Consider the following 126,938-nt stretch of genomic DNA (forward strand, 5'->3'; position numbering starts at 1 on the left):
AGTAATTTGATAAATCTATTTTGTATGCTTGCCAGCAAGATTAGGAAAGCCAAATGCCCTGTAGTATTTATGCCTAAGTAATACATGTTTGCCAGATCCAAATCACATTTCTAAAAGACATGCCATCATATCTCTGTTACATTATAAAGCCCTGTTACATTATAAAGCTCTGTTACATTACAAAGCTGTTTTAGATGAGACTAATACGCTCATCACTGTTTCAAATGACAGTATAATTTGTTTTGCCTTTTTATTGCTCCATTCTGTTAACTTCAGGTGCAATTTATGTCTGAAAGATCAAAAGTTGGTTTTACTGATTTTGGCCTTTAGGCTCAATTCAATTCTGTGATAGGAGATTTTTTTTTTTTATGTTTTTATTTTATTAGAGCATTTTGCCTCCTCCTGATCATTACCTTTTGACTTGTATATTGTTAATAAGAGACTGAAAATACAATGCCAAATTCTAATCTCATCTGCATTGAGCTCAAAGCTGTTGTCTTGAAAAACCCATTTACTCTGGATAGTCTGACCCATAATATTTTTATTAAGTTTTGTGGTTGTTTCATTTGAAGTGTACGTGATTTATCATTTTCAATTCATTCTTGACACATAAATATACCATTTCTGTAGCATCAGTGAAATTTAGGGTAAAGACATTCAGACATATGAAAATGAAAAGATGTGGTTGGAGACTGCAAACTGAGATGAGTGGGAAAATTTGGTCCAGTGAGTTACTTCCCAGGACTGTCATTTTATATTCTTCCATGAAACTTGTATATTAGGGCAATGTTTACGTGTCAAGTTGAGGTATCAAGACTTAAATTTTTCAGGCCTGCCTTAAAGCATGAGATAAATTTAATTTGGTTCAGGTGACTGGCCCTTGTGTGTGTATGTCTCTGTGTGTGTGTGTGTGCGTGTGTGTAAAATTTGCCTTATCTTAGCACTTAATATTTGATCCTGCCCCATCGTGTTGTTCTAGCTGAAAAATTACCTCTGTAGATGCTATGGTTTGCTTGAGGATCCTTTATATTTCTTCCCTGACCAAATTGTTAATAGTGTTTGTATTAGTTCTTTGAGCTCTTAAAAATCAGCTGTTTCTAAAATACCTTGAAATCATTAGATGAATGTACTACTAGTAATCTAGATAGATGAATATTCCTTCCAGTAGAAACCATTTAAAACCCTAGATGGTCAGGAAGGGAGTACTAGATGTAGTGGAGATTGCAATGAAAGTGTTACGAGAGTAAAAAGGCTTTATTGTTTGCTGAATCATAGTATCTTATGGACTGTGGATGCAGCTGCGACACTCCTGTTCCTAAGAATCTTGTACTTTAGTCAGGGATGTCTAGTGAATGACTAAATCAAACTGAGTTTCTCACTTTTACATATATATTCAGTTTACAATGTCAGTAAGATTCCCTAGGCAATGTATTTCGTAAGGTTTATTCACTGTTCTCATCACTAAGTCTTTGGCCTTGTGCCTTAAACTACCTAAGGCATGCTATTTAGGAATGTACTGTCTTTCATTGCATAAGTGAAACATCTTGCCTTACAAAATATTTCACAAGAAGATTTTGTTGGTGCTCTAAAGTGCTTACTGTCATTACCTGTAGCACAAAAGTATGTTCACTGTATTGCCTGAAATACTACCTGTATTGTAGGCAGTAGTATATATTGCCTATACTCTCTTAGAAGACAATACATTTCTAATGCAGTGGGTTTTTTTGTATTTCATCTTAGGAAATGATAATTTCTGGACTTCAGCCTGAAACTACATACTCTCTCACTGTGACAGCCTATACAACTAAAGGTGATGGAGCCCGCAGCAAACCCAAACTCGTGTCTACTACTGGTGCAGGTAATACTCACATTCTTCTTCATCTTCAAGTGAATCCTTACTCTTGTCATGCTAGCTTTATGCTCCTGCTGTTTGGAAGTCTTGAGGACCGTAGAAAGAGTCTGTAGGGTCTGCTGTCATTTGGCCCTTCATTTAAGTACACAAGACCAAAATTCCCTTCATCATTTGTCCATTTTTCTGTTCAAGAAGTGGCCAAAAATGCTGTTTAACTGAATTCTTTCCAGTAGCTCTTCTATTTTGCTGATTGTCATCTTAGAGAGGAAAAAAAAAAAATCAAAATTCAGAACTAATAAGAAGCAATGCCAGGTAGAACATGAAAATAACTTTTCTATGTGTCATTTGCAACTTGTCTCAGAGGAGATGTGGTGATTAAAGAGAGGTTTAAAGAACAAGTAATGAAAGTCCAAGCTGTGCATCCAAGACCACAGAGGCAATTTGAGACATCAGTTGGAGCAAAATACCACATGGTGACTGTGTTCAGTCAGCATTTGAGCACACGAGAAAAAGGCTGTGTACTAGCTGGGAGTATCTGATGGCATGACCAATTGAGTCAATTCATTTTCCATTTGGTGGGGTGAACTGAATTCCCTTAGGTGAGGAAAAGCGTGTTTTAAGTTGGAATGGCTTGCTGTGACACAGCTTGAACAAATGATGCCTCCATAGGTTTAGCTGCCCCTGCAACTGTTCATTTCCTTGGTTTTATAATGTAGCCATTAAGAAAAATGCCATTGCAATCACATAGAAACATAGAAACAGCACCACTACAAGTTGTCATAATAGTAATTCATTGTTTATGTAAGTGGAGAAAGTCCAAAAGACATTTGTATTGTAATTATACACATTGATGCATTTTTCAAAGCAAAAACACTGAATGTAAAGCACATCTAGTAATTTCAAAAACATTTACATCCAGTCTCCTCAGCTTCCTTGCAAATGTCTCAGTTGTTGTCCCTAGATTTATGATGTGTTTCAGCTGCATTTCAGATTTCATATTACCTTCTAATCATTCTTCTTAACAGATGTTGAAAGTTTCCTTCCAACCTCTCCTCATTCCCACAGTCTTGTGGTTCAGAAAAAAAAAATGCAATATATAATTCTTGCTTTTATTTGAGCTTGATTTAGGGAAATCAGCACTTGGTCCATCATTTTTAAAATTCAATTCCCAGTGTAAATGAACAAAGTTGTAGTGATCATGATTTGATCAGTTTCTAGACATCATTGTTAGCTATGCAAACTTGCTTTCAAAACTCATATCATCTAGTTTTATTCGCCATTTACAATTCACTCCTCCAGAATCACTGGTGCTTTGCTGGTGTTTCTACTTCAGAAAATCTAACACTCCCATCCCTTGTAAAATCCCAGGTGACTGAAGAGCAATTGAGAAGCAGAAGCTTTCCTATATAGATAATACATGGTACATTTTCTTTGCCATTTACTTCATCTTGTGGCCAAATACTTGCTGGAAAAACTGCAAAGTTCCACTTTGCTCCTTCCTGCACTCTGCTGTCTATGTAGATCTCGCTGCCTTGCAGTTACAAGAAGCCATGATTGAGCTCTTTCTGTAAGGAAAATTCCCCTACAGGTGTTTGGCAAAGAAGGCAATAAAGACAGTATCAAGATTTCCCAGCTCTCTGGCTTTCCGTAAGAGCATAGCGGACAAATGGCAGAACGGTGCCTTAATACTCCGCCCAAACAAAGGATCGTGGGCTTGTAGGTCTCAGCCAGCTTTTCTCTGATTTGAAATTGAAAAGGGGAAAAGGGGAAGGGCCTATTCTAAAAAGAAGCTATTTAAATAATAAAACAAAGGAGGAGTCTGACTTTCTAATCTAATTTTGATGTTAAAATCATGTTAAGTTTTTTTAGAACAAGTGTGAGAATGAGCGAGAATTTTTTTTTTCCGTTTACTCATCAGTAAGCTTACTATTTATAAGTAACATCTTAACGTGATTAAATAGCAGTTAATAAGTAGTTGTCTGGTGTATGTGGTTAGTGACATAAAAACATCATTTATATTATTAAATAAAAAAGAACCACTAAATATAAGCAATGTCATAACTGCAATTATTAGTGAAGTTATAGAATATGCTTAACATTTTCATGCCAGAATGTGTTTTCCTTTTGGTATGCATCTTCTTTTCCTAATTTTAAGGACCGAATACAGAAGTGAGAAGTTACTGAACATTTATAACTCATTTTATAAAAATTCTTACATTATGATAATTTATATTGCTTCCTTCCCTGCTCCCAAAATTATATATGGCTAACAGGACTGATAAACATTGAGATTTACTTATTGCTTTTATAATTTTGGTTGAGAATTTTATCAAACTTACAATTTCTCTGTCTCAGAATTTCTGTGTTTTGCAAATTCTTTTCAACACAACAGCTTGTCCATTATTTGAAATTTATTCTCTGTGCCAGACAGTATTCTTGAGGTTGAGACTTCAAGCTAATGTTCATTCAGCTATAGCTCAGGTATTTACTCTTAAATAAAAAGGTCAGTGGTGGCTAAGAGGAGAATATTTACATAAAGACAAGTGGTATACTGCATAGTAGTTCATGGAAACAAATCACCTGGAGTTATTTGGAAAAGACAGTTTGCCTGAGATTCTGCTAAGAAAGTCATGCTGTTACAACTGCATGATTGATGTAATGGCTCCTACAAAGAGGCATTTGAAGGATATATTGAAGGAGCTTTAGAGGAAGATCTTGCTAAATAATTATGGGGATGGACTTTACTAGAAGATCAGAGAATATATTTTTCATAAGCACATTTGGTTCATAGCAAATTCAGATACTACTTTCAGAAGAAATTTCTATGTGTAGCTGTTCCATGGTGCTACTATATGTAAGACTTCACAAAATCCTGAGCTTTGTAATCAAAGGCTAGTATTCACAAATGGTGATACCAAAAAGAAACATTACCTAAAAGCTATATAGTGATATAAAAGAGAGAGGAAGGCATTTTCTTTCCCTATCAACAATTGTTATCTTGACAAAAAGGTAATCCATACACATCATAAAATCACATAGACTACATTTCAAAAAGAGTAAATGTTGTTCTTTACCATCAGAAAATATAAGCACTTTTTTATCATTTAAAAAAAAAAAAAAAAAGATAAGCAAACTTTATTAAGCCCCTGCTTTGATCAAGAGCAAGTAGCAATTTCTTAGTTTATTTGTATTTACCACCAAGGTTAAAGAATAGTTCAAACTGTGAGCTTTGCCACAAGAATGAAAGCTGTTTATCATATTATTTAATTTAGTGACACCTTTCAGCAATTTTCTGCTTTAAAAACATGAAGGAATTATTATTCTATTTCTGTGGACTCTTCTTCATATGTTCCATTGGGTTTTAGTAGCAACTAAAATACAGAGAAATATATAGCCTGCAAAAAGCCTTCACTTTTTTTTTTTTCCGTAAAGGCTCATCATTTCAGAAAAGTTAGAACTAATTAGAATAAGTTCTTTATGCTACAGGAAGTGCAGGAGAAAAAAAAATTTAGGAACACATTTGCATCAGAATAGAAACTTAAAATGAAGAGGATTTGGAAAAAATATATGAAAACTAAAATAAATTTTTTATGCAATTGGATACAATGTCTGGACTTGAGAAAACATAATGAGGAAAGAACTTACTAACTGCAGAATTTTCCTCAAGCCATGTCATTCCTGTCTCCATTTTCCTAATTCATTTTTGAACAGTAGTCAGAAGCTTAGACAAGAATCTGATTTGTTGGGTGCCTGAGAAATAAACTCACTGAAGTGTCTAAATATAGGAACCTGAACTCACAGCACAGCAATTACATTTCTTATGGGAAGGCTTTGAATGTGCGAGGAGCTAATTAGTCTTCAAGACTGTTACCATGGCACCACCATTCCTAAAACTATGCTAGTTTCTTGACCTGTCAGCCTTTGATACACAGTGAAGATCAATTTTCTAAATACTACTACAGATATGCTTCATTATTGTATAATTCACTGCAACAGAAACACACAAATGAAAGAAATTGATATTGAGACCTCAAAATGTATATACCGTGCAAGGTGTGTAATGGGAATTTACCCTAGATTAGGTTAATTTAATCTTCTAACTGCATGTCCTCACCACACTTACTGTGTGAACCTTAAGCATCCATTATCAGGTTGGACCCCAGGATCCCAAATAACAATATGGGTTTATCTGGCTTCCCCAAAAGAAGCCCATTTCACATGCACCAGCCATTCTGGAAACTAAAACAGTGTGTGATAAGCAGGAATAATCAAAAGATTTGATGTAAGACTGTGTTGCTGCTTTAAGCTGAAACTAGTTATGATGCTGGAGGTAATACATGCATTTAGATGGGTACTAAAATATTCCACGGTGTATAATACCATGACTGGTGAGGGCATGGTTAGCCTTATTATCCTTATACCTTATTTTAACTTTTGATGACAAGATTTACACCAGACAAATTTAGAAACATGCATTATCTTCATTATTATTATAATTATTATTTTTTCCATTTACAGGATGGCAGAAATGTGTCTTGGATTAAGTTAATGAATACTTATGACAGTACTCTTTTTTTGCAAGCAAGGATTTGTAAGTGAAACAGATGCATTCATACGATGTCTGTTTTAATTTTTACTCCTTGACTTGTGTTCATAAGTCCTGTGGCTCTGAATGTTCTCTATATTTAGGAATTAACGCAAGGGTAGTACACAACAAACAATAGGTGACTTTGTTATTCAAATCCTGAATGCTCGGTAACTCAATAGTGCAGGAAGTCAAACATAATTTCTTCCACAAGATAGTAATTTGTGGAACAAAGAGTGAGGGAAAAGAAAATTCACCCACCTTCCTGTTAAAACAAAATTCAAGAATTCAATTCAGTAAGAATTATATGTACAATTCCATTTGTATTTAGCATCTTTTAAATAACATTGTGCTACAGTTCCAGGCAAACCTCGTCTCGTGATTAGCCACACGCAGATGAACACGGCTCTTATTCAGTGGCACCCTCCTGTCGAAACCTTTGGCCCGCTGCAGGGTTATCGCCTGAAGTTTGGCCGCAAGGACATGGATGCCTTTACAACCATGGAGTTCTCAGAGAAGGAAGACCACTTCACAGCCACAGACATTCACAAGGGAGCTTCTTATGTCTTCAGGCTTTCGGCTAGAAATAAAGTGGGCTTTGGGGAGGAGATGGTTAAAGAGATCTCTGTTCCTGAAGAGGTACCCAGTGGATTTCCCCAAAACCTCCACTCGGAAAGCTCCACCTCTACATCAGTTCAATTAACTTGGCAGATGCCAGTCTTGGCAGAGAGAAATGGCATTATCACCAAATATACCATCCTGTACAGAGATATCAATGTCGCTTACCAGCCAGTTGAGCTCCCTGTTGTTCCTGCTGATACCACTATGACACTTACTGGCTTAAAACCAGATACCACATATGATGTAAAAGTACGTGCCCATACAAGCAAAGGGCCTGGTCCATATAGTCCAAGTGTCCAGTTCAGGACACTACCCGTGGATCAAGGTAGGATTTGTCTGCTTATGGCGTTGACCTTTAAAGGAATGTCGATCTTTGGATATCAGTGTTTTTGAAGCTGTAAATAAAACTGACCGGCCCATTCATAAAAATAGGTTCAACAAAAACAAAAGGTAAAGTATGTAAATCTTAATATGTTTTGGATGGCTTAGAATTCAGTTGTCCTTTGCCAAGCAAGTTCTGGGCAACCTCTTCACAATTATTTCAGGTAAGGAGAATGTACCTATGAGTTTGCAGTGTATAAGAGGTTTGGTAGAATGTGATATTTAAATGACAGGAACAGGCAGGTAGGCGAATTGAATTTGTGTTGAGGTTTTGGCCTAAATGGAAAGCTAATGATCCCCAGTAGCAGTGGAAATATGTCAACTTCTAAGCTCCAAGGTGCTGTTTATATACATTGTTTCTTTTTTTCCAGCAGTGTTTGCAAAAAATTTTCATGTTAAAGCAGTAATGAAGACTTCAGTTTTGCTGTCGTGGGAAATTCCAGAAAATTACAATTCAGCTTTGCCTTTCAAAGTAAGTTGCTTTCCATTTTTAAGAAATCAAATATAGGACTAGATTTCATCTGGTTAAGTAGCTTATTGAATATGTGGATGTTTTTTGCTTGTGCTGTATTTAAAAATGCAAACTCATCAGCATTATTGACCCCCTGACTTAAATTCAGTCTATTAGCAAGATGAACTTTCCACCGTTGTGGCAGCATTTCAAACTGTCAGATATTAGTTGTCACCCATGAAGTGAACTTTTTGCTCACTTCATTGCTATCATTGCTATTATATTTCAGATTTTTTATATATATATATACATATATTTCCCTCATCTCTATAGTGGCTTGTAACTGAAACCATTTTCTTTTCCTCTCCTCACATTTACAAAGACACACTTGTGGTTTGTAACTCTTCTACGCCACAAACTATAGTAGCCAGATAAAGAGACTTAATGTAATTTGCAGTCTGGCCTGTTGTTTCTGTTGTTTTTAAGTCCATGCTTCTTCTGAATCCTTCCCCATGACTTTTGTCATTATACAAAAAGACCAGTAAAGAGCAGTATTTCATCAAATATTCAAGTTACCTTTAAGGACAAGTAAGTGGTACCCCACAAACAGCCCTTGATATAAAATGGTGGACTCAACCCCAGTTATTGAATTTTATTAAGTTGAAGTAAATTTTAGCAGTGTCTACTTTTAAACATTTTTTTCTCTAAAAGGCAAACAAAAAATTGTTGCAGAAGTGAATTTAGTATAATTTTACAGCCTAAAATACCTGAAGTGTTTCATTTTAAATTCATGGCTAGGCTCACTCATAAATTCATGAATTCAATGAGGCCATATCTCACTATCTAAAGACACTTTGTATTTGTGTATTAAATTAGATCCTCTACGATGATGGGAAAATGGTGGTAGAGGTTGACGGACGTGCTACTCAAAAGCTGATCACGAACTTGAAACCAGAAACATCCTATTCATTTGTGCTGACAAACAGAGGAAACAGTGCTGGGGGTCTTCAGCACAGAGTGACAGCGAAGACTGCGCCAGATGTACTGCGCACCAAGCCAGTCTTCATTGGAAAAACCAACCTAGATGGCATGATAACTGTGGAACTTCCTGAAGTACCTGCAAATGAGAATATAAAGTGAGTTTGAGTGCTGGGGCTGGGAAATGACGCTTCATTGTTTTCATCTCCAGAAAAATGAATAATATATTTATTTTCATTAATCATACCTGGAGCTTTTTTGGTGGACTGGAGTTTTCTACTTCATGGTAGTATAGAGAGCTCTATACAGTCTCCAGTAGTATTTGAACTAATGATGAATATGAAATTGTCACTTATGTATGTGAGACTGAGTAGACCCTAGAGAGGTATATATGGAGAAAGAAGACACTTCTGTATATTGTAGTGGCTTCCCACACTAATTTTATACTTTATCACTGATTTCAAATAGCACAGAAAATTTGAACGCTGTGCCTTCTCATGAAGAACGAAACATGCATCTAAAGATCCATTTGCAGCACTTTGAAGTACTCAGTCACTCAAGAATTCTGTGAAGTTTCAGATTATCATTATTTCATTAATATTATTTCAAATGAATTAATTTTGAATTAATTTTGATTTTTTTTTATCTATGGAAAGCAAAATCTAAGGTAATGTCTGCTGGCCAACATAAGAAAATTGGAGATTTTGCAGAAAATGATGTGAGCCTTTACTAGAGATTACCTATATTTTCAGTGAAAAGGTGTTTTGGAGACTTAAGCAGTAGAAATAAGACTAAGGAGCTGACAGCACAGGGCCAGCAGGGATTAGAAGGGATAGACAGTAAGGACTTGCCGAGAAAACATGAAGCACAGTACGATCAATAAGTGTTATTGCTGTGCCTATAGTGATTCTTGTTGGTCTGTAAGGTTCCCATGTGTAATGTAAAGGAAATGAGGAGGAAAATGAGCAAGTCATTAAATATTGTTGGGGATTCAACTTGCCTTCTCCCTGGTGGATTTTTACTGATGGCTTTGTAGAAAGCTGTTCCCCTTTTTCATTACTGCCTGAGGACTTTGAGGCAGGTGAGGTCAAGAAAGAAATGACTTTGAGACATTAAAAGGATGAAAAAGTGAAAAATGTAGCTATTATCATTAGATTGAGTAAGAAGCGGTCAGTTACAAATTCAGCTAAGGAAGACTGAAGATGGAATAAGTCAAAAAAGATTTATGAGGCAAGACTGTTACAGAGAGAAAAAGAGCTCTGGATAGTTGGTCAAACAATAGCACAAAATGGCACAGGAAAAAGAAACAATGTCCTGAAAGGCAGTCAGTGGCAGCAGTAAAAACATATTAAACCTAGCAGTTCAACTGCCAGTTTTGCAGCTATATATATAGCTCCTCCTTAGGTATATGTTTCCTAAGATGATGTGGTCAGACATGAGGAGGAAAAAGTGATTGGACAGACTTTTGGAAATAAGCACTCCAACATGACAACACACCAAACAAGAAGGGTGTGCTCCTTTAGAGACATACTGCCCACTAGAATCAGTGAAATTGTAGCAACTACAGTCTTTGTGAGTGAGGAAAAAAATTGTGCAATAGTTATGTTGACATTTTTACAGTTGCTGTTCATATGTTGTTACATTATATGTTCATGATTGTCTCAATCTTACTACCAAGTCCATACTCAGACTGTTTTAGTACTATTAATTAGCCAGAAGGTGAAACAGTTAATGGCTTACTCTAACAAATTCTGGGCAAATACTGATGGGAGTTGGGTGATGTTATAAAAGCCTTTATAATTTATTAAAGGTGTTAGAAGTAATTTCCATTATGCGAGTGTCTGATGGTGATCCAGAGCCTTTTATATGCTAAGTAAAATTGAAAGTATTTCCTAAAATTGATGTCTATTGATGTCTATTGTCTATTTAATTTCAGTTAAGCATTTTCTATATTTTCCTTAAATATTTTGGTCTAATTCAAAGTAGTGTTTATAGTAAAAGATAATGCATCTTTGTCTAAATCTTACTTTTTATTTACTTATGACTTTGAATAACAGAATTTTTTGCAAGGCTTTGGTCCTATCAGTATTCAGTAATTGAGGCAATATCAAAAGAGACTCTCCTTTCCTCCACCTGTCCCCTACCCCTCCCAAAAAACCCTAAAAACGAGACAAGCAGGCACATAATCAAAGACATTTTTTAAGGGTAGCTGCATTTTCTGGAGCTAGGAGTGAACATTGCTGTCCTCACCAATTTGTAGCATAGGTGAACAGATTTATTTTCCTGCTTTTTTTTTCTTTTTTTTTCTATACTTAGGCAACAGTGTTAAAGCTGGAAATGTTTGTGCCAAAAGTGTATGCATGTATGCAACAGCCTTAAAGCTGATAGAGTTACGAGCAGAAGGCATGCATGAAGAAAATGAGAAAGGGATATTTACATGCTAAATATTCCTTGGCTGATAAAAGTATATGAACACTCCATTTGCTTTAAAAAGGAGGTTTAAAAAGGGGTTCTGCAGTTCACCCAGCAGATTTATCTCAGCTAGTTAGCTAACTGAATATGTGACCAAAAAAAAAAAAAAAACAGTATTAATTAGGATTTGTTGCTCATGTTAACATGTATTCCTTTTAATAACTTGTTAACATAATGTCTAACAAAACGTTATATGTCCAGGTAAAGAAGGAAATTGTCCAAAAGTTTAGGTTTAAACAAGTTAAATGAATAAGTGTTTGCATTTTGCAGAAATGTTTATATCCCAAATCTCTTTGAAATAACATAAAAAAAAGAAGAAATGTTAATATTTCAGTTAAAATTATGCACTGATCCCAGGTGAGAGTACAACCCTCAGTTTGATCATTGAAACTAGTCCATTTCACATAGTAAAAGAAAGGTTAATATAGTAGAAGGAGGATTTATGTGTCTGACTACTTGTATGCACTGATTTTGGAGGTGGATTTTTTTTTCTGTGATGCAACTAACTTGTAGTCAGTTTAAACACAGGTAGGGAAAGAAGAAGAAAGAGAAAATTAACCTCTTTCTTGGGAATACTTCAGGGAATAGACATGCCTGTAAATTTTCTCAAGTTGTGTTTTGTTGTTTGTTTGTTTTTTACTGTGTTTAGAGTGGGACTGACCTTCTGGACTACCTTCTCCCTCCTCTGATTTTGACAATATTTAAAAATCAAGACAAATCAAAGTTGCTATAGGTAGAGGATAGGTTGTATCTATGAAAATCAGGGCAGATATTTAGCTTCCTGACTTTTAGGTAACTAAGTAATACAGCTTTAGCCTCAAGTTTTTCTCTGCTGGTTTCTGTAGTTACATTGCTGGAATAGAAACACTTATATACAAGTAGAGATTTCAGGCATCAGATTTAAATTGGTATAACTACTAAAATGTACTCTAATTTGCACAAAATAGTCAATAAGGGCAGACATATTCCTTCCAAATCCCCACCTTTCTTCAGCTTCTCTTCTCACCAAAGTTGATATGAAATATCTGTGTCATGCTGGGACAAAACAAAGAACAGCACCTGTTTATTGACATGACAGACATGTAATTTGAAGGTACTCCAAAATGTCATCAACTAACCTTTCTTCAATGACTGATCATTTTTGATAGAATATTATTTCAACCACCAAGGAAATCCGGTCCTGAACTACTAGAGTATTTATCTTGCCGTTCTGAACTACTGAAGTGTTTGTCTTGTCATGTTACAGCTTCTGAGAAATTTTTAATTTATTTTTGTTCAGTTTGATAAGTTATGCTCTCTGGGCAAGGTTATCTAGTTGAAAAGGAAAACTATTCCGTATCCTGTCTGGGGAGAAGCCAGGTTGGGTGTAGAATTGGCAGGATTTTCGAGGGTGTAAAAGCCCTAGTCACAGTTTGCTGCCACTCAGAAAGTCATCAAGCAAAAAGCAAGAAACCTGAGAAAAAAAGCCCACAATCAACAGTGCAGATTTTTTATAACTTCTTTCCATTTCTAGTCCAATTTACTTCATCAAGTTTTTCTCGGTTAAAGAATTTTAATATTTTAATGCCTAACCAAATTAAAAATTTTTGGTTTTATTTTTAATGGAATAATTTCTTTGTTCTTTTGGGAAGCTCACTAGAAGAGAAGATTTAGGCAGATGTGTTCAGCTGTGACTGACTGAGAGTCCTGTCACGTATTTTATTTAAAATGAAAATGTCTGTTTTGAATTTAATTTTAATTCTCACATATGGAAAAGTATTATATTTCTGAAACACGAGGTGGTTCTTATGAAGCTGAGAAAATATTTGGATATTTTAGTATTTTTTAATATATACAAAAACATCAAAAATCACATAACATTTAAGAAAAATACATGCTTAGTTTTAAAATATGTGTGCAAGCAGCCCTGCTAGATTTGAATAAGAATATCCACATATAAAATGACTTATCTCATTGTTACTATTAAAAAAAAAAAACAGATTTTGTTTAAATATTAGGAATACAGCTGTTACAAATCTCTGACACTTAGACCTGTTGAGTATCTCTACTCTTTGTTGCAATCATCTTTTGTTTCCAAAAATAAATTTCCTGAATTTCACAAAACAAGAATTAATTAAACATTTATGCATTAGGTACAACAGTTAAAAATCCAAAGATTTTGTTACATTTATCTTATGGGAAAGAGCTTTAGTTCAGAAGAGTCCTTTAAATTGGGCCAGCATATGCTGGTGTGAGGAAAATGCAGCTTTATAGAATTGGCTTAGATGGAGTTAATTTTTGATAAATTGGAAGGTAAATGCCTTTCTGTAGATTATTTTTCATTAATTGCTTTACCTTTTTTTCAACTGCATTTCTTGGGTAGTTGCAAGTGATTAAAAAGGAGGTATAAAATAGAAGGCTGGAAGAGGTGAAGAAGGCCCACGAGAATTACATTTGGTGGAGATCCAGAGACACTCTCACAATGAACTCTGTTGTTACGAGCAACAAAAGAGTGCAGCTTCTCCCCCTCTTCTCTGCAATCGAGGGTGCTTGACTTTTTGACAAGTGTGTTTTTCAAGAACTTGTATGTAATACCATACTGGATGCCCTGCTGCTGTCGTTCTGCTACTTCTTTCCTCATACTAATGTGAAATTATGGTTCTACTTGACATGTATCTGGGATCTGTGAAGGAAATGAGGAAAATAGTTCTTAAGCCATGAGAAGCCATATCTCTACTATACTGGGAAGTATAACTTACTCTTCCTCATGGGAGGGAGTAGGAAGATATTTTTAAAAAACTGCATGAGAGGAATAACTCAGGGTATATGTAATTTTCAGATCCTAACTCTGCATAGAGCAAGCTCTCGTCTGTTACTGTGATCAGAAAAGTTAAGCAGAAAAAGAACTGGTTTCGCTGATGGGGATTGATGCTGACAGCATTGTCATGTATAGGTGGATAGTACAGTATGTCTCCTTATTATCTGTTTATAATAGGAACATCAACAAACACATTATTTTGACCTACCATTCTGATTATACATGAAAATGGAGGCAGATGGGGTGATAATTGAGCTTTTTTTAAAAAAAAACATAATATATTTCAGGTTTTGGAGTTTTCCGAGTGTTTTTTTCCAATTAGATGATGGCAGGGCACAAGTGCCCCATGACTTTTATATTTCAAATGAGAAAATAAACTGCAGTCAACCACGCAGGCATTTCAGAACATTGTAATTAAACTTCTGTATACATATTTATATGTTTACATGGAAAGCAGGTAATTAATGCTATTTGTTTGTCAAATAGCTTGTCAATACTTTAGATGTATTTATTTTCTAAGACTGTGAACCTTTTTGACTACACTTTGGAAGTCTGCTGTAAAAAAAGTTTCCCTTCAACATATGCTGTATTCTATCTATCAAAAATGGTCCTGTAAATAGGTACCTATTCCATCAATTTACCAATTTCCTTTCTTTTAACTTCCCTCTTGTCCTACTGTTTTCCTCACAGGGGTTATTACATTGTTATTGTGCCTTTGAAGAGGTCTCGCGGAAAGTTTATCAAACCATGGGAAAGCCCAGATGAAATGGAATTAGATGAGGTATGGTTTATTTTTGGTTTTCTTCTTCTCCTTTATTACAGAAATGAACTTCTTAGTGGTATGTGATTAACCCACCAGTTTTGGAATTTTTGGTTGTCTGGATATTTTATATTTATATTTGAATTAGCCTGTGGGGGACTGAAACAAAGTTCAAATTACTTAAATTAATATACATTAAAGACATTAAGTTGCAATAAAGCACACAAAATGCGTGATCTTTGTTGGCATTAATATTTCATTCTTTGCCTATTGTAAAATGTAATGCAAAAGTGCAGAAGGTGAAATTAGTTGTCAGCAAAAGCTTAATCACCAATGATATGAACTCTAATAAAGGTCTGGTTCATCACTGGGGTGTTTGTTAAGCCTGAAACAAATGCGAAATTGCAATTTGCACTGCAGTTTAACATTTGACCTTCCTCATAGTATCTTTACCTGATCCTCACGAATTGTAATGCTGCTGAGAGAATTTTTACGCTGTTCTCCATTCCTGGCAGATGTTTTTCAGAAATAAATGAATGCAATAGGAAAGACCAATCATTAGTTTAGGGGCTGATCTGCTGTAAAGTAACTCTGTGGAAAGGGACCTGGGGGTCCTGGTGGACAAGCTGACCATGAGCCAGCAATGTGCCCTTGTCACCAAGAAGGCCAAAAGAAGGTGGAGGGAGGTGATCCTCCCCCTCTGCTCTGGCCTGAGACCACGTCTGCAGTGCTGTGTCTAGTGCTGGGCTTCCCCGTAAAGAGGGACATGGAGCTACTGGAAGTGACCCAGAGAAGGGTCACTAAAATGATGAAAGGACTGTACCATCTCTCTTACGTGGAGAACATGAGAATGATAGGTCTGTTCAGCCTGGAGAATAAAAGACTGATGGGGTATCTTTTCAGTGCACTTAAATTGCTCAAGGGATGGGACGAGACTGTTTTCACTGGTGCCAGCAGTGGGCAAGAAGCAGTGGCACAAACTGAAACATTGGAAGGTCCATCTGAAAAAGAGGAAAATCATCTTTACTGTGAGGGTTACTGAGCATGGGAACACGTGGACTCTCCATCCTTGGAGGTATTCAAAAAACATCTGGACAGGGTCTTGTGCAAGCTTCCCAGGGTGATCCTCCTTGAGGAGGCAGGCTTGGGCAACAGGATCTCCAGTGATCTCTTCTAATCTCAACCATTCCATGATTCTGTTTTGACACTGTAAATAACATTTCCCAAAGAGCAAATTATCTCCATTTCAGGGACCAACCCAATAATAGTAGAAATCGATTTATTATGCTGTTGATATGATAATTCTATGAAGTCTGTCAGCATTCACTCTGTTCTTGTTTTTTTTTTATTCTAAAGGATAATATAACAGAGTCTAATTTGTCTTTCCTTCAACCTGTAGATCTGCAGATATTAAGATTCATCTTTGTAGCTCTTTGAGAGTCTTATTTGAAAGCTCTACAGAAGAATAGGGTTTATATATTATTATAATAAACACAAATAATTATTAGTATTATGAGGCTAGGATTATAGTTCTCTTTCAGATGCCTTGGGATTTTGTGCATATGTCTCTAAAATTCATGGCAAATCAAAACCAGAGATCAAAGCAATTTCTTTCCTCCTAATTTAATGATATTTTTATGGACTTTGTCTATTTTTCTAATTTCTTTGGTTGATTCAGGAATCTGTTACAGAAATGCCGCTGCTTCCCCTGTAAGTCATAATTCTGCAAGCAATCACCTTATTCTCTTCCTTTCTCCCATTTATCAAATGAGTATTATGTCCCACATTTGTACCAAAATGTGAAGGAAAGGAAGATCTTCCGCAAACCAAGCTTGCTATGGAAAGCTTTCAAAACAAAGTTCCTTTAGTAACCCTGTTAAATAAACGCGGCAGTCTGCAGTTTCTGGTGAGAAAAGACAAAAAGGAAAACCTACCACCCAAAGAGAACCCTTAATTAGATGCAAACACAGAAATGCACAAAGCTGAAGACATTTTCCTTACTTTTATGTGACTGATTGAAGCCTGTATTTACTCTTGGCCGATTTGCTTTCTGCGGCCATCACATTGACTGAAATGCAGTGACCCCTTGTTTTGATCTATTAACCTCTTTACTTTAGAAGAGCTGGATTGTAAATGGCATGCACCAGCACATGATCGTAGTCCTAAGCAGCATCAAATACAGTTATACAGTAAAATTCTCCTGACAAGATCCATACGGTAATGGAAAACTGATTTACTATTACCACCCACTTTTAACCTCCAGAAACTACAGGCAAAACCTGTATTAAAGGATAGGTGCCAGATGACATTGAACTTTTTTGCAATTAAATTTTACGGGTCTGTGCTACTGATTCCCATAACAAAGGGTCATTTTAATCATCCTGCAAGTTGTGGTGCATTAATCTGTATAATAGTTTGATAAAGAACATTTATTAATTCAGAAATATTTGGGTCAGGATGGGTTGTTTCCCACTTTTATTCATATAATTGAGACCACATTGTAGAATTAATGGTGGAAGAAATAAGATATGCATTGACTGGAAAATGAAAATTATTTCTGATAAAGAACTAAGCCCTTGATACATCTTTTTACAGTTGTCACCAATAAATGTAGTAACTACTGAGAAGGTGGAAAAAATCAGAAGCAGGCAGTGACTGTACTTCATGCTCACTTGTCCAGTTTCTTGTGCTTAAAAGATGGTTTTTTCTTCCTGTTTTAGAAAATAAGAACTGCATATTGTTATTAGATGTACTTTACCTGTCAAACACGTGAAAGCAGTTGAGCAATAAAAAAAAAATGGAAAAAAATACAAAAGCCAACCATACAACTGCTTAAACAAATAGTTTATGATGATAAACTAAAGAAACTTCAGCTCATATCTTCTTTTGGTACAGCCTTAGATGTCTGGCTAGTATCACATGGGATTTTATAAGACAGCTTTTTCCAAATGCTTTGCTTAGATAGCCTGAGGAATACTCTTTGCTGAAAACACAATTGTGGAGTGATAAGTCCATAAATGACAAGTCAAAAGGACTGTCTGGTCTAATTGTGGCTACTGCTTTTTCCTGGTTCCTTGAATCCTTAGTTCTGAAAGAAGCTGAGAGATACAAAATCTTAAAAGAGCGTATAATGGACTTGATATTAGAGACACAATCCTTTTGTATATCAAGTCAATATTTCACTTTATTTTCATTCTGAGGCTTAATGATGCCAATCAAATATGCCATACGGTTAGATACAAAATAAAATATTATGATTTACAGTTTAATAGGAATCTATAATCAATAGAACCTAAATGATAGCCTGAGTGTAAATTCTTTACATTTAAAAATGTAAGTGAAGTCCTGGCATAATGTACTAGGCATACATGTGAAGGTAACGATATCTGGCAACCACATCATCTGTATGTGAAATATGAATGAAGCCAGAGGTTCACTTGAGGTCCAGTCATGTGTAATTTGTCACAGATAAGTTTGGTCACAGACCAGATTTTCATCTATACACAGCAAAATATGCCAAAGTGTGGCTGGTCCTAGGTGACCAGCCACAACGTTTGAAAAAGTTGCCTGTTGTACACATTTTGACTAACTCAGACTAGTTGACTTTTAGCACTGACTGCCAAAAGGACAGCTTCTAAACACTTCTCGCAAAGTACTAGAGGACTTTTGCATTTCCATGTGCTAACATGCATACATTTTTGTTACTAATTCAATCTGTATACTTGACAGTCTGCTGCTCCATTACTCCACTAACAGATGCTACCTTGTAAAAATGAACTCCCCAAGCCTCCTTTTACCTCAACAGAAGGTTTAAAAAGAGTGAAGAAGAAATATGGACGGCTGATTGTAATAGCGGTCTTTAATGGCAGTTTTGAGTCTGAAGTTTTGGAAAGCACTTTTTTTTTTTTTTTTTTTTTTTTTTAATCTCGATATGTATTCCAGCCTACCAGTTTTTATACTGGAGCATGAAAATTGGTAGAAATGAATAGAGATAAATGAGCATAAAACCCCTGTGGCAGAGAACTGCCTGCCTGGGGCATGTTGTTATGACTAGAAAGCATCCAACTGCATGGGTCAGTGGTGGGACAGCTTCCAAACACCCTGCACTGCTGGGGGAACTTAGTTGTCTACTTCTAGCCCAAGTCTGAAATATGCATTGTAATGAGAAAGTGCGTTAGTGATCACTGTTAAAAGCTTCCGTGTCCATAGAACAAGGAATAGTAGATTGTCTAGTGTGCTTCGGAATTGTTAACTGTATTATTGCAAAATAAAAGATCCCACATTAGGAAGGCTAGCTAAACTGGAATGTAACACTGGAGAAGGGCTGAGACTTCCCTGAATAAGCATATTCGTTAAAATGTATAGTAGAAATTGAATTTTAACCTCTTTTTTTATTGATGTGTATCTGGCTCTGGAGATTTGCCTCCTACTCATAAAAATAAATGTGTTTATCCATTGTATTAGCACTGCTTGTGTACTGCAATGCTTAAAACAACTCTGTGACCTTGGAAAAAAATTGTAGTTGCAGTATGAGTCTATTTCTTTGGCATTAAAACAAAACATTGAGTAAGTTTCATAAGTGAAAAACAAGAGAATAGTGGGTCAGACTTAGAAGACAACACTTACCACCTAGAAAAACTTCAGACTCCTTGTAAACATTCAAATTAATATTTGTTGAACGCCACTATATCTAAAGTCATAAAAGTTATTGAATAGGTATTTGTCTGCTTTGATTAGTAATTCATCAGTTTACATTTCATCAGCAAAGCTTTATTTCCTTCATTATTTAAAATGTGTTTTACAAGTTTGATTTAATCTTGTTACAGATGTGCCGATACAAGATTTATTTGTTCATCAGTAAAAATATTTAATGACATGAGGAAAACTTATATTTTGAGACATATTATGCAACTTAAATCTGGAATGTTCATGTAGGTTATGTATATCATGTAGTTATTTTTTAGTATAGCAACAGGAAAATAATGGTATTACAATTCATGGAGTCCTCTGTTTATTCTTGTCACTGAACAGTTATATAGTGTTGAACAAATTATGAAGCATCAGATTTTGGTGCTTCTGAGCAAATACAATTATTGTGAATTTCTTGATAGGAAGATATGCTTATAAATCATTCCCATAATCTCTTCTGTGCTTCCATTCACTTTTGTGAAATAAGTTAAAAAACAAAAATAATTTTCTTTCAACTTTGAGGAATTTAATATTTACAAATAATCTTCATGAGATTTGTTTTGGAAATGCAAAAACATTACCATTCTTAAAAAAAGTTGTTGTCTATATTTGTTTATAATTTTCTCCAAACTAGTTAATAATGAGTTTGTATTTCAGAATTCTCAGGGCAAAAAAATGTTAAAATTTACAATTTGGGATTTGTGTTTTTCCAAATTTTGCTATATGTTTGCACATTTAAATATATAATTTCCTTTAATCAGTTCTGTTATACTAACCTGTAGATAAGAAATTCTGGCATAGGCACAGAGAAAGAAAAAAATACTATCAGTGACTCACTTATTTTACACAGAAAAGGTATATTACTTTATTGGTTTTTAATTTTTATTTGCAAAGACAACAGTATCAGGTACCAAATATTGATCTAATTGACCTGTGCTTGTAGTGCACTTGCAACCTAGTATTTTATCTTAACATGAGTGGCAAGAAATAGGAAGATTTCGCAAGAACTGATGTAGTCCCATATTTTTTAGTTCCTGGTGATGAATTAAATTTTCTCATTCCACTGTCGATAAGTTGCTTTAATCTTTATGGTTTTGATTTCTCTCTCTCTTTCCTCTCCCCTCTTTATAAAGCTGCTTAAGGAGATATCTAGGAAACGCAGAAGCATTCGTCTTGGGAGAGAAGTTGAATTAAAGCCATATATTGCAGCTCACTTTGACGTTCTTCCTACCGAGTTCACGCTGGGGGATAAAAAGCATTATGGTGGCTTTGAGAATAAGCAACTCCAGAGTGGTCAAGAATATGTCTTCTTTGTGTTGGCTGTAATGGAGCACTCGGAATCTGTAAGTTATACACCCTTTCTTAATCTCATATTTACCTTTCCATAATCATCAAAACATTTTTTCAATGCTTATTCCACTTCCCAAAAACCAAATCTCTACAGCACATGCCAGAGCATCTCAAAAGTCACCTATTTCTGGGTAATTTCTTGAAATTACCTTTTTCTGTTTGCATCTGTATTTGTTGCCTATGTGTATAATAGAACACTAAGGATCACCTTTTATGAGGTCTGTTCTGATCCTTTGTAAATTACAGTTTCTGTTATTTGAGATCATTGACACAGTTACTGAGGCAAGAACTTCACAGCAGCATCTTCCCCAAAGTCTTTAACAGAAGAGGTCCTCTTCTGCCTGTGGACAACCATTGAATAGCAGTGCTAGTTACCAAAAATTCTTAGAAAGATCTGTTGAATCAGAGATATACACAGCAAGCTTCTGGAATGATAGTAATTTCCTCTCCGCTTTATCAGTGAATTGTTAGAAAACTAAAAAATGATTCAATAATATAGAGAATTTCTGAGGTGAGCTAAATAATGAGCTGTAATTTCTCTTTATATAGTTCATTTTATTCCTGTGTCCTTTATTCCAAAGTTATGCTAATCTAGCTGTGTGTGATATTACTAAAAAAATAGTAATTAAACAGAGGCAGAAACAAGACTGTTGAAGTTACAATACACACTAACATTTTAACATGCAATGTGTCACACAATACTTTTCTAGTTGGTTCCTAAACCGACAGCTAAATTTGCTGGGTCAGCCACTTGAAATAAGAATCACAGGGTCACAGAATGCTTAAGGGACCTCTAGAGGTCATCTAGTCCAACATCCCTGCACACGCAGGGTCATCTAGAGCACGTGGCACAGGACTGCATCCAAGCGGGTTTTGAAGATCTCCAGAGAAGGAGACTCCACAACCTCTCTGGGCAGCCTGTTCCAGTGCTCTGTCACCCTCACTGTTAAGAAATTTTTCCTTAAGTTCCTGTGGAACTTTTGTTGCTTCAGTTTCCAGCCATTTCCTCTGGTTCTGTCAGTGGCCACCACTGAAAAGAGGCCAGCACCATCCTCCTCACTGCCTCCCTTGAGATACTTACAGACGCTGATCTGATCCCCTCTCAGCCTTCTCTTCTCCAGGCTGAACAGGCCCAGCTCCTTCAACCTCTCCTCACAGGGCAGATGTTCCAGGCCCCTGATCATCCTTGTAGCCCTGCGCTGAACTCTCTCCAGCAGCTCCACATCCCTCTTGTACTGTGGAGCCCAGAACTGGACACAATACTCCAGATGCGGCCTCACCAGGGCTGAGTAGAGGGGCAGGATCACCTCCCTCGACCTGCTGGAGAGGCTCTTCTTACTGCACCCCAGGATCCCATTGGCCTCTTGGCCACGAGGGCACACTGCTGCCTCATGGTCAACTTGTCGTCCACCATGACACCCAGGTCTTTCTCCACAGAGCTGCTCTCCAGAAGGTCGATCCCCAGCCTTTACTGGTGTCTGGGGTTATTCCTCCCCAGGTTCAGGACCTTGCGCTTGGCCTTGTTGAATTGCATGAGGTTTTTCACCACCCAGTTGTCCCTTCCAACCTTAAGCATTCTATGATTCTATGATTCCCTATTTTTAACTGTAACTGAGAGATGGTGGAGAATGCTAAAATGAAATGCTCCTTACCCATCTCTAAAAATAATTGAGGAATAAAGAGTTCCAGTGATATGATAGTACGATAACCTTATTCATAATTCAGTTGCACTAACATGAAAAGCTTATGTATTTTCTTTCCCTCCAGTCCATTTAACATTTCTGTGTCATTCTTATTGTTTAAAGTACAGCTTCATTGATTTCAGCACATTAGCAATGGGAAATGTTCGGCTAATCTTTAAGTTGTGTTTCTCGTTGAGCACCTAGGAAAAAAAGGCACACAGTCAGCGACCACATATAAAAAAATTGGGTTGCCTTCTCTTTTTGTGAAAAGCCTATCAATCCCATCACACAGAGCTTCTCAAGGAAATTACTACACCAATAATCTGAATTCAAGCCACAATATAGATCAGAATTTCCCTTTTACTTTTTGACAATGGCCACAAAGAGAAACCATTCTGAGGGCTGCATCATAAAGTTTCTAAACAGAGATACTGGACAGATTTTTGCTATAAAGCTAGAGGTCCAAATATTCATGTGAGGAACACCTATATTAGTTTTTTTTTTTTTTTTCTTTTCAATATAAAATAATGTTTCTTATTTAATATTAAATATTAATTAAGGCATCGTTCCTTCAGATCATTTAGAGATTATTGCATTTTTAAAGAGATGAAGGATAGAAAAGCAGGAATAAGTAGGGTTGCGAATTTACAGCTTAAATGCTATATCCAAAGGCCTACTATTTTTACAGTTCTTCAAAGGCATTGGTAAATTTACCACAGGGGAAACATCTGATTTAGCCTAACATCTGTAAGATTTGTGTGATGACTAGTGTGAAATTGCCACAGAGAGCATGAGTTCATAAAAGTTAACTTCCATTTATTTAACTGCTCTGAATATAGTCTTTTTTGAGGGGGCAGAGGGCAGATGGATGTGAAGGGACAGTAGGAGCTGAAAATTCTGGGGAATTGTAACTTGCAAGGGATTTTTCTTCTTGTTGTTCAAGGTCTGCCTGCTCCAAAGGAAGAAGCTGAGTACAAAGCCATGTTTCTTATATAGGCCTGTTTCTTCCATCTTTGCAAGATCACTGGAGCTGAGAAATAACTCAGTAAAATTTGATGCTTCGGGGAATCAACGTGGAGATTCCCCAATTTATAAACAGTTATCACAGATTATTAGATGTTTGGCTGATAATATAAATAAGGAAAGGTTATCACAGGTCATCACAGGTTTTAGCTTAATACCAGTTAGTGTCAGTGCCTCATCTTTTTCTGTCCTATCTCCTACTCTAAATCCTGGTTCTGTCCTAACCCAGTATCCAAAAAGAGGACAAACAGGACAAATAAGGTGTAAAATATTTTCTCTTTGATGTCACTTGTCATGTGACATACTCATGGCACGTTTCAGAAGACAGTCTAAGCATGTCTCTTCTGCCCCATTGCATTTTGTCATTCTTACCTTAGAACTCGTACCTCTTTCCTCATTATCTTGTCTCAGCATTCCTGAACCAGTTTCAAATCAAGTTTTCCAGTCTCTGCCAGAACCGTAGCTCTCTTCCTAGTTTACCACAGGCAGAGATATCCCAGCAAAGACCAGAAATAATGACAAGCCATCCTCTGGTTCTGACTTTATCATAGCTCAGAAATCTTTACATCGTCTTGTTTTAGAGAGCTGGCTGCTCTGCCCACCTGTCTGTAATTTTAGCTCCACACTCAGCCTCAGATCACGCATCTCTGGTCAGAGGAGGATAAAAACAAGTTAGCATTTTCTTTTTTTAACACAGCTGTTATTTTAGGCCAGCTGGCTTCACACAAACTGGTACCATAAAAGATTTTTGACCGCTCCACTTAGTTCCTAATTCTAATGCCAGGCCTGAGTATTTAGAGACTTGCAGTGTTTACATTCCCTTCAGAATCTTCAGTGGCTTTCCCTGTTTTTCTGTCTTAAATTCAAGAAGTCTCCATCTTTAGTGAGAGCATTTTCTTTCTTACAGTCCCTTTGACTCTAGCTAAATTGCATCCCACTCTTGACATGGGGCTCTTTTCCAGGAACCTCTTGTATATAGTCCACTTCATTTTTACTCTATAGTTTTTTCATTTTTTCATAGCTATTCTTCCATATATTTTGCAAGCACAAGTTTAGCACCATTGAACCAATATGAAATAAAATACAAAACAAAACAAAACCCCATACTGAGCAATTTCTGGATTATAGGCCTTGAATTCTATAACACTTTATTCTTATACTCCCTTTTTCAGTTACTAAGTGTTCCAAAGAGGACTGTGTCACAAAATAAAGGCGGAAATAACAGCAAAACTTTCAGTCTGCCTTTTGTTTCATTAATGTGTTCTTTGTATCATTGTTTTGTACAGATGTATTTTAGATCTAGACTATTCATTATTTTAAATACTTCTTTATCATTAAGTAATATTTATTTTGTTTGTATAGACTATGTATGCAACCAGCCCGTATTCTGATCCTGTTGTGTCAATGGATCTTGATCCTCAGCCAATTACAGATGAGGAAGAAGGCTTGATTTGGGTTGTAGGACCAGTTCTTGCAGTAGTGTTTATCATCTGTATTGTTATTGCTATACTTCTTTATAAAAGGTAAGTAAATTTATCGTTTAGTTCTTTTACAGTGTATGTAGCTTTCTGATGTATTGGTCATTTTTGATATCGTTCCACACTAACTAATCTGTGCTAAAATAGTAATTGCCATCTTCTGGGATGTGAGATGCATCTATGTATTAATGGTTTCCATAACACTGCAGATATTTTATTAGATTTCTGTCTGAAAGTAAAGTTTCCAAAATTATAGTCATATGGGTTTATTTTTCTGCTGATGACATTGTGTTAACATTTCTGCATTTAAATATTTTTTCTACTTTAAATATGTTTGTGAATAAAATGTGCCTTCATATAAATATATACAAAATGAGCACATTTCAGTTTTTGAATCTTATTTTTAGAACTGTAGTAGTAATACATTAGGAATTACATTCAGCTTGATGTTAAACATGACTTTCATCTCCACTCAAATAATCTGAGCTTTTACTTTTGACAGTTGGCCTCAATTTGGCAACATATCTATATGAATTTGAAGCTCTGAATTGTGAGATCAATAGCTATTTTCTACTGATCTTCAAATCAGATCAAACTCGACTTACTCTTCATTCACTGTCCATGATTCATATGTAGGTTTTCTATTACACAGAGGACTTTCCTGTGCCTTACAACTTACTGGATGAAAACTGTGTATAAGGCCTTAACTTGTACATGGCAGCTTTTTACAATGTAAATGAGTACATGAGGGCCAAGACACTGAATCAAAAGCATGGTACTAAGAAAAATAAAGATCATTTTAATGATTTTTTTCTTCAAGGCACTTCTGGAAAACTTATTTATAAAGCATAATTAGAGAACACTATGAACTTGAAAAGCCTTGAGAAAGATAATTTCATTAAATTGAGCCTAAAACTAATGGCTATAATTTTCTTACCTGCTGTGAAGTGTTTAAATCCTGCTAGTCATTATCTTACATTTTCTTTACTACTGTAAGTGTACATAGTCAAAAACACCTGAAGTTGCATGCCAACAGACTTCAGGTTTCAAGAAGAGAAAATAATTCTCTCTTCATCATTTTAAAAAACGAATCAGTCTGGAGGTAACCTGAGCTCTGGATTTCAAACAGATACTTATAATGATGTTCTTTAGAGTCATAATGATACTGCAGCATAGTATATGGTCTGTCACTTGCAGGTGTGATGCCTCCTGAAGGCTTCCATTAGTACCTACTGTCTTAGGGATTAATACCAGTGAACCTCTGTTTGTGCCTGTCTGTCACTTCAAAGACAGGCTGTTAGAGATACACTGAAAGTGAAGTACTCCTCTCCTCTGACTATTTTGCACTATTAAAAGTCTAATTTCTCCCTTATTACAAAACAAATCCTAACAATGGCATATAAAGCAGATGTGCAACTGCCTCTGTGCTTGTTTGCGTTTATGGGCCATAATACATAATTACAACCTTCACATTCTATTAACAAAAAAAAAAAAAAAAAAAAACTATAGACATATTGAACAAATGAGCAGGTAAAACTTGCTCATCAGTAGCACTGTCAAAAGAATTTCATACAAAGAAATTGGGGGACACATTTTCCATCTGTTGTTTACTAGTAGTAGCAGAGATATTTGGAGAAGTGGGGATCTGGATTTATTTTATTTTGTTTCAAGATACAAATGTTGTTAAACTGCATCATTTTAACAAATTCTGTCTGAGAAATGATTGCAGTTCTACCAAAGGATGATCATCCTGACTTGTACTAGAATAACTTACTTTGTATATGTAATGGCACAATCTATATTAGTATTAGTCAAGCTTCAGATATTATATCCACAAAAATATTATACCCACATGGCTAAAAAATAATGCTTCTACTTATGTCACAAGAAATCTGTACAGAAAAGACCTGTCAGAAAGTAAGATTTTAAAAATGGTGGAGAAGGTTAAGAAAGAATAAGCTAAAAGCAACATTCATTCCTGGTTTTCTACTTCTGAGAGACAATTTTCCATGTATTATTATGAGGAGTAATTTATAATTACTTGCTTAAGTCATTGCTTAAGTATAAATGCTTAAGCATTTATAAATTCACAGAAGAAATTCAGAAGAAAATGCGTTAGATTTTTAGGGCCCTACTGTAAGGTCTCAGTCCATTACATAATTTAATTAATTATAGCAATCTGACTACATGCCATCAAATCCAGAAGCAATATATAGTGATTACACATGTTAATAAATCTGAATTGTCTTATTAGACTGAAGAAACAGATAAAGTAAATATAAGAATTTAGATTTTGCAAATATATCTTTATAGTTCATTTTAGTCTTTAGCAGGGAGACAGGAAGACTGATATAGAAAAATGGGTCAAGGTAGAATGCTATTCAGTGGAAACCAAAGTAAGTTGGTTAAGAGATTATATTCATGCCCAGAAGTTTACAACTGGAAAAGGACAAAATAGTCATAACATTGGATTTCTTCACTAAATTAATGAAGAAATATTTTGAAGCTAAAATTTTGTCTTTCTACTGTGTTAACATAATAGAAGTATTAAATGACAATGTTGAAAACAACATTGAAGTAAACAAAACTGATGGTTTCTTTAAGAAAATAAAATCCACCTTTTTAAACTATAAGCTCTTAATAAGACAATAATCAACATGTTTTCCGTGCTTTCCATGCTTTTAAAAAAATCAACACATTTTGCACTTTCTGCAAAGAAATCAACTGTGAAGAGGAAAAACAGCAGTTTGACAAAAACATGTAAACATGTTTTTAAACATTTACATGTGCAGATGTAAGTTTATAGCAATATTTTTGCACAGCCCGGATGTTTTATAAATATATAAATAGATAGATAGATATCCTGTACTTTAAGAAACAGAACATATCTCTGTACAATTTGGCCTTTTTTTTTTTTTCAAGAGTTCCTAGAAAGTATAGGCAATAAATATTCAGGCTAATAACTAGAATTTGATATATTGAGAATGGGAGATTTGGCGTGGAAAGAAGGCGGCTGTCTTTTCAAGTGTAAAGGGTACAGTAACTCAGATAATGGTGAGCTGTGCTTAATTTCCCCTTGTCTGTAGAAGTCCCCATGAACAGACATGGGCTGCTAAATCCAAGATTTACAATAATAATTTTTCATTTTAATTTCAGTCATAGAGAAAGAATGACTGCAATTTATAAAGGAGTCTTCTCAAGAGGAGAAGCCTGGCTCTGATATAAAACATCAGATGCTATCAGATAGTATGGATAAGTTATCATCTGGGTCACTGAGTATCACATAAGTTGCCTGAAGACTAGCAGTGCATGTTTGACCCCTTTGTTTTTTATTGGTCACTTTGTACCCAGACAGTTAGAATAGTTGTTAATGGAATGCACGAAAGTGGTTGCTACAGCATTCACTTTTCCTAAAGTCAAAGCTATTCCATAGAAACATTTTTGCATCATATATCTGAACATAGTTAAAAAGTCATCTCAGTTTAATATTTAACTGAATAGGTGAAAAAACATTGAGCAGCACCTTTTGTTGTCTTTGGATATGGCAGCAACATAGTGTCCTATGTAACTGAGACAATGTGCTGAGTGAGGAAGAGTTGGCAGGACTGCGTAATCACAGAGTAACAGAGCTTGGCAGGCACCTTTGGAGACCTGGTACAACCCCCAGCTCCAAGCAGATTGTCCAGGACCCATCCAGTCAGGGTGGAAGGGTGTCCAAGGATGGAGACTGCACAATTTCTCCAGGAAACCCATTCCAGTGTTCGACTGCTCTTACAAAATAAATAAGTAAAATAGTAAATAAATTAGTAAACACACTTTTTTTTTTTCAGAAGTAAAACTTTACTTGCTTGACTATTTAGGAGTTCTATATGTTCCTTCAAAGGAGCCATGATACCATTCTGCAGTCCTAACAAAGGGAGATAATGGTTGTGGAGTGGAGAGTACAGAATCTTTAACCTGCTAGACAAAAACCTACACCTTCAAATTCAGTGATACAAGTAAATTAATTAAATGCAACTTCCTTTTCACTTTCATTTTGGTCATATTTTTGCCTTTGAGAAAGTATAATTTTTCCTAGTTCAAGCATGGACTAAAATACAGAAGGTAGTAAAATTTATATCCAAAATCTCAAACAAAGGCAAACACTTATCTAGATATAGAGCTGGTGCAGACTGAGTGTCCCTTAGAGGCAAAACCTAACTATTACCATGACTGTTAGTCTGAGTCACAGTTTATATCCCAGGCTGTTTTTGATAAAGCAGTAAACCCTTCTGCACCCTATGGCTTAGCCAAACCCGCAGTAAATCCTTGACTCACTTTTGAATGTATTGTGTATGTTCAGTTAAGCTGGATTTAGATGATTTAGATGGTAAACCAATTAATGAATGTTACAGAGATCAAAAAAGTTCAGTGTATTTCGGAACCTGACAAGCTATAAAGAAACCATATATATCTGAAGCATATAAATGCAAAGGAACAAATTAACCAGCTTCTGAATTCTTGCTGCTATTCTTCATCACTGTTGTAGGATGAAATTTTGCTCAAGTTTTTCTTGAGTCAACGTTTGTGCAGGATTCTTCCATTCTTAGGAAAAAGAAATAATAGTTCTTTTGACATTTTTTTTATCTTAGTTGTTTATATGAAGTGCAGCTTTTTGATTTGGTTCAGAGGAGAAGAACCTTAGCTAGAATCTTTTAAATGTATGGAACTTTGAGAGGACCTGAGTAAAGGCCCTAGATTTTGGGCTGTCATAAAAACAAAATACTTCTAAAGGAGAGATATATTTAAAAAAAAATCAAGATGGGGGAATGTGACGGTGAAGGCCTCTTTAACACTGCATGTGAGTAATATGATCTGTTTATACTTCTGGTTAAAAAAAGAAAAAAAAAGAAAAAAAAAACACCCTGATAACAACTCTTGTTATTATTGTCAATAGAAAGATATACGGGCAAAGTTCTGTATTTATAGTTCTGTGCATAGTAGAACTTGTTTGCTAATAACATATTTTCTCTGTTCAGCATATCTGTCTAGATCACAGATATATAAATCTATCTGTATAGATATATATCTACATAGGTAGATCTCTGGCAAGTGCTCCTTCTAGCACTAAACAGGGATTTAACAGATAATTGGAGAAAGATTCATGATAACCTTACTTGTCATGGCACCTTTAAAAATTTTGGCCATTTTATTACCAGTTTTTATAAAATAGATGTCTGATGTCTGCTTTTGTTTTTCTTTAATTTGGGTCAAGACTAGCTCATGTGTTTATTGTTCCCTTTCTCCCTAATCTCTGTCCCCGTCTCTCTAGAAATTTCTTCTCTCTAAAAAATCTTTAAAGATTTCATTACACCTCTGAAAGCGGTATTACCGATGGCATGCTAACTTAGATAGATAGATAGATACATTCTCCATTATTTTACTGGTTAAAATATGAGGTGATTATTTTGTGGACATTATCAAAAAGTATAGGAGATTATCATAGAAATGTTTTCTTCAGCAGCAGAAGCTTCTCTTTGAACTTAACCTTGTGTCCCCCATTTACTCTATGATGTCAAAACATTAAATGTTTTGATGAACTATCATTTCCTAATTTTTGTTACTTACATATCTTCACTGTAGGACAACATTTCTTGCATCCTCTGTTGTCATGGTTACTCTTTTTGCTGCTGATCAACTAACATTTAACCTTTTTTCCCTTTTTTGCTGCATTAAAATGGAGCAGTAAACCTGACAGGTGAGAAGTGAAAAGCATTCACCTTCCATTTATTTCAGGAAAGGAGAAAGAGAGAAAAAAAAAGACATTTATCATGATAATAATCTAAAATAGTATGTCTGTCAATCTAAATGAATGTAGGCAGCAAAGTTGGTAACTCCAAGTATTTGTTTCAGATATTTTATGTTGTTTATAAGGATGAAAGTAATGCAGCATATACAGTCAAGTTTCAGTGTTTTTTGTTTGTTGTTTTGGTAGTGGTAGTGGTGGTTTGGTTTAGTTTGGTTTGATTTTTGTGATTTCATGAGATAGATACATTTTAGGGAGACTTATTTTCCTTAGTGCATTTTTCTACATGTCCCCTGCATCCTTGCTGACATAATCAGAAACAATTGTGATATTTATGTGGACTGAAAAGTTGCAAAAGCCACCATGATACTAAGTATCATAATGAATAATAAGTTCTTATACTGGTCTATAGTATATGTTCAAAATATTTATGTATATAATTAGAAAAGATTTAATATATGGATTGAATTGAATATATAAATATGAATATATGAATTTAATATATGAATTGAATGTGAGTTGTGTAGGCCACTGACATATGCTGTCTGTGGAAAAAAGGTAAATAGGCAGCTCCATTCATCCCAAGCTTTAGGAGTAAGAACTAAAGATGAAAATACACTCTGAAAATGGAAGGATGCACTACATACCTTTACTTGAAAGGAAATAGCTGGGTAATGTGCTGCTGTGGCAGCTGCAAAGTTAATAAAGCATTGCAAAGGAGCCCTTCCGTAATAATTAAAAAAAAATTAAAAAGAATCAAGTCTAAATATGTATATCTTCGCTAAGGAGGAGGTAATATAATTGTTAGCAATTTACCAGAGAACAAATGGAACCTTTTTGTAACAAAACACCTTTTTTTTTTTCTTTTCCACAAAGCCAGTAGCTTCCAAGCAACAATCAAAATTCCTGCAACCATATTGTTGTTGTTTGGCTTCTGTGCACAGTCTTTGAAATCTTCAGCATTATGGAACTTTCTCTGAACACCAACAGGTGTTCAGCAGTTTAAGAACAGTGGGAAATCAATCAGCATTTTTAAGAGGGAACCCAGCAGAATAGTAAGCGATTTAGTGCAGCTACCTTATGAGTCACTTGGGCAGTAAAAAGAAAAAGAAAAAAGAGAAAAAAAAAGGAGTGGCATACTAGACAAAACATAGAAACTGTGCCCACCCCTCCGCCCCAAAAAAAGGTTTAGCTATGGTAACCCTTAAGTATATTTTAAGTAGATTTTAATATACTCTTTTTTTCCTGAAATCTAGCTCTCTGCAGCTTTTTTTAATCTTCATTTTATATTACATGAGTAATATCAAGCATTTTGAGTTTTCATTTAGGACGCTTCAAGGAATGAGTGATGAGGGATTCCACTGGAGATTCAGGAATTAAATTTCTAGATTCCTACATAAAAATATGGAGTTGTGGATATTTTCCATGTAATATATTCTGTGTGGTTTAAAAGAAAAGATTATACTCTCACATATTGGGAGTCCGTTTAACCGTGACACTCAGGACCAGAACAGACATAGACTCCTCTCTCTTTACAGTTTGGCAAGATAAATGAATTTTCACAGAAAATGCAGCTTTTTTTTTTTTTTCAAAAGCATTCAGATAAAATCTGAACCTTAAATATGTAGCTGTGATCAGGTGCATGAAGACTGTGTTGTACACCCCTTTCAGAGACGAAGTACAGCACAGCAGACTCTTTTTTCTTAGAAAGGAATCAGGAAAACAGTCTTCTTTGCTGTTCTCTGTCATCCTGGAAATATCTAAAGAATGTAAGTTGTTTGTTAGAAAGCAGTTCAGAGTTGTGTATATAAAATATGAAGTATTCAGTGATTACAGCTTTTCATGTTATCTTTTAATTACATCCTGCAGAATTGAGTAACTACATTTAATATTGCTGTAGCTAGATAGCTTTTAGAATAGAGATGGTGTGAGATTTTTTAACTTTCATGTTTTGTCTTGTGCCAGTTCATTATTCTGCTGCCTGGAAAGATGATCTAGAGGATCAATCTGCTGCAGAATGCAATAATTTTCCCTCTGACATTTTTATATTTAAATTCCTCCTACCTCTGCAAACTGTACTTGCCCTACTCAGCATGCATAATTATTTTACTTTTACACTGGATCAAATATTCTTTCAGAAAGAAGCATCTCACTTTTAGATAATAATGATTAAATTCAGGTATCTGTATTTGTATAGTCAAGACCTCAGCTTTATGTTTACATGCATTCACTTTCCCCATGCAGGAAGAGGGCCGAATCTGACTCTAGGAAGAGCAGCATACCCAACAGCAAGGAGGTGCCCTCTCATCATCCCACAGACCCAGTGGAGCTGCGACGCCTTAATTTTCAAACTCCAGGTAAGAGAGAGTAAACCTCACTGAGAGCTATGTGATGACACCCTGCGAGCAGCAGTGCTACTAGAGAGCAGAAAGCTTGATTGTTTAAGTAAACGTTTTTTGATTGCTTGTGAAATTTCACAAGACATATTTCTTTCTCAGTCTCTTTCGGAGATAAAATCTTAATTTCTTTCTGTAAAAAAAAAGTCCTACATGAAGCAAAATTATTGGTCTTAAGAAGAGTACCCAAAAAGTTGCATGCTATGTGCAGATGTCTTATGTGCTCTGATTAGATTCAAGAATATTAGAAGATATTATTGGGAAAATATATCCCTTTATTTATTAATTGTATATACTATGTCTCCTTTTTTGCAAGTAAATTTCTCTCAAATCTATTGTATTATCAGGGAGTCTGTCAAAACTACTAGAAGTTTTGCTGCATTGCAAATGTACAAAGCAGGAAAGAAATACTAGCTAGATAAATGGTCTTGCCTTTTGAAATCAGGTTGTGGAGTAGGTGCGAAGGATGTATTAATATGTCAGTAATCCTGAAAGGTAGAAAAAACACCCTGCAGAATATTTTATTTCCAATTTGCTGTTTTTATTTGTTAAGTCACAAAACAGCAGGAGAGAAAAACAGCAGGAGGGAAATATTTAAAATAGTATTGGTTTGCATGAGTGGATATGTTATTTTTAAAGTTGTCTGTATTTTGGTCATGATGCTTTCTAGTAGACTCATTATCTATTAGCATGCCCCAATCTGATTCTAATTAGTTATCAAATCTTCGTAATTTATCCAGAGCACAGTGTTTGTCAAATATATTACACTAAGCACAATGATAATAACAATTATAATCAATTCAGCAATGTAAAAGCAGGAAATTAAGTATCTGAGATTTTGAAAGATTAACTGAAAAAGATGACATACAATGTATTACGGAGGGGTTAAGCTGGCATTGCCCCTACTGAGTGGATCTGCAGAGCAAGGTGTTTGGGGCTGTAGCCTCCACATCCACAAGCAGAGGGGAGGAGAAAAGTCTGAAGGGTTGAGATTTACCTTGGATTTGCTCTACTCTGTTTTGGTAGACTGAATTCTCTTCAGTATTTGGAGCTCATTAGGTATGTTTGTGGAGTGAATCCTCTCATTTAGTTGGATCTAAATCCAAGAATTTCCTCAGTATGTCCTGAGTCCTCTACACACTATGAATCCAAGTGCAGTAATTGAGAACGACAAAAATATTTGATTCAAAATTGTGCTTCCGATCAAGTCAGGAACATTAACATAGAATTAGACTTGTTCACTAATTGTTCCCTAAGGTATCAAAAATTTTCATGACTAAATTTTAAAGGTTTCTATAGAGGTAGAAGTACACCTACAAATGTTTCAAATGTGAAAAAAAATATTGACAGTTGGTAGAGATTAATAGGTTCTGAAGCAAGTCATTAACTGTATACTGAGTGTTTAAATATGGAGTCTTACCTACCCATTTATTGTTTGTCTCATGTAAAAGTAAAATGTGTGAAGAAAAAAATCTGTCAAATCTTACTAACATTTCATTTAAATGGCATTTTTAACTGCTGCAATTCTACCTCATTGATCTGAAGAGAACTGGCAAGATGTGTACATTTCTTTATAGTGCTATAGTTTCTGAAACTAGTTTTCTGTGAAGCTAGTTCAACAGAGTATCTGAAGTTTATTTCTATTATGAGATCTCTTCCTTGAAAGTAAACCTTTCTTTGTAAAATGAAGATTTACAAATTTATAAAAAAATATATAGCTCAGAACAGAATTTATGATTTATAGCACCTAAGATTGCTAGTTTACGATCAGACTGTTATGTTATTCAGCACACAAAAAAAATATCAGGGAGAAAATCCTACCCTTGCAGATTTTTCTTGCTGTTTAATAGTTCTTAGGATGAACTAGGATAACCTCAGTGAAAATTCCATACTATTAGAAGCAGAAACTCAGTTTATTAACTTGAATTAGAAATACCATTTCTTTTAAGGAGTCCAACAGAGAGTCTTGAGAGTCTTCACTGTATATCAGATGATTGAATGGCATTGATCTTAGGCACTTAGGTTCTGCTGGAGTGTTTATCCAACTCCATCCGGTAACACGTCATGAAATGTCGCTCCAGGCAGAGCCAGCGAGAGGAAGAGCAGAAAGGCTCTACATTCAGGATACCAGCTGTTGTTTTTGTTGTGGTGCCTTTTCTCTCAGTAGCGTGGTAAAGTTTACAACCATAAAAAAAAAAAAACCCAGCCATTGGGGCAAATCAGGCAGTTGAGAGGACCAAGAGAAGGAGGAAGAAGTCGGTGTTAGTGTTATGTGTTGTTATTTTTATTTTGTTTAGAGAGGGGACATTGTTTTTCTTTGTTTATTTTTTGATAAAATGTATGCAATATCCCTCATATCCCTTATCAACTCTGTAGGATGCTGCCAATTCTGAACATTTGCCAAAATATGATTTAAATGACAGAGCAGTGAACGTGCCTTTATAGTGTACATAGAGTCAGTACAATCTACTAGAATAGATGATTCAACATCATTATTGTAATATCTTCATTTAGACTGTGAAAGTATCCACATACTTTCCAGGCACAGTATTGATTCCAATAAATAAATAAATATGAGCATATACATATATATATTTATATAATACAAACACGCTAAATTTAAACTAATAGAGGAGAAAAAAAAAATACATTGATATAATTAAATTGCCAGTTTCCACTAGGAAAGATAAATTAAATACTCCCATAAAAGGCAAGGTTGTCATACACTTTAATCCCTCAAGGGATTTCCAAACATCATCTTTCCAAAAAATCCTGAAATAATGTCTTATTGTTAAAATAGGATCTGATCGGATATAGCTATCAGGATAATTTGAAAACAAATCTCCTGCTGTGGTAAAAATATTCTGGATACAAATAGATATAACTGTTTGAAAGAAATTATGGGAAAGAGTGTTTTATACTAAATTCCCTACTTTCCTATCATATTTCTTGCCATGTAAATAAGAACTGCATTCCTCACTTACATGTTATTTACCTAAATTGTTTTTTATCTTACCTTTTCCAAGAAGATTCAAATTCATCTCTGGCTTTCAAATTCATCTCTGGATGGAGTAACTCCATAGATGTATTTGACATTTGTCTTGACATTTTGAATAGCCCACAGTTCTACATCTGAGGACAAGAACCCATGTCCATATGTGTTTTCAAAAAAAAAAAAAAAGTATATTTGTTAGATAAGCCCATATGCCAGTGAGTGGGTCACTGCTGCGCAGGGGGTGTTTTTTGTTGGTTTTTTTGTTTGTTTGTTTGTTTTGTTTAATGAAAATACCCAATCTCTCTGTAGCATAAGGGATTACATTTATGTGCCTGTTATTCTTCCCGAGCTGGAGTGCCCGCAGGAGGATCATTTGCCTTCTTCTCATTCTACAGTTTTCCTACAAAATATGAGATTATATTCATTAATCTATCATGCAAATTGTTAAGTCAGTAAGCCTCTTGGGAGGCTAAGGGTTGAGAAGGAAAGAGAAAATAATTAAACACTCACAAAGATCTGATAAAACACGGAAACACTTTAGACTGTGGTTTGTATAGAGGAAAATAACTGATGTTAAGTGGTTTGAGTGGGTTATGAGAGACTCGAGGTTCAGAGAAAGACTTCAATCTGCCAATCAGGCAAAGATCTAGACTGAGTCATTCCTGAAAAGTGCGTATTTTTTTATTCATTTAAGTACAAAATGTGTCACACTTATAAGTAATTTGTGTAATTGGATGCCAATTAAACAATTATCTTATTATCTCTTACCAATTAAATAAGATGCTTTGAACGATAAGAAAATAATTAAAATTATTACAACTCTGAATTAAACATTCTAATATTTTGTTCAATAAGTAAATGTTCATGAAATGCTTAGTAAGTTTCAAATGAAGTTACACTACCTATTTCCAAGATAAGGCAGAAATAGAGTAAAATGAATTCCAAGGGAAAAAGCTGCAAATAAAAATGGAAAAGGTAGTGTATGGATTTATTCAACTGCCTTGCCAGTTAGCAGAGATGTTTTTCCCTTCGTTTATGTAGGTATGTATTTTTTTTTTTAATGAGAATAATGGTAATATTGAAGGAAAACATGGGATTTGTCTACGTGGTAGAAATCAACTGAAGCTTGACCACATGAAGAATTTCAGCACCTGTAGTAGTATTTCAGTTTGGGAGTGCAAAGGGCACCTTTTTCTCAGATATGCTCCTTGGCTGCTGTTTAACCTAGAGAGAGGCACTCAAACTCTGCTTAGCTGGGAAACAGTTGATACTTGTGCTCATTGCAAGAATGTTTTTGTCTGGAGATTTTTTGTTTGTTCATTAGGATATTAGCCAATGACTTTACATACATACAGGTGTTCTGAGGCAGGGTCTCGAAACCAGAGTTCCCTGGTTAGCACTGTAGGGAGTTTTTATGCCTCACTCTGCAGTCTGGATTTTGCCATGATCCAACAATCAATGTCTTTGGTGTAGAATAAAGTTCACTTTTATTCCAAAGTGTTTAACCCACTTTTGGAGAAAGTTCTTGAAAAAGAATGACTTTATTTTGTAATATCATATGCACATGTATAACTATTTTGGACTAGTTATTGCATCATACTCCCTATAGCTAATCCTGTAAATTTACTTTTTATGCAAGAAGTAAAAAACACTGTCTGAGTTAACAGTAACTGTAGAAAGAAAATTTATAATGCAATTGATTCCGTTGTAATATACACTGAAGGCACACTTGATAAATATTAATGGCTGCTAGATTCCTACTGCCATGAGGGTAATATTTTATGTTTTAGATTTTTCCATGTCCAGATTTTACATTTGTATTTCCTTTTACTATTCTGATTAGAGAAAGCACTGCTATTGCTATTTCATACTTTTTCTATACAGGGAATTAGATCAATGTAGATTGATTTGATTTCACCGTGTTACTAAATAAAAATGAATATGTATTGTAATAAATGGGTCTTTAAAATCATAAAATGTTAATTTGATGTGATTCTCAAATACAGCTTATTTCATAATGAATTATCTGTGAAGATAGTATGTTACATTTTCAGTTCATCTGGAGTTTGGACTGTATTATAGAAGCTATGCATTCCATTTAATTTCTAATTCATATTTTTTTTATTCATTGGGAAGACGTTAAGTCCATCTTTAAAAGTAAATGTGTGCTTCATAGATATTTTGGAAAGCCTTTAACATGAAAGCCTAAGAAGACACAAACAAACTCATAATTTAACATACTAACAGCAAGTACACTTACGTCAGTGGGTAAGGGAATACACTTCAAAAGTTTAACAGCTGGATCAATTAAGTTGATAAATTTTGATCGTATTCTCTCGCTGTGCATTGGAATTGTGATACACATAATTTTCCAATGTCCTTAGTTCTGTGTTTGCCACAAAATAACCAGTAGATATTTCTACACTGTAATTAAACCATATAGCTCCTTTTTAGTTCATGTAGCAGGGATACAACTAGCCTGCATAAGAAGATTTGGCAATTTTCTGCCAAATCTAGAAATAAAGGCTGACTGTGGATAGATTTTCATCTGTGCTTTGCATGATTGATTTTTCTAAAAGCATTTAATATATGTTTTTATCTCTTTATTATTTAAGAAAAACATTGAAAGCATGCATTTGGCATTGTGTTTCTTTTGAACTTATTAGCATGTCTCGGGGTCTGTTTTAGCTTAGCTGTATTTTGTTTTTAATTTTTTGTGTTTTCATAGCGTACGTTGGTTGATGTGAAGTTGTCTCAAGAAATGTATTTTGTTATATATAGCCACAAAAATACACCTATGTTCAATTATTTGGGGGAAGGTCAATTTTGGCGGGGGGTGAAGTTCCACTTGAGCTGTTCACATGCAATTTACAGTAAGCTTTTACATGCTTTTTTGTGAGGGTGGATGAGATCTTAAAATGTCTATTCATAGCATATTCTGTTGTGATGCCTCTGATCAATAGAAATGAATGAATAAGGTTATATATTTATATGCTAGAACACTAGAATCCTTAGAGTAATTGCACAGCAAAAGTCTTCCAGTGGTTCTATTAAAAAAAAAAAAAAAGCCTTATTATCTCAGTAGAGCATGTTATATCTGTTTAAAAGATAAAAAGGCACCAATTCACTTTATGTGAAATACTATTTGAAACAAGTAAAAAAATGTTAAGTTGTAAGTGCCTAAAATGAGTCCTACAGAAACTGAGTTACATACAGTAAAAAAACTACCAATTTCAGAAGGTGCTAGTGGTTCATTTTTTTTTAAGAAAAAGAAAGTTTTATGTCAAGTTATATTTCATACAAAATTTTTAATATAAAATATCCCCTTAAGAAGATAGGGTGGCATATAGAAGTGTACGTAAATAAAAATAAAAAAGAATGGATGTTCATCCTCTGTTCCAACAAATAAATAGCCTTATCAGGAAGCTAATTATTGAGATTCGGATTCATGATGCTGGTGAATTAGTCAGGTTCTTCCTGTAATGAGCAAGGCTCATCTTCTTCAGTTTTATGTCCTTTGTGCTTACCGTAGGGTAATTGGACCTTTATACATCTTCTTAGCTGAATTTCCAGGCTCTGTTTTGTGCATGTCTGAAGTGCCTGTATGTACGAGATTGATTGATTATGATGGTCTACTGCTGTTACTAATTTGTTTCCCGTTTCCGATTGGCTTTTACTTTTTACAGCTTTGAGCAGTAATTCAGTCCCCTACGCCTCCCTGATTGGCTCTGTGTCCTCCCTCTCTAGCCAAACTACCACTCAGTCCTTATATGATAATAACTCTCTCCCACGATTCGCTCGAAAAGGTCTAAACATCTTTGTCTCTAATTTTTTCTCTGTTCAAGCACTGTTTTAGATGTACATCAGTCCACCTTCATTTCTGGATAAATCTGGAGTTTTCTTGTGCCTTTTCACTTCCATACTTTCCATGGGGGTGCTTGATCTGGATCAATCTGCTTATTAGATGGCTGTCACCAACACTCTTACTCTGAAATAACCAAGTTCTACTAAATGAAACTTCTAAGAAAATGGAAGACACATAGAACTGATGGATATAAATTACATTTAGACTATTTTTTATTTAAAATTTCTAAGAAATATCTAATTAAATCTGGATATAATGCTTTGTTTAGTTTACTGTCACTTTGCCTTTATGTCTACTTTAAATAATGTCTCCATCACCATCACAGATGTGCTATGAAGGTAGTACATAAATATATACATATAGGGTGAGCTGAATTAGAGCCAGTACTTCTGGACATCATTTTGTACTTTACTATATTAAATGGTGCCAGAAGTATCAATAAAAAGAAAAAAAGAAATCAAGAAATTAAAGGAAATGACATGCTATAGTGTGACTGTGTTGTAACCACATGGTCATTTTGGCTATGTTATAGGACATATAAGTTAATTGTCTTAGGCATGCTCTAAAAATTCATGGTGACAAAACAACCTGCATTGTGCAACATGGCTTCCAGCTTGAGCCCCCTTGAGTCATCACTGTTTTCCTTTTGTAGTTTCAAGAGATCTTGGGGTTCACTAGCTTAACTTTTCTATTCAGCTCTGATTTCTTCCCACACAAAATTGAAAACACACTTTTGTCTTTGGTGTGGCACTATTAAACTTGGAGAGATGAATGTAAGCATCTTAGAGAAGGCTCATGAAGATTATTAATAGACTGAGAAAAAAAAAGTTCATAAATTTTGGCCTGACAAATCTTCAGCTGGCAGACTGTGCTAGTTGGCCCCACATCTTTTTATGTCTCTCTTTTTCCTTGCCTTACCAGTGTTTCCTTTCTTACCCATATTTATTTCTTATGCCCATTTTTTTTTCTTTTTCATTCAGTATCTTCATCAGTAGACAAAGATGTTTACACCTGAAGTAGATTGTAGGTACTCTTGGGGGTTGATAAATGGGGTTTTAGAATAAGCTTATTTTAAGGTTCCAGGGCAGCCAGATATGTGTGTCCAGCAGAACAGTACAACCCCTGCCTCTACAATCTGCTACTAGTGAAAACATTTTTGAAGCTCTAATTGTCTGATGTCCAATCTTGTCTTCAGTGACTGTTGTCTATAAGCAATGGTGCATGATACTCTAGTCATCCACAGTTGCATGTGAGTGTCAGTCACTTCAAAATTTCATAAAATTAGTAAAGTACTCCTAAGATAGTCAGAATGTGTAGTCAGTCTTCTGGACCTTAATACATTATTATTAATCCTCAATCTTTCCATTTCATTTTTTAAATTTATTTTATATATTACTTTTCTGTTGGTTTGGGGGTTTCTTTGTTTTTTTACCATTTCCTTTGCAGGTTCAGGTGTCTGCGGTTACCTTGGTAACCTTCATTCTCCAAGTTCGTTTTTCTTGATTATGCATAAGTCACTTTGTTTTCTGTCAAAATACTATTCTTTCCCCTTTAGGGCTCTTTCAGTGTCTGTTTCTCAGCTCACCTTTCCTCATCTAATTCAACGCAGTTTCCATTTCATACAGTGCAGGAGAAGGAGTTTGAAATGACATTAAGAGTCATTACTCAAAGCAGAGGTCAACATCAGGTCTAACTGTCTCATTTTTCCATGCCTAGCTAACCTCATTGAATTCATATTGCAATAACTCTCTCCTTTACACTAGGAATGTTAGCTTTGGGAATATGCTTGGTGACTTCTTTTAATTTGGCTTCAGAGCTCGTGTATACAGAGCATGTCCTGCTTTGAGTAACCAAACTATTTGCCTGCTTTTCTCACATATAACATCTTTACTACTTACACATTTCTAGCCATTCTAACTACTACATCTTCTAAATGTTAGAGTCATGGCATCACTTTATTTTAAATGCTGTTCTTCTTTCTTGTTCAAACAGGTATGGCAAGTCACCCCCCAATACCTATATTGGAACTTGCCGATCATATTGAAAGATTGAAAGCAAATGACAATTTGAAGTTCTCACAGGAATATGAGGTAATTTTCCCAATTTTCTCACTCTTAAAATAAGTAATAATATCATCTGTGTGTTCCTTTGGCAACATCTTCAGTAAGTATCAAGCCTGATGTTGGTTTCACATGATGTTAAAATCATGATAAAAGTTCTCTGTGTAAAATGACAACATTGTCAGGGGGGCTAATCTGTATTTTATAAGCATATTCATCAGGCAGATCCCATATACCTGTACTTGAAGTAGGGTATGAATGATATTTAGTGCTTAGACTTATAGCATTCATCTATTCTGCAGTTAGAGGCTCCTTAAATTATTCACTAGTTCTTCTATATAATGTTATGTGTTGACAGAACATACATAGCAGGAGAAGTCACAGTCCACTGTGTCAGTTCTGCAAGGACTAAAGAATTTTCAATTGCCTGATGTTATTCCTATTAAGACATCTTCTATATATATATTTTTTTTTCCCCTCTTGCCAATAATATTACAGTGATAATCAGTAAATTATGGTGTGTAAGAGTGTGAAGGAATTTAACTGGAGCAGGGGAATCATTTAAAAGCCACCTTGTCAATAATCTATGGAATACAGCTCCCCAGGCATGCATTGACACTGTGGAGAGTTGTCATTTCTCTCATCAATAATGTGTGTCTGGGTGGACTTGTATAGCAATACATTAAACACAATAAACTATAACTGTTTCTTCAAAGTAGGTATGTCAATCATGTCAAAAACCTATAGGTAAAGTAGACATCGAGCCGTCTTACCAGGAACAGTCCTTTAGAAAAGATGTGGCATGTCATGTTAGTGATCCATGGATCCATGGATCACTGAATGATCACTGACACAGCAGGCTGCTGTGTCACTAACCCTTTGCTTATAACTCCCCAAGAATTTGTCGGCATGGTGGAGCGTAATGGAGAGACAGAAAATATCTCTCATGCCCAGAACATTGCTGGTGCTGGTAACTACGCTTATCCAACTAAAATGTCTAAAAGCCAATGTTATTCTTTCAGATCCTGCACCTTCACTGAATTTGAAAATTCATGTAAACACTGGCCATGTAATAAAAAGCACTGAATAATGCTTTACATGATTACATGATGTTTCCACATTAACATGTCACTGCAAGGTACAGAAATCATATAATTGTGGAGTATATTTAAAGAGAATTGAGAAGAAATGCATAAAAAGTGTCTGAATACTTAGTATTACAGTAACAGGCTGCAATTGCTCATCATTCAGTTGTACTCTATTGAGAAAGATCTTAAGACAGTTCACAAAAATAATCTCATTAGATGTCAAAAAGAAAATGCAGTCTTTATAGTTCATGAAAATTAATTTTTTTTGAAGGACATCCCAGATTGCTGTTTACTGTTGCAATCACAAAAATGCAGGAGCATCTTTTCGCATTTCTATATGGAAATGCTGTGTTCTTAAGAAGAAAGATTGTAACACATAAAGAATTAGGTGGTTATTTCATGCCATTTAGGATTCTGAAATTGGCAGTTAGAATCCTCCTTAGTCACAAACACCTGCTGAAAGCTGGCAGCAGTGTTTTGCATAGTCAGTCCTGGAGGTGAGATAGGGGTATCTGCCAGTTATCCTCATAATACAGGCCACTTCAATATGGAGCTGGGCAGTGTCAGCTTTGAAATCGGTGAAACACATGCTGTATTTACATCGTTCCGTGCACAAATGTTTATGACTTTTGTCTATAGTCTCTTGAATTACAAGTACCTAAAGCATATTTTAAAGAAAAAACAATCCTGCCGAGAAGCTGAGTGGTCACAGGGCCTTTTGATGTTGGGCTGTGTACAGATAAGTGCTTATCTGATTCTGTTTGTGGGATAGCATAGTGGAAATGGTGACACCATCTTTTGTGCTGCCAACAGTGCATATATATAGGGAATTAATTCTTGAACCTGAAGACACTCCTTTAGAAGAAAAGGCAAGCATGTCATTCCAGCTCAACAGGGAAGTTCATATAATATAGGGTGTACTCCGTTGAAAAAAAAAAAAGTCAACATTTGGTACAAATTTGGCAATTATTTCCTATTGTACTATAAAGAAATTCCTGTGAATAACAGTGTAGGAAATTCCATTTACTAAATGAAAAAATGTCATGACAATTCATATAATATAGTATAATTTGCTTAAAGTTAAGCACTTTATGCTCAGGATGTTTTGAGCACAGATAACATGGTTTTTCTCTATGCTGTTGAGAGCATAACCTAAAAGCTTTGGTGTTTTGCATCTCTTTGCCGTTTAAGTCATTAAAATAATCTTGAGAGTATAATCGTTAGTATTCGTAGTCAGTGTTATGGGAGCTTTCTAGATTCTCGCTTAGTATCTGTCCCTTCAAGTCTGCTTACCAGCAACTGTAAATAGTCCAACTTTTATATTCTACTTAGAGACATTTTCTCTCACCCACCCACCCCCCCAAAACAAACAAACAAACAAAACCTATCTGCAGCAAAGTGGTCACACAGTCAAGATTAGAACATTGGCAACTAATTCAAGATTCAATTTCACGTTATTTTGTCCAAGGAATTCAACATTTCCAGACACCCAACTTTGATTCCTTTGATTCCCAGGTTTTCCTCAGTGAAACAGTAGCAGTGTTAGGCATTGCTTTTTAGTTTAATGGAGAAGTCCAGGCAGTGGCTGGACTGAGACTTCAGTCTGATCACTGGAAGTCGTCTCCTCGCCTTGGTTGCTCATTCCTGTTGTCTATTTTTTTGCCAATGCTGGCACTAGAGTGTGTGCAGCTGTTCAAGTATTATCTCAGGAAATAGATTCAGCTGAAAACTAATTGTTTTATTTTTCTTTGCTGTTTTCAGTTGGATCAGTTCCCTAAACTAGCTCACCACATGGCTGCATGAGCTATAGTGCCAGCACAAGGGAGCTGGTGGGAACATTTGTGGTGGGGACTGGGACCTTCTCTTTCAGTAGCAGTTCGCACTGATCTCCCTTAAAGCAAATGCCAATTCCCAGGCAGCATTGAGTACAGATGGTAACAGTTCAGTTATTGTCACAGCAGATTATATTTGAATTGGTGACACAGAAGTAAAAGAGCTATTTTTCATCTTCACGTGATAAAGTCAAAACTACTTCCTCTTCACAGCTTCCAAAAGAGAGAAGAATCTTCTCTCCCAGCATGGCGTGCCTGTCTTCTGTTTCCTCTGCTAACTTTGCCCTCTGGCCTAATTCTCTGTTGAGATCCCCTAGGTTCTTGGGAAGGGGAGGGTGAACTGCTGAAGAGAATGGAAACTTGAGAAGAGGCAGAATTGCCTTCTTTAAACAACTACAAACTCAAACAACACGTTGTTCTCAACTGATGTGGCACCGAGGTTGCCAAAAGCTTTCATCTAAGCTGATATATATACATGCAGGTCACATATACAGAGACATGTATTTCTTCTTATTCTGGATGAAATCTAGGTGACAGAACCTGAAATTGCCATAGAGTAGATATAATAAATAATAAGTAAATAGTAAGTTTAAACATCTTCCCTCTGCACTGAAGTGCTGAAATTGGTGCCCAGGAAAAAATGCGGCAGGTTAGGAAAGTAGATACTGATTAAAAAAAAAAAAAGGCATAGTAATGTGTGTTGTATAAACAGAAAAATAAAAAAACTCCTTCATTGCTATGACAAGCTGAAAGGGTAGTCTCCTCTATTGTAGAGGGACTGGCTTTGTGTGGTGTTTTGTCAGGCTTGATGTCGCTGATTTGAGGAGTTCCTTTTTCTAGAAGTCTTCAGAAGCTATTTCTTTGTATCTTCTTCAGGGTTCCTCCTATCCCATCTCTCAGAGGGATTTAGGGTAGAGCACTAATCATTACCCTTCTCACTATCTTTACCTTGACAACAGACACCAAGCTACGAAGGTTATGACTACTACAAGTGTTAAATAAACTCACTTACCTGACAAATGGAATGTTTTTGTAGTTTTAGTATTGGAATTTTATTACTATTTCTTATAAGAGGGAGGAGTATGTGCTATGCCATGCTCTTTATAATGTTCCTTTCTACTTTAAAATAAATTTGCCATTCATTAATTTGTTAATTAGTTAGTGTTAAATCACCTGTTCTTGGTGAAATGTTAGCTTACTTTGTTACAGTGACATATTGTTTATGTCACATATTTCTTTTATATTCCCTAATTTAAAGACAAGGTTCTTGACCCCAGCTGATTATTATAAAGCTTTTGCTGGCTTTGGCAGTTTCAGTGGGAATTTTATTCAATGCAAGGCTCCATATGGACTTGACAGCTGCTAGGCAGAAAGCCATATTCATAAGAAACTGTCCTTTATATCAGATCTCCTTCTTAACTCAAGCTTTAGAATTTAACAAAAAAAAAAAATGATCATGGAGATCATGGAGGCTGAATCAGAAGATTAGTATGCTGCCTACTTTATGCAATATGCTAAGTATATTACTGAAGTTATTTCCTACTATCAAATAGAAAAGAAAATCCATTCCTCCAAAGCAGTTTCCTTGGTCTTGTGTAAAATACACCTAAAGAAATAAATCCAGATCCATGCCATTTCTATGTGGAATCTGTCATCATAATGCATAAAAATTACAGAATTGGCCTCTGTATGTTACAGCATGATATAGAGTATGTCTGTGTCTATGTATATGCTGTTTAACTAATGTAATAAGAAACTGTATATGATTTTAATGTCTTTTTTTTTTCCTCATCAAGCTTCTTGCTATAAATTGCAGACAGCCTTTTGTTTTAATGCTAAGTATTCAGAAAGGTGAAGATGCATTTTGTGTCTGCACCAGAGTACCCTACTGTTGTAAGGTTTAGTCTAGCTTATCACTATCTGTGGGTTAGATTTGTGATAAGAAAATAACTTATTTAATCTAGGACATTCGTCCCCTTGCATTTTATGTGGCAACAAGATAAACCCTGGACACTAACACACAATAAAATTTATATTGCAAAAGCATATCTAAAACTGAATATTAATAGCAAACATTTTAAAAGTCCATGGGAAGAAGATAACATACTGAAAGAATCCATACCAAGAGAAACAGCTGCATTTACCAGCCCTATGATTACAACTAATATAGGTTTGTATGCAAAATTCAATATCTTAGAAAAAAAAAATCTTTACCATAGCATCCACTTCTCTAATATTACAAACAGCTTATATTGCCTTACTTTCATGGGATGTGCTCTATTTATTGATAAACAATTGGTATCGTCAGTGAACGATGAACAGCTGTTTGTCTTTTTTTCATTAATAGCACATATGCTATAGCATTCACATAGGTTATTTGATGCTTAGTTCCACCTATCTGAGCCAGAAGGATAGTTTGGATTCAGACTTTTAAAGACACCATCCAGGTATCTGAAGTGGCAATAGTCAAGTTTAATAATAGTTTACTTCCTTTCTTTGTGCTGTGAGTACCTCCTTAGGCTAACAATGTTTATGCATATATGATTAAAGGAATATTCAGATACAAGAAAGCTGATGTTATCATATGGATAACATGCTATTTTTTGGACTGATACCTAATGCTATTTTGTCAAAGAACTCCACTGTCTGTTTAAATAGTCAAATAACTGTGATAAATACCAGTTTTATTTTGCCCAACTGAAAACAGGAACCTGTATAAGAACAAAGAGAGAAACAATTCACTTTTTATAGCATGGATGATACAGGTGGTTGCAGGGAAATCTGAGGCAGGGGGGCGTTTTTCTTCTTCTTTTCATTTACGTCTTTTAAGATGCATTTACAATATTTATAGTGTATGGAGGGAAAAGGAAGGATAAGTGAAGAACGTTTTTAAATGCATGCTTTAGTGATATACCAGTTTTAAATATGAATTTTTCAAAAATATTAGGTGGTATTTCTTACATTTGTGCTGCACAGAGAAAGTGTCCTTTCTAGAAATGTAAATGCTTACAGTGCTCTAAAAGCACATCGAAAATCGAAAGAAGCACCAGGATCCCACATGCAAGTATTTAAAATTTTAATGTTTAAGAGCTACGTGAAAACATCATATAAACATAAAAACACCATGTACCAGCTAAAACAAAAACAAGAGAATAAGAGAACAAAAATATTTGTACAAAGCTAAGATTTTCATTCCTCAAGTATTTTTCTTCTCTTGATACTTATTTTCCATCTGAAGTTGAATATAATCCACTGTTTTGGAGATGTAATTATTTCTGCCAGAACTGGTTATGCTATCACGGACAAAGGATTATAATTGTATATGGGGAATAAACAGATAACTTTTAAGACTTCAGGCAATAAAATACAAAACAGTATGATTGATTCTAAAATAGTTCTGCATTCTAAAGCTTTATATGTAGTAGAGACACTCCTTCAAAAATTAATATGTTTTCAAATAGTGATTATTTTCTTCCTCAATTATACTTCTGTAATATGCATATATATACATTGCTTAATCCCACTGAAGTCAGAATTTAAATGATTTCATCTGCCCATAGGAATATTAACATGATATTGTAGAGGAAATACAGGATCTATTAAGCTATTAATCTCTCAAATTGAGACAAGTTTGGCAAAAGTTTTAGCTGTGCTTAGTTGCTCTTGAGCAGTTGTATCACTTTATTTTGAGAGCCAACAAGAAAGCATCCATCTATGCATTCTAAACGCTCTTCTTACTACCTAGATTTTTAAAATCCAAATGTACAACTGATCTCCATGAAAGATTTTACTCATGCAAAAAAAAAAAAATGGGTTTATCCCTCATATCCCTCAAGAGTGGAAGTCTTTACAATGTGATAAGAAAAACCCTGTCGTAGTAGGAGAATGTAATTCCATTGGCAAGTTGCCCTGGTGATGTATTAATGTTCATACATTTAGTCTTCATGTTTTGCTAATGCAGTATGTAAATCTCATTCTATTAGCAAGTTTCCTGCATAATACAATAGCATCTTATTATAGATTCATCAGCTATGATATGAAATTCTCATTGCAATCACTGACTTTGGTAGAAGAGGGTCAAACTATTCATTTTTATGGGTAGTTGACTACTTTCCTGTTGCGCAAAGTCTATTTGCATTGACATCTTCTTAGACATGAAATTTTTATTCTTCTTCCTCTCTCTGTTCTTAAATTCCTCTGTGTTTTCTGATGATTTAATTTGACCCTCAAGCCTCATGAACCATACAGTTCATGCTGCCTTTCCCTTCTGTTTTTGTGAAACCTACACAGGAACTAACCACTCCTAAGACTCACAAAGATTCAAATCTACTGTCTCTTAATTTGCTGGCACAGGCAACCTGCATAGTTCCCCATGGCAGCCCATCATACATCAACTTACACCAGGATGTTTGTCATTTCTTAGTTCTTATTCCTTCTGCAGTTCTGCATTAGGAAACACTCCTGGAAAACCTCAAGCAATATTTGCCTCTGTTCAAGTAGGCTGAAAAAATAGTGCAGAAGTGTAAATATAGAATTTATGGGGCCTGGGAAGGGCTGTTAGTTTACAATTATTCCTCGAAAGGCATTCTGGTTATCCGGATACCTACTCAAAAATTCTTCTGTGGGTGCCACATCATATTAGTAAACATTGCTCAAATCTCTTCCCAACAACAGATCAGGCATTTTTGTAGCAGCCAACCATTTAAGACACAATCACTGAAAGATTAGTCATAGCATGGGAAGGTAATAAAGATATCTTTATTTCTTTCACACAAAGCTATACTGCACAGTTATGCTGTGAGGAAATCCAGTTCTTTGTTAATGACAGCTTCGTTGAAGACAAGCTTTCAAAATGAATATACTGGAAATCCTATTAAAGTGCCATCCATTAAACCATTAAAGCACTCATTAAAACTGTTAGTACAGACTTGTTATTCATGAGTTATTGGTATTTCACACTTCTGAAATGTGTCTGCCAATACCACTCTACCCTTTGTTCCAGTGTGCCTATTAAGTCCAAGGAAATATAGATTAACTTTCCTTTGCCAGAACAGTGCTTTGTGGGAGGATAGTAAGGCCACAAAGAGGTAAGCATTAGCTAGAAAGAGAGTAAAGATTAAAGTTCAGGCCCACTTGCCAAGTTTTGACATGACATGTGTTAACTAAATCCGCATACAGGACTAAAAATTAGTCACTGAATTATAACCTCTGGCCTTACAGCATAAAGAAGTGCACAGGGAATTTACTGTGCTGACATGAAGAATACATTGTTAACTACCACTAGGAAATGACTGACAAAGAAAGTGGATTTTGATATTTTTCTTGATATTGAAAATTTTAACGACATTAAGAACTGAAAAGGGGAAGAAAGAAATTGAGCCGGTAAAATTAAGCTTTAAACTTTAAGTATTACTAGTAATTTATAAATTCACATTAACAAATAGGTATAATAAGCTGAAGTCCTTTCTCATAATGAGGAAAAATCTAGTTAGATCATCATCAAGTGCAATTGTACAGCCCAAATCACACTTTAAACCTCTTACGAGGAGATGTGATTTTGCATAAAGAAAAGAATAAAGGGGCCTTTTTATTTATTTATTTATTTGTGCATGCCCTTTTTTGATAGGATGGAGCAGGAGACCTGCAGTCCAGGCTCAAAACCAGTAATGCATTAATCAGCCAGTTTCGTCTTAGTTTATAATTTTCCTGTTGATTGTTAAAAAGATCTATTTGACATCTTATACTGTAAAGTAATTTCCGGAATATTTGTACTCTGTAACCAACAGAATAAAAGATCAGGTAGAGTTTCCTTCACTTAGGTAGCCAGAGAAAACAGATAGTTACCGTTGCCTCATTCTGGGGCAGTGGCACTGCTTCATAGCTAGCATGTTTGGATATATACCCCTCAAACATTCTGAGCAGGTAGTCACAGCTAATGCAGATACACCTTTTTCATAGTAAAATAGAGGATATCAAATAATTGATTTTATTTTAAAATATGTTTAGAATATAATGCACTAATATATTGGAAGTGTTTTCTCTTTATTTTGAATTTACAGCAATTATACTCTGCATTGTTACTAGAAATCCAAGTTAATAAAAAAATCTTGACATTCAGGCATCCTCCGTGAGTTGTCTTATTCACCTCTATTAACTCAAAAAGGTGAAGAAGGGAGATACTTGCTGCGAAGACTGATTATGTAAATTTGATTACTCTGAAAGTCATATTGTGTAGGTGAATTGCTGGTTTGCAGATAAAGAGGCATATTACATGTGTTAAATACATTTTATGTTTATATGATTTTGCTCTTTCCCAGGCTCAAATGAAAAGTGGTCCAAAATGTTTCTCATTAGAGAAATATGCTTTTTACAGCTTGATTTATTTATAAATACAAATTTCTGTATGTAAGCAGAAAAGATAATGGTGCCAGTTGGATTATACTTTCTTCTTCCTGTATTTAAAACCTGATTACAGGAAGGCCAAAGAAAGCCACTATGTGTTTTGAAAACCTCTTAGAATACCCAAGTATAGTCCCACAAGTTGCTGAGATTATGAATCCACATTTTAATGGATAAGGCTTTGTTTTGTTCTGTTTCGTTTTGTTTTGTTTGAAAATTTGCTTGGGCTCAGAAGTTATCTGAAGTCAGAAGAAATTAGATTAAACCATTCTGAGCTCAAAATGATTTAAGAAACCTTTTGTACTGTTATTAACATCCATTGCAGTGCTGCTCAACTGAGTCCTAACTCTGCATGGCCCTCATCATACACCCAAGCAGACTGTAAACTCACCATTCAGAGAACTATCAAAATTCAGGAAAAACAGTCAAAACACTGTTATAAAATGTTATTGAGTTTAGGGTGTTAGTTCATATGATAAGATAATGAGCCTTTCCTAAATCAAAAACCTTGGTATTCCGCAAACTACTTCACAGCAGGGAAAATGGATCTTTATAAAATAAGCTTAAGAAGGAAGTATGTTAGTGAAAAAAGTTCTATGAAATCTATACATAAAAAAAAGCATTTTTTTTGGCTAGATAAGTAATAATTATTAATGCAAGCGTTAAACCCAAATAGCTCTCATTAAATATGTTAGCACACGTATATTGTCTGAAAATACCTAATGTAATAGGTTGGAGGTCACATTTTGCATTTGTACCACGACATTAACATAAAATACACTTGCAGCTGTTGTAACCAATCCTGGGAGGGTCAGTAATGTCATGTAAGTGATGCCCGAGTGCTGCAGTGCCAGTATGGAGTTTCTCATGCGTTCTTTAGAGCATGTCTGCTACTGTAAAGCAAACGCAGCCCAGTCTAGGCAGAGCTTCATTTTAGCTGGCTTTTAGGATTTAGAGCGGCCTGGCATGGGGAACCACTCGTATATTTCTAGGTTTAAGCAAATTATTACTAGGTTTAAACAAAGGACATGACCTTCAAACCATTTTTGCTCATGCATACGGGCTGATGAAACACTTTAACGCCTCTAATTTTACAAAAAGAAAAAGTAAAACAATATGTGATTCATCATGACTTCTCAATATGAGGTGACCTTTCTCATAGCAGGTACTGTAGCAGGCAGAAGAAGGTATCATCTGTCATTTATTCGGTAGTTGCCTAGCTGTACGTGTAACTTTACCAAGGGGATAAGAGGGGAAAAGGTAGTGCCTGCACTTTGCTGGCCTGTGAAGCATACAGGAGTAGAGGAAAAGCTTCATTATGTTGCTTCTGGCTTGGAACATGAAGGTGGCAGGAAGTAAATAGTGATTTAGAACCATTCAGTATAAGTAAGAGATCATAAAACCTCATGTATGCCTATTTTGCTCATAAATTTTTTTTACGACCGAATGCATGAGTCAAGGAAATAAAAATAGACAATATCTTTGTAGTGTGTCTCTATGTCCTTAAGCAACACTGGTGTCATAAATTGTCATTGTGCCAAAATATAAAAAAGAAAAAGAAACAACAACAACATTTTCAGGAACATTTAAACTTTCTTTAGTGAACAGGACACATTGTGAATTTTTTGAAAAAAATGTTCACTTTTGTCAGAAGACAAAAATATTTTCTCCACATCACAGTGCTTTTAAGATTTCTGACTTTTTTCATTCTCTGTCATGCTAGAACCACTTGTTGCAAAACTGCTTGAAAACTCTTCTCCCTCTTCCTGAGAACCTGAGGACAATTACCTTAGATTTGGAAAACATGTGGTTTAAATAGCTGGTTGCAATTCCACGTGCATCAACATCAAATGCTTGCTGTAATATAGTGCATTATGATGAGTCCTGAATTTGTAAATTTCTTTCAAAAGCAAAATATTTCCAGGGCAAACTATTGGATCATATGGTGTGTGTCATTATAAGCATGATAACTCTGCAGTAGTTAGCTAATATTTTTTCTCTCCTTTTTCTTCTCTTTTAAAAGTCTATTGATCCCGGTCAGCAGTTCACATGGGAACACTCTAACCTGGAAGTAAACAAACCAAAGAATAGATATGCGAATGTAATTGCATATGACCATTCTCGTGTTCTACTCTCAGCAATAGAAGGTAAGGAGACCCTTACAATTAACCTGATTAAAACCTAATATCCAATTTAATTTTACCTCCTACAGTCTTTGGATTGCAATGTGAAGAATTGTCATTTGAATTACTTCCTGTTAGTCATAATTCTTTTTTGATGTTCATTCTCAGTAAATAATTAAGCAAAAAAACTAAAATTGAGGCAGGGTCACATACAGCAGTCAATATATCCTCTCCCTGTGTGTATGCCAAAGTGTTATCTAAAGTAAGTTATCGCTGCTGTTTACTTTTAAGAGCTCTATAGAGCCAGGATATCAGAAGGTCTGTGTGAATTAGGGTTTTAGATATCTGATATTATTAATATAGATGATTATTGAGTTTCACTTCCCAAATCCCTAGAAAAGATAAGCTAAACTTTATATTCTCAGAAGAACTTTAAGAAATAATAACCTTTTTTAAAATTTTGACTTAAAAAAACACATTTTAAATGGAAGTGTTGAAGCAAATGCACATGTGTGATCATTGTTAAAACCTGCCATTTCACTGCCAAAAGGTTGTCATGGCCAAAAAATAACTCTTTGTTATGTTTTCTTTATCTCAAAGCCTTATAAAAGGCTTGAACACTTCATAGTTTTGTCTTAAACTGTCCAGAGTGATCAGGCCTGGAGTCTGTACATGTTTTACCAAGTGCTAAAGCAACAGGAAGCCCTAGTTGTCATCCAGAGGATTTCTGTACAGGTCAGCTGTGCCTTACCGTTAAGATTCTTCTTGAGATGAAGCCAAATTTTCAGTCTATTTTGTGTGGTTGACAATGAGGTACAGCGATGGCCAGACCGTAATTGATAACATATTTACATGAAGACATTTACATGAAAATAAATTTTGCCTTTAGTAACTTTGATGACACTTGCATATGAAATAAAAGATCTAGAACAGCCTTAAATTGTAAATGACTTTGTGTCTAAGGTCTTAATTATTGCAGTCTGAATATGATATATGTTAAACTTCAGGATATTTTAATTTCGTTATAAAGAACTTCCTTATATTTGGCTACACCCACCTCATTAGATATGTAAAGGACAACATTTATAGGTCTAATAAAGTTTAATAATAACCTCTCAATAAAGAAAAAAAGTAATGCTACTGATCAAGCTTTACATTTTCACCTTTGTATATTGTGGGCTTTGATAAAATAGACAAGTATTTCAGTGATTAGAAAACTGAAGTGATTGCCTTTAAGAAATTGAGTGTAATAATCTGCTTATATTTGTTGCACCTTTGAAGCTCATATTGTTGTACTGGCTACATTTTCTGTAATGTCAGTTACATTTTTCACATTACCTTGTAGAAAAATCTAGCCATTTAGAATGTGCTATTACCTTGTACAACTATCTCCTCAACAGTGGGGAGGGTATTTTAATTAGCATTCTATTTGACACAGTTCAAGAAAAGTATCATTTTCTGTGTCGTTGGTACACAGAGAACCAGGTGAATCATCAGGAAAAGTCAGGAGCAATAATTACCTTTCTGAAGTGTGTGTAAAGTTCACTGGAGCAAAATATTTAACTCAAAAATTACTATCAGGTAGAAAAAGTATCAGGTACAAAAAAAGACTCAAGATTTTTGTAGGATTTTATTTTGAAAAAGATATATGTAACTGAGAAAGAAAAAAAAAAAGGGGAAAGAAGAAAAAATATAGCTACACATAAATCTATCTGTTAATTTATAGCAAGCCAGACATCTGGGTTTAGAAACTTGTGCCAGATTCCCCTTCATGCAAATGATCCATGAAATTTGACTTCCTAGAGGAAAATGAACATATTCTGAGAAGGGGAAACAAATTTAAGAGGGAAAACAGAAAATACTGTTCGAAGCAATTAAAGGTATCAAATTACACAGTACATTAGACTAGCTTTATAAAATAACAAACAAAAAGTACATGAAAAATTTCTAAATTCTTCTAGCAGGAAGGGACTGAGTCTTTTAAGGAGCAGAGAAAAAATACTATAAATGTTGATTCCATTTAAAGTGAGAACTACCTTGGTGAGGCTAAAATTTCTAATTCTAATTATAATATCAGAGATCCTAAATGAAGAAAAATATAATTATTGTTCTTTGAAATGTCCGTGTTAACAGACATTAAAACACGAAATAGCACCTGGTGATTTCCTAATTTTAAGTATTTTCTTAGTCTTCAGTTTATGGTAACCAAAGCAACATAAATCAAATATTAAATACTGGTTTATGCCATAATAACTTGACTTGAAAACAGTAATAAATTAAGTATTCTTTTTTTTTTATTGTTCCTGCTGGGAGTTTACATAGTCATGTTTCTGATATTACGCATTATCCAGAGTTGAATGTACTGGTTTTAGCATTTTGCAGTAAGCACCTCACTTTCCAGTTTTGAATAAACATTCCCGCAATGTAAGTATGTAGTCTGTCCAACGTTTAATCAGTTGGCAGCTAGCAGGGAATTTTTATTTTTATTTTTATTTTTTATTTTTTAGTCTCCTTTCTATGTGTTATCACAGAATTTGCTCAGGGACCAATTTTGTACTGTGTTACATTTTGTTATATCCATATGGAAAAAGGGTTTTATTTATTTAACATATGGGCCTTACCTGAATCTAGTTCTTCCTAAGATAGGGAGTTCTTTCTACCTGATGATAATATCAAATTATTAAAATGGTAAGGCCCTGAAACAGAAGGCTTAGTAACACTTAACGAATAACTTGTTTTGCTAACTTCTATAAAGTTTTGAAAAGTTTTAAATGTTGTTGAAAACCTTTTTTTTTTTTTTTTTTTGAGTCCTCCCAATTCTTGGGCTCTGTAATTGCCTGAAGTAACATAAAATTCTACAACATAAATCATGGCTTTGTAAAAAAATACATTTTATACATTTAATTCTCCCCATTTAAATTTTGTTTCATTAGATGCCCCTTTGTAAGGAAAACTCAAAATAATTTTGATAATTTCAAATATCACTTAAAGAAAATATTACTGAAAAGAGTTTTGCTCCTTTTTGTTATAGAGATAAATCTCATCTCTGATGTTGTACTGTCTTTGGGTGTGGGAGTGGCATTTGCAAGATATACCACAGTATAATGTATAGTAGATCTGAGGTAGGAATTTACAAATTAAAAAAGAAATAGATGAAATTACAACAGCTATCTACAGATTTTAAAACTCAAATGGATAAATAAAATGCTAAGGAAAAAAGAAATCATTAAACATTTTTCATTTTAAAACTGCTGCCAATTCCTTCAGGAGACATCCAAGACTCCAAGTCTGCCATATGTGCCATAGATTTGTGCAGGAATAGTGATATAAAAATTTAAGTATAAATAATATCTATCTTCTATTAGATATAATATCTAATTTGTGTAATAGACAAAATATTGACATTAAATGCAGATAAGGCAGAAGTTTCTGGCTGCAATATACATCTTAAGAAAGAAAAAGCAGGAAGCCACCAATATTCTTACTGACTTTAGAGATGCCAGTTGTCAGTAAATCAGCATTCAGTTTATAGTCCGTGGTCATTAGATGTAGAATGTATTCTTGTGAAAATAAATTGCTAAATACTCACTGAACAGTCATGAACTGCTTATTTGGCCTTTCTTATATTGCAGTTATTATATTCTATTAGCAAAATATGAATTAAAGGCTTAGAGAATTTTTATGCCAGTTCCATTCTGCAAGCCTAGAGTGGCATTTCAGCAGCAATGCCAAGACCAGCTTTAGGGGCATAATAATCTCAGACTGTGGATCTACTTACCATTGAAAATCTCCAAATTAAGAGTACATGAGTTATGGATACTATTATAGTTAAAATTTAACAGCAAAAACAATGTCCTTTGCTGCTCTTGGCACAGCTCTGACTCTTCCTATATACGTGGTCAAATTCATTTGGTAAGATTTGGCCACCTGTTCAGTGGTTCTGTTCTTGAACAGAGAACAAAGATTTGGCCATCCGTACACATTCACACGGAAACTGTTTTCTGTCAGGATCACCTAACCAGGAATTCTTTCAGTTCATATTAGCAACCCTCTGTGACCCTTTTAAATTTAAATAAGTGTTTGCATCCAGTGAAACAATAATTTAAGAGATACCCTCAGTCTTGAAGAGTTAATCATTTCATCAATCAATCAAGTCCACACAGTTACCAAATAATCAGAGTATGATGTCTTCATGACAGATTTCAATATTTGTTTTGCCATGTCTTGCAAAATGCTATTATCGCGATGTATCGTTGCTGTGCAGCATCACACTGTTCTCATACGTGTCTCTTGAAGGAGAGCACTGAGCAAGTCTGTCCTTCTTTTTATCTTCATTCTATGATCTACTATGGGACTAGCCAACACTGGAAGGAAAAATAAAGAACGACCCTCCACCCCAAAACCTTCCTTTTGTTTTTTTTGTCTCTGCTACTCCACTTACACTTTTTTTTTTTTTTTTTTTGCATGCAGATCTCCTAAAGGCCCTAATTCCTAGTCCCAACCACTACATTTCACCTGTTTCAGATTTTTTCATTGTTGTTATTTTTCCTTTTATTTTACTATTTGTCTTCTATTCTCTGCGCAATCCCTTTTTGTCCTGCTTAATTCTCATCTTTTCTTATGAGGAAAGACTAGGTGAGCTGGCCCTGTTTAGCCTGGAGAAGAGAAGATTTAGAGGGGATCTTATCAATATGTATAAATACCTGAAGAGTGAATGTAGGGAGGATGGGGTCAAACTCTTCTTGGTGGTGGCCAGTGACAGGGCAAGGGGGAACAGGTATAACACAGGCAGTTCCATCTCCATGTGAGGAAGAACTTCTTTCCTGTGAGGGTGACAGAGCCCTGGAACAGGCTGCCCAGAGAGGCTGTGGAGTCTCCTTCTCTGGAGATCTTCAAACCCACCTGGATGCCACCCTGTGCCACGTGCTCTGGGTGTCCCTGCTGGAGCAGGGGGGTTGGACTAGATGATCTCTAGAGGCCCCTTCCAACCTCAACCATTCTGTGATTCTGTGATTCTGCCCACTGTTCTGTGACATTCACTTTTTCTTTCTAAGATGTACTTTAATCAGTGCTTTGCTTCAAGGTATCTGTCTCCTTCATCTTTTCCCACTTTCCCAGATTCTTGACGTGCTAACACAGCCCAGCGGTCTCTTGCTTTGCCTCTCTTTTTTCTTTTTCCTTCTTATCTTACATTATGTTAAAATAATACGTGCTTCATTTCCCTCAGCCTTTGTGCAAGTTGTTCATTTTACCAGTGTTCATTATTACAAACATCTTTGTTAGCTGGTGCTACTGCTTTTTCCAGTGAATTCATGTGTTACAGATTTATGCTTTGACTGTTCTTCACTATACAGATTTCGTGTTACAAACAGCTTTCTCATAGACATTTTCTTACTGTCATCCAGTATCTGTATTAGATTTATTTGTGCTCTGACATAGTTAAAAATATCAGTCATTGATTTAAACAAATAGCATAGCTTTGTCAGTATTTTCTGTTTATCATTACATTTTACCAAGTTGTTTACATGCATGACAGAGTTCAATCCTATTCCACACTCTAACAGTACATTTCTTGGGGAAGCAGCATAGAAAGGTTTGTGGTTTAATTTGTGGAATTAAAGGAAAGGTTGCTCAGTACTTAGCCTTTCTAAAGGCTTGAAACAGTTTCATGATTTTATTTCAGTTTGTGAATAAAAAATGGAGCCTAATTAAAGCTGTTTAAGAATAGGTTTCCTCCATAGTCTTCATGAAATCAAGTGGATAATTCTGAAGTCTGCATTATTAGCCATTTGTGTGGATACCTGTGTATGCAGCAGCAAGCTGCACTGTCATTTCAGTTCATGAGAACAGTCTCATCATAAATCAGTAGATATGGAGGGATTTTTTTTCTCTTTTGTTCTTAAATTGTGGTATTGGCTAATTTTGTTTCATTGCTCATTCACTCTTTTTCTCTCTTGTAAAATTTGGACTGCTTTGTTCTCCTGAGATATTTGAAAATGGGCTGTCTTTTATGCTCAGCTACTCATCTAATACTGCCCCCATTGTGCTCAATTCCTGTCTGGCAGCATGAGGACATTGTAGGCTCTGGTCATTCATCATCATAGTTAAAAAGGCTATTGGAAAATAGTTAGAATTACAATCTGGAGGCTCAGTCTTTAGCTGAATTTTTATGCAGAAACTATGTCTCTGCTATTGATAAGACTTGCAAAAATGAAGTAATACCAAGTGGATTACTCTGAATTTACCCTTCAGTTATGCCATCCCAAATCTGGACTAAACTCCTCTATTGCCAGTAGAGTTAGTCAAGCTTCATATCAATATTTCTGAAGGCAGAATTTCGTTGCTTTGTCCCTTTCTTGACCCGTGCTTTTACAAAACAACTGACCTCTCTTGACTATTATGACCAAATTTAAGCATTGATGGCAATTGCTGCTCTGCTTACGGGTATAATGCCTCCAAGCTACGGCAGCTAACAAAGGTTTGCAGGATTTCTTTCTACCACAGTCAAACTAGTTGTCATCTGAATGTTTTTGCACCATTAGACTCAACAGAGGGTTGTTCAGCTTTCTCAGCTCAGAATGAGGTTATAGTAAGAAAAGTCATTGCAGAAAGTGACACTTTAAATGTATTTATCTTTAATCATCTCACTTGGTCAATGTAGATACTAAAAATGTTCTGTATGTGCATGTGTTATACTATACACATACTTCAGTGAACCTGCTATGTAAAAGCCCCTTCCCTGGAGATGATTTGAGTACATGAGTACATCCGCTTTCTGGGAACATAGCTGGTGCTGGTGTGACACAGTATGCGTTGGAAAGTGAGGAAAATTGTATTATAGAATATAAAAAGATTTTTGAAAGGAATGTGAAAGTAAGATGATATGTGAAAAGGGTGATGGAGGGATTCAGTACCAAAAAAGAAGGGATGGTACAAAAAGGAACCAGGAGAATAGATGGAGAACAAAAGCAATACCTTGTGGATATTGTGCAAGACAGAGAAATGGAGATGAATGCTGTGAATCCTTTAGTCCAGCAGGGATATAGCCATGTAGAGTGTGGACTTCTGAGAAACTCATTTTTAGAGACAAATCCTTGAACAAAATTTTCTTCCCATAAGAGATGTTGAGCAACATGGGTCTTCCCGGGTCTGCAGTTGCTAATGACCTGTGGCAAATGGGCTTTTCTATCCATGTCCTAACCACATCTTTTCCATACCCTATGAAATCTGGTTACTTTGTACATTTTTATGGCTCAAGAATATGGAAGATTATTTTTTTCTTGATAAAAAGAAAATGAAGGAGTAGAGTAGAAAATCCCTTTGCAATTTCTTTTTTTTAATTGCTAACCCTAATTTTCTTTTTCTTGCGCCTGTGATCAAGGAAGATGTAAGCTGGGAATCAGCGTTTTTCATTATATTTCAAATAATTATAAATAATTTAATTTTGAAATTATATATTTTAATATGATTTATTAATAAAGTTAATAAACATTAAAAACATTTACAATTTTAAACATCTGATTTTTAATTTTTTACATCAAGTATTAATAGCATAAACTGCAAAGATTTGTAAAGAACGTTCTTTACTGCACTATTTGCAATGCTTCTCATGCCTAATTTTCACACAGAGTTGTGCACCATCAGCTCCGGAGGAGAGCTTTCCCAGAAGATCATTTAACTTTACAAAGCGTTGTTTTTCTTTTTCTTTTTTTTTTTTTCCTCAGGCTTTTATTTATAACATATGCTTCAAAGTATGATACCAGGCATCATAATGTAATTCTAATTTATGCAGAAAACATTTCTTACCAGCTTTCTCAGTTCCTTTGGTAATAATACTCAGTGTAGATTTCTCATGTTAGCTTCATTTTTCTTTCTCATCTATTTTGTGCAAAATTATTTTATTATCTTGATAAGGGAAGAAAATATGTCATTGTGCCTAGCAGTTGTATTTTCTAAGTCATTAATTCCAATTTCCACAATGAGAAATGTCATGAAAAAAGTTTCAAGTTGAAAAGAGTGAGGCTTTTGAACTCAGATTTCTATCTTTTATGAGAGGAAATCATGCTGTTTTGGCAATTCAGAGCAGGTTTTAAAGATGGTTCTTTCCCTTTCGCCTTGTCAGAAGGGTCTTCCAATCAGATCTAAGAATAGCTGTCCAGTTCTAAGGATTTCCAGCTTTCCCATGTCCAGCCATTCATCTTGCATATGGACTGCCATTTGTTGTTTCTTTTGGGTAGCAAAAGTTAAAAACTCCTTTCTTCCCTGAAATATTTGGTCAGATTTTTCATTTACACATATAGAAAGTTGAATCAAGGTGCTTTTTTTTGTTTAAATCTAATTTGCACATATAAAATTATAAAATCTATCAAAATTTCTTGGGCATAAGGACACATTTTTAAGCCACATTTCAGCTACAGTATCCTGTAAGCTGAACCTTTTCAAGAATATTGTGGATCTTAACTGGTATCAGTCACAGCTTCCTTCTTCATTGCTAAGTGATTGCTGGAAAGAAATATTAATCTGATCCAGAATAGGGAGAAAACCTCTTCAAATTGTTTCCAAGAAAAAAAAAAGTATATGTATACAAATAAATGTAGAATATTTATAGAATATATATTTTGAAATTCTGTTCATCCAACTTCTTCTATTATTTTAGAAGACTTTTCATATGCCACTGTTTTTCACATAGACAGGAATGTGCCACATTGAGTTTGTGATCAACCCTGGGATATAACAGGTCAGAGTAGATTTGGAGGATTTCAGTTCCTGACATAAAGCTTGAAAAAATCTCTTAAACATATTTAACGATATATTGTACTTCATACCCAAAGAAATTCAACTTTGTTGCTTTTTTTTCTCAATTTTTCTTAGAGTGAAATAGTCATAGCTCTAGTGAAAAGCTACAGACTATCTGAGTATCACCCAGCTCTTCTGAAACGGCTTTTGCAACCTTCACCATCTCCTGGGGTTATAGATGTGAGCCTACCAGATTTGCTGTGAAAACATAAACCATTAATTTCTGCTCAGATAAATTTGTGTTAATTACTTAAAAATACCTTTTGGATCTTTTAATTATGATACTCATTTTTGTAACTTTGAGCTCAGTCTTTTAGGAAACACCTCAGTATTCAACACAGCAGTAGCATTGGATACACTTCTTCACTATCCCATCAGCACAGACATTTAATATGGGTAATGGAACTATTAAAATAATATAAGCAAGTAAAAAATAAAATAAAGTCAGTATGTCAAGACATATATCTTCAACATAGCCCAGCTTAAAGCTGGACCCTGAACCACTGTGTTAAGTGGTGATGGGACTCTGTCAGTATATATTTGCTTCCTGTGAGCACGGCCACCTTATTAGTTCAAAATAACACTGTCTTCATTGCAACCAGTATGTCCTGCTCAGACATGGCAGATGGTGTGTTGTGTCCAGCACATGTCTGCATGTCTGGGTTTGTGACTCCTTTTTGTGCAGGTATTTAATTTTTATTCAGTTACGGAGGTACTTATTTCATGCATGTGCCTTGTCACACATGTGGCTTTTTCTTAAACCTGACTTCCATGATGCGTTGTATCAAAATAAAACTTCTGATAAAACAGGACAGTAATCAATTTATGGGAAAAAAGCATGTAGTAATAATAATAGTGTGGCAACTTTAACCCTTTTTCCTATATTTAAAAGCAAAGCGATGAGCTAAACAGAAGAGTTAAACATGGATGAGTCAAGGTATCTGACAAGAAGGTCACCCTGTTAATAAAGTTCTCATTTAAGAAAATTTAAAAGACAATTCTCTTGTTTGTTTTTAGTTTTAATTTGTTAGGAGTGCAGCCGCAATTGTTGATGAGATTAGGTAAAGAAATGGGTAACAAAGTATCACACTCCGTTTGCTTCTCCAAGTGTTAAACTGACTGACCACTGCCTTCACAAAAGGAAATGGGCATATTATGTAGCTGTAGTCAACTAAGTGCCTCTCGCTATGTCTTAAAAAAAAAAAATCTAAACTTGATTCCAGGACAAGTTTCTCCCTTGCAGAAAGACCATTGCTCTTCTAGGTAACAGCATCCTTTTTAATACTAATTATTATTTTAATTTTAATTATTTATTAACTATAGGTAGAACCCAGTGATTAAGTGATCCGGAGAGTGCAGTGCTCTCCTCCACAGCAGGGCAGCTCAGAAACACGGCCTGGTTGCTCACCCCTCTCTCCTTGCAGGCATCCCCGGCAGCGACTACATCAACGCCAACTACATCGATGGCTATAGAAAGCAGAATGCCTACATTGCCACACAAGGGGCATTGCCTGAAACCTTCGGAGACTTCTGGAGAATGATGTGGGAGCAGCGGGGTGCTACAGTTGTCATGATGACCAAGCTGGAGGAAAGGTCCAGGGTAAGAGGAGCAAATCAATATATAGGACAATACAGTGTTAATGATACCATGCCTGAGCAATCACTCACATGACGTTTGTGTTTACTTAAGGGATGCTTGTTTGTCTCCAGAATACATGTATATATATGCAAAAAAAAATTTATTTTTAAATAAAATTGCCACTTGTTAGAAGTGTCCATACTATGAAAATTATGTATATAGCAAATGTTAGTTTCACCTGTGCAGTTACCGAGTCACATTGCTTACATTGAAGCACTTATATATATACTGCATGAGAAACTTGATTCTTTCTTTGTACGTGTGTGCTGTTTCAGCTAATTAGAAACATTAGGAAGGGATCGAAAATGCTGGTTCCTCTGTAGTACCAATAGTATGGAATCAAGGGTATGAGGTGTCATCCTGTTATAAGGATGTATATAATGAAATATGTGATTTTCAGAAAATTAAATGTGGGAGAACAGCACAGGCAAAGCTCTTCTCCCCAGGCTCTGGAAACACCGTCCCATCAGCACAGGAGATGGGTACAAAGCAACAAGGGAGGATAGGCAACAGGACCGTGGGACATGGCCCTGGGCCAACCAAAAGGCACCTAAGTCCCTGAGCAGCATGCGTCAAAAAACACCTTAAAGAGTGAGGATCAAGAAAAGTTTTGGAAAAGAGGCGAGAGAAAGAGACTTGTGAGAGAGAGGGGAGATTTATCATCCAAGAAAGCTTTTCAATCAGTAGAAAGTATCTGATGGAGATAACTGAGTAATAGTTGATACTTCAGGAACCCTTGGATGACTTCCATTTCAAAATGCATTCAGTTCTAAGTGCTTGACTGTATAAGTTGGGAACCACAAAGCCCCATGCTGAGTTGTGTTGGTATAGGTATTTCTTTCCATGTTCTTGGATTTGTATAGCTGTAATGATCACACAGTTTATGCAGCAGTGATTCCTTTCCAGAGGCTTGCTGTAATTTTATTTATCCTATTACCATTTCACCACTTGAAAACAGAGTTATTTTTTGCGATTCGAGCACTGTATACCAGTCTAATTATAGAATCACTGTCTGCATGTAAATTCAACTTACATTAATGCCACTGCCTGTGTGTACCTGTTGGCAATTAATAATACATCGCAGAAGGTAATTTTATCGGAATGCTTCATTTTATCTTGACACTGCAGGCCTTGGATAGTCGAGGTACTAAAAGTTGTTTTGAATTAAGCAAATTAAATCCTGCCCATTTCTTCACTAATTGCTCTTTATATAATAAAGTTGCTGCTAAATTGCATCAGTGCTAAGCCAAAACCTGATCTTAATAAGCCGTCCATTGCAGAAGGTGTACTACTTTAAATACTTGAGAGTTTATCTTAATACTGCAGGCCACAAACAGCCTAGAAATAGTCAAAAAAGATGTTTTGATGTAACTAAATGCAGTTCTATCCATTCTCTTCACTAATTGCTTGGTGAAGTTTCAAAATAACTCTACTCTTTGCTGACTGTGCCCTAAAAAGCACTGATCAGAATAGTAATCACCTCCACAAGCAATTAGCATGCAGTAACAGTACAGGCCTTGAGTGTAATGAGAAACTAGAAAATCTAGTCAATGTGGTGTCTGTGTACTCGATGCTTATAGTTGTGTATTACTTTGTGCATAATTTAGCTCGTTCTTTGTTCATAGATGGACTGAGTAGTGCGCACTCAAATTTAGTGTATCAGATACCATGAAGCTAGTACATACTCCATCTCCAATCTAATATAAACGGAGTCTGCAGCTCTGAATGACATACAGGTTACCTCTTCTCCCGCTAATACAGCAGCTCCAAATAATGTAATTAGTAGTGAAGCAATGGGGGAAATCCCTATGCAGGAATGGAATATGATGACAAGATACTGTTGTTTTTTCTTAAGCCATCATTATGATATAGCATATTCTTACAGGAGGACACCAAGTAAATTTCAAACATGAAATGAAAAGTCTGTTCTAATAGAGATGAAGGTCTTCAGTAATTTTGTTTTTCTTCTTCCTTTGACTCCTTTTTGACTGCTTTTGTGTCTTGGCAGCCTAATTGTTATTCCTGCTGCAAGACAAAATCATTTCTCTCTGGGTCTTCATCTACTTTCCGTCTTCATGTCATTGTTCCTGTTTAGCTAGCTTTTTTTTTTGTTTAGTCCTACAGCGGATATCGGCCTTTTTAACCCAGGCTACATAGATAATGATGAGGATTTTAATTGCATCTGCAAAAGCAGAGATGGTTCATTAACGTGTGTTAGATGTCTGACTGACTTCAGCTTTGAGAATATACAGTTTACAGCTGAGACATAAAATAGAGATGTTAGAGTTTATTTGTTTCTCATGTGTTTGCCTATAAGGAATCTTCCGTAAAAGAGAACCTTGCAACCTTTCACATTTTATTGTTTTTGTTTGGAATTTTGTCAGCTGAATCTCACCTGTCCCAAGCCAGGCAGAAGAGATGACAAAAAATCATCTTCACTATTACGAATACAAGTCATTAGTATGTGCTCTTAATGACTCCTTGACCAAATGTGGGTATTATCACAACATGCACGCAAGTGAACCTGTATTTCACTGCAATTTAGACCAAACATAAATGATTAATGAAAAAAAAAAATGAACTGATACATTGTATTGGACAGCCTAGGTATGTAAAAATGTGTTTGGAAAAGTTGTGAAATCTCCATTGAAATTTAAGAAAATAAATAAAAATTACATCTACTTACTGCAGTAACTAAAAAAAAAAAATAAAAAACTGTATTTTTACCTAGTAGGAAATAAGCTAGCAGCTGTCCTAGCAGACATGTTAGCAGGATAAAGCCCATGTTGGAAATGGCATTCTTTGCCACTAATTGTGCTTTTTACAAAAGAAGAGATAAATATATCTCTTATGCGCAGTTTTATCATTGTTATTTAGAAATTTTTAATGTTAAACCAGTAACTTACCTATCCATAACATATTATATGAATTTTATTTCAACTTTTTAATATTCTTGGTATGTTAAGATATAAGCCAGAATGAGAATGAGTGAGAGCTTGTTAATTAACATAAAAAAAAAAAACATAAAAACCTGAACACTTGTACTCTATGTGTTATCCAGATTTACCAAAACTAAAATAAAAATGTGTAGGTTTTGTACTGCATTTTTTTTTTTAACTATAACAGAATGCCCTGGCTACAATCCAGGAATTACTACATTGTTGTAAGTGCTGGAGTGGGTGTGTCACCAGTTCCCTTGTCACAATTGTAAAGCTCACCCATATGGCTCTTCATCATGGAACAAATCTCAAAGGCATGGGGCAGAATGTGCTCAATTTTCATCAAGATTCAGTCAGTCCAAAGTGTTTAGTTCTTATAATGCCACTTCAAGGAACATCATCCTAAGTCTGTACTGGCACAGTCCACATTCCCCAGTAAAGTGGAATCTCTTTTCCTGGCCTTGTTTTGACTGTGTCAAGAAGATACCTCAACTAAATCTCAGACTGTTATGAGAAAATGAAAAGAGAAAGGGAAGGGAAGGGAAGGGAAGGGAAGGGAAGGAAGGGAAGGGAAGGGGAAGGGAAGGGAAGGGAAGGGAAGGGAAGGGAAGGAAAGGGAAAGGAAAGGAAAGGAAAGGAAAGGAAAGGAAAGGAAGGGAAAGGAAAGGAAAGGAAAGGAAAGGAAAGGAAAGGAAAGGAAAGGAAAGGAAAGGAAAGGAAAGGAAAGGAAAGGAAAGGAAAGGAAAGGAAAGGAAAGGAAAGGAAAGGAAAGGAAAGGAAAGGAAAGGAAAGGAAAGGAAAGGAAAGGAAAGGAAGGAGGAAGGGAAGGAAGGAAGGGAGGGAGGGAGGAAAGGAAAGAAGGAAGGGAGGAAGGAAAGGGGGAAGGAAGGGAGGAAGGAAGGAAGGGGAGGGAGGAAAGAAGGAAGGAAGGAGGAGAAGGAAGGAAGGAAGGAAGAAAGGAAGGAAGGAGGAGGGAGGGAGGGAGGGAGGGGGAGGACTGTGCAAATGCAGTGTTAAAAGCAGGGGTAATTTTTGTGTGATGATAAATGCAAGAACACCACTATATATGTCTGAAAGCAGGTTTTGGCATGCCATTTCTGGCTATTCCAGACTAAAATTAGCTTTGCTTACATGCATTTGGAGCTTGAGACCATGCAGAATAAATGCCCTGGGTGAAAAGATGTTGCTAGAAAAGAACAATAATGATCAGAGGGTAAAGAAATCATGTGTAGGGAAAGTCAGAAAGAATTGCATTTGCTTTGTATTTAGGAGAGCAAAAAAAGGTTATGAATGCAGCAGTGTCTTCCACTATAAGCTTTAAAGAACTGTTTAGACTAGTGTGTCTTGCTGGAAATGATACAGCATTACCTGATTTTGCCATCTAGTTTTTGCTTTATGCTTATATACTTATAAATTATGTGGTTTCTCTTTGCTGTGGGGATAAACTGACAGTTTGTGAAAAATAGGGTTCTCCGAGGCATCTGTGTAGCAAGTGGTGTAATCAAAACTGTACTGTAGCTGCATAATTTGTCTTTGTTTGCCTTGTTTATTTTTTTAAAATTTTGAAGTAAAAGATGCAGCACTACCTAGTCTCTTAATTGAGCAAAGAGAAACTATGCCACATGAAGAGTATGGAAATTGTCACCTTTCTTTTCAAGCCTGGAAATACTTTATATTTCTTTTTCTAGTCATAATGATTATCTATCATTCCTTTTAGTACTGCACTCTATGACTACACTCAGGATAGTTTTTCAGGAATCTCAGTGTTGAAAGAGTCAGTAAACTAACAGAGAAATTTTCAGTAAAATAGCCCCAAATTGACTTATGTGGAAGATTTTGTTGAAAGACTCAAGACCAGTTTTTATTTGTGGTAAGAAATACCTCAGAAAAACTCATTTTTTTTCAGAAAGGTCTATGTGAATGAGAATATTCTTTGTGAAATAGTCTCTCACAGAGAATCTTTTCCATCAGTTTCAAGTTATTTTCATCTCAAGCCAGATGTTGATAAAAGACTGTTTTTTCCAGGGGATCTTAGCAGTCAGTATCAACTGCATGATATACATTTTGCTTGAAAGAGTTTTATTTATGCTTCAGATTGGTGGGTTTACCTGTCTGGAAAGTCTTGTTGTACTTAACTGTTTGACAGATTCATTCTTCAAAATCTCTCTATTACTGTGGTTCACCAAGATCTTGCCTTTCCTGCTGCTAGGAAGTGTTCAAAAAGGGCATTTTTCGTTGATGCTGGTGTTACAGTTTTAAACTATTCTTGGCTTGTATAGATAATGATGATAATGAAAGTTAAGAGAATTGATTTTAAAGCATGCTCAAGATTCCTTTTAATATCATTTTCCTTTTGTTTTAATAACCGTGCTACACTCAGTCTTAAGGATTGGACTGGAAATAGTTTGGGGGTTATCTTTTTAATTATCAATTATCTCTTCGTATTAACTGTTAGCCTACTAATCATGTCTCAAAAATTTTGAAAAGTAAGAATGTAATGAGGCTTGATTTTCAGACTTACTACAGGACTAAAGTTTACTCTAAGTTGATTAGCTTAAAATTCATTTATGTTATTTCTAAATCATGCTTTGAACTTCTATTTCAAGATGCTATAACTAAGATTGAAATAGATTTTTTTCACACTGCAGAGGTGCCTATTTCTTATCCCATTTTTAAACTCAAAATACCTAGTTTAGGTGAACTTTTTGAATGATGATACAACCCGTAGGGTGCTGATGTAATATCTTCACGTATACTCAGTGAGCGATATTTGGCCAAATCTTACTCCAATACAGCCTCAAACATGTGTTTAAACAAATATGTGATTAAAATGGTTGCATTGCAATCTCATGTACTAAAATCAGCTTCTGTGATTTTGAGACTGACATCACCCTAATCTTTAGAGGGCAAGGCATTGTTGTGAAAAGGAAAATGACTTCAGAGTGGCAACTGTTTGAAGAAAAAACATGTCCTGAATGGCACAAGGCACCAATCTGGTCCTTTTAGAGTTTCAGGCGAAGCTTCCTTGAATAACTGGGAACACTGCTTTCTGTCTTTATCTGTATCAATCTATATTTATATATATATATAAAATACTATAGCACATTTATTAGCATAATTCAGCATCATTTCAGAAATATCTTCTTTCTGAAGCAAGACCATCTGAAAATCTCTTAGGGAATTCTTCTCTGTGAAAGAATATTAATGTGAAGGAAAGAAGTTTGTTATATAATGTTGTTATTTTTTATTCTAGATTTAATATAATTTACATGCTGATTTCACAGCAATGGATATATCATATGAATCTGCCTTTTATCCATTTTCTGTTTCTTTCCTGAACTGCATTTTGTCCTTGTAATCTCAGATGGGCTGGAACAGCTGGCTCACATGTTAAGAATAAGCTGAAGGAGTTTTTCAGCCTGAATGGTAGATCTTTATACTGGAAAATTATTTCTTTACCCTTGAATGTCAGGAATTTTTTGTATGCTTATATTCATATGGAAATATGCTTCTTTCAGCTCTGTTGATGCAAGACAGCACCCTCTGTAGTGTCTGTGACTTCTTGAAGTGTGAATACCCCATGAATACTTTTAGGGACTCTGTAGATATTTAAACTCCTCAAGTCTGAAATGGTCGCAGTCTTCTCATTTTTAATCAAGAAGAAAGCATTTACATTTTCTTACTGATTTTCTTACAGTGAATGCTCATAATTCCATGAAAAGCAAGGATTTGGATGATCTGTGTAGAAGAATTGTAGTGAAAGAAAATGTGTTTATGTTAGAGGAGCAGAGAGTATTCAGGCTAAAAGAATGTGCCTATCATTATTTATGTGTTCTAGTTACAGCTGTTACCAAGGTCTTAGGAGATTTCATAATACATTCACTAGTCCTTTGAGAACTAATCTCATCCCAGAAAAAGCGATTTTGGCAATATGCAACCTATCATGTTGAGATAGTGAAAGCAGAATTAAGTGGTAGGCCTGTCATTACTTGTAATTGAGTTTGTCTTTAAAAAGCACACTTGGAAATCAACAGCGAGTACCTTCCTCCTGATGTATTTATTTCATTCATCTTGCCATCATTAATGACAGACAAGCAAACATTAGAGAATTACTGGTGAAAGCTGTTTTCTTTATGAATGTTCGGGGGACAGCAAAGCTTTCATGGGGTAAATGTGAATACACTGTGGAAAAAAAAGATCAGCACTTGGGAATGGGAATTGATGGATAAGAGGCTGATGACCATGGAATCCACCAAAGACGTATTATGAACTAACTCTGTAAATAAATAAACTCTGTAGTGTGTGTTTCTGGAGGAGGAAGTACTTTACCATCATCATGCCTTAACAGATTAAAATTGTCTATTTTCCAAATAACATAAATGAATGAGAAATAAATTGCTTTTCTACAAGAAAGCTAGGCACAGACCAAAGAGCTAAAACAAAAAAAAAGAGGGGAAAACATTTTCAAAATTTATTACTAAATTTTTGATAACAAGAGAGGTTTGGGAAATTTTTCATCTGAAAAAAAACAACATATGAATCTTCTGAAAAAATAAGTGCTGCATATCAGCAAGTGGGCTATTTTATTTGATATTCTGCTGATGAAGTCTAATGAAAAACCTCCTTCTAATCTCTTACAAAGATAAATTGAACTTTAAATTGTTAGGAGTATTGGGAATGTAAGCTTTATGATCGCAGAGTGCAAGAGTGTGGGAGGCAGGTATGGGCACATCTTTCAGGAAGACCTCTTGTTCTGAGAAAAGGACCAAAAGGAAAAAAGAGATTTATTTCCATCAACTTATACTTTGTATGCTCTTGTCTGGAAGATCAAATCCTAGTAAGTCCCAAATCATTTTTTTTCGGTCTAAAAAACATTGCTACTTATTTTCATCATTTTTCAATTAAAAATAATTAATGCTCTAGACTAGAAGTTGTGTTTTTATGGAAACAGTTAATGTTGCCTTCCAGCAGAAAGCCTCTGCGTCAACTAGCTTTCACAGAAAATATTTTGGAATATCTGCAAAATGGTTGGAGTTTTGATTAAGAGATCTAGCAGATGAAAAAAAAGTAAAATATACACCTAATAGAAAAGAGCATGCATGTTAATTTTCTTCCAGTTCACAAAGGAACAACTTTCTTGTCTAGAACAGGCTTTTAAATTTGAATATCAGTTTAACATTAGGTTACTGTGCTTCCTGCGTCTCTCTTCTATATCTCCAGTAGTGTTTCTACAAATAGTGTTACAGATGGAAATGTGTTAGAAAATATCTGAACCTGGAGAATAAACATCTTGCAAAATTATTACCTGTTGGTTATAGCATTAAATGATGCCATGATGAAAGGATGAGAAAACATAAACAAGTATTTTTAAAGATGTTGTACTTATTTAACTTATACAATTCCTTTTTTTAATGTTGAACATAAATTTCTCTCTTACACTCCAAAGCTGCTTTTATCAAGTATTTTCAGTGAGAAAGATGGATGATTTCTAAGGCTTTCTGGAAGCTGTCACTGCTTCTACAGGTGTCTGATTTGTAAGCGGAAGCTTTCTGAGGGTCGAAGAGGAGATACATGTTTTCTGTTGTGCAAAAACACATCAAGAAATTCATGTGTTATACTCGTTTAATTAAAGGTAGTATTAAGAGTTATTTAAATTTTATTCATCTTTTTTTAAAGTTGTCCAGACCCAAATAGGTTTAGTCAGAGGTTTATACAAAAACTGGGGTTGATAAGATTACAAAAACAGCTTTTATGTATCATTTTTTTTCCATGAGGAAATATAAGATATCATCCTACAAGAAATATGGCTAGGCCACATTTTGTTTGACAAAAATACAGCTAACCAAGTTATACTGTGTTTATGTTGATGATAAAGTGAAACTAGATTTAATACAGCTATAATTAACTCAGCTGAACATGTACCATTTTGTCTCTTTTGTGGAAGGCCACACACAGTGGTTTCTTTCAGCTTTGAGAATCCAGCAAATTAACCACTGATATTCGTGAATTATTGCAAATATTTATTCTTTCAGTATTTCAGAAAATGTCATCAGGAATTATCTAATTTCTGTTAGTATCATAATATTAATTATACATGCTATTAATTACATTTTAAAGTTTGTGGAACAAATCAAATATCAGCAAATATCTTGTTATTTTACTTCTTACTTAAGCAATCATTTCATATAAAGTATGTTTCAGTTTTTTACATCTACAGATAACCTACTTAAATGATCAGAGTTTTTTCTGCTGAATATAGAGATGAGAATTTATATTCTCAACAGCCATATGAAACTGCCTGTCTCTGTTCTACATACCTGTCACTGAAATATGATTGTTTTAGAGGATCAGCATTCCTCTTCCATAGTAGTTTACATCCTAAATAGTATTTTTAACTGAAACATATTATCAAGCCTCAGAAAATATGATAAACATATGGTTCTATTATGCGTCATCTTTTACAGTATTCTTTCAGCATGTTAATATTCTGAGCAGCAGAGTTTTGAGATGGAGACATCTCTGAAATAAATGTCCTGTTCCTTTTAAAATTTGATGAACTCTATCAAACCATGTTTTTTAAATGTCTGTGAATGCAATTTCCTTATATGTTTCATAACACTGAACTGAGAAAGAAATTATATTTTCTCATGATATACTTGATATTTTTTCATGCTATTTTATTTGTTTATTAAAATTACTTCTCACCAAATGAATTCAGTGTTTCACTGAGACGTATTTCTATACATACTAAGTGTGTTTCCTATTAACATCAGAAGACCAGCTTATATGTACTGAGACTAGTATGAAATGTTCAAAATAGATGAAATATGACAAATATTCAAAACTCGTATATCAGGCATTACTGGATTAGTGTTGTTATTAAATTCTGGAATATAAAAGGGGAATTATGCAGACTTGGGTCAGATCTTTACCCATTATAAATTGAATTTTCTTTAGCTGTAGATACTTATGGGCATTTTCTGATTGTCTGCTAACTGTATACAAATACTATACTATATAAATATATCTACTATAGAATCATTGTAGAATCATTCCACATACTTTAAAAGCTTGCAGAAATATTCGTATGAGTATGTAACAAATGATAGCATTAATATAGGAAATAATTACTTTTTTTTTTTTTTTTTTCACTGCAGGTAAAGTGTGATCAGTATTGGCCAAGCAGAGGCACAGAAACTTATGGTCTAATCCAAGTGACCCTCTTAGACACTGTTGAATTGGCAACATATTGCGTTCGTACATTTGCACTTTACAAAGTATGTCATTTCTGTCTTTTTACCCTCTTTCCTGTTCCTTTCTTACTTTCTTCCTCTTTCCTTTCTTCCTTTCCTTTTTCTTTCTTTTTTTTTTCTCCTTTTTCTCTCTCTCTTTTTATTTTCAACACAAATCTGTTTTTATGAAATCAGGTCTATTGGGGATTTATTTAAATCTTGATCCTACTGGCAGTGCTGAAGAATTAAATAGTTCTTCTGCTATCAGAATGTATTTTTAAAAATGAAAAATTAGCTGAGGCACCGGCACTTGTTGTACTGCATTACTGTGCAGTATAGCTAAAATCTTTATGTTGTTTGAGCCATAAAACCTGCAATTTAGAATATAATAGATATTTCCCCTTAGTCAGAGCTGAGTGCTGAGTTTCTCTGTAGTTCTGGTGTGATTTAAGTGTTCTTTCCTGGCTGTTTAGTCATCTCATTCAAAAGTGTTAACATTACACCAAATCGTCCTTTTTTCATGAAGTTGTTCTATTTCACAGAATGGTTCAAGTGAGAAAAGAGAAGTGAGGCAATTCCAGTTCACTGCCTGGCCTGACCACGGTGTTCCCGAACACCCTACACCATTCTTAGCTTTCCTGCGACGAGTCAAAACCTGTAATCCGCCTGATGCTGGACCCATGGTTGTACATTGCAGGTAGGCCCAGGGTTTCTATCAAAGCATCTAAAATTATTTTATGTCAATGTTACCTAACATCAAAAAAATGGTCTTCCTTTGGAATTACTGCTGTAATAAGGTTTCACAGTGGTTTTACCATTGAAAAATCTTTATGTCTCTGGCTTTTGAGTAAGTCAGAAAGGTAGGTGGTTGCTAAAGGTCTGCAAGGAGAGAGGATGACACTGGCCTGTGGGAAGCATATACAATTATCTATGGCAATCAGAAGCTTACCTGAAAAAGAAATCTGTCTTATGAGCTTGCACGTGGAATAAAGTGTGTTTTGAGTGATAAAATGTCTTTGAAATATTTTATAATGTGCATTAAAGTAAAAAGCATGAAATTTAAGAAAGATAAATGGCGACTTTTATTGGCAGGTAAAAATGTAGGTAGAAACATCAATCCATATCCAAGGTTAAACCCTAAAGTTTAGGACTTTGAAAAGGCGGAACCATGAAGGGAACAGCATGAGCTCCATTCCAGAGAAATATGTGCTTCATAATGCATCCAGCAAACCTCCCTGGGCATCCAAAGAAGTGATAAGTCCTGTAGAGGACAACTGCACTTCCTTTAATAATTAAGCTTCTGAGAATGAGAAAGTAATGAGGAAAAGATGAGAATTTTTTGAAAGTCCTGGAGTAAACCTTTGGGAGAGAGAACCTTAAAACCCAGCTAATAATAATAACAGCACCAGGATGTATCCGCCTATTATGACAAAAATGGGTGAGATGCCTCCCAGACTCCCTTTCTTGCAGAACTGTGTTGCAAATTTTGCATAGCCTTCTGAGCTGCCCCCTTCAACGTTCTAAGACTACTGGTTTTTGTGGCGTTCATTTTGGGATACTTTTTCAATAAGTCTAAGGGCTTTTCCATGTTCACTGATGCTACATATGCTAAACATGTTTGAAAAAGAGTCTTGTTTTTATCAGTCACTAATTGAGGAATAAGAACTGTGAGAATTGCAGTATAAGAATCCCCCTCCTCCTCAGTTTTGTCCAGCCAAAGGAGCAAGTTATGTAAACATTTCTAAGGTGATAAAAGGAAGCTCCTGTAAATAAGACAGGTAAATCAATGGGAAAATAAAATAAGCAGGAGTTAAATGCTGAAAGGCACAGACTGTTCAGAAGAGATTATAAAACAGAGTGGATAGATGTTTAATGCATATTGAAGTGACAGGGTTAGGCAAATGCAATAATTATAAGTAATAAAATAGGTGCAGTTCTGCAGTTTGTTATATGGACCTGGATCTTCCTGGAGCTCTAGTTATGGGTTCTTAGAAATATTTCATTGTCTTTTAATACTGGCAGTATATAATGCTATAATTTACTCAGCTTGATACACACAGAGCATAGCTCCAAAGACCAAACAAAGATGTTATGCCTAAAATCAAAATAAAAATTAATCAGAGAAGTGAATCCTACCATTCTGGGAAGGCTGATAAGTTGATATAATTACCTTAATTCTCTCAAAACAAAAATAAACAAATTAAATTAATTGTTAAGAGATACAAGGGAATGAGAATGAGAAAGTAATGAGGAAAAGATGAGAATTTTTTGAAAGTCCTGGAGTAAACCTTTGGGAGAGAGAACCTTAAAACCCAGCTGATAAGTTGGCTGATAAGTTGGTATAAGGCTGATAAGTTGGTATAATTACCTTAATTCTCTCAAAACAAAAATAAACAAATTAAATTAATTGTTAAGAGATACAAGGGAAGTCACTGGGAAAGATGAAATAAAATAAAAACTCATTGTTACTCAGTGATATAGGTGGTGTGCAAGGTCATGCTGTTCTCTTTGTCATTGGTTCTGCATGCAATTTCAGTGAAAATAGTAATTAGGTTTAGTTAGTGTGATTCTATGCTTCTTAAGATATTTCTTCTTCCATTTTCATATTTTTTTTTGTCTTTATCTTATAGCATGTATAACCTGATAGTAAATTTGTCGAAGCTCATTGCTTTATACATGGCTTTTTGAGATGTTAGGAATTCAGGCATTTCATCAATTCTTCCATTAAAATGAGCCTTCCACATATTCCAGTATCCCAGCCAACCTTTTAAATCCCATTCTCATCAATTTCTCTATGAGAAGAAGAAATAGTAAAGCCAATTTACTTACAAATTTGCATCATAATTCTGAACTCCTTTAAAAATTTTGCTGTGGTAGGACATGTAGCAGCCAGTGTTGCAGTGAGTCCAAAGTTTACAAATGTGCTTGTTAACTTGCCAGTATTAAGGCGCTGCTGATCGTTTAACTAACAGACCAACAGGAATCACTGGCTAAAGCCTTTCTTACAGTGATAGTGTTAATGAGAGTGTCTCCTTTCAGCTTTTGTTTTTCAGACATATTATAGGAACATAGCATTTTGTGATCCGTACTCTTTTGTCTTTTTGGATCTGACATTGCAAAATCATTTTAAAAAATAAAAGCTAGAAGAGGGACATTGGCAGAGCATCAGCACAGTTTTTTTTTTTTTTTTTTTCTGTGCTAATAGATACTCATTCATTCAGATGCATGAAAAACAATCCCTTTTGATACAGGAAGTGCCCAAACATTTCAGTTCAAGCTGAGCAAAATTTTCATCTTGTGCTTAAATTTAAACAATAAGCAAATATTGCATAGGATCCTTTTTCTCTTTCTTTTTCCTTTTCTCTTTCTTTTTCCTTTTTCTTTTTCTTTTTCCTTTTCTCTTTCTTTTTCCTTTTCTCTTTCTTTTTCCTTTTCTCTTTCTTTTTCCTTTTCTCTTTCTTTTTCTTTTTCTCTTTCTTTTTCTTTTTCTTTTTCTTTTTCTTTTTCTTTTTCTTTTTCTTTTTCTTTTTCTTTTTCTTTTTTTTTTTCTTCTTTTTCTTAGAATCTTCTTTCAAAATTTTATTTCTCCTCTTCTTCATGGCTCACTTTGTAAATTTCTCCGTTCCACTCTTTCCTTTGCCTCTCATCTCTCTAGTTTCCAATTTGATTGCCACTGTGTCTGAACTACTTTTTATTACCTGGCGTTCTCTAATTAGGTTCTGTTTCTGTCCCTCAGTTTTACAGCTCTGTCCTGCAGATCTTGACCCACACTGCAATTGCTATTGTTTGCCATTTGGCTGAATCAGATGCCATAGTTCCAACAATGTCTCTGCAATTCCACCTTTTATTTTCTTTCCTCTGCATGAAATTTTCAGAATGAAATGTGCTCCTAAGTATCTTATCAGTTTTCTGAAAAACATTTGTCGTTCTAGAAAGACACATTCTTGTGCCATTTTTTGTCATTCATTGACTTTCACTGATTTCCATGTCTTCCAGTAGTCACTCTTCCCTGCTGCTCTTGACAAACCTAAACCTCTCAGTTTTCGTCTCTACCTTTCCATCTCTGCAGCCATTTAAACAGCCCTATTTTCCTTTTCCTTTTTTTTTTCTTCCCCTCTTCTTCCGAGGTCTTGTTTATCAAAGTCTCCTGTTTTGTTTTTTTGTTTTCAGGTTTCCCCCCTCATCTTTTTATTAAAATTTATCTACCTACCATCATTCAAATATTAAAAATATTCCAAACTTCCTCCATCAGAGCAAGTCAATATAGCACAAAGCCAAATCTTGTATCCTTTGTCCTTGCCAAGTGCTTTTCCCACTGTCCCACTGACAGAAACAGAAGGAATAATCCAAGTTTACTAGATATTAGGAATGCCAGATACACAGGTGAACACAAGACATTTGTGACAGGACTAATACCTTCCTTTATATTTCCTTCAGTACCTAACAAACTGCTAAAGCTCAGGAAATCATAATAAAGACATATTGTAGAAGTATAAATATAGAGGTTTTCACCTTTCAAAATACATTTGGTAAAAATAAATATGAAAAAGCTGTTGAAGAATTTTCCTACAGAGTTTTTAGTGCAGAATAAATGAAAATAAAAGCTATTGGGCAACTAAAAACCGAGAAGACTTATTTTTCCATGAAATATCTGAATTTAAGTCGGAGTTTCTTACTGCTCAACAGCTGCGCTTCTTTTCACTTTTGATTCGGGCTGATCCCTGGTAAAAGCAGCCTGCCTGAATAAAGAATGAATAGCTGACCTACGTATCTGGGCCTATTAGGCCACGTTTTGACCCTGGGAGAGTAAAATACAATATTTATTCTCTTTTTAAAGGTGGGTTTTGTAAGTGGAATTTGTAAGTGGAAGTTTTTTTTTCTGACCTTTGCCTTACCCTGTTCTTCATATGCACTTTAATATTGACCTACAGTTATATTTCAGTTCACCTCCTCTTTATTTTAAGAGAATAACAAATTTTTCTGGGTTTTTTGAGGTTTTGAAGGTATATATATATATACATTCTGTAGTTGAAGATGTGGTTCAAGAGTATGAGCCAAGATCTATCTGAATCAAAGCCTCAGTGCCAGATAAGCTATTTTAATATCCTATTCCTAGGAAATACTAGTTTTATGTCTGAGTGGTTTACATAATATTTTACCTAATTATTGTAAAAACTGTGGTGAAGATAGATGACAGCTGAAGATGCACACTGAAGATATTTGAATGCATTTTCTTTATAGAGCCCTGCCCAGTAAAAAGTCTTAAATTATGAATTTACCCATGAATCACAGAATCACAGAATAACAGACCAGTTGAGGTTGGGAGGAACCTCTAGAGATCATCTAGTCCAAACTAGCAGGGACACCCAGAGCACGGGGCATACAAAATAAGAATCATCACGCAAAATTACCTGATTTAACAGGACATGTGTTGATAAATGGAAGTCTACCAAATCAAAGTGCAAATCTTGATGAGAAGTTTTGTGTAACCAGAGCAAAAGCAGGTGCAAAATATATGATTAGCATATATGATAACCTCATTAGTTATTTGTGATTGTTGTCCATGAAAGAGAGATCTTCACATGTCATTCACACATCCACATTTTGAAAATTAACCGTTTGGCCACCTGTGTAATGTTGAAATTGAACCTAATACAGGTGTCAAAAACATTTTTAAAAGTCATATGTAACAGTCAAGGCTTTTGCTTATGCAGAACAGGTACTCATTTTTTGAGATAAGAAGATAATTAAAAGATAATTAAAACTACATCTTTTTAAAGGAGAATACACAGGTGATTGCTGAAAAGATTGGCTAGAAGCTCCCAAATTAACATCAGGGCCTTATCTAAATTCAGATTTCGTATTTAGTTATGCTGGTAGGACTACCTGCATGAAAAAAAAGTCTGTAGTAGTAATATAAATGCATAATGCCACGGTGCTCTTCTTTCAAGGAAAATTCTATACTCTTTAATCTTCATGCACAGAGAGGAAAGATAATTAGGTAAAGTCCAGATCCGTCAAAAATTAAATTAGGCATAAACTGCAGTACTCTATGAGCCTTGCTTGAGCTGCATTCTGTCAAAACCAGCAGTACCATTATTTCAGTGTGAAATTTGGTCAGTGAAAATGGTAGAGAAAAGCAGCTAACTCAAAGGTAAGGCTGGACCCAGCAAGAACTAATAGAGCAAAAGATATCTGGCAATCCCATCTTGTTTGTAGATACCTTTTGTCATGTGTGCACAACTTTTGACGTGGCTCATTAGGAGTAAGTCTTCTGAAACTTCTTTCACTGGTGCTAGAAATACTTGGAGCGTGTAGATGCTTTTTCAGTTCAGATTGTTATGTTTTAAGCCCCTATCCTTTCCGTCCCTCTGTGCAGCAGTTCAGTAATACCAGAGCACAGCTGCCATCTCCACATGACTTGCCTTAATTTGCAGAGCTGATCTAGAAAAAAAAAAAAAAAAAGATTTTCTTTAACTAAAAAGAAAAAAAAAAGAAGAAATGCTTAAGCCCTAGGAATCTGCATTGGTGAGGCGGTAATGTGTGGTCTAATGATAGTGGAGAAAACACCAGTTTTTGTTTGAAGTTGGATTAGTGCAGGCAAACAGGTGCTAATCAGATCACAATAAAATAGCACCGGAGGGTGTTTGGAGCTTCATACCACTGCTTTTAAAAAAAAAAAAAAACATCACAGAAACTTTAGTAGTTGCTTCAGCAACAGTACATAAAAGCTTTACATGCAACAATATCTCTTTTTCTTTTTAGTATCAGCATCAAAGGGCATATCCTTAAGATACTGTGTGAAGTTTTGGTGTTTACTGATAATGCTGGTATCACAAAAATAAATACCTGGATTGCTTGGAAAACTGCGAGGGACTTTTTTAAGTAACTCTCTGCCTTAATGTTTTAACTCAACCAATTAGAGCAGTTTAATTTTCAAAAATCAGTAAAATGCAATATGCTCTTGTATACTACCCAATTTTGTTCAAGGTCACAATTTTTCCCAAAATGAGATTCACAGATTGTTCTACTTCACCTCTCTGTCTTTTTAACCTCACTACTGTTACTGCCAACTGAGTGTTCAATTTATAATCATGGTGAAAAGCAGATTTCTGATGTGTTTACCCTTCTTCATGGTTGGGGGGAAATATTTACCCACCCCCCATGTATTCATAAATCTCTCAAAGAAGATTGAAAAATGATAAAAGGACAGCTCAGGATACTACCTCATTCCCCTGGATATCTTAAGGCTCTGAAGAGAAGAAGGCAGTAAAAGTATGTGTTACAAGTATTGCAAGTATTTAATACCCCAAATATTCTAAACTTTTTGTCCTTCCCCCTCACTTCTTCTTCTAGCAGCCATTGGGATAGTACTACATGTTAGACAGTATTAGGTGAAATCTATATTCTAAGAAACACACCGTATTCCTCCTCTAGCTTTTAGCTATAAGTCACATTATATCTTAGGAAGACAGTTGTTTTTGTTTTTTTCTCACAGTCTTAGTTCACACATAAAAAGCTGTTTGTTGATTGCCTTCTTAGAGAAGTGTATTAGGTAGGCAGGTCCCAGTTCAATTCGTAGTGAATGTAATTGTAACATAAGTTATTTTTCCCTTAATATAACTACTAAGCTGTCAGTTTATGCCTATATTTTTCGTTTTATTCCATTTGCCTTGACAGTCTCAGTTACTGTGATAAAGCCGTGATCCTGACAAGTACAGAATATTTCGGAGGAACTTAATTTGCCTGTATACCTTGTCCTAAGTGAGTTCTTGGTTCAAAAATTCACAGATTTCAGACATGGCCCCAGCTGATCCTTTTTCTTCAATGTAAATAGTCTGAATCTTAACAACTATGATCCCTAATATGGATACCTTGATAAATACAAAAATGTGAGTAAGATACTCTTTCTTAGGCATGATCCAGAAGTACTTCCTGAGAAAAGAAACACCAGCAAACTGAAGCTGATCCATTTTCGATTTTCAATTTAAGTTAAAAATCAGATCTGCCCAAGAAAATTAGCCTTATGTGAAAACTAAGTTATATCTTTCCTGTGCACAGGAGGTGCTCCAGTTGTTTAAAAGCATGAACATTTAATGAGTGTAATGGAATCATTGCAGAAATTCAGAAGCATACAAATAACTACTAAGACCAGTGTTTCTTCATGCAGGTCCAATGAAAAATAACTATTTGTGGTTCTTCTGATTAAATTCAATCCTATGCTATAAAGTCATCTCTGCTTCGCACTTAGTCTGTGGTGCAGGTTTTACACCGTCAGTGCTGTGATTCGGGGCTTAATTATCTTTTGAGATCCTGAACAAGATACTATGATAGCATAAAGCAAGATTTAGCTTCTGGTAAAAGAAATAATTTTCTAAATCTGTGAAGCAACAAAGTGATTACTAGTTGTTGACTGGACCAGAGATCTCTCTAGATCACCATGTCCCCAATCACGGTGAATGACAGAACTTTCAGAGGGAAGTACAAAAACTGCAATAACAGACAATATTTCAGTAAAATTTCCTCCTAGCAGCAAATGGCTGGTGCCTAATTTAGGCCCGCTTTGTGGTGATTTCTACCAATAATGATTATATACACACTTTGAAGAACAAACCTGAAATCTCTGGTCTCTGCTTTTTTCTCCTTATCTTAGTATTATCCTCTCACAAGTAGTTTGACATGTTGTCTTAAAAGATATTTATTTATTTCTACTTTAAAGGCCTCTCTTTGCATTTCACTAAATGCTACATTATTGTCATTGGGTAAATGGAGAGAGACATACTTCCGTGCTGTTTCTTGTTTATATACATATGTCATTTAACCCTCGTGTTTATCCTTTGACTGAAACACACTATTCTAACCTCCTACACTTCTTGTTCAGAAGGCAAAGACAGACCCTTCACATCTCTAGTCATTTCTGCTGCCCGTCCCAACAGCACTCCCTTTATGCTGCACCCTTTTTTTTCTGTAGCCTCAGTTAGAGTAGTTATTCCTTAGCATTTTTATCTTATTTTATTTTTACAAAACAGAAAAAATCTTTCCCAAAATAAATCAGCTTTTCCTGCTTTCTCACTAAGTTATCCCATGGAGGCACAGAGCTTAAACCTTGATTTCAGATGATGTATGGTTTCCATTGAGTAGCTGTTCTGGAGACTGATGACCTTATGCTCAATGAAATAACCTGCCCCTTATTAAAATGTAGTAATTTGTATAAGATTCTTTGAACTGAAGCAATGCCTTTTCCATGTGTTATCTCAAATTACAAATATACTGGTGCTGATAATTATTTCCATACATATATTATCATGTCCTACAAGGCCTGTAATTTCCTTTGACCTAAGCTGTAGTTTGATACATTATTTGATCAGTGCTCTCAGTGAGTCATTTTATCCTTATGTATTTAGTTAATTGGTTATTTTTTTCCCCGCCCATGTTTATATATAATATACTCTATAAAGGAAAAGGAAATCTGACTACTTGCAGCTGAGTCTGGTAAAAGAGCAATTAGGTTCTATTAGAGCCAGCAGCTGTCCATAATGAATTCTGAATTAAAATTACTAGTGAAGAAAAGAATCTAGCCATCTGCAGGAAATGTGAAAATATTTTTATAACCCAATAGCTGAATTCTGGACAAGGGGTATCTCTGAGATTTCCCAGCTGTACCTACAGTATATTCAGGAATATCCATGAACACACAGTGCACTGGAACACATCGACTTGGCTGCACGACATTTTTGGCTACATTTGAACAGGCTGTATTTTGATCTAAAGTAATCAGCATGAAAGCCTCTTTTTAAATGATTTTCCTGTGTCTCTGGAAGTAAAATGGAGCTTTAAAAATAGTTCTGTTATCTTTCTGTGGAGGCTTTCCAATCAGTATTCTATTGCCCTGAACATTTATCTCTCGCCATTTTTCATACTTTCATAAAATTACTGCATGGTCTCATCATTTATTATCAGATTTTGTCAATGACTTCTCTTTCAAGTAAATCCTGCATTGTGGTGCTTGAATTTTCCTGTCACCTCTTTTTTAAAAATAGTTTTAAATTATTAAAAAAAAACCCCTCAATTCTACCCAAGCTCATTTTACTGTTTTGAAAGTACCATTCCAAAATGCCCAGGATTTTAGTTGTAACTTACTTGCTCACTTTATTAGCTCATAAAGGTCAAAAACTTACAAAGTAAGAGCGAAGATTAGAGGCCACCCTCTAAATCGCAAACCATGATAAAGAAATGTTAAATACATAGTCATATTAACCTTTCACAAACAGATTTTGTTTGGTGCAACACAAAATTCACGTTGGTATCGAGACAACTGACATTAAAGAAACAAAACTGTACCACCCTTCTTCTTTTGATGGATTATTGATGGAAAAAATGGAAATAATATTGAAAATCATGTTTATTCATTTCAGTAGTTGGGCTAAAGAAATATGTAAGCCTAGCAACAGCCTCTGTGTGAACTCATTGAGGAGTTGAGGAGTTTATGATTGAAGAGTTCATCATTCATGAAGATTCATTGTTTTGCATGCTCTCTCTCTGTTTTCAATTGTGTAACATCTCACAACATCATTGTAATATTCCTTTTATTCCTTTTTTTTTTTTCTGTTTAAGTCAAGTTTAGGCAGCAAAATCACCTTTTTTATATCCTCTGAAGCACTGCTCTGATTTCTATCCATGTCAGTTCAGTGTTCTTCAATACATCAGTCATTTGTCCTATTTTCTATAAATAATGAAGAGACATCCTGAAATGGAAATCCAGAACAGTAGGATTACTAACACAGTTCAGTCAGCTTCAAGACTGAGAACAAATTTTTGATTCTCCCCAACTTTTCAATATAGAAAAAAAAATTCATTTAGTGATTTGAATTGTGATGGGTGCTGAAGAACAGACAAAACAGCTCATGGAGACCTAGATCCATGTAGGCTTTTCATCTTTGTGTTTACATGTTAAAGTACTGTTATGATGACCATCAGAGACTTGATGACTGTTTTTCTCTCAATCCAAAAGCCAAGCAAAAGGCTATTAAGAGGAAACAATTGTAGACCACATGGATATATGAACATATTGAAGCAGGGAAGTATCCAGAAGGACTCTGGTGCTCTGAAGCACCACAATGTTCATCTAGAAGTTTCAAGCTCATCCCATTGACCAGGATTTCAGAATACATCCCCTTCAGAAAGAAGGGACATTGACCCCATTAAAGCATTCCACTCTGAAACTAATAGAAATCTGAAATGCAAAAAAAAAAAAAAAAAAAAAACAAGAAAGGCTGTAATTGTTAGCAGAAAGCAGCATAATTTCTGCTCACAGACTTCTTCTCATGCTGTAATCTTCACTTTTATTTATTACTGATTGGATCACAGTGTACTTCCTCTCATAAATTACTCATAAGCCTAATTTTCTTGTATTTACTACAGATGTTCATGTATAGACTTGTTTTTAGTCAAAAGTAACAAGTCACACTGAGATGTGTTTTCAAAATTAGCTTCAAAACATCTTCTAAACTCAATTTTAGTAGATCTTATATCTTTCATTCTTTAATGGAATGCATAATCATATGAAGATTTCACAAATATATCATGCACTACAGCAAATGTAAAATGTACCACAAAATTGACCAAATCTCACAGAGGAAATATCTTGAATATAGTTATTCTTTCATGGTAAATGGAGGGTGTAGTACACTCAATATTGTACTTAGAGGAGTAGGAAAATAAGAGGTCTGTGCAGATAAATTAGTACAAAGAAATACAGTTTATTCTAGTTTTTTTATATTTTTGAGTAATTGACAGAATCAAGTGATGTATTTTACAGTAGAATGTATATGTAAAAATCCTCTATGAAAACCAAGATTAATTAAATACTGCTATATAAAATCAATGATAAACTCCAAAAGAAAACAAAAATGAGAAAAAGAGGTGGTATCAAGTATGGTCAATGAACTTTTCAGTTCTTATTCTATATGATTTCTGCTGTATGCCCTCTTGCAAGCAGAACAATAAGAGGTCTTTTTCACCTATGATTTGAGCAAGATGTGGGCAAAAGCATTCTCTGATGTTCTGTTTCTTTCAAGGAGGATAACAGAAGGATCAAAAATATTGTTCTCTCTGTTCAATGACGGAGCTGTTACAGTAGTTATTACCTAGTGTTAGCTGCCTGAGAGCTTAGACATGTTCATGGGGAGGAATAGGTCCAGATAACCTGATTTGTAGATGGTGGCAATGGGGAAATTGGCTTTCTATGGGTGCTTGGTAGCATAACACCTAATATAGGGAATGACATTAGCTTCTCACCCAGGCCAGGTCAAAATGCCAACAAAGTCTAACATAATAAACTACTTATTAATCATCTAATATCTTTTGCTTGCATGGTACAAGATCATATATCTTTCTCCAGTGTTAATATGTAAATTATCTGTGATATTAGTCATCCATTAGCTAGTGGAGTTAGTTACTTTTTGCGTTATGCCCTTCCTTAGCTTCATTCCTATAGTGCTTTGGGGTGTTATAGGAGTATTTCTGTAATTCTATATAGTTCTGGCTCATGACAGACCTGAATATGTGTAGTGTGATAAGATGATTTGAATTGTTGGAATGGGAAGGCCTCATGTGAAATGACACTTAAAAGTCTTTTATAATGTTGAACATTCCTTATACTAGGTGTCTGCTTTGTAGGAAAACTGAGCATTTACAATTGTTTTAATGAACAATTATTCTCTGTACTTGGATATTAGCGAAATCATTACAAGTTTGATTCTGTAAGATTCAGCATTTAAGATTTTGTTGATTTGTGTGAGTTCGTGATAAAATCTGTTAAGACAGCTTCTTTTCCCTGATCTCTTCAGAGCTGAGACCAAAATTGGATGAGGAACAGATTTACTTACTGAACATTATTAAAATTCTGCAATCTCATGCTACAAAAATATGTGCTTAAATCTGTGGCAATTAGGCTTGAAGAGCATAGGAAAGTGGTGGACCTCTGAGAAATATAAACTGAAAGGAAAATCTTCATAAAGCTCAGTGATGAAAGATAAGCACAAGGTTGACTTTTGATTTGAGAACCCCTGTACTTTGGCCAGCTGTCTGTGAAGACTCTGGCAATCTCTGCACCGAGGTTTATTCGTCCATAATAAAATCTGTATCTGTTTTGTGTTTTCTTTTTCCTCCCTTGTTCAATTTAAGAAAGCTTATAGGCCTTCAGTGACAAATAGGGTACCTCTGTGTATAAGTGATGAAAACATCATGGCTAAGGTTTTGTTTGTTTGATTTTGGCAGTAATTATATTTATCTAAAGCTTTTTGCATGGGTATTTTTCTTAAAAGTATTATTTGGCAATGGTGAACCATAATACCTAAAAATGTGTCATACGGTACTATACCATAATCACACTGAGGAAAAAAAAACAGCAACAACAACAACAAATAAAACCCAGGAAATCAGTGCGTACTTTCAACCCATTTCTAAAAGGTCTCTAACATGCAGACACTAGAATTCTTGAAGCTATTTAATATTTCTTCTAGAATGAAATTTTCTTCTTGGCACAAAGCCTTTATGCTACTTCAGTCCAATTTATGCCCTCAAAAGGGTATTTAATGATTTCATAGCTTTTGCGCTGTTTCCTAGAGAGTAGTGATTTTTAGCTGTGTCCTAATTTCTTAAAAGAGAAAAGTAATATGAATAGTGCCCTTGTCAGAATGACTACAGAATTTCTATAGAATTGATGCGTAATTAATCATATGAAGTCTCTCAATAAAATCCAGATTTTTTTAGCATATATCCTATATCAGTACATACTTTCAGTTCATAAGTGCAAGTTTCATTCTGTCTGAAACTATAATAGTCAATCAACTTTTTCCCTTGATGTTAGTCAAAAATGTTCTAAATGATTTTTGGTCCATATTTTACTGTCTTTGCTTTGAATTAAATGATCTGTGAAAACTGGCAATTACACTACCTTCCTTTGCCAGATCATTGAAGTATCAGTAAAGGGTCATCATTTAAACAGCTACAAATTAATCACAAAATCCAACCTTTAACACATCCATACAGTGATTGTAATGTGGAATGGCCCTCTGATGCCTCTTAATTTTTCTGTCTGTGAATCGTAACTGTATCGCATCACAGGATATTAAGCATGTTTCAGCTCATGGGATGGACCTAACCATGTTTTTAGAAACTGAAAACAAATGTCATAATGGAATAAATGATAATATTTGAACCAGTAACAATTTTCTAAAGGCTTGCATAGGGTTTCAGCCTGTAAACATAACAGTATCTCTAACTGAAATGCTAGAATTAAAAAAAAAAAAAGAAAAAAGAAAAGAAAGAAAAAGATAACAGGGCAAGACAGCGATAACAACTGTAGATTTAATTTGTGAACTGAGACAGATTGACTGTATTATCATTTCTAACAAAAGCAGATAGGAATAGTCTCTGCAAGTAGAACATGGGTCTGAACACTCAATGCAGTGAGACACATTCTTGATTGACTCCAACAGGCGCTTGTTTCATGGAGCGCTGCTTAGAGCTGAGCCCATGAATTTGACACTAGCATGTTTGCAGGCAGAGGGAATTGCCTTCTTCTTCACCTGCTTTGGTATCTCTGGGTAATATACATTTTTTGAATTCCAGTTGCCTGAGCTTCCTTGTGCTATTTTCACACTGTATTTTCAGTGACACAAGGAAAAAAACGCCTTTGCTTTTCGATGAATATAGCAAAGAATAGATAAGGCAGAGATCGTTTATCCATTGTGTAGTTTCCATCATGTCTTTGGTTAAAGGCTGCTGGAATTATGAAAAACAAGTATGAACAGGATTCTATCATAACCACAGTGTGCAACTTAGTCCTTCAGGATCATAGAGAAGGTACTTGTGTTTCACCATTAGAATCTTATAGGTGAAATTCTGGTGAAATTCTGTCTGAGATTGGTGAATGATAGAAAGCAAGGACAAAAAAAAATGGTTGTCAGGGAAACTTTGTCAGTCAGCTAGCAAAACTCTTCTGGTAATTTATAATTTAAACCAAGCAGACAGCCCAAGAATCCCCTGTTCAGAAAATAGAGATTAATCCCTTAATCATTAAGTCACAGTAATATCACTTCTAGATAATTGTAGTACAGCTTGAATGTCAATTGCCTGTCATATTTCTAGTTATATGAAACCTTTTCATTGTATAGGCAGTGGCAAAGCCACAGGGGGTGTGTTCTTTTTTGCAGAACTGCTGCTGAAATAAAAGTGATCCTTCCTTAAGCTATCAAGTTAAGCAACTGAATATAAAATATATGAGTATATGCAAGTCACAGTATTTGACCACATATTTTGACATATTTTGACCATTTGAACACATATTTTGACCACTGCACAAGAAAAATATGAAAGCCTGTGTAAAAGGTTTCAGTGAGAGAATTACGTTTTGCACGACTTCTTGTTAAAAGAGGATACTGACCTTTAGCACATTGCTTTTCTGTCATGCATAGAGTACAGCCAAAATACAGTTGTCCATCTCATCCATTACTTAAAAAAATAACAAACCTTTCAAACTTCTCTTTTTCTTGAACTTCCTTTTCCAGCTTTCTGGACTTGATTTTTTCTGTGTCCTGCATTTATTTCAGCAAGTTGATGTTTCTGTGGCATATCTGTAAGGATTTAAGCTGCTTGGCTTCCCAGTGGCCTCTGTACTACACTGAACTGTCTCTATGTGACAGCAGAAAATAAGACGAAACAATGGAATATTGTAGTTTCTTACTAGGGAATTATTTATTGTTGGAGTTCAGGGATGAATAGTAGAGGGGAATTGGAGTGCAGGAAGGAAGTTAGAACATTTGTAGATTTGGTTGCATCTGTAGTGTGAAATTGAAGAGACAAATCTGGTAGTTGCACAGCAGAGTTGGTTTGTTCTGAGCACATCGAGATAGTAAAATGTTTTACTGGATAAAATGCTCCAAAGAGGATTTTGTCAGGAGTCCAATGGAGCCAAATACCTCTATGAAAACAATGGATCGGTCCCTTCCTCCTCATGATGACAATATCAATGTGTGTGATGCAGTGGTGAGACTTCACAACTTCTTCTGGTCCAAATAGAAAATAAAATCTGTACTACAGCATATCAGTAACTAATGCTGTCTAAGTTTGCTTATGCAAAAAAAAAAATACAAATAATAATGCAAGAGATGAGGAAGAGAAATGAAAAATATCCATTCATTCCAGTTGAAAGTGTTAGCTTTTAACTGGATTTGAATTTAACAGTAGTTATAGTCTGTAGGAAGCTTCAAAACTTTTATTTTTTATTCTGAAAAATGGCATATCCAGTTTTAAGCCCAATACCAGAACATCAATTCATCAATATGTGATAGTAAAGAGAACCATATTCTAAACTGTAAGAACATTTTCACTGTCAAATATTTTCTCACTTGGCCAGCACTTGCCTGGCTGATAAAAGCTGCATGAACTTCAATAGGAAGAAATAAATATAGGTGTGTTGCTGAATATTGATACTGTCTTGCTGTCCTGATCCATGAAACTATTCCTTTTATAGAACAGTATGTAACTGTATATATCTTTAAAATTTGCATAGTGCTTTCTTTGTCATTTCTGCAATCAAAAGAGTGCAAGAAATGCTCTCAGAAGTTTTAAACTGAGGAGTGATTTATTAAAATGATGATTCATAAACTTTCTGGAAATTAGCACAAGTAAAGACTGTATGCTAAATTAGTAAAGAATGCTTTAAAAGTTTATGGAAACCAATCTAACATACTGATGTGTTCTATTTGTTATTTTTCTTTGCAATCCAAAAGAAAAATATCAGGAGTGAGACCAGTTTTGGAGATTTTCCCCAAGATTCTTGCCAACTATAAGATAATTCAGTTTCTGTGGAGTGCAGAGCATTTATTATAAAAGAGGGATGAATTCAAATTGAGCTAGGAGAGATATTGTTTCATTTGTTTTTTATTTTCTCCCTCTCCGACCACCATTTGAGCAACATCACTAACCAGTAAGTTTTCAAAAGCCCAGAATATTCTGGGAAATGCTGGAAAGTAGCATTTGTTGTAACAGACATGAGGTGATATAAGAAATATATATATAAAAACAGCTACATGTGCTCAAGTATTTGAAACAACTTTGTAGATTTTAGTCATATTTGTGGCTGCAAAAAGACAGACATCTGTTTGAAAATTTGAACTAACACGGATAATGCGTAAACATCTCCAGAAAGAATTTCCAACAGAGATTTTAGGAAATTTGACTGTATTTAGGAGAAAAAAAAAGAACTCTCCCAGGCATCGGAACATTTTCTAGTCTTGTGTATTCTCTAGTCTTTTTTAATATTCCTTTTGCAAATCCCTCTATAACCTGTTCTTTTATGAAAAATGCCATATATTGGATCATGTATGATTAAGAATAATAGCATCAAAGTAACTATTATATGTCTCTTTTCCCTCTTATGCATAACGTTGTCCTCAGGAGTCATTAATGGTAGCCGATATATAAAAGCTCTTAGAGAGAAAGAGGATAATTAAAAATCCTCAAGTCTGGCACATTTTGACAGGAGGAATCATAAAAAGTAAACTGCTGTTAGTACACTCACTACTGGAATCACCTGCCTTCAGAGGTGGGAAGGAGAGGTTTCCTGGTCCTCAACAGGACAGACATGCATTTAGCGCCAAATGTCCAGCATCTGATTTGATCTAGAATCAGGGAAGAGATGCTACTTTAGCCCTGACTGAGGAATACTACTGACCCAGTCTTCACATAAATTCACTGTTGTCATGTCAAGCTCTGTCTTCAAGTATACTTAGTCCTTTTATCATCTGCCTTTTGAAGCAATCTGAACATCATGGTCCAAGTTCTGGACCTTCTAATTGTGCCTTACTTTGCTTCTAGAGATTCAAGGCAGAATCTTGAATATGGGGCTAGCTAAGGATTTTTCAGGCCTAAAACTAGTATAGCTACTTGCAGATTGTAATATTATGGCCTGACTGGGCAAAGGAGAGTAGGACACAGCAAACTGCATCAACTGAAACCTCACAGTTTGATCTAGAAGAAAGCTTGCCTTCAAAGCAGAATTTCTAACACTCATTTTGTATAGTGTTGTTGTCTGCTAATAAATTAATCTCAGTAAGAATAGGATAACAACAACAAAAATATGTCCAATGAATTACAGATAATGCTGAAAATAAAGCTGGAATTTTTAGCATATGCATTACCTCTGGTAATTTTCATTTTTCATCATGTGTTTTATTTCTTTCCCATTCAAGCTTGAGCCTGCTTAGATCTCTTACAAATGCATTCTTAACAAAGATCTCTTACAAATGCATTCTACATCCTCAGTTGTTGCTAAGAGGAGTTAAAGGAGATCACTTATTTCAAAGGCACTGGCCTCCTCTTTCATGGAAGCTGATGTTAATATTCAGAAAATGTGCTTTTCATAACAGTTATGAAACTTTAAAGTTTGAATGCCATAAAAAATAGGCACTCTGCATGACATATTCCTTCATGTTCGTCCTCCTGTGTTCTTTTCTTCTAAGCGCTGGGGTCGGCAGGACTGGCTGTTTCATCGTGATAGATGCCATGTTGGAGAGAATAAAGCATGAAAAGACCGTAGATATTTATGGCCACGTAACTCTAATGAGAGCACAGAGGAATTACATGGTTCAAACTGAGGACCAATACATCTTTATCCATGATGCACTGCTGGAAGCAGTGACATGTGGAAATACCGAAGTGCCAGCCAGAAACCTGTATGCATATATTCAGAAGCTGACACAGATCGAAACAGGAGAGAATGTCACAGGAATGGAACTGGAATTTAAGGTACTGATATGTTACGCTGTGGTGGGCCAAGACCAAAGTGGGTAACACTTCATGCTGCTATATCCTCCAGCATTTGTTTCCAGCAAGCAAAAGCTAGGTCACCTGGAGCATGAAACTATAAATTAAGAGAACAGTATTTTGTAAAATATTTGTTTCTGCTTTTAGTTAGTGTCCAGACCAGGACTGTTCAAAGTTAATGTTTTAACCCTGTTGTTCCTTTACTTTTTGAAATTCATGTTTGTGTAACTGTTTGGTATTTAAATTTGCTCATAGGCATGAAAAAGAAATCATAAGTAATGTCATGAAATATATATTAAAAAAAGCATTTGAAATTGAAATAACTTGTTAGTGACTCAAGCAATGATCATCAAATTTGATAATGACATTTGTTTTTGTCATACCTGATCTTAATTCTTAATATTTATTTATCTTCAACAGCGTCTAGCTAGCTCTAAAGCTCACACTTCAAGATTCATCAGTGCCAATCTTCCCTGTAATAAATTCAAAAATCGCCTTGTCAATATTATGCCATATGAGTCTACAAGAGTTTGCTTGCAGCCAATCCGAGGAGTAGAAGGCTCTGATTACATAAACGCTAGTTTTATTGATGGATACAGGTACTAATGTTGATGTGTTCCCATGCTAACTGCTTTAGAAGTTTACATAACTATTTATGTGATTATAGGGAAAATAGTGAATTGTTTTGCTTATAATCTGGACAGTTTGTGTTTTGTTTTGCCTTTTAATGTTAATAATGACTCTAGATTTTCACGTATACCACACAGGAAAATTGTGTAGAGTGCAAGAGTCATACAGTCTTAAATAATAAAGTTGCACCTACCTTTATGAGAACTCTCAGTGTGTTTTTGCATGTTGAAGATTACTGAGATTTTAAATACATTCATACGTTCATACAACCTCCATCTTTTTACAACTATTCTGCTTAAAAAGATTCACAGAAATAACATACAGGAGGTATACTGCCGGTGTCAAGGTGATAACCTATGATGCTCTTGCAGCACTGATTAAGAGCAGACTTAGCCCCCAAAAAGGATTTTATATGTATTTAAACCAGAACCTTCGTTATAGCATGGAGCAATATGCCCTTAGCTGGCTTAAGCAGTTGCTACGAAAAGGCATGAAGGGAAAGTAGTGCACTTTTGCAAGGGCAGCTTAGGTGTGCTTGAATATGTGCATCTACAGAGCACTTTTTCTGAGCCTCCTAGCTGGAAATGATCTTCATTTGAAATAGCACCTACAAAGATATTTCTGTACGAACACTGTACAGTAGTCTCCATCTTCTTATAAAACTCCCTCTCCAGAAGATTTTTACAGTCTTGTGGTATGTACCACAACTAAGATTTTAAGGCCTGAAAATGCGTCACAGTCCACTCCTGAACTTTCTTATTGGCTTACTTTTACTTGGAGGTATTAGGCAGTTGAAAAATAGTTAATAAAGATACTGCTTGTTGCTATAATTCCTGAACTTAATAGATAGTACCATATGTTTTTCTGCAAAATGAAGCAGCATAGCTAAATGTTTCTTAAGTGCTTTTTACAGCACACAAATTGAGTTATTAGTGTTGCATTAAAATAATAATAATAGTAATAATGATAAAAACATATATCACAATATTAACAGGGTAATTTCCATCACAAAGTTCTAAAAATAAAAAAATATATCGTTGAATAAACAATCATATTAGGTATTAATGTGCTTGTTATTAATAACATATAACTTTTCCTCTTGATAATATTTACTTATAAACAGACAATATGGCTATCAATTTACACTTTTGTTTAAAATATTTCTGTTTATTTAATTTTTCTTTCAATATAGACAGCAGAAGGCTTACATAGCTACACAAGGACCTTTGGCAGAAACAACTGAAGATTTCTGGAGAATGCTCTGGGAGCATAATTCTACCATTGTAGTCATGCTTACTAAGCTGCGAGAAATGGGCAGAGTATGTATTACTATAATATTTCCATAAAAATACTTATTATAATTAATGTTTTCTTATTAAAGTATTTCATCGTTATGGGATGTCTAAAGGTAAAGGTCAGAAACTAATTTCTGTTTCGGTTCCTTCTGTTTTTGAAATAGCGGTGTCATGGAGGTCACAAGGTAGTGACATTTGCAGTCTGTGGGTGATGTAGACAAGCTGGACATGGCATTTTGTTCTGGGATGCAGTGAGAAGCAGCAACTTAGTCTTCATGTTGGTATTAGAAAGAAAGCAGGGGAGCGTTGCTGGTTGTTGAATAATGAGGATTTCTCATTTGGAAACTTTTCCTCTGTAGCTTCTGATGTTAACAACATTAGGGGAAAGTATTTTTAAAAGAGCTGGATGTTTTCTGTGTGCTCATTGTGCTGAAATTAGCAGGTTCATTGGCCCATTTACAGTCCTAGAGTCATTAAAGTGCTGCTTCGTATAATGGAAAGAATGAAATAAGTTACTATCCAAACAGGATTACATCATGCTACATGATAAGTGAAATCAGAGCCCAGCCAAATAGTTATAGAAAAGAGGTGGCTTGGGACATTGATAGAGGATGCAGAGGTGAACAGACACGCCCGACTGAGGCCAGAGAACATTTGCTTCAGCAAGGAAGAAGGGGGAAAAATAAAAATAGTCATCAAGTTTGCATCCCGTTCTGTACTGACATTTAAGCTAGGCATAGCTCTTTCCACTGATAAAAAAGAAAACTGAGCAGAAATGTAAGTTCAGAGGTACAGTGACCAGTACAGTTTTATGTTTTGCTTCAAGCAATCCTATTTCATTAAAATTAACATTTCAAATTTATGTCAGTAATGGCACTTTCCATAAGTATTACTCTTATTTGAGTGAAAAAAAGACTCAAGCTTGTGGTGGCGGTCTTGAGTAACAAGTGTGTTTTGCTTTGTTATTTTGTAGGAAAAATGCCACCAGTATTGGCCTGCAGAACGTTCAGCGAGATACCAGTATTTTGTCGTAGATCCAATGGCAGAGTACAACATGCCACAGTATATTCTAAGGGAATTCAAGGTTACAGATGCAAGGGTAAGTTAACACAACATTATCCCATTTCACTCAAGTTTAAAAGAAAAAGACTATTTCTCTCTCTCCTTCTCTCTCTCCTTTTTTTAATTAGACATGTGCTTGTTTTTCGAGCAATAAGCAAATATCAGAGAAAGAATTTGTTAAATAAATAGCACCTTTATTTACAAACAATTCATATATAACATCTGGGTAGCACAATTTTGCAGAGGTCTGAATAAGTATTCGCATCTAATGCAGAAATGATGATTTGAATGCCATCTCCTTCCATCTTGGTCCTTTTGGTAGGAAATTTTCGTTTCTTGAAGCTGTAAATATGTTGTTTTGCACCACCTTCTAGATTGACTTAGCGTGAAGGTTGATACAGTGAGGTTTTAAAACTGCAGGACAAATAGCATTCTTAAGAAAAGCTTGACAAGCTTTGCACATTATAATTTGATTTTTGACATAGCTTATCCTCAGCACTCTTGTATATCTGCAAAGGGGAGTTATACAGCTGTGACTCTAGCTTCCTTATTTTCATTCTGCATTTCTTATCTGAATTCCCGAGCCCAAGACTACGTGCTGATATGAGATTAAATATACATAAACTTCAAATACACACTTGGCATTTCTCAGACTTGTGATTTCTAGCACTTTACTCTGCATGATCAGAAAAAATACCAACACCCTCCATTTCTATAAGCACTGTAAAATACTGTTTGTTCAAGCCAAATAATGGATGTACTTTCCAGGATCAACTTGGCCAGTTGAGTTGTCAGTCACCATAGAAAATATAACATTTTATCTTTATTGGCCAGACTGCTGATTGGATGTTAACTTCATGTAAAATTTGGTCCTACAGGTAGTTAGTGAGATGGTCAACATACTAAAATTTTAAGTGGGCAAATTACACTCACATACATGTTTTTGATAAAACATGTGCAGGCATACTTTTGATCTGATTTTCGTTCCACTAAAAATAGTAATGATCACATGAATGATATCTTCTCTAACTTGTTCGTAAATAAAGTTGCTGGCTTCAAATATCAGTTTTCAACCACTTCTGTAAGTGCAGGTGGATTCAAAGGCAATTTCACTCCAAAATTGTTGATTGTCTTTGAAGATGCAATATTATTTTTTTTTCTGTACCTTCTAAAGCTGAAAAGATGTTAGGTGACATAGTTCAGCATGCTCAAATCAGATAATAATAATGCCAAAAAAGCCAAGTTGTATCTGAAGATGAGAGACTACAAACAATACCTGGGGTGAAATATATTTGCCAAAAGTTAATTTAAGAGTTTATAGTAAACCAGTACAATCTCTCTTTTTCCTGATAGCTAGTACACCAGTAAAAAGTCTCAAAAGATTCCATAACCTAATTTGCCAGAAATAGCTTTCCTGCTCCTGTACTAGTGCACCACTTTTTAAGTGAGCCATACATGCATGTCAACAACCCTGTTGTCTTGCAATTGCTTATTATTATTCTCCAAATTTTAAACATCTCTCTATCTTAATGGCCACAATTTTAAAATAATTCACTCTCAGGGCCATCTTAAATTTTACAGACATTCTGAGAAACCGTAGCTCCACAAAATTTGCTGAAAGCTGCAAGCATTACTTAGGAAAATGTATCTTAGGATTTTCCTCTAGTTAGACTTTTACGCCTGTCACACCCAGTAATTGAGACCATCTAACTAAATTATTATATTCAGTGGAGAATAAATGCAGCTTTGGTTGTAATCAGGCTCCCTCCTCCTTGTCTCTAAGCACTTTAGCAATGTCAGGACAGCCTCAGAGTCCTGGTCAAGCGGAGGTTCCCAGGTTCAGCCGAGGAGCAGGCTGCTCTTGCAGGTCCCAGCAGCGAATGCTTGGTGTGGAGCACTGTGCTATTCCCAAGACTGTCATTTCTGTTGGAAACTGGAATTGACCTCTGTAGCCACTTCAATCTACTGCTCTGGTAGCTTTATATACAGTTGTTCTGTAAACTACAAAGATCGATATGTTGGGACAGTCTCATATAAGGCTAGCCTACTAGTAATGGCTGTAAGTGAGTATTATATATTCTACAGCCTCATCACAAAATGATTGAATATCCCTCATAGGAGAAAGAAGAAATCCTAAGGGCCATCCAATCAGTAGAATTATTTATCAAAAGCCCCATGCTCCAGACATATCAATATAGGGATTTGAAGGCTCATATTTTGTTAACTTCTTACCCTATCTATGTTCACTGTGACAATATTTGAAAATAGAGATTTTAATAAAATTTGGTATTTATATTTGGACTTCTACTGGCAAGCATCTCATTAAAAGAAAGCAGCACTGTTTATAATGTTAGGAGCATGGGGAATTGTGTAAGAAAGAGCAGAGTGGCTCCAGTTCTCTTCTAATGGTAGTCTAACCTCAGACTAACTAACTTTACTAGTGTGCTTGTTAAATAATAGAAGTTAGTGCCATTTTAAAAGAAAATAGTACTATTTTCACATACTTCCATGAGATTACTGAGTTATGACTACCATGAGATATACCACATAGCTGATTTAGACAAACGATATACAAATATTTACCTTCAGATCTGATTCATAGGAAGAAATTTGTTGACATTCCAGTGACAGCCTATGCTAGTAAAGCATAGTCTTTCCTTTTATTTTCTACTCCCTTAAAAAGCTACTATTTTTCTACTGTACATCCTGTCAGGGTGAGAGAATTGTCAAAGAGCTTCCGTAGCCTTAAATGGCACATTGCAGTAGTGCAAATTGCAAAGTACAAAACCTCACACTTAAGGTTTTGTTTATTTCAGAGAAATGGGAGGTCAAAATGGGACTCAATTCTATTGCTTAGATGCGTTGATGGATTAATACTGTATCTTGTAGTTGTCTTGAATAATGCATTCCAATTTGACATCTAGAGGGGAATGAGTTCACCTGAGTAACTATGAGAAAACGTCATACTAAGAAAATGCCATTTAAGATATGATATATATGGTTCTTTGGGCTGATACATAGTAGAAAAAATTTGGGTAGATATTTTGGAACAGATGCACTTTTTTTTTCAAAGGACAAAAGTATTCCACGCAATTGATGTGCTCAATGCCAAAGCAGGCATCTAGGAAAGTATAGGGCAAAAAAAGAGGGTGTGTTATTTTGTTGGGCTGAGGCTGCAACATGCCCATCCACTCCCAGATGAGACATGAAAGACATTAACCCACAGGACCAGAAACATAAAAGCAAATTACTGCTTTTATTTTCTTTATTTTTAAACAATTTCTGTTTCAATTCTAAGGTCTATAATAACTGAGAGCTTTTGGTGGGGAAAAAAAAAAGACTGAAAGACTGTTCTTGCCTTCAGCATATCTATCTGTTTCTCAGGGGATCTCCTACAGTCATTTTAATTCTTTGTGCGTTTCATTTAGTGAAAGAGCATTTTGAAGACATGGCATGGTGGGTGCTTAAGAAATGTAATGTGTCCGGAGAAAGTAATCCAGAGTAGTAGCTCAATTTATGTTCATGCTTTTAAGTATAACAGCTGCACAGATTGACAGTGCTCAGAATCATTGAAACAAATTTACTTCATCCACTTATATTATATTTTTATTATTTATGCTATCCTGAGCCTTTACACATAAAATGCATGCAGTAGAAGCTGGGGTTTGCAGTGGACTTAGTTAAATTATTCCTGTGGCTTATTATAAACATAACCACGCTGCAGAATTCTGTCCTTTAAAAAAATCCTGTCAGCATTTCTAATCAAAGGGACTAAACAGCTTCAGCCAACATGTCTGGAGAGAGAAAAAGTCTTCTAAAGGGTTACTAGTTTGAACCCTGTCCAAACTATTAGTAAATTAAGTTATAATGAAGGAAAGTCATGATTTGCAATAAGTGACTTGGTCATCCTCTTCCAGACAAGTGCCTACATCCTAGAAAGCACCATAACTGCTATGCTATTAAAGGTACAATTTGAAAAGAGCCCATTGTTTATATTAATTTTATGAGTAAATATATTCCTGCCATACAGAGTATGTTTATGGAGAGGAGGGGGAGGCTGGGTATCCGTATTCTAGCTGTCTTAAAGGAAAATTGCAATTCAGAAGACTCAAAAAAATATTTTAAAATACATGTATTACTTAATGAGATCTTAACTTCCTTATCCTTAGACTCTGTTTTCACAAAGGCAGAATGTCAGACAACTCTCCTATAGAAAAGAATCTGTACAGTGTCATAGTTAATAAAATTTCATTTCTGTGCCAGTGCTACAAAAATATGGATCAGTGATGTGTCAAAAGAACCTGCGTACATGTGATCTTAGCGATTCCCCATTCGCAGCCAATGTACGTTTTTTGTGACTGACCTTCTGTTTTGTTGCCTGACTAGCTTCTAGCCATTGGGACATTGTTTTGGGATATCTAATATGTGTCTTTCATTAAAGGATGGCCAGTCCCGTACAGTGAGGCAGTTCCAGTTCACTGACTGGCCAGAACAAGGAGTGCCAAAGTCTGGAGAAGGATTTATTGACTTTATAGGCCAAGTGCATAAAACAAAAGAGCAGTTTGGTCAGGATGGGCCAATCTCTGTTCATTGTAGGTAAGTAAACGAAATTTCAAAACAATTCATGTGCAGTTTCTTTTTCTAAGATTGACTTTAGAAATAGCTTACAACAGCGAAAGTATATGAGGAGGTGGAGCTTCATAGGTGAACTATCAGAAATGCAATCAAATACAAGGGTTAAAGGGGGACTTTTAGAAGGATTGCTTTATCAAATGGGAACTGTTTTATGATGCTTGCATTCTTACAGAAAATTTTCTTCTGAAGTGTGTGGAAGCATGTGATATTTTTCTTCACTGAAATGTGTCTCTGCCGCAGGATAAAAACAACTTGATCAGTGCTACTTTCAGAAAGCAGTAGGAAATGCTTTATCACAGGTTCCTCTATCTGTTTTTTTTTTTTTTTTATTATTTTTTTCCATTGCTAATCAGCCAATTCTGTTACATCATTGGGGATTATTAGCTGTAAACAAACCAGTTATTCTTGAGTAGCGCCTTAGTGGCAGTTAGGAAAAGACAAATAAAATGGTGGTTGCATCAGGAAAGCAAATAAAACAGAACTCAGAGTTCAGAAACTCTGCCTGTCAAAACATTCCTGAGGTTTCAATTGGTGAGTTAGACTCCCAGAATGAAATTCTCATTTACTGATGTGATGAACTACCCAAATTCCTTTACAACTGAGATGCAGATGACAACAGCTTACAGGGTGCATTGGAATAATCCAGTGGTGAGCTTTTATAATATTATGTATTTTTATTTACTTTTGCTGCATATTCTAAAGTCTAAGCAGATGGCAAAAAAAATAATATCTTTATCTTTTATCTCTTATTTAATAAATTGCTTTCTATAAATTTCACCAGGATTTTAGATATTCATTCTGGAACATTAAATTATTTTTTGATAGATGAAAAGTTATTATTTATATAATATAGATAGCAAATATTAATATAGGTACCAAGTCCTCTCCGCAGGCGAGGCAGGACCCTAATACTAATATGAAGGCAAAATCACAAGTTTACTAGAGCATATAAATGAAGAGAGAGATTGTTGTCCTTACAGAGCCAGAAGAATAGTTGCTTGTATTCTGATGTTTTAACAGAAATCTTTATGGTCCTTAATCAGAAAGACTTTAACATACGAGACATTTTGAATCCCAGTTTTTCTGTGCGTCTAAGGGTTTTTATAGCCTGAAAAGGGAATGGCATTGCAAAGCCATGATCGAAAGCCAAAGTTCAGGGATGCATTTTGTGAAGGAGAGTTAAAGACAACTGTGATAAGCACAAACCTCATTTTTCCTGACATGCTGAAGCCATGGAGAATTGAATAGATTTTGGTAGAAACAATGTCAGATCCAACATAATCCAACAAGATTTTATCTTTAAAAGTTCTATCATCATCCTAATAACATTTTGGAGGTTAATAGTGCTAATAATCATTAGCAATGTTAGTCAACCCATATGAAATTAAATTACTTTCTTAAATTGCTGTTTATTCCAAAAAACACAAGATCCCAGATACCTCCACTAGCCTAGACCTTGTGTATTCTTATAATGGCTCCAGTTGGTTCCATGAGGAGTTTTAAAGGATTTTTTTTTACTTAACCATCAAACTCCCAAGTGCCTGTTCTCTATAGTTTCCATCCCACTCTATACACTTCTCAGGAGTTTGTTCTGTGTTCCACACTAAACTACCACCACCCATACTTTTTAAACATTAGGTACATTCTGTTTCTCTGGCACTTTTACAAATAGGTCAATGTGCTACTATTTAAAAGTTTCTAACCTTACCAGTCAATCAATTAAAAATTAACTAAAATAGTATAAGGATCGTTTACTCGGAAGCAAAATATTCACCAGAATCAACTTAGGCTCTTGAAATTTTATATCAGCTTTTAGAAAGTAAGGAGGAGCACCTTTTCCTGACATTAAAGACCTACTTTTACAAACTCCTTACAAAAACATCAGTACTTCCTCATGACTGATTAAGGTATTCCCAGTTTGTGTCTATTTGTTAAAACTTCAGTGAATCCTCACTGAAGCTGGCAGCATCATGGAGTGATGCCAAGGACCATTCACTATTTATTAAACAGAGGGTTTTTAAAAACCTGTGGTGCTCTCCTTCGTAAATTACTGTGGCAGAACTCAGTTGGCAGTTTTACTTGCACTGAATGAAGTCAGCTGATCTTTAAAAATACTGCTAGTACATTTGTGGACTTCTATCACTCTTTAGAAATCCTGAGTATCTCCTAATAATAAATGAATTAATATTTAAATATGCTTGTCATTTTCAATTGGAACAAGGTCCTTGAGTTTTCTACACACTTTACCAAAGTATTACACTTAATGGCTAATTAGGATCTAAAAGCATTGAGATTTTTTCACATCAGTCTGTGTTCCTCATTAAGTAATTCTCTGGATACCTTTTCACTTCTTAAGAATATAAAAGCAAATTAATTCCCTCCTTTTGTTGATTTAAAGAAGTATGAATAGTTTTCTTAATAAGGATTTGACTAACACCTAATTTAGAAATCATCACACAGATATTTAGAAAGACATACCTTTTTGTTTGAGTTCTTCAAATAGTTGATCTCCAGTGGTAGTTGGCCCATTAAAGTATGCTGAACACTTTCTAGGGTACTGTGTTTATCTCCCATTGTCATTGACTCCTAAAGTCAGGTTTAAGCATTCTGTTTTCCAGGACTTTCCTTTTAAGTCATCACCTTTCTAATTTATCCCGTCTGGGAAAGGAGATCATATAATCCTGTTGCTGTAGATCTGCAGGACTATTGGTCATCACACACAGGAATACCAGCACTGAGAGCACGATGTTTTATCAAGTTGGGTGTCAAGTGTTTTTTAGTTTCAGCTCTCTGAAAACGCACAGCTTCTGCAAAGTTTCTAAATACAATCACATATATTTTTAACCCCCTAGAAATATGCTGATCTAGACTAAACAGTAAAATACCATTGTCCAACCTGGACGTTGGTTTCCACACTGATCTCAGCATTCAGTGTCCCTCTCTCACAGTCCGTGTTCATGTTCAGAGTTCTTCAGCCACTCCTTGTTGTTCATCTTTTTCACATTGAATAGCTCTATGAGTCTCTATCTTCCGAAACTCATTTTACCTTGTGAAGACCTTGTGAAGCAGTTAGACTCCAGGCTGAGATGGTAAGTTGCTTGATTTCAACCACTCAGACTCAGAAGAATCAGAAGACTTTTGATGTCCACCCATGTCCAAGAGTGATCTACATGAATAGATGTTTATTTAAGTTTAACAACTTACTCTGTTGGCACTGTTAATTATAGGAATTTCTTTCTTGTGGTTTTTAGCTACTGACAGAAATCCAAGACAAAACTGAGGTTAAATAAACCTCAAAAAACCTTCAAAAAATTGATTCTATTCTAATATGGATACATGCAGTATATGAATGGATACATGCAGTGTCTGTAATCTCTACTCCAGATTGTGTAAATTCAATAAAAGCCGTATCTTAGATTTCCCCTATATCTTTTACGTGAATTGTAGCATTTAAGAGCAATTTCAATGTTAGCTGGAAGTCCACTGGTTGTCGTCAACTCAGAATAGAGGCTAAACTGATAAATCAAGTGATGGGAGATATATCATCACATCATCAACAAAAATTAAGTGGAGGGGATACACATGAACAAGTCAAGAGGAAGACAGCAGTAACATGCATTTTGGTTTCCTTCTGTCATTTCCAGTATAGCTCACCAACAGCAAACACTCATTTTGCTTCACTGTGCACAGATTATTGTATATTTGGATCAACAAACCAAGTCGCTTTGCAGTGAAGACTGGAAGTCGGGAAGTGCATAAGTAGTATGTTGAGTTTGCTTGAGAGCAGTTATTCTAACTAAAATGTAGCAGTTTGCTGTGGCATTTTGCTCACTGAACATTTACCTGTTTCGAAACCTATACACATACAATATGTTGTATCAACAGATAAGTTGTCAGCCAATTTTTTATCATCGTTAACCATCAGTCAACATTCCTTCTCTCTTTTTTTTTTTTAAATTGCAATAGTGCGGGTGTTGGACGAACAGGAGTATTCATAACCCTGAGCATTGTGTTGGAAAGAATGAGATACGAAGGTGTCGTCGACATCTTCCAGACTGTCAAAATGTTAAGGACACAACGGCCAGCCATGGTACAGACAGAGGTGAGGAGAACAGTGTCCATATACAATGGTGATGGAAAAGAGGTGGGATGGAGGGAGCAATTTCCACAGCCAAGAATGCACAGATAGAGATTGTGTAAAATGTGCATACATTTATACATTTAGTGACTATGTGGCTACAGATTAACATGTTATTATGGCAGCAGATGCTGCTGGCTGCAGAAGAAAACAATCACTTCACTAGTGAAACCTGAATGGTTGAGTAAAACTATTTTTCAAGAAATGCTACCCATTTTTGTTTGAAACTTTCCTTCGTGGCAGAAATGTGTGGTATTAAGAAAGAGGCCAAATGTTTGTGTGGGTGGACTCGCTAAATTTTGCATGTTCCATTGTTCATGACTTTGAAATCAGGTGGTATTATTTTCATGGTTGTCTTGACTCTGTGTCACCACATAAGTGGCTGTTTGTCTTGAAAATCATAATGGTAAACACATTTATACAGAGTAAATGACTGCCCTGCTAGCAAGAGTACTATATAGAAATGAGGAGAGAGATAAACAATATCAAATGATCTCCTGGGCCTGATTTCTTGGAAATATAACATGTCATAAAGAACATTAAATGTTTTTGGTATGTGCTTGATTTCTGCTTAAGTTTCTGGACAAGTGACTTGAACTCAGCCTGAATCAATTGATGAGGGAATCAAGTCAAAGGGCAAGAGAAGGGAAAAAAAATTAGGTCATACGTTTAATTGTTATAATTTGATTGGCCTTTATATTACATGCTATGAAATTTAAGATAGTTCCCCAGAGCTTACCATTTTCTGCAAGAAAATTGCACTTATTCAGAAAAGGCTAGATAGTCTTATTTTTAAGAAGACAACTTTATAAATAATATGAGAAATAGAGATAAGCTTGTCACTTGTACAGGTAACTCACTGTGACCAAATGGAAGAATTAATTACATTTCTTTTCCATTACCATTGTTATTCTAGAAGTGTACATTTGGGAAAATTTTACTTTTTTCCAAGAAATAAATACAGCATACAGAAAAACTAGGCTTCTTGGAGCCTACTTGACAAATACAGAAATGGACTATGTGATATATTCTCCCTCCACCTAATTCAGCTTGTTTCTGTATGCTACGCTTCACTCCTAACTGCAAGTAGAAATGCTGACAATTCATTTCTCTGAGGACTCAGAAAAGAAATTCTATATTCAATAATTTAGGTGCTAAAAGGTGCTTAGAAATCTAATCCTTATTATATGGACCACCCATATACTTAAAATCTAGACATATGTTTTAAAGTATTCTCCCATTGTTCTAAAACCAAGGAGAAGGGAGCCATTAGTGATTAGTGTCATTAAAATGATGCAACTATCTAATCAGTCTCCTGGTCTTCAAAAAAAAAAAAGTGATTTTAATAAATATAACTATGTGGGGTTAACACGTATCACTACAATATAAATGACCAGACTGTTTTGATATTTTGAATGGAGGAAAAAATTCAGAAATAAATTCTTCAGAAATAATTTCTGGGGTTTTTTGGGGGTTTTTGTTTTGTTTTGTTTTGTTTTTTTATCATCAGTACCCTGAGTAGCAGTCACAAATGAGCACACTGACTTGGCATTTTAGTGTAAGCCTGTAGTGTTTCCTAACTCTGTAATAGGACTGCCCTGTGTGCGTGGGAATAACATGAAGTGCCAAATACTGGATTCACAAGAAATATATGCAAATCTCTCATCACCTTGAGCTTGCTTTCTCCATTTTCAGGCTGAAGTGCAATTTGCTTCATTTTAATAAGGTGCTTAACTACATGTGTCTCTCTTAGGCTGTGTTCTTGCCATGGGCTAACATATCTTCATGTCATCAACAAAGCTTATGTTGCTGAAGGTTGAGGTCCTCTTGCTTCCTAACCTGATTTTTGATCTGATGGCTTTCCATGCAGTATTCTGTATCAGGGCTGTGATGGATATTGTCACTTAGTGCAGTGTATCATATTTACTGTAGAGTTAATTGAGTATTTTACTAGTTATTTTCAAATACATGGGGGGAAAAGAGTCTTAACATGCTCCCATAAGAGAAAAAGCATTTTGCTAATGTTATATTAATTCAGAACAACAAATGCTTGGGAAATGGTTGTAGAACCTCTTCAGGGAAAAAAGGTGCATTCTGTGGAGAATGTTACTGCATTAAATCTCAGTCTATCTTCATTTGTTGTAACTCAAACTGCTGTTCTGTTGATGTCAGCAAGAGAATACTGCTGAACTGCAGATGCCTCTCTGGTATATTTGTCTGCAGTCAAGAAAAATTCACTCTTACTTGGAATAAAATGGAAAGCAGCTTTTTAAGCTTTTCTTCTTTTTTTTTTTTCTCTTTTCTTTCTCCAGGATCAATACCAGTTCTGCTATCGAGCCGCACTAGAATATCTGGGCAGCTTTGATCACTATGCAACGTAAAAACCCACCGTGGATTTTTATTGCAGGCCCTTTAAGATCCAGAGAGCCGCTTCTGAGCCATACGGTGTGCTTTAGAAAATACTTCTTAACTCTTAGCTAAGGAGCAATTATTGGGGATATATAAAACAAACAAAAATATTGGGGATATATGAAACAGAAACAAAAACTACTCCATGTGGACCAAGAATTCACAGTTTAATAACCTAACCATAATAAAACAATCCTGACCAGTGAGGCGTCTGAAGGATCTCATTTACAGATACCTCAAGGGTCCAACATTGTTTGAAGTTAAAGGGAAGAGGAAATTGTTGGAAGGAAGCATCATCTTGTTCAGGATTTCTTGATTGTTACAAAGAGGAGTTTTGAGCGAACTGCAATTCAGTGCAAGATATTTGTTAAAAGGCTGGTGCCTGGTTCCTAAAACAAAAGGGACTCTTTGATTCAACATCACCCCTTTCCACGATACTGCTCATCATAACACTTTAGGGAAAATGTGGGAATGTTTAAAAAGAAAGTCCTTGATTTAGTTTTTTAGTATTGTAAAGATACTGCTGACCTGTGCTTCATTTTTAACTGTGTAAACTTTTTCCTTTTTTTAACAAGAGTTTATCATTCAATGAAGTGAATTAAAAACAAGGTTGCATAACTGTTAATTTTTTTTGTTTAAAAATTGTAGATTTTTTTAAGCTGTAGAACTGTTATCTGTAATATCGTGCTGTAGACATGTTAACGAATTTGAAAATTTGCACATTTTTGTGCAGTCCTATATTTATCTACAGTACCACAGTCTTGTTAGATATTACTTTTACAGTTTTGTTTATTTTGTTTTTCTTTAAGAAAATATTCATTGTAATCAGTTAAAATCAAAATGGGGCTTTTTGGTTTCATTTGGAATCAACAGGGAGGCGCAAAGTATAAAGATGCTGCTAACACACATGCACGCACGCACATACACGCGCACACATGCACACACGCACATGCACACCCCTCTCTCCTTCTATATGTGTAGATATATGTATGTATTACAGTCTACTCAAATCTATCTCTCTGTATAGCTACAGAGATACAGCTGGATAGATATCTACACACACAGAAATATATCAGTTCTTCCATGACCTGGATTTATCAAAGTGATGGGAAAGCTTTTCAGCAAACTATGATCAAGGTCTACTTGTATTTGATCTTCTTTGCATTTCCAAGGTCCGTGAACTTTTGTTTGAAAGGGAAATGAGGAATGCACATCACTGATATCAGAACATCATCCCTTTCTGAAATAATATTTCTAGCCACGTCACCACTTGAGCACACACACACACACACAAAATACACATGTGCACGTGCGCACACACATACACAGACACACAAACACACACACAAACCTACAGACACAGTATGTGGTTTAGGCTTCCAGTGAAGTTCAATATTTGTAACACTTTAGTGCAATAAGAAATCATATTATTAAATATAGGAGGTGTGCATGTGGGAAAGGTCAGTGCATATCCCTTTAGGGGGGAGAATGTTATAATATACTAGCTATTAAGATGTTTTAAAATTGTATTCAATAGTATACTGTCTATAGTGTGCGCTATGAAATTTACATTTATCATATGTAACAGAGCAAAGTCAAACACGCATTGCTCTGTGAAATCAATCGTTTTGTGGCATACAGCATTGTTTGGAGATGCTGGTTTTTATTTTAATTTTACATTTAGAGTGCCTTATATTTGATGCCTATTTTGAATAGCATTTCTTTTCGTTAGCCTTCATTTGTATTTAGTTCAGTTCATATCTCTGTTATACTTTTCAGTGAAAACATTCTAACCTATATAATCGGACAATTTTGAATAATATGCATTCCCAGTCTCTAATGAAGTACGGATGGTAATAAGTGATAACCCAAAACACATAGGTAGTCAAGGCCCTTTGTCTTTCTGTATTCCCAATAACAGACCAGCCCTCAACCTAAAGATCCATTTCCAGTTGGCTTTTTAAAAGCACTGTGTCACTGGTTTTAGTAGTATCATTGCAGAGATGTAGCAGTACACTAGTAGTAGCTGACATGAGTAGTGTTTGTGCATCTTTTTTCTTTTCTCTTTCTTTCTCTTTCTTTCTTTTTCTTTTTTTCTTTTTTTTTTCTTTTTCTTTTTTTTTAATTTTGGGCTAGCCCAGCGCTTTCACTTATATCAACAGATTGCTGAAGTCAAATCGCTGCTTTTGGTGGGATGGTTCATGTAAGGCTAGCACAACTGAGCCCGCAGGGCATTTTTTTAGAGTGACACTAGATTTTCTTCTGGGGATAAACAAAAATCTGTTTAACAGCACAAAGTATGTTGTGGGACTCTTAGTAGAATGCCATTTACATTGACCCCATTTTCTGTCATGCCTTGTACCACTTAATACCTGAGTATCAAAGGAATTTTTTCTTTGGGGTTTCAGATAAGAGCATTACTATGGCTTGGCAATGTTACCTTAGCTTTTTCTTCTTCTTCCACATTTCCCACTACTAGCAGAAAGAAATATATGAAAGACCAAACTCAAGCAAGCATTATATTTGAGCACTTTTGTAAAGAAAATAACACAAAAACAAAACAAAAATATAAATATATATATAAAATAGAAGTATGATAGAAGGCTACCTCAGAATGAGATTCTATAACTTACATCTGAACCTGAGAAGAATGTGCACTATGTTTCTTTTTCTTCCTTCTTGATTTGTACTTTCTAAAGAATTCTTGAAGTGCCAGGTTATGCGGTGTGGTCATGTCCTTTTAGTCAAATATTGGGGATCAAAAAAAAATTACATATAATCATACAAAGGATATTTTTAGAAACAGACTAGGGAAGATTCTTTCACACCAGGTCTGTAAACAGATCAGAGCTTTCTCCCTAGTAGAATATGTTGCAAGGTCTAAGGAAAAAGGAGGGTGCTGAAAAAATTAGAGCCAATATTTAAGGGAAACCGCTGTACAACTAGATATTCCTCCATTTTTTATGAGTTTTTATGAGTTGTTTCTGAAGTGAACCGTTAGCATCATTGATGTGCATTCCACTTTCTGTATTCTTATATAAAGTCATTCTACAGTTAATTTAAATTGTAAGCATGTCTACATAGCATACATTTCCAAACTTAGAATAGGTTTCATCAGCATAACCAGTACGGTGCTATTATTTACGTTTGTATGTGTAGTTATGTCTAATTTTGTAATTAGTTGCAATGGGGAAGAACTCAAAATATATAAAAATGATGTGTACAGAAGTTTATTTTAGCTCTTTTTTCAAAATGTTTTGAGTAGCTAGATGTTGGAGAGGATGGCTGGGGAAGGGAGGGGCCCTCTAGGGAGATTTGCACTTTCTATACCTTTGTACTATGCACTGCCCTATTGATTCTACACCCAATAATGTTATTACTTGAACCCATCTGTAAGAAACTGCTTCTAAAATCCACTTGTGTGTACGTAAATGACACAGAACGTTTAAAAAGGAAAAAAAGAGTTTGCAGTGACAAACAAAAAATGCAGCTGCTTTTTTTTTTTTTCCCTTTTATTCTTTCCGGTTTTCTTTTGTTTTTCTTTTTTTTTCTTTTTGTTCCTTTTTTTATTCTTTTCTTATTTTTTCTTTTTTTCTTTTTTCTTGGTGCCCTGATACTCCAACAGATATCAGAAGGCTGCAGGTCCCATCATAACCATCTGTTATGTGGCTTTGCCATTCAAGCTTGGAGTGTCTTTACAAAGATAATAAAAAATTGTGTTCTTTGCTCTTGTTTTGGATGCATAGACTGAAAATAAAAAAATTACCTTGTAAAATGGCTTGTTAAAAAATACAATTACCTCTAATTAGTAGTACGCGTAAATGTTTTACAGAATGAAAGGCGTGCTTTTTATTTTCTTACTTCGTTACATTGGTGGCGAAAGAAAGTCTGTATGAAAATCAGTTCTTTGCTGACACAAGTTCCATTTGTTACAAATGAATTCTAATAAAATGTCAGTGTTATGCAGCCCTGGTCTTCTTTCTTAAGCAGTACTTCTGGAATTAAAACTTGTTTGGTCCCTCATGATGATAAAGGAGTTTAATTGAAACTACAAAGCAGTCATTAATCTTCTTAACTAGTGGCTGGACAATGGAAAATGCATTTCTATGTTAGCAAATGCATTGTCTTCGTCAGCAAATCTTGAGTCAGTATAAGCAAAGTTCTTGTCTGACAAAAATTCCATTAATTTCAAGAATTTCAACAAAATCATGACACTTTACATGCCTCAGGTCTTTGTGCTTTAGAAATGTATCAGTTCATTGAGAAGATACAGTTCTGTCCACTCTTAGGTTGCTTCCCAAAGAGGTAAAATACCCACATGCATTTGGGGACAACTATGAATTCTTCTTTTTCTGAATTTGGCTGCCATGGGGCAGTGTCTGGAGTGAGTCAAAGGGAGAAAAGTTGCTGGCTGGCACCTTGCAGGGCCCAGTTTTTTTGGTCCTGTCCTGCCTGTTCTGCTCTTGCCAAGGTCTATGAGGCTGCCATCCAAACACTGCACAAAGTTTCACCATAACTCTTCTTTGAAAAGACTTAGGCAAACATGCTAACATGTATCGGGGCAAACTACAAGGAGCATAGCATGGAAATCAGGCCAAGGAAAAGGGGAGTCATCTTGCAGTGCTTGCTGGTTTTGAAAGAGGGCAGGATCTGTCCCTAAGCTTGTTTAGTGACTCAGGAAACACTGCTGCTAAGCACGTTTTGATAAAGAATTCACTGCACTGGAAATCTTTGCAGAGACATTAACACCAGGCTGATTCATAAGAACTTGCATTATTCTTAGCCTAATTTCCCCATTACGATATAATGGTGTAAAAGGGAAGCCATAATATTCTCATGACTTATTTAGTTTCCTACTGACTCCAATGGATTTTTATGATTACTACTTTTCAGGCTGGCTACCATTCTATTGGACATTTTTTTGCCCAGTCTTTGTGAGTTAGTTTAAAACTGTGTTATATAAGGGTTCCTTTAACCATCCCACTCACTTTTAATGGTTGCCTTTAATGTCAGAATTTGACTCCTTTGGATTTTTCTGTTCTGTGTATTGTGCATCTAGTACAGGCCAAATGAATACTATGTGGGAAAAAAAAAGTACAAAGATTTTACTGTGTATGTATGATAACATTTCAAACACAACTGACATATTTTAGCAAGACTAGTTCTAATTATTTTCCAATTTTGTTTAGAATCAATTTCTTAAGAATCAATTTCTTAACACGGAAAAAGTATGTTTATATCATACCCTTTGAAGTCATCCAAGTAAGGTATGAGACACCATTGAGATGTAAAATCACCCATATCAAAGTAAAACAACAGCTAGATTTTTGCATAGCAAGTACATCTGTACCTTCTTCAGTGTTATATAAGCACTTGGACTTCCCTGGGCCTTTTGATACTTTCTCATTCTAATGTTTTTTAAAGAGGGACCAGGTATCTGAATAGGAATGACACCAGGGCTACTGAGTGTTCAGTAACACAGAATCCACCATTTGTATTTTTTACCCACTGCCCTCATCTCCTGGCCTGAGAGTATTAAGATAAAAGTGGTATATTGATAAATGTGTAAGCAGAATATTAAAAACATGATGATGGAAAATATACAGGAAAAAGCTGCTCACTAACCAGCGCAACTGGAATAGATCAGTACCTAGTGAAACCGTAAGAATAGTGTAGCCATCTCTGTTCAAGAAGGGAAGAGGAAAATGTTTATAGAAACATCTGGCAGTTTTGTTCTGTTTTGTTTTTTGCTTCAAGTGGGAATATGACTTTATTTCTTTTCTTCTTGACCCACTGTATAATCAGCAGAATGATCTTTAGCTTAATTACTTTTTACTCTTCTTGCAAGCTTTGGATTTTGAGGGAAAATAAATGAAACTTATGACATGCCAGCCAACCTACCAATGACAAATGATCTCTCATAAATGATCTCCCACTTAATCTTGGAGAAAAAAAAAATGTATCTCGCTTGTGGAATTTCAAAGTTGACCAAAAAGTCCTGTATTTTTCAACCGTGAAGTTTCACAATTTCAGACATCCTGGATCAAATCAACTACAATGCCATCAAAAGGTACCAAATGACATGGTATGTTACTTGCGGTACCAAGAATACCTTTAAAGCCTTTTCAGGAGTATGCAACACTGGTGCTTTTTTTGTTCTGTCACTGGGGAAATGAAATATACGTAGACCTTAACTACATGTCACCAAAGATGATCTTCAAGACCTTTAACAAAGTAGTATGTTCAGGTTTTTGGTTTTCTTTTTTTTAATCTTCTTTTTTATAGGAAGAGAGATTAATGCTATGTTACCTAGCATTGACTGAATGCATTTGGAAAGACATTTATTCAAAGAAAGAAAGAAAGAAAGAAAGAAAGAAAGAAAGAAAGAAAGAAAGAAAGAAAGAAAGAAAGAAAGAAAGAAAGAAAGAAAGAAAGAAAGAAAGAAAGAAAGAAAGAAAGAAAGAAAGAAAGAAAGAAAGAAAGAAAGAGAGAGAGAGAGAGAGAGAGAGAGAGAGAAAGAAAGAAAGAAAGAAAGAAAGAAAGAAAGAAAGAAAGAAAGAAAGAAAGAAAGAAAGAAAGAAAGAAAGAAAGAAGGAAGGAAGGAAGGAAGGAAAGAAAGAAAGAAAGAAAGAAAGAAAGAAAGAAAGAAAGAAAGAAAGAAAGAAAGAAAGAAAGAAAGAAAGAAAGAAAGAAAGAAAGAAAGAAAGAAAGAAAGAAAGAAAGAAAGAAAAGAATTTGAACACTGCAGTTATATTGGTATTCAAGAGAGAATATTTTCCCATCGTGTTACCCTGTCTGTTTTAAACATGGCCTATGACGGCTGTGATAGTAGGATCCAGCATATTTTTTCATCACTAATGCAGTGAGTCAGGATGGGATGAAACATCTGCTGACTAGCTTTCAGAGAAGAGCAGAATGATAACCTGCAAATGAGACATTGTAATGAATAGAGATCATTTTGCATCTAGGCTATAAATAGGGTGCTTTTGAACCCAAAATACATTCAGCTTGCTTCTGTCAGCAGAAGTCTTTATTATTATAGCAAGAACAAGCAAACAGCCTTTCTTTGTCAATAAAAGCAGTACATTATATATTCAACAGCCTTATTTGATTTAGAATGTAAATCTTTCAAGTCAAAACTGCCTGGAAATGCATTTCCTTCTCCGAACGATAAAGACAAGCCAACAAATGTAAGACTTTCTTCACTGGAAGAAATTATTTGAACATACAGGAGGATTACCAAATTGAACATGAAAATTCTTATACTTGTGGTCTTTGAAAATCCAGCTTGGTCTTGAAATCCAGAGAGATCTAAAAGACTTAAACCAATCCAGTGTTCTGTTGTGGTGGGCACTTTGCAAACACGTAGCAAGAGAGTCCCTGCCTGGGAAGTTTTCACATGGACAACAAAACAAACCAAAATAGCAGCTAAAGGCAGGATGGGGACAAACACACACTAGTGACATTTCCAAGTTCTTGACGTAGATCAATGTCAGTGCTGATTCCTGAGCCAAAACAATTAGCCAGCACTACCGCTACAAGTCATCTCACTCAGATGTCATGATATTTCAAAATACGCATAATAAATACTGAAAAAATCAGTGTCTGATGCTGGATACCCAGTTACCCGCTGAACAGAGAAGTGACATAAATATGATCTTTCACTGACAACAGTAAAACTCTATTTCTGTCCCTGCATATAAAATGTTTATCGAATTTATACAACAATAGCTAAATAGTCTACACTTCCAAAGAATATTTTACAAGGATTTCATGTGGTCATACCTTTAAATGCCTTTTATTTCACTTCATATTTCACTAAGGTTTTTCATTAAATGCTTATACTTTCTAGCTCTTTGACTGTTTGCCTTAGAGCTTAGTTCTTGACAATTTTACAGCATTGGTACCCAATTTACAGCATCACACAGAAAAGTGGAATGACAAAATAGAAAACAAGCCTACATAATCTCAGCTCACAAGATGCAATAGATTTGGCTATAAAATTATTCTTACCCATTACAGAACATGGCTACAGAACAAATCTCACCTCTGAATAGGCAATAGAGCAATGGTGAATTAGAGGTATCTCCTCGGTGAAAAACAGAAATAGAAATGGGCTTTATTTCAGCTCCAATTTGGGAACAGAAAAGACTAAATTCAAAGGTTTTTACTGTTTTTTTTTCCCTTTTTTTTTTTTTTTTCTGGTAAAAGAATATTTGCTTTATACAAATAAGCAACATTTTCCAATAACGAATTTTATTGTCCTTCTTTGTACTTTCCAGCACTGACATTGACCAGAAATTGTAAGTGATGCTCTTGGGTGGCCAACTGCAGAGAAGCCGTCTCTGCAAACTCCAGTTGGTGAATGAGATATATATATGAGAATATACTGGACAAGTCCTTACGTTACAAGGTGGGAAAGATGACATTGCCTACCAAAAATGGGAAATAAGAAGGAATGTGAGGGGACAGAAACAGTGCAACAGATAAATAAATGCTATCAAAAATATTGACTGAAACTCCAACTTCAGTTGAAAAAGAACAGGTCTGCAACCAAACCTCACAGTTTAGACCACTGGAACATCAGTTAAACGATTACTCTGGGCGCATACCACTCATGTGAAAGCACCACTGGTCGTATTCTGTCTAGTTGAAGAAATTAGTGGAAGATGTCTGGAAATAAACAAAATGATACCATGTATTCAGGAATATTTAATACCATGCTAATGTTTTCTGTAACATCTTAAGGCTCAGAGTTTGCTGGTTACTATTTGTGAAAGCATGGCACAGGCTTCCTCATAGTACTCATTAACTTCACAAAATATGACAGAGGCGGGGTAGGGAAGGGAACTACAACAGACAACAAGGTAGAAAAAATAAATGGAACAAACTGAAGCACCAAAAGTTCCACAGGAACTTCGGGGAAAATTTCTTGACAGAGCCCTGGCACAGGCTGCCCAGAGAGGTTGTGGAGTCTCCTTCTCTGGAGATCCTCAAAACCTGCTTGGATGCCACCCTTTGCCATGTGCTCTGGGTGTCCCTGTGTGTGCAAGGGGGTTGGACTAGATGATCTCCAAAAGCCCGTTCCAACCTTAAGGATTCATGCTTCCCTTTGCTTCTGCTTTGGGTATGATAAAACATGAAGTCCAGCTAAACACTCTACAGAAATATCATGGCTATCCCTCCTGAATACTAATTTTTAAGTCAAATGCATGTACAAGTGCATTTAGGATAGGCAAATGCATTTTGTGGTTATTGTTGGTAAGTTTCAAATGGTGAATATTTATTTTTAAAATAGCAGATGCAAATTAATATTCATGAAATGTACCAAATTCTGATTTTCAACAAAAAGGACTTTATTTTTAGCTTTTTAGTCATAGGATTCAGACTAAAAATATGATGTATTAAGAAATGTATTTAAGTAAATATATATATTTATGAATACATATTTAACTAAAATGTATATAACTAAGACATTTAATTAAATATGTGATGTTTAGATACTTTTTTTGAAGATAAATGAGAAAAATGTGGATCTTTGTTATGCCTGCATCAATCTAACATATGCATGACCTAGAAGTAATTGAAAATAAACAGAGGCAGTCAATGCACAGACAGGATTTTTCCTCTCTCAGAATTAGGAGTACTCAATCTGAAATCATGAACATTGACTGAAATTAGAAATGCTATTAGTTTATTCCTTAGAAGTGTTTTAGCTGCATTAGTAATTCTTGCCAATGTCTTCTGAGGACCCAGCTGGTCATACTCCTTTGCCTGATTACAAAATTGATGTTTTTAAACAAGTAAAAATATTTTATGTGATTGTGTTAATCTCATAATTGCTAGGAGTAAATCCTGAAAAGGCTAAAAGGCTAATTGTATGCTGAAAAATTTATTCTTTTACATAAAAGATCTGTCGTTTCAAGCAATATATTAGATAAACACAAAACTGGATTTTGCTTTTGCGTTGGAAATGTTTTATCAAGAAAATGTTGTAAGGTCAGTCATTCTACGACAAAGCTCCTGCTTATAAGTAAACTTGCTTACGGAAGCATGATATAATTCAAATATTTAATTACTATCAGAATTTTTTTTCACAGGAAGAGAGACATTAGGAAATAATCTCATCTGATGGCATCTGCTCTAGTTACTTGCTCATATTATTCTAACATGGTTTATATTTTGAACTTGCCTCCCTTTTAACTATAAGACAGAGATATTAATATCACCGTATTATGTCTATTTTGATAGTAATCTGCTTTGGGGAAGGGTTTTACTTGCCTTTAAGCAAATACACACCTACGTCATTCACTATATATTACCAGTAAAAATAGCACAAAATGATTATTTTATGGAGGCTAAAGAATCAAATGATATAAATTCAAGATCAATGAGCTGAAACAAACCCCTTCAAATGGCAGAGTAGTGAAATTTTAAATATAGGCACAATCTTTGCAAGCAAAACTCCCTCACTCCATCAATTTAATAGGATATTAAAACTGGCCTTGACATAAATGCTATTTTAAAGAAGGGAGGAGACAAGATAAGAACCAGAAAACTTGCTAACTTTATGGCAATATGCAATATGAATGCATGTGGATCAAAAAAAGGTGGAGAGAGCTTTTCCCATGGACTTCCATGAACATAAACCAATGTACCTAACTTCCTCCAGAAGTTTTGCAACCTCTTCCAAGACAGAGAAAGATAGGAAAAGAAGTAGTTTCAACAAAGACTGACCTGAATGCACTTTCTGATACTGTATGTAGTATATAATGACCACTGAGCCATTAGAAGTTTCCATTGAGGCATGAAGATTTTAAGAACCTACTTCTGAACAATGACAAACTTTCATAAAATCCGATTCAACTGAGACGTGTGGCATCTATTCCCCACAGCAGGTTGGAGGACTCAGAAAATCTATACTGCTTCAAAACACGTCTGAACACATTATGGAGTTCTCAAAGGATGTGTCTCAGCCTCTTCAATATTGTATTTCTATGTTCACAGTCCATAATGGGTTTCCTGTAACAACCCTAAAAGAACAGAAAATCTAGCATCATTTCTATATACATATACCATATGCATAATGTATGGCTTCACGTATGTATGGTGGTTCTTAACATTTGCATTAGGACATATCTTGGTGCTCTTCAGAAAACTTGTGCGTCATTCACATTTTCCTCATGGAGACTTCATCTGTGCAAACAGGGATTCTTAGCAGCATCATTTTTATTTACATTTCTTTTTTCCTTTCCCCTTGGTCCCCTTGGTCCCAAGAGCAGATGTGTGTCAAACTCTTGCCAATGTTTGCTTTATCAGAAGAATTCCACGGTTTGTTTAATGGTTCAAGCATAAAGTGAGATTATTGGAACTGGGTAAGCTGAGCATATTAGCCTTATTCTCCTACCTGTGCGAATTAATCCAGTATTAGCACTCAGTGTTTATTTTTGGCAGAAATTATTCATTATTCAGTCAAATAAGACTGAAATGATTTGCCTAATTTGCAACCCATCATCTGCCCAGAATTTTCAATTTTATTTGCCACAATTGCTCATTAAAGTGATTTTCCAACTGAAGAGAGATTTTTATGACTGAAAAAAGTATCCCTTGTCTCATCCATGAATGCAAGAAAGTGGGGCATGCTTCACCCTCTCATTCCCTTTTATGTTTCTATGTATGATCTTTGATTTCAAGGAAAATTGATATTTTAGATGTGTTTATTAAGTTGTTCATTGGCCATTGTCTGGCTCTGTGCCTGTTCAGTTGAGAGGGAAAATTGAAAGTGATTTCCTTAGAGGTATATATTTTGCCTGGGTTGAAGAGCAAGAGTTTTTAGCATTTGCCTGAGCGGAAGCTATGTCCAGAGGCTAAAATCAAGACTAATGCGAGCTGAAGTCTTACACTGCTTAATTAAAGCATCTGCACTGTTTTCTTTCACCGTTGAATGCTTCTGACAAACAAGTTCCCAGAGCAATGTGGATCTGGTGTTTTGCAGATTTTGTAGGTGTAGCATTCCTAACACAGTCTTAGTTTAGTGCATCAAACATGGATGTCAGTGATGCTTTTTCTCAGTATGAACATCTGATTTATTTCTTTCAGAGGAAAGAAGTTACTGTCTATCTATCCTATGAATTCAGATAGTGTAATAAAATAACATCCAAGTTGGATGTTTCTAGTAGAATGTTTCTGTTCAGTTTCTAACACAGGTTCTGAAATACCTATGTTAGAAAATATTTCTCCTTGCATAGCTTCTTGTCATGAGGAGCTGAGAGTTCTCCAAAGAAGGTAAAAGGGAATTCCAGTTGCTGAGGTTGTTAGTCCTGGACATTGGGAAGGTATGACACAAAACAGGTAAGCAGTAACAAAAAATCCTTGGTTATAAATCCCCCTAATGAGAAAAATTAAAAAAAAAAAAAAAAAAAAAAAGGTCTTTATGACTAATTTCTGTACAGTTTTTATACGCGGGGTGCGGGGAAGGTTTTTTAATTGTCTTTATTGTTTAAGCCGTATTGATGCTCTTCTGGAAATTGATCCACTTTAGTGAATGAGCAAGCCAGGAGACCCAAAGATTTCCATTGCTTATATTGGTGTTGTGTACAACAGGGTTGGCCTTTTTGGTCCCTGCACTCTGAGAATTCATCAGAGCACTGTCACACAGATGGGATGTAAACCTGCCCATCTTCCCATGGGGTCCTTTGCCTAAGTGCCCTCTAGGGACGAGGTCAGCTGGGAGACATATGAAACTCACAAAACCCAAACAGCTGAGACCTCTCAGACCTGTCTGCTAGGTAGCTCCAAGGAAACCAATTTGGGTTAGACATATGTTTGCTTTCCTTGGAACTGGTGTATGGGAGATCTGCAGCAATAAAAAACTCCCTGTTAGTGAAAGGTGATTACTTAAGAAAACACCTAAGTAGGCAGAACATACATTAATACTGTGGCTGTGAGCCAAATTCTGAGGCATCTGGCTGAAGTCACCTCTAGGCCACTCTCAGTTGATGTTGCAAGGTCACAGAGATGGGAGTAGGTTCCTGAGGAATGGAAGGAAGGAAATGTCACACTCATCTCCAAGAAGGGCGAAAATGAGGAAATGTAGGCTGGTCAGCCTCACGCTGATCCCCAGAGAGGTGACAGAGCAACTATTCCCAGAAGTCATTTTCAGTCATATGATGAACAAGAAAGTGACTAGGAGTAGTCAGTGTGAATATACAAGGGGGAAGCTTACTCATCAAGGAGCTATGAAGAAATAAGGTAAGAAAGGAAACTGATAACAGCGAAGAACAGCCCTACCATGAAGCACATTTCCTTCCCTTCCTCCACTAGACAGAAGATGAAGTATTTTTTAAATCCAATTTCTTTTGCAATCATCAAGAGCCCTAGTTAAAGTAAAGCTGCAGAAGACCTTGTCTTCTCACTGGCTTGAGACCAGTGAGAGGGGAAAAGGCCACAAGTATGCTTTTGTGCACTCCCTTACAAAAAGCAATGCCTCTTACCATGACCACACAGTTCCACAGTGGGGGCTGCAAATGTTCCCTGCCATCACAGCAGGGGTGAGGGTTCAGAACTGGTCTGGCAGTGAGTGAGGAACTGTTAAATCAAAAAGTTTAGGACGAAAAGCTACTGTTGAACTATGCCTGGAGTTTGTATGCTGCCAGAGCACCTCCGCAGGTAAGGAGGACTGCTCCCCAGAGCTTGTAGCAGGGAAGCCTCACAAGATGCTCCAACAGAGCAGTGTAAAACAGTATGTGCTTGCTAGGGTATAAATCAGAGTCCTTTGCCATCTTTTTACTTCTTTATGCAGGACACCGTTGGAGGGTACTGTCATTACGTCCATACATGTGTATACACTATTACTCACGGGATCAATTCATTTAAGCAACTCAGTTGGCTAAAGCTGCATGAAATGAATATTCAATTAAATCTGTTTTGGATCTCATTCAGATATTCAAATGAGCTAAACCTTTGGCTTGTTCATTTGTGAAATAAGCTCTTTTATATGGGTATAAAATGGATTTTCACAATGGGTAAGCTCTGATCTCTGATGCACACATGTGTAGCAACTACAAGTAGCATAATCCAGGAATTTGAGAAGCTAGCAACAGTATCTGCACTGAACTGTTGCTCCACTGGGACTTTTTGCTCTTCCAAAAACACATTAGGCCAGACATGCTTGTCTTGCATGTCTGTGCTTGGAGATAATGAAAATGCAGCATTCAAATGTGGAAGAGTGGTTCCTAGCACACCTGATCTTGACACTCTTTTCTGAAATTCCAGACAGTTGATAAACAGAGGCTGATATTTTCAACTTTCCTAGGGATTTTTCAGCTCATGAATATTTCATGTAGCTAATTTCAAGCACACATTTCAAAACAACATTTGAAGGCATCAGCCTTTTCATAATTGAGCTACATCCAGATTTCTTAAACTAGCTTGTCAGCTTTAACTAGAGAGTCACAAAAACACAAGTAAAATTTTACATGCTGTGTTAAATTTAGACATACAGGGAAAAAAAACATTATTATTTGATTCACTGAAGTCAAGAGGAGTTCTGCTATTGATTTTGAATAAGTATGATCAAAAGTATATGGTTGGAGAAGATAAGATTATCCGTGCGTGTTTGGCTTCATTGCATTAGGTGAAACTTGAAAGACCAGTGCAATATTTAGTACTAAACAGATAGATGGATTCCACCAGGGGAATGGGCTGGAGAGGAACTAATGCTCGGAAGGGACGTTGTGTTTTTTATTTTGCTTTTCTTTCTTTTCTTCTCTTTCTTTCTTTTTTTTTTTTTTTCTCTAGAAAATATAATCTAACTGGGAGAAAGAGCTGCTGATCACTTAAGACAGTAATCATCTAACAACCAGTTCAAATGCTAATACTAACCTGTAAGCAGCATGATAATCCTGTTTGCCCCACATCCTTGAGGGTAGGATGTGATGGTTCATAGAGAAGAAAAGGTGATCACCTTATAGTCTCTTTGACTGGCAGATAACATGCATATAAACAGGCCCAAAATAACCACTCTCATCCTATCAGCTATGATAGGCAAGGGTGCTTTACTTCTGCTTTCACAGAGGATGATAGATGGATTCCAGTTCAGCGAAAGTAGGATTGGTGAAAGTGCTTGCAAACAAACTAACAAACAAACAAGCAGGAAAAAAAAAAAAAAGGCTAATTTAAAGGCTGAACATACCACTACAGTCATCTGGCCAAAGATGTTCATAAAGAGGTACAAGTTCTGAATAAAACATAAAATAAAGATAAAAATAAATAACATTTATATATATATTTAAATACAACTGGAACAAATTCTGCATTCCTTCTTTCAGATTTTATATATTATTTTGAGGATGAAGCAGAGAATACATTTTAACATTCTGTCCTCTCTTGGTAAAAAATAGATGTAGACAGGTAAAAAGGGGAATAATATATAAGATATCTTTGCCAATTAAAATGGGATCCAAATAATATCTGGAAAAACATGTCATTTCCAGTGGAGGGCATGCTCCTGACTGCATTAATGTCAGAGGAAATGGACGAAAATCCAAAATAAGCATTTACTCATAAAAAAGTAACAGAAAAGCAAGAACTGAAGTGACAGAGAGCAAGGAAAGAGGACTTTTTAGAAAAGAAACCTCAGGGGTAGTTATTCACTTAAAACTGTGGAGGAGTGCTGTTGGGAACAGACATAAAGCTTTCTTTGAGAATAGGACCAATCCCTTCCAACTTAAATGATTTTCTGGATTATTTTTATACTGCATTTCATTTCCATTTGGTAGAGGCGGGGTGCACTCTGCAGCAAAGGATCCCTTTGACAGGAGGAGTAATGAGCCTTGACTACACAAGATTAGGGACTAGGCTAGAAACAAGCAACTGAAGCAAGGATGTCTCCTGCATGAAATTGCAAGTATCTTGCATGCATTGCAAGTTTGGGGAGGGGATTTTCTTCTGTGTGCATTGTCTTTATAGCATCTTCAAAGACATGAGGGGTAAAGAGCAAGCAGATGAACAAGCACATGTGGTAACGTGCCAATTTGTGAAAATTGTTCACAGATAATTCGCTTCCTCCTTGCAGATTGCTGCAGATCTATGAGGCTGGGTAGAGCATATGAGTCATGCTTAAAAGCAATGAAGAAGAACAGCTCTAGTCTCATTTGGCTGAAATACTATTTAGTGTACTTCAGTATTCTCTGACAAATCATATCTCAGGTCTTTGCTGTATGAAATTGTCTATGGTTACAGTCCTCCCTGAAGTGGATATTTACTTTATCACACCACTTATGTCACATGAGCAAAAAGAACAAAAAATCTCTGAGATGGTGAATAGCCTGAAATATAAAACAGAAATTAATAGGGATTTTGTCAACTGACAAAGAAGATTGAATTGATGATATAATTTAACTCTGCTGTTCTATTTAATAGCCTCCTATAAGTACTAAACCCTCCAACCTCATAGGCAATTGTAAGATCTATTACAGAAGAAAATATTTATTTCCTTTTGCATTTTCAATTTTCTGCCATATGAACTAACAGTAATTTGCAATTTCTTTCACCAAGGGGAGCCTATTACCCCAGGAAAAAGATCTTCATGCTTCAAACATGTGATTTTTGGTGTCTGTTGCCCCCTTCCCCCTTTTTTTCCCTTGCACTGGCAAAAGAAAACTTTCCAACAGTCATGAGTCCAGACTAACAAAGAGGTTCAATAAATTCCTAAAATGTTAGCTAAGACTTTCCCATTCCCGAAGTAGTGCCCATCTAAGAAATGTCAAATAAACTATACAAAGCAAGGGAGGTCAGTAGCTGAAAAGCTAAAATCTTTGCTTCATAACATCACAAGCAGAAGCCCTCATAGTTTGAAAATTAATTAAAACTAGACCCTAACAAGCACCATCTACAGAGAACTATTAAAGAGTCCCTCTGGCCATTACATGACAGCCGTAGCACTTTGCTTCATCCTAGCTTTCCTGCAAGAAATGTCTATCTGGATCATCTCTTTCTTGAAAAAAGAGAAGTTAATTCCAATATCCACTGACGGTTTCCTGTCAATGTGTGTCTCTTAGATGATTAACTTCTAACTGAATTACACAAAGAGTTTATTTATCCATATTTATTAAACTATGATTTTCTCACTACTTTATTCCTCCACTTGCAATTCCTGTCTTGTTTTCTTTGCAACCTTTTTTCGTGATATATTCTAATGCTGGTATGCAAACTTCAATATTTCCTGTAAAACTTAAACAGCAGGGTCAAAAGTTGAGACAAGTTTGTGCTGTTTAAGATATGGTCTCTTTTCTCTCAGAAACCTACTATAAGCCAAAATAACATGCTAGGATTGCTATCTTTGGAATTTTTATCTCTTTGCTTAAAAAAAAAAAAAAAAAGTTTCAAATTGGGGATAGGAGGGAAGTGATTTCACAAATCTTTTTCAAGAAACACCTGAACATATTGTATCAATGCTCTTTCATATGTTTAAATATTTTTATGTTTAGCAAGAAATGCATTTTTTTACTTTAGTGATATTTTTGACCCTAGCTTCTGGGTATACTCTGCTTTTTAGAGTAGTTATGCTACTCACTAAATGCTAGTTAGACATGCCTAAAAGTTTCTGTTCACCAGGTAAGTTTTAAAAACAGAAAGAGTTATCCACAGCCTAAATGATCCATACCTGAAACAGAAGTTGATATCTTACCTAGATTTGATTACACTGTGCAATATTTTACTACATTCTCTATTTTATCCAATTTATTTAACTATCTGTTTCATAGCTCTGCAATCCTTGCTAACAAAATCTCAATCACAGTTTTAGCATATGATCTTTTCTGATGTAGCATAGAGTCTATGATCCTGATGGATGAGGTTTTTTAAGAAATGGGAGTGCATAACACTGTAATATATCAGGAAAACTTTTTCTTACATGTCACTATGAAGTCATCAGTCATGGGACTAAAGCAATCATTAGCCACTTGCATATTATAAATGTACTCCTAAATTGCATGTTCTGGCCAGGGCTGAATCCAGATTGCTGTTCAGCATGGCATGTCTCCAGGAGGGCAGCTGAGGAAAGGATTTCAAAGGCCCCAAAAGAACCAGGCACCCAGCACAGAGCTATGTCCTGCATCTCCTCACTTACAGAGACAACTTAAGGAAAACTTGAAGTTATAGGGCATTTCCAGGCTTCTCTTGAGAGCAGCACATCTGCATTATGGGTGTACCCAGTTCTTTACACAGTCCTGTTCATCTGGATCCTAGACAACAGTCAATACATTCCTAACTTTCCTCTGAGAGACGCACATTTCCCCTGAGAGATACCATATATTAAATACATTCCCAACAATCCAGGTCCATCGGAACTGCACTGTTACCATTTTTCTGAGTTTAATATTGTATCTGCCAGAGTTTAGTATTGTATCTGCCACTGATAGAGTATTTGTTTAGCATTAGGAAAAGATGGTTGTACTTTCTGATGTACTTAGGTATGTGGACATCTTTGATGTGCTGGCTATTGTTGGAAACATCCATTTCTAGAAAACTCAGTCTTCTCTCTCCCAAGAAGCTTTAGCCTCCCAAGGCTATGATTTAAATAAACATCTACACATCTGTATGCTTATCTGATTTGAAACAGTGACCTTTCTGAGGCTCAGCCAGTGTTAATTTGCAAAGAACATAGAACATAAATCAAGCAATGAAAATGAAACACTCACCTCCAGAGACAGAAGGAGCAGAAAAGTGATCAGAAAGTACTGAGCTGAGATTTGACAGAATTTAAGTCAATGGAGGCTTTTCCTCTTACTTAAACATACTCAGAATATTCATCAGCTAGGAAAGATTTTATAAAAGTTGTTGTGCAGACTCCTTAAGACAAGAATATATCTGCTCTGGCCACCAGACTGATTTATAACAGAAGGTTTCATGTAATTCCTACTCTTCATAAACTATTGACTGAAAACTTCCCAGACGAAATCTTTAAGCAATGCTGGGTGTCATCCAGTATATGCCATAGATGAGAGAGATGACATATATCTTGTTATACTGCAAGGATACTTAACAGTGCAAAAAACACACAGTATATTTCTTCTTTGCAGTTTTATAACACTAGATTTTACTATGCATTTTTTTCTTTCTTATTCAGAGAAGATCTGTGAGATTCATCCTTTCTTCTTGCATAGGACCTTTTGGTGTCTTTTTTTGGGAAGATAACCTGACTGGGATGTACACCTCATTAAAGGTTTACAGAATGCTTTACCTTTCTTGATTGTTATCAGGTGGTAACCCTTTATATACATTCAAAGCCTTATTGAACTATTCGGTATGACTCCATGTGGACAGATGACAAACACCCCTGCTGTCCCACACTGCTTAGTAATCATCTGCCAACCAAACACATTTACAACTCCACCAGGCCACTGTCATCTTCAAAAGTTTCATAACAAATCTTTATATTCTTTACATTTTCTTCCGATCATGGATAAAGCTATTGAGTAACAACAAGTCAAGACTATATCTTACCATATCTCAGATGTCTGACCAAAAAAAATTAAATCTTCAAGCCATTCTTGTAACAGGAAGTTGGGAAAATGATGGTAGCCATCAAAGGCATATAACTACTATAGTTAGAAACATGCTAATGAAACATCTGCAGTTGATTTAATTGCGGTAAAAGTGAATGAAGG

General features: G+C 35.4%; 1 protein-coding gene across 1 annotated transcript; it reads left to right on the forward strand.

The window, feature by feature from the left end:
• Positions 1-1,744: 1,744 nt before the first annotated feature.
• Positions 1,745-108,043, forward strand: LOC104564589 (protein tyrosine phosphatase receptor type D). The gene is made up of 21 exons (XM_088538757.1): positions 1,745-1,858; positions 6,796-7,383; positions 7,814-7,911; positions 8,767-9,026; positions 14,828-14,918; positions 20,720-20,929; positions 25,004-25,164; positions 30,842-30,856; positions 33,149-33,261; positions 42,153-42,250; positions 53,563-53,686; positions 63,883-64,058; positions 74,194-74,313; positions 74,811-74,965; positions 92,796-93,081; positions 93,520-93,698; positions 94,922-95,048; positions 95,998-96,123; positions 100,528-100,682; positions 104,688-104,823; positions 107,172-108,043. The coding sequence occupies exons 2-21, from the start codon at positions 6,834-6,836 to the stop codon at positions 107,238-107,240; spliced, it is 3,249 nt and encodes a 1,082-aa protein (XP_088394883.1). The 5' UTR covers positions 1,745-1,858; positions 6,796-6,833; the 3' UTR covers positions 107,241-108,043.
• The last annotated feature ends 18,895 nt before the right edge of the window (positions 108,044-126,938 follow it).

The sequence above is a fragment of the Tinamus guttatus genome, unplaced genomic scaffold, assembly GCF_059628265.1.
Source record: "Tinamus guttatus ecotype Peru unplaced genomic scaffold, ASM5962826v1 Tinamus_guttatus_pri_ptg001156l, whole genome shotgun sequence".
NCBI lineage: Eukaryota > Metazoa > Chordata > Aves > Tinamiformes > Tinamidae > Tinamus > Tinamus guttatus.

What these genes read in the sequence shown, in the direction of transcription:
- LOC104564589 (XM_088538757.1), top strand. Translation starts at nt 6,834, where the DNA reads ATGAACACGGCTCTTATTCAGTGGCACCCTCCTGTCGAAACCTTTGGC. An exon ending in GTACATTTGCACTTTACAAA is followed by an intron (nt 74,314 to 74,810) that starts GTATGTCATTTC and finishes TCTATTTCACAG; the next exon opens with AATGGTTCAAGTGAGAAAAG. An exon ending in CCCATGGTTGTACATTGCAG is followed by an intron (nt 74,966 to 92,795) that starts GTAGGCCCAGGG and finishes TTTTCTTCTAAG; the next exon opens with CGCTGGGGTCGGCAGGACTG.